Below are 144179 nucleotides of genomic sequence, written 5' to 3'. Positions count from 1 at the left end.
ACCCACAATCCCTATAAAAGCTGACAGAGCTTGAGCAGTTGGGCTAAGAAGAATGGAGAATGGAGAAAAACTGCAGGGCGGTCCACACAGACTTAAGGCTGGTGTCGCTGCCAAATGTGCATTCAGTGAGTGCTGACTTGAAGGGGTGAATATTTACATGGTCAGTTATTTTGTAATTTATATTTATAATGAATTTAGACCACAGAGATCTTTTTTTACTTTGACACTAAAAAAGTCTTTTATTGTTGATCCACTGTGATTCAATGTTATTTAACAATAAAATGCGAAGACGTCCATGGGGGTGAATACATTTTATGAGTACTGTTGGGACGAAGGCTTCCTGTACTCTGTCAAGAGACAAAACTAACATTTTTCCCTACTTGTATCAGTAGAAATACCTGCAAGTGAAGAGGGGCTACCCTGGCAGGGACAGACAGTTAAGGAACAGTATGAGGTTCCGTTTAGTTTATATGTCTGAAACCTAGAATTATTTTCATTGGAAGTGTTAGCAGGATAAGCCATAAAGTTTTTGTATTGCTCCTGTAGCAACCAGCAGGAAGATTGTCTCACTCTGAAATATTAATGACAATCTCCTTCAAGGAGCAAACAAGCATGAGGTTCTAAAATGTGGGCAATGGTGCATTGACAGAGAAAATGGCAACTACAGGCTGAAGGTGGCAAAACAATATAAATTTAAGGTAAGTGAAAAGGGTTGGGTGCTTGTGGTTGAAGTAAGAATTATATCCTTCTCTGAGCACTCAACACATGAGAGCCTTTCATTTCTTCTGTTTTAGGCAAATAATCTAAAAAAAATTAATCTTAATCTCCAACATGACCTGAATAACAAATGCATACAAAAAAAGATATAGTCCATTCAACTCTTAAATAGATCTCCTCTTTAAGTAGAAGTTCATAGCACTTAGCATGATTTTCAAACATAGCTTGTATAGGTGGCACACAGGATGGTTGGGCATCCCAGGAAGGAGCTTGGAAGATAACTTACACAGACAGAAGGCCCGGATGGACAGAAAGGCATCCCAACTGAGAGAGGGAAGGATGTCACACCCAAACAAGGCTTCTGTAATGGATGGATGGAAATCCCAGCCAGAAAAGAAGATGGTTCCTTGCCCCTGCAGGAGGCCCCAGACAAATGGACAGGTGTCCCAACCACACATCCTGGCTGGGATTAAAGAGGAGGACTGTCTCTGGGGGGGCATTTGGGACTCTCTGGCACCCCCAAACTTTCACATATGGAAATAGCTAATTAACTTTTACCCATATATAAATACACATATCATGGAAAGGAATAGTAGCACAGAAATTAACATTTATAAAAAACATTATGGCAACATACGTTTCACCTAATAATACCAGCCAGTTAAAAGCAGAAAAGAGGGAGAACAAAAAATCATATTAATATTTTCTAAAATGTTTTATTATTGAATACATCAAATAAAGGTGCCTGATTTAAACTATCTGTGTATAAAAACTAAATCAACCTTATATCTCAATAAATTATGACATATACTGGACTTTAGCACATATCACAGGAATTGAATAATTCCTCCAGTTTACTTACTCCTTATGAATTCTTTCTGCATTATCTTCACAAAACTCCTTCACATGCTCTAGATTTCTTGGTTGTTTAAAATAAACAGACTGCATCAGTTCTAATGCCGCAATTCTGTTTGCTTGTCATCTGAACTTTAACTCAGAAATACAGAATTGCTTCCTCTTAAGCAACTTGTGCTCATGAAACTTGTGCTTCTCTTAGTTATAAGGATGATGCTATTCTTTATGTTTTGGCATGGACCAAGTCTTCTATACAATATATCCATCCATCTATCCATTATCCAACCCGCTATATCCTAACTACAGGGTCACGGGGGTCTGCTGGAGCCAATCCCAGCCAACTCAGGGCGCAAGGCAGGAAACAAACCCCGGGCAGGGCGCCAGCCCAATGCAGTATACAATATATAACATTTGTAAATACAGCTTATTTCTTTTTAAAACAGTATAGTTTTCATATATTTCATCAGTAAATATAACATCTAAAGAACTTCTCATAAGAGATCAAAAAACCTTAAGGAAGTACGTGTAGGTGTGTATTGTTTAAACTGCATTTAATAAATGAAATAAGGGCTTTCAATTTGATCATCTCTGGCTTTCTTCCTCCATCTTATACAGTATTTACAGTGCCTGTCCCATACATCATATCTTTAGATCGTCTAATAATCCAGCCACAGGGGATGCACAAACCAGTGTGTTTCTTCGTGCCGATCTCAAGCCCAGATAAATGGGGAGGGTTACATCAGGAAGGGCATCCGGTGTAAAATTTTGCCAAATCAATATGCGGACAACAATACAAATTTCCATACTGGATTGGTCGAGCCCCGAGTTAACAACGACCGTAACCCGTACTGTTAGCCAACAGGGTGCTGGCGGAAATTGGGCTACTGTTGGCTGAAGAAGAAGAATAAGAAGGAGAAGAAGAGGGGGGAGACGTATCTGGAGGCAGGAGGAGAGGAGGAAGGTAAAGAGAGTGAAATTGAGAGTAGGAATTTTGAACGTTGGCAGTATGACTGGTAAGGGGAGAGAGTTAGCAGATATGATGGAGAGAAGGAAGCTTGATATATTGTGTGTGCAAGAGACTAAATGGAAGGGGAGTAAGGCCAGGTGGATTGGAGGTGGATTCAAATTGTTCTATCATGGTGTGGATGGGAGGAGAAATGGAGTAGGAGTTATTCTGAAGGAACAGTATGTCAAGATTGTTTTGGAGGTGAAAAGAATGTCAGGCAGAGTAATGATTATGAAGCTGGAAATTGGAGGTGTGATGATGAATGTTGTTAGTGCATATGAAGCACAAGTTGGGTGTGCAATGGATGAGAAAAAAGATTTTTGGAGTGAGTTGGATGAAGTGATGAACAGTGTACCCAAGGGAAAGAAAGTGGTGATTGGAACGGATTTCAATGGACATGTTGGTGAAGGGAACAGAAGAGATGAGGAGGTGATGGGTAGGTATGGTGTCGAGGAGAGGAATGAAGAAGGTCAGAGGATAGTGGATTTTACCAAAAGGATGGACATGGCTGTGGTGAATATGTATTTTAAGAAGAGGGAGGAATATAGGGTGACTTACAAGAGTGGAGGAAGATGCACACAGGTAGATTACATCCTATGCAGAAGAGTCAATCTGAAGGAGACTGAAGACTGCAAAGTAGTGGCAGGGGAAAGTATAGTTAAGCAGCATAGGATGGTGGACTGTAGGATGACATTGGAGATAAAAGAAAAGGAAGAGAGTGAGGGCAGAGCCAAGGATAAAATGGTGGAAGTTGAAAAAGGAAGACTGCAAGGTTGAGTTTAGGGAGAAGGTGAGACAGGCACTGGGTGGTAGTGGAGACTTACCAGACAGTTGGGAAACTACAACAGATGTAGTAAGGGTGACAGCAAGAAGGGTGCTTGGCGTGACATCTGGACAGAGGAAGGAGGAAAAGGAAACCTGGTGTGGTGGAATGCGGAAGTACAGGAGAGTATACAGAGGAAGAGGATGGCAAAGAAGAAGTGGGATAGTCAGAGAAATGCAGAAAGTAGACAAGAGTACAAGGAGATAAGGAGCAAGGTGAATAGAGAGGTAGCGAAGGCTAAAGAAAAGGTGTATGATGAGTTGTATGAGAGGTTGGACACTAAGGAGGGAGAAAAGGACCTGTACCGATTGGCTAAACAGACAGACCGAGCTGGGAAAGATGTGCAGCAGGTTAGGGTAATAAAGGATAAAAATGGAAACGTACTCACAAGTGAGGAGAGTGTGTTGAGCAGATGGAAAGAGTACCTTGAGAGGCTGATGAATGAAGAGAGGTTGGATGATATGGAGATAGTGAATCAGGAAGTGCAACGGATTAGCAAGGAGGAAGTAAGGGAAGCTATGAAAAGGATAAAGAATGGAAAAGCCGTTGGTCCAGATGACATACTTGTGGAAGCATGGAGGTGTTTAGGAGAGATGGCAGTGGAGTTTTTAACCAGATTGTTTATTGGAATCTTGGAAAGTGAGAGGATGCCTGAGGAGTGGAGAAGAAGTATACTGGTACCGATATTTAAGAATAAGGGGGATGTGCAGGACTGTAGTAACTACAGGGGGATAAAATTGATGAGCCACAGCATGAAGTTATGGGAAAGCGTAGTGGAAGCTAGATTAAGAAGTGAGGTGATGATTAGTGAGCAGCAGTATGGTTTCATGCCAAGAAAGAGCACCACAGATGCAATGTTTTCTCTGAGGGTGTTGATGGAGAAGTATAGAGAAGGCCAGAAAGAGTTGCATTGCGTCTTTGTGGACCTGGAGAAAGCATATGACAGGGTGCCTTGAGAGGAGTTGTGGTATTGAATGAGGAAGTTGAGAGTGGCAGAGAAGTATGTAAGAATTGTACAGGATATGTATGAGGGAAGTGTGACCATGGTGAGGTCTGTGGTAAAAGTGACGGATGCATTCAAGGTGGAGGTGGGATTACATCAGGGATCGGCTCTGAGCCCTTTCTTATTTGCAATGGTGATGGACAGGTTGACAGACAAGATTAGACAGGAGTCCCCATGGACTATGATGTTTGCTGATGACATTGTGATTTGTAGCGATAGTAGGGAGCAGGTGGAGGAGACTCTGATGAGGTGGAGATATGCTCTAGAGAGGAGAGGAATGAACGTCAGTAGGAACAAGACAGAATACATGTGTGTAAATGAGAGGGAGGTTAGTGGAATGGTGAGGATGCAAGGAGTAGAGTTGGCGAAGGTGGATGAGTTCAAATACTTGGGATCAACAGTACAGAGTAATGGGGATTGTGGAAGAGAGGTGAAAAAGAGAGTGCAGGCAGGGTGGAATGGGTGGAGAAGAGTGTCAGGAGTAATTTGTGACAGACGGGTATCAGCAAGAGTGAAAGGGAAGGTCTACAGGACGGTAGTGAGACCAGCTATGTTATATGGGTTGGAGGCGGTGGCACTGACCAGAAAGCAGGAGACAGAGCTGGAGGTGGCAGAGTTAAAGATGCTAAGATTTGCATTGGGTGTGACAAGGATGGATTAGACATAAGTACATTAGAGGGTCAGCTCAAGTTGGACGGTTGGGAGACAAAGTCAGAGAGGTGAGATTGCATTGGTTTGGACATGTGTAGAGGAGAGATGCTGAGTATATTGGGAGAAGGATGCTAAGGATAGAGCTGCCAGGCAAGAGGAAAAGAGGAAGGCCTAAGAGAAGGTTTATGAATGTGGTGAGAGAGGACATGCAGGTGATGGGTTTGACTGAGCAAGATGCAGAGAACAGAAAGATATGGAAGAACATGATCCGCTGTGGCAACCCCTAACGGGAGCAGCCGAAAGAAGAAGAAGAAGATCTTTAGATGGTCTAATAGTGGTCTGCTTATTATTCCAACAGCCAAGCATAAAAGTAGTAGTGAGACGGCCTTCAGCTGTTATGCACCAAAAATTTGGAACATTTTGGCAATTTAGATATGCCAGCCTAACACTTTGGATCATTGTAAAAAACTCCTAAAAACCCATTTTTAAATTTTGGCCTTCTCGTAACTACAATTTAGTTCTACGCTTAATAAACTATATTATCATACCCTTCAATGGTTCTGCAATCTTATTAATTTTTTACTTTTCTCAGTGTCCCTTTTCTGGTTCTTTGCCATCACAACCTGATTAAAGTCCTGTGCAGCAACCTGTGATGTTTGAAAGTCCGAGGGAAAGCAGATACCCCAACCTGCCACAAGAGCCACTCCGTCAAATCCTCTACGAAGAAGGCTTGAAAAATATAAATAAATAAAGAACTACTTAAGAACATTAATGTTAGGTAGAATTTTTTTAGTTTTTTTTTCTCAAGGCACCCTGGCCAACTGACCGTATGATCAGCCCATCATTTACAGACTTAAAAAACATTCTACAATTAAGGACTCTATTTCTCTAATATATAGCTGTGTTTTGTAAATGTGCATTATTTATTTTTGTATATTATTTATGCATTTTTTTCTTTTCTAATTGTAATTTGTTTTTATTTGCATGTAATTACTTCTTTGACATCTTGTAAAGCACTTTGACCTACATTGTTTATATGAAAATGTGCTATATAAATAAATGTTGCTGTTGTTTGTGAGTGAATGTTGAGACTGACATGTGGGGCAGCTCCACTCTGTGAAACATACATGCCTCTCTGATAATTATCTGAATATGACATTTAAATGCTGTATATTCATATACCATCATAAATAGTATGGTGAATTCAGAAAGCATTCAGACTCACTTCACTTTCTGTACACTTTACTGTGTTGTATATTTAATTTAAATGGATAAAATTGCCATTTTTACCCATCAATCCACTGAATAACTCATAATTACAAAGTGAAAACATGTTGGCAAATTTATTAAAATTCAAAAACTGAAATCTCTCAAATATACAGATCATTAATTTAGTACTTCATAGAAGCCCCTTTGGCAGAAATTACAGCTTTGAGTCTTCTTGGGTAAGTCTCTACAAGCTTTGCACATCTGGACTCCTCTCATTCTTCCTAGCAGGTCCTCTCAAGTTCCATTAGATTGGGTTGGAGGCATCTGCAAACTGTCTTCTGCAGGTCTCTCCACACATTCTATAAGTCTGGGTTTGACTGGGCCACACAAGGACACACAGAGACTTGTTTGGAAGCCACTACAGATTTGTCTATATGCTTCAGGTTATTGTCATGCTGAAGGGTGAGCCATCACCACAGTCTGAGGTTGTATGACTCTGGAGCAAGTTTTCTTCAAGGATCACTCCGTATTTGGATGCATTCACCCTTCCTTCAACTCTGAGAAGTCTTCCTGTCCCTGCTACTGAGAAGCATCGCCATAGCTGGATGCTGTCACCACCATGCTTCACTTTAGCGATGGTATTAGGCAGGTGATGGGCAGTACCTGGTCTTCACCAGACAAAGAAAATCTTTGTTTCATTAGACCCAATAACCTTTTTCTCATGCTCTCAGAATCCATTAAATGTAATTTGGTAAACTCCAAGCTGGAGGTAGCCACTTTACCATTATCACCTGTTTGATGGAGTACTACTGAGAAGGTTGTTTCCCATGTCAGTAGAGGATGCCTCACCTTCTGTTAGAGTAACCATTGGATTCTTGTTTATCTCCCTGACCAAGGCTCTTCTTGCCTGGTTACCCAGTTTGGCCAACTCTAGGAAAAGACCTGGTGGTTCTTAACTTCTTCCATTTCACAAGCATTGAGGTCACTGAGCTTCTGGGAACACTCCAAGCTTTAGAAATGGATTTATTTCCTTGCCCTGATCTATGTCTCACCACATCGAGGCAGTCTAAAGAGAGTTCCTGTGACTTCATGGCTTGGTTTTTGTATTGAAGTGTGAATTGTGTGGACCTTACCTACACAGGTGTGTGCCTTTCTAAATGATGTCCAATCAACTCGGTTTGCCACGGGTGGACTCCAATGAAGTCCTAGAAGTATCTCAAGAATAATTAAAGCAAACAGGCTACACCAAACCGCAATCCGGAGTGCTACAGCAAATACTTATATAAAAGAGAAATTTTACTTGTGAACTTTTTCATAAACTTGAAAGCCTTTCTGTAAAACAAGTTTTCGCTTTGTCATTATAGGTTATTGAGTGTAGATTGATGGTCAAAAATGGCAAATGTATGCATTCAAAAATAAATCTGCAACACAATAAAGTGTGCAGAACGTGAAGGGGTCTGAATACCTTCTGAATCCACTGCACACATAAGAAAGTGGGACGGCTCTATCGTCTGCAGAGACTCAATGTTTAGTCGAATTTTTTTGTTTCTGCAAAGCAGTAATGGGGCTCTGATATTAGTGCTGCTACACACAACTTCAGGGCCCTTCCTGATCATCATCAGTAGAGAGTTTGCACAATCTCCCCGTGCTCACGTTGGTTTTCTACATCATCTCAAAGTCTTGCTTATTATGGTCTATTATAAGTGAATATGCCCTGCAACGAACTATTGTCCCATGAAGAGTTGGTTCCTGTCTTGCACCCAAAGCTATTTACAATAGGCTCCTGGGCCAGTCTAGTGAAAAAAAAACAGATTCTGGAAATGGATGAGTGATTTTTTTTTGCTTTCTTCTTTCATTTACAGCCTATAATACAAACAGAGAAATAGTAAACATTTGTAGACTCATCCAAATATGGGTGCTTTTTAATGTATTTATATACTGTATTTGATTATGATTCACCCCAGCACTCTTTAAAAAAATCACAAGCTGCAAGTGACCATTTAGTTAATCATTCTCTAAAACGTCCAAGTACATGGTTTACTGTATGTCTGTTCATATCAGAGTAAATAAAAGTGCAATTATTATAACTTTCGGATTGCCACAGAGCTAAAGAGTCAGGGTTTGTTTGTGTAAAGTGATGCTTTTGCTCTGCTATATTCTGGGTGACTTCCCACACTTGGGATGAGTAATGGAATGCAGGTCACTCCCATTAGATAAATTATGTCTTGTGGACCTAATGTGCACTGATCTCTGTCATGATACATCTGCGGACTCCCAGTGTGTTTCAGTCGTTTTGCCTTCCAGCAGCCAAAAACACAGCAGTTTTTTTCTGGATGAAACCTACCATGAAATTTTATGGTAGAATAGTGGGGCAAATTGACAAGATCGAAATGGCATCCTAAAAATAACACTGGAAGTTAATAAACCGACAAAGAGACCTTCATGTTTTTATCTTTCCTAATATTGTAGAATAACATGGTAGAAATACCTGGTTTAATCTGTCTTTCTTGACTGAAGGTGAAACAAAAATTAGTGATAACACTTTCTAAAATCAATAAAGTGACTCAATATTTTATTTACTGTGAAAATCAGTAGTGTCACAGTTAGTGCTGTTGTCTCACGGCTTCAGTTGAGATACCATAACTAGTCCCAGACTGTGTGAATTTTGCATGTTCATGTCTTCAAAGATTTTACTCCCACTCTCCTAGCGTGTGTGTTGAATAATTTGAGAAATTTGAACTGGTCTGGTATGACTGAGAATGGGATTGTGCATGAAAGTGCCCTGTGAGAAACTGGTGCTCCACCCAGGGTTGACCGTGCCTTGCACCCCATACTGTAGAGAGAGACTAAGCCCTTTTCTCACCCCACCAAAGCAGAGAGCATAAAATGGATAGGTAGATGTGTAGTGGGGCTACATAGTAATAGTGTTTTCAATGTTTGTACTGAGTGTGTTTTGTTTCCATCGTCCCGTTTGCTATTTAGAATGTGTGCGTCAGCAAATGTCGTCCCCATAAATACAGGGGGACGGATGATGGAGAGAGACCGTAGCCCCAAGATGGAAAGCACCTGTTTATAATCAATCAATTACATCCGGCTCATTACTATATAAACAATCAGGAGGGAACAGACTGGGAAAGAGATTACATTTTCACGACAACGAACCAACTTTACCTGCTGTTTTCCACATTGCGCTTTTGTAACCCGTTTGTTTTTCATTACTTCAGTTCAATCATCGCCAGAGACCCCAGGGTTGGACTACATTATCCACCACACGCCGAGGATTCACGGTGAGGTTGCTCCATTTTTTCCGGGAAATTCAAACACATCACTTATCTGTTGACCAGTCATCCGTATTCAGGACAGTTGTATACTCGGACTCAACTTCACTATCATCGGCATGTTCCGTATTCATTCATTTTTATTCATGTTTTGGGATTGTTATTGTATACATGGTGTTGTCACGTTGTTAGTTTGGTGGAGGGATATACATAAATACTTATATATATATATATATATATATATATATATATATATATATATATATATATATATATATATATATATATATGTATATATATATATTTATTTTCTACGTCTGAAATTTGCATTTTTTGTTATTGTTTCATTTAATATATTTATCCACCTATTTTTACATATTTGCTTTCGTGTGCTTATGTTTAAACCGTCGATTGTAGGGAAAATTTTATTTGTTAGAGGTACGGCTTGGTATTTATAGATTAGCCTCAGTAATTTATCCAGGCCACAGGTCTTGGAAGTGTAGCTGCCAGCTGGGTAAGGGGTCGGCCGATACAGATGGATAACACTGTTCATGAGTAGCTTCATATATGCTTTACTATCTTGAGTTTGTGCTAAGTCGTGTATGCTGACTGCAATATAACTTCACAACTGTGGGCTTCACATATGGGAAGTTGCATTGGATCTTTTAAAAAGTTTTGTACCTAGATATTATATTTGGAGGGTGAGTTTTAGCTGCATAACTGAATTTATTCAAAAGAAACTCAATATTTATTGTTAAGTATTACTTCCCCAGACACTCCCTCACTCTATTTGTGTTAACTGGGGTTGTTGGCACTGGTGACTTCCCTTTCTCTACACAATATTTTGCAATTCCAAGCCTGCAATAATACAAGGTGGGGTGTTAAAGTTAAGAAAAAGGAATGGCTTACACAACAAAACATACAGAGAAGGTTGAAGGATATGCCAAGCAAAATAAAAAAACTGTACAGTCTCACTTGGTTTGTTTTAACAGGTTGATTGTACCTGTGCATCCCCCTTATCCTCACCTTTCCAGTTCCCCTAAATTATCCCTTTTACTTCCCCACTAACTCTACTTCTGGCTACTCATGTTCCACTTTTTAAATCCAAGAAGAAAACAGCCTTCTTGTGGTATACTAGGTACCTGCCAATGCTTCAGAATTACTTAACTGGATAGGTCCATCAAAGCTCAGGCCAAGTAAGATCAAGTCTCAAGACTCCTTCTGTCTGAATTGCCTTTAAAGTTCTACAAGATACCTTCCGGGATAGCCAATTGTCATAAACGGATGAGTGGTCCTAATTGTTCTAGGTGGGTACTGGGTGCTGACAACTGTCTCACTGCTTCCACTCAAGATTCTTACACACTCTGGTGGGAGGTTCAGCCTCCCTTAACCTGGGCTTCCTCGTTGTACGGCTACTCCTGACTTTCACCTTGGGTACTACGTCTTCACTCTCTCTTTCTCATGGTTCATTCTATCTTGTCTCACATCTTGTACTGTTCATCGCCACTAGTGGTCTCTGCAGGTCCATAGTTGCATGCATGGGTACAATAAAAAGTACTTCATTACTAAGTGGTCTTTGTATAGTGAATGAAATAAATTAAATATTTTATATTTCCATTATTGGAAAATTATTCCAATAAAAAAAAAAAAAAAATGGAATAATTTATTCCAAATTCTGAAATTCATAAATATGAACCCACCTTCATTATCCAGTATTCAAGTTAAAGGTGTCATGGTGCTAAAGAAATTCCACTCCAGCATGTGAGACCCACAAACACATAAACATATAATGAACAGCAATTTCAGTTGTGATTATTCAATATTTTATACACAGTACTGATGGGTTAGTTACATTTTAAGTGTTATAACAATTATTTTCTATAATAATGACTTTTCAGAGTCTATATTATTTATTCTTACCGGTATAACTGCTGTTTCCTATTGTAAATAACAAGACAAAGAACAATTACAAGGTTCATAGCCTTTCCCCAATTTACTCACAGACACCATGTGTTTCTGCTACTTTTTCACAGGTTTCTTAATTTTCTAGCTGATTATCATTTTCCCACCCACAAACACAACCATAAACTCCTTCAAACTGGAACGGTGCAATTAACCGCATTTCTGTGGACTGTAGGAAAAAATCCATAGCAACTGGAAGAAACTCAGCTTTAGTCCCATATGGCTTTATGTCCAAATATTTAGTTTCTACAGTATTTATGTTAAATCAGTACTAAAAATAATTTGTGAGTAATGAAACAGAAAAAAAAAACCATGGCTGAAGAATACAAAGCAGGCCTAAAATGTTAAAAATGGTATGTTTAAAATAAGTCATGTCCAGTCAAGTCAGACTTATTTATATAATGATTGCTTTTACAACAATGAAATCGACAACAGATAGAAAAAGTAGTAGAAATGGCATACATTAGAATAAAGGGAAAAAATAATCAAAATCAAAGTAAAAAAAAGCTACACTAGACTGTCTATACAACCTAAAAGCAAGTGAATAAAAGAAAGCTGTTAACTGAGATTTGAAATAATCTGATAAGCCGACCTTACTGTTCCGTAGCCGAGGACCCACTACTGCTACAGCATGACTACCCCACAGTTTCATGTGTGTGTGTGTGGAACAGACAGAAATAACTGGTTAGAGGATCTGAGATACCTGGTGGATGAGTAGGGACAGAAGAGATCAGAAAGATAGGTGGGAGAAGACCCATGTAAAGCTTTAAACATAAACAATAAAATCTTAAAATCCAGCCTGTATTTCACAGGGAACCATTGAAGAGAAGCTAATATGGGTTACAGTTTTAGATCCAGTGAAGACTCTGGCAGCAGCAATTTGAATTATTTGTATTCACGACAGAGATGAGTAGCAAACACCGATACAGAGGGAATTACAGTAGTCTGAGTGAGATGAAACAAAAGTATTAAAAACCATTTGCAAATCATTATAAGGTAGAAATTGTTTAACTTTAGTGATGGTCCTTAAGAATATGTCACATTAGATGACTTTTCCAGTGATTTTCAGTCATAGCCATCATTTACGTAATCTTAGCCAGGCAGACGCAGTTGGCGGCACGCTACTGTGAAGCTGATCGTGTATGTGACATACTTAACGACTGAGACCAATGAGTCTGTGAATGGCTAGGATAAAATCAAACAGGTTTGATCTTCTTGTTAGTCAGAGGGGTGGGCTGTGTACACAGGAGAGCTGAGGACTAAATGAACCAATGAACACTCATCTGGAAGTACAATATATGGAATGTAGTGAGAAGGAATAAGGAATGTGCACGTTTTGAACCTCACAAACAGAAGAGAAGCTCCTCTGTGTAATGCCTTGTACTTTACATACCAAAACAGAATGGAAAAATATGAATTAAAGGGCAGAGTTTGATGTTGAATGCATGGCAGCAGTTAACCCTTTGTAAAGTCCTCACAGGTGGCACAGTGGTAGTGCTGCTGCTTTGCAGTAAGAAGATTGTGGGTTCGGTTCCTCCCTGTGTGGATAGTGCTTTGAGTACTGAGAAAAGCGCTATATAAATGTAATGAATTATTATTATTAAAGTGCTTCTCTGTCAGTAAACAAGCTATTAGCTGTCAGAAAAAGGGGCAAGCACCACAGCGCTGGAAGATTGGTGCTCGGGCTATGATTTTCAGTTGTGCAATTTGACATGGTGCAGTGACAAGATTAGTGACTTTGATGACATGCTCTATGACAAAAATTCCAGTAATGTGACATCAGCTTAAGCTGAAAAAAACTACTTCTGACCACAGCATTTACCTGTTTATCAACTTTGAAATCTGACTCAAAGATAATAGAAGGGTTTCTAATGTAAGACTTGATGTGCAGAGGTAGTGGGCCAAAATTGTTGTTCATAGTACCAATAGAGGATGGAAGGCCAAAAAGAAAAATCCATGTTTTTGATTTCTGTATTCAAAGAAAATGTGATGCCATCCAACATCTGACATCCTCAAACCAGCTAAATAGAGTTGAGAGAGTATTCTTCTCATTGGCAGGTAGATTTGGGTCTCATCTGCATAATAGTGACAAGGAATGTTACACTTATTAAAGGTAGTGCAAAATGGCAGAATTTACAAAGAAAAAAATAACTGGTTCCAGAATATGCATTTATGGTCCTCTGAAGGTAACAGGGGCTGTAGGAGATAATGAATTACCAAAGCTGACATTAAAGATCCTGCTCTTAAGGTAGTCTGCAAACCACACAAGTGAAGTGCTCCAAATTGTAACCCAATGTTCAAGTCTAACAGTAAATGACAACAAAATAAATAAAATATAAATAAAATACATAACATAAAACAAAACACAAAAAATTGGATCAGGGAGGGAATACAAAATCCCAGAAAACATAATAGTCAAAACCTTGATTCCACTCTGTACCTTCTTGAATATATCCTGGGTCTTTCTCACTTCTTGCTTTTCTTTGAGTATTTCATTCACAATCATGACCTCTCCTCTTTCTGCCAGTGAGGACCTGCCCCAAATCTATTTCCAGCTCTGAAGCTTAATCAGTTGTGGGTTCAGGTACCTTTAAACCACCTACCAGTTTCAGCTCCTGCTATGACCTGGAATCCATTTGCTATAGAGAGCCAAGGCTCAAACTCACCCCAGTTGCTCCTGGTGTCCCTGAAGGGGCTAAGTCTCTAAGGCACAACTAAGGAATAACAAAGTCACAAGAGTCCTCATTTATGACCATGTGTCCTCTAAAGGCCAGGAGCGTCTCTCTTTTTCTTGCCTTAAGAAATCAGCCCTGAGTTGCTTTGAAAGCTTGCATATTGTAATCTTTTTAGTTAGCCAATAAAAGGTGTCATTTTGCTTGACTTCTCATTACATCCACAATGGCTAACACGGTACAACACCCTAGTACTAAGGTCTTCTTAAGAAACCCTCACCACCAGTCAGTGATCGAAAGTCCAGCAAACTCTTGCAAGCCCACATTTGCTACTTTCTTTCTCTCAGACGTTCCTCTGCACTCAAGTCCCATGCCATGCTAGTACATACATCACTCTTCCTTCCCCTCTCTCTTTTGTCTGGAGGACTTGTGTGAGTTTTTTCCTCTGGACTGTGCCATTTTAGTAGCGCCTCTACTTATTAAAACATTGTATTTTATCTATCTTACCCATAGCTATATGACACTTTCCTCTACATATGGAAGTGTATAACCTTCCAATGCTTCCCGAAACATAATGTTTAAACTATGCACTCCAATAAACAAATAAAGGCATGCAAAATAATTCTTGTCAATAAAAACATTTCCTATGCCAAAAATGCATCAATGGAGATGGACATCTTTTGTTTTTAAGTCAGCAAAGACAATTAGGAGGTCCACAGAACCTCCATAACAATCATAAACAATAATTTTGAGGATATTGCTTACTACATGATCCATCAAATGTTATATTCAAAGAGGAAGGTGGTCCATTTCTTCTCTTCACTTTGAATATCTGTTTCAGACAGCATGTGGAAATAAATCACGTTTCCCTGTAACCAGGTGGGTACAAAGAAGATTTTAGTGTTTTACCGCTGGACAACATTGGCTTTTGTTCTTTAAAGCGTGCTACTAGATTTAACAAATATTCCCCACTTACTGTACATTGTGACACTAGGGGTCGCTGTTGCCCCGTTAAACCCACAGACAACACGTCCAAACACCAGGTAAAAGTCCCAGTAATATTTTTAATTTCTCCAATAATGTGCACAAAGCACCTCCACCTCCACAATACTCAATAAGCAACACAATAATACAATAAATCCTCCTCTCCACTCAGCAGCTCCATCACACTTCCTCCCAACTCCGGATCTCCTTGCTGGGTTTCCCACCGTCCTTTATATAGTCCATGACCTGGAAGTGCTTCTGTCCTTCAGTCTATGTGATTCCATAGCACTTCCGGGTCAGATGAAAAACTCTTATTCTTCTTCAGCCTGGAAGTACTTCAGTTCTTCTGTCCCCGTGACTAGGGAGTACTTCCGGGCTATAGGGAAAGTAGCAATCCCTGTGCCTCCCTGCAGCATCCCCTGGCGGCACCCACAGTATCCAGCAGGGCTGTGAAGCCAAACTCCATTTTCCATGATGCCCTGCAGGAATCCGGGGCACCTCCATGTTGCAGGGAGGACTCCATCTAGCGGTCTGGGGGTACTGGCCGGGATAAACTGCTGGCCATCTCTCACAACATGATTCAGGACATCCCTAGCAATCCTTAGGTGCTGTCACACTGGGCACTGTCTTCACCCTCTACAATGACAGTATCTTTGACACTTAGACTCCTTGCAAATCTCAAATCCCTGTGCCATATGTGTTGATCATTAAATGGTCTGCAAGTCATCCATCACCGGTCTGATCCCAAAACAAACATGGCCTATCAAAAGAAGAGCCTCGGCTACAGTTCAGAGGAATACAAAGGCATACATCTGCTCATCTCCCTCTGAAAAACCGTGATGTAAACATTAACAGAATTGTAGTCTGTCATTTAAAAAAGGTCATGCCTACAACAGAATGTCTGAATAGTGATCAATTCATTATTCTTAAGGCAATGAAGGGAGCCACAGATCATGTCTATAGCCCTGGGTACCTCCCCGGAAAGGACACCAGTCTATTGCAGGGCACAGTCATGCAGCAACTACCACGTACTCCTTTACAGCCAATCAACCTAAACAGCATGTTTTTGGGAAATTACCTGAAAGACTGATACAAACATGGGGGGAATGCCAGGGGAGCTAGTCTACTCAGCGAGGCTGGGATTCAGACCCAAGACTCAGCATCTTTGAGGCAATAGCGTCTGCAACTACACCCATGTACCAATATCATTAATAATCCATACACTATACATTATTAAGAAAATGTTAAGAAGATGTTGGGTCAGGTTGGGGAGCAGCCACTGCTACAGCACGTTGCCACACCCACCACACAACGAAACAGCTTGGGATCCTGGTTGGCAAAGGCAGACACGTGGTTCAGTCCCACCTTCCGGAAATGACCCTCAATCTGCTGCAGCCAGGTGTTACGTGGGCATCCCCTTGGCCTGGTCCAGCCACTCGGGTCCTGAACAATGAGGATCCTGTGAGCTAGATCACCTCTGGGAATCACCCCACCTGGCCGTAGTGCCGTAACAGAAGCTCCCTCACAATGCAGGCAATGTGCTGCATTTGGGACTCCGTGAGCAACTGCTCATTTGACTCAAAGTCAAACCAGTTGTACCCAAGGGTTCTATGAAGAGACACAGTACAGAAGGAGTCCAGACTTTGTCTCAGGTCACTGGATAGTGTCCATGCCTCGCAACCATATAGCAAGAAAGGAAGCACCAGGACTCTAAAGACTTGGACCTTCGTCCTTTTGCAAAGATATCGGGAGTGCTACACACCCCTTTCCAGCGACCTTATGACCCCCCTGTGCTCTACCAACCTGTCTACTGACTTCATAGATAAAGTCACCAGAGACATGAATGTTGCTGTTGAGGTAAGTAAACATCTCGATAAGGATGACACTCTCTCCGCAGACAGACACACTGCTGATGGCTGTGCCCAAGAGGTCATTAAAGGCCTTGATCTTGGTTTTTATCCAAGACACTCGCAAGCTCAGACACTCAAGTATATACTTTTTTTAAACTGTGCATTATGAGAATTCTGTTTTGTCCAGAACATATTAACATCTATCTTTGGTAACTTAATAAGAAGCATATAAAGTAATTGATGTCTTAAAAATGTATCTTTTCCAAATGTCCATTTTGTACTCCTTTGTTTTCTGGACCACAGATATTTAATTGCCTAGCTTGGCACTGACAGGCATAAGGCAAAAACTGCCCAGTAGAGAATACCAGTCTACAGTTCATAATCAAACTAAGCACCCTAAGTCAGCAACGATACTCATGGAGGCCACCAAGGTGCCAAACATGGTGTTTCTGGTCATAAAACAAAATGCTCATAATTTCTTCTTCTTTTTCCTTTTCATCTTTTCCCACTTCTGTGTGGGGTTGTTGTGCTTGATCAACCTTCTCCATATAGCTCGGTTCTGCATCTCCTCATCTGTCAAGCCCTTTTCCTTCAGGTCTTCTTTTACTTTTTCCATCCACCTCCGCTTTGACTTCCCTTGCTTTCTCTTCTCTTGTACTTCCATTCCCATCCCTCATTGTCTGTCCTAATCACATGTCCATACCACTTCAGCCTATCTCCTGTACTTTCTTAGATACCTCTCCCACTTATGTTGTACCTTTGATTGTTTCATTTCTTACTCTGCCCTTTTTTGTAACTCTTGTGATGGGCGGCCGGGTCCCATGCCCGGCCGGGACGCCCCTTCAACACTGGATCCGGGGGAGCAGCCATGGGATGCACTCTACGTTCCCTGGAACGCGTGGTGGCTGCCCTCCTGGGTTACATCAGGGCCACAGGTGTGGGACTTCAGGACTCAGACCTGTTGGGCTCCGTGGCCACCCCCCGGAGGAGCTGCATGGCTTAACGAGCTTCTGTGGGCTGGAATGCAGCCACACCCTGAAGTGCAGCCTAATTAGGCCAATTATCACCTGGAGCACTTCTGGGAGGGCTACAAAAGGAGCCTACAGACACTACTCAAGGGTCAGAGTTGGGTGGAGGAGGACAAGGCTGCTTGGGAGGAGGAGGAGGAGGAGGAGGAGGAGGAGGAGTAGTAGTAGTAGTAGTAGTAGTAGTAGTAGTAGTAGTGGTGGTGGTGGTGGTAGTAGTAGTACCAAGGAGGAAGAGAAAGTGCTTTTGTTACTTGTGTGCTTGGGACTGTGTATTGCCTGTGGGTTACGAGGAAGACATGCGCCCACAGGTGAAGAAAAATAAAAGTTCTTGGTGTTTTACACGTGCCTCAGTGTGAGTCTGTGTTGGGTTGGGCGCTATACAGTGTCCATATCACACTCTTCATAACAGTTCCTTAAAATGCCAAATATTGGTTCATCTGAACCCAAAGACTTACTGGGCATTGTTTAGGCTGTACAAAGCACTTTATGTAAATGGAATTGGTTTCCAAGGCAACTGAATTCATTTTTTTTAATAAAATACTATTCATTTGTGTGGCTGACCTTCAGCTTTTAACATTTTTAAGTGAAAATACGCTGTGCTAAAAGACCGTATATATTTTAAATGATAGTTATAATTTTAGTCATTAAGTATCTGTAACTAACAGAAATCAAAAACAGAAAAAAGAAAAGAAGTAAATAGTAAAGGACTAATATACTGTACTTTAACTATAATTAAAGACAGCAAATGAGTCATTGCTCAGCAAAATGTAAATAAGAATAAAGTGACACAAAAGCACCAAAGGGCAGAACAAAGCAAAGCAACACCACCAATAGCTATAAAGTCAGGCAGCAAATGTCTCTACAGGAAATTTGAAAACACTCCCACAGGATCATCTTTATTCAAGCTGAATCATCAGATGCATCAGTGAAATGATTTGTGATGACAGTCAGCCATTTTCTAGGTAGGGTGCCTGTTTGTTTGTGTGTCAAGCACATGAGCCCTCATACACATTTCTGTCTACAAAACGCTCCAGCCTGCAGCGCAGCATCACTGCTCAGAAGAATGAGTAATCACATCCTTCCTCGAGACAAAGGCAATGTTTAAATGTGTTTGATGTTAGCCTCTGCTCGCTTTGAAAACTGAGGCTTTACTCAAAATCTTGGGGAAGCAGTAATTCCTGCAAATGGTAATTACCACCATGTCTTTATGTGCGCTTCTCCTGCTACACGCCAAAATGTTTTTGAGAATTTGCATTGAGCTACAGAAAACAAATTAAATGGAATCAGCCCTCCCCCACTCCAGCACCACCAGACGACTGTAAACATAAAAACACTGCTCAGATAAATCGTGCGGTGTGAACAACCCACATAATGAGCTGCCGAAATCACACCTTAGTTTGACAATAAATTGAGTATTGAAAATATTTCATTCTTTGTCAAAGTTTAAGGAATAAATTGTAAAAAGTCTGGCAAAAAAGATGCACATTCAGCTGCATAAAAAAAAACAATCTGAATGAAAAAAATAATCACTCGGGACTAGTGTATGGATAATAATCTGTCTGCGTGACAGATTCACAATGCCAGAATGAGGTGCAGCAAACCCCCACTGCACACTTTTCTATCTTTGTCAGTTCTGATAAGAAGAATGGGATCTCATTTCTGTCTGCCCATACCCACCCCCAACTCCCCATCACCGTGCTGTTTGGTCCTGGATAAACCTGCATCTGAATTAAAGAAGGAATATTAGCTGATGCACAGTAGCTTTTAAATGTTTTTTTTTTCTTCTTCATGGTTATGGAGTAAAATGGCAAGGTCCTTTAATTTTATTAATAGTTCCTCATTTGTTCCACATCTTATTTCCATTTTGTTTCATGCCGCACACGACAGGACATTTCTTTTGTTCTCAGAAAAGTGCTCTCTTGGGGTAGGACTATCAAAAAAATATAAACAACATCAAAGCTCTTTTGATCCTGATGCCTGCTCTTAAAGATTATGCATTAGATTTAAACTCCCTTTGCTATTCTCTATTCTGAACTCAGAAAGAACAGACACACACACTAAAGCCTCACGAAAATTCTGGTCAACTGATTGATCATGTGTGGGATTGTCATTAATTTATTTTTTCACCATAATTAATCTACCACCCAGACTATACACAAATGCTAATTGTGATATATTATGTGGAAAACGGTGTGCTAGCATTTGGTAAGCAGCATCTTTTTGAGCCACATGGTAGAAGCCTTTAGTTAATGCCTTATATTCTATTTACAACAACCAGCTATAAATAATTCAAATAAGTGACTGTCCATCCTTAAACTAGACCCATCCATGGTTGCTTTTAAAATATTTTGTATTTTTAAATTTTTGTTACACATGATAGATAGATAGATAGATAGATAGATAGATAGATAGATAGATAGATAGATAGATAGATAGATAGATAGATAGATAGTCTCCAGGAGTATATGTAGATTTTTACAGAAGCTGTTTAAAGAAATAAATACTGTACATAAATAGGTAGATAAATATATATCTATGGGAAAATTACAGTTAGGTCCATAAATATTTGGACAGAGACAACTTTTTTCTAATTTTGGTTCTGTACATTACCACAATGAATTTTAAATGAAACAACTCAGATGCAGTTGAAGTGCAGACTTTCAGCTTTAATTCAGTGGGGTGAACAAAACGATTGCATTAAAATGTGAGGCAACTAAAGCATTTTTTTAACACAATCCCTTCATTTCAGGGGCTCAAAAGTAATTGGACAAATTAAAAAACTGGAAATAAAGTGTTCATTTCTAATACTTGGTTGAAAACCCTTTGCTGGCAATGACAGCCTGAAGTCTTGAACTCATGGACATCACCAGATGCTGGGTTTCCTCCTTTTTAATGCTCTGCCAGGCCTTTACTGCAGCGGCTTTCAGTTGCGGTTTGTTTGTGGGCCTTTCTGTCTGAAGCTTAGTCTTCAACAAGTGAAATGCATGCTCAATTGGGTTAAGATCAGGTGACTGACTTGGCCATTCAAGAATTTTCCACGTCTTTGCTTTAATAAACTCCTGGGTCACTTTGGCTGTATGTTTTGGGTCACTGTCCTTCTGTACCATGAAACGCTGCCCAATCAATTTGACTGCATTTAGCTGGATTTGAGCAGACAGTATGTCTCTGAACACCTCAGAATTCATTCGGCTGCTTCTGTCCTGTGTCACATCATCAATAAACACTAGTGTCCCAGTGCCACTGGCAGCCATGCACGCCCAAGCCATCACACTGCCTGCACCGTGTTTTACAGATGATGTGGTATGCTTTGGATAATGAGCTGTTCCACGCCTTCTCCATACTTTTTTCTTGCCATCATTCTGGTAGAGGTTGATCTTGGTTTCATCTGTCCAAAGAATGTTTTTCCAGAACTGTGCTGGCTTTTTCAGATGTTCTTTAGCAAAATCCAATCTAGCCTTTCTATTCTTGAGGCTTATGAGTGGCTTGCACCTTGCAGTGCACCCTCTGTATTTACTTCATGCAGTCTTCTCTTTATGGTAGACTTGGATATCGATACTCCTACCCCCTGGAGAGTGTTGTTCACTTGGCTGGCTGTTGTGAAGGGGTTTCTCTTCACCATGGAAATAATTCTGCGATCATCCACCACTGTTGTCTTCCGTGGACGTCCAGGTCTTTTTGCGTTGCTGAGTTCACCAGTGCTTGCTTTCTTTCTCAGGATGTACCAAACTGTAGATGTTGCCACTCGTAATATTGTAGCAATTTCTGGGATGGGTTTTTTCTGTTTTCGCAGCTTAAGGATGGCTTCTTTCACCTGCATGGAGAGCTCCTTTGACCGCATGTTGTCTGTTCACAGCAAAATCTTCCACATGCAAGCACCACACCTCAAATCAACTCCAGGCCTTTTATCTGCTTAACTGATAATGACATAACGACGGACTTGCCCACACCTGCCCATGAAATAGCCTTTGAGTCAATTGTCCAATTACTTTTGAGCTCCTGAAATGAAGGGATTGCGTTAAAAAAAATGCTTTAGTTGCCTCACATTTTTATGCAATTGTTTTGTTCACCCCACTGAATTAAAGCTGAAAGTCTGCACTTCAACTGCATCTGAGTTGTTTCATTTCAAATTCATTGTGGTAATGTACAGAACCAAAATTAGAAAAAAGTTGTCTCTGTCCAAATATTTGTGGACCAAACTGGGGGCTTCGCTCGCCAGCCCCCGTGTTTGGTTTTCCGGATACACACTTTTAAGATTTTTTTTCTTTGAATTGTTGCTATTTCATTAGTTTCACTTTTATTTCAGAACTTCTGTAAAAACAATATTTGTAATCTTGCCAGTGCCAATATGCTGAATCTTTTTAACGAGGTCAGGACAGGTTTCTCTGTTTGGAATTTCAGCACAGACAAAACGATCTACATCATCAGCAGTTAATAATTTTTTTTTGCAAAGTAAAAAAGTAAGTAGAGTTCTGCATTGGACTCCTGTCTGTAAAGACGTGCTATTTTCCTCTCCCAGTTCCAAAAGTACATGGGGTTACCAAGGTGATACCCCAGCTTTTGTCTAGGTTTTTGTACAAGGGCTAGACAGAACGTTTTTGACTCCTGGGGTAAATGTAGCTTTTTAAATAAGCAGACAGATAAATATATATACACTAACAAAGTAACCAATAAATGAATGTGCGGTAAACTCCGTTTTTGAAATTCTCAAGATTCTTTATTTGTCACATGTATAGTAATACAGGACAACACGAAGTGAAATGCATCCTGATCCGCTTATCAAAAACTGTGCAAAGTTAGAAGAATATCAGTTAGATTAACAAAACGTCATAGATCGAAAGATAACAGTATAGTAGAACATAATAAATAAGTAAAATTATGTGAACAAAGTAGAATTAAGTGTTAAGGTGCAATAGTGTAGTAATTATTGTGCAAAACTAAAGTTAGACTGGTGCATAGTTAAATGAGGCAGTTTGTTTGTTTGTGCTACTGCGATCTTTACTTTCTTTTTTTATATTTTCTAATTTTTCTACTTTCATATCCTTTATCTTTCTCCACATGTGTATAGCGCCGTTTTTTTTTTTTTTTTTGAGCCTTTCTAATTTCACTGGTTTCATAGTCTCTAACCTGCTCTGCATGTGTTTTGCGTCAACATTTGTAAACGTCTTTATGAAGTTCTAGTTTGTCATTTTACTCATTGTCTTTTAATTCTGAGCCAACAGTACAATACATAGAACAGAATAAATCCTCAATACAATATAAAAATAAAAATTCTAGAAGTACGGAGTAGAATTTCACATTAGATGATATCACATAATATGATTTGGATTTGTTTTAAGTCCTGGAGACCTCATTCATCAAGCTGCCTCCCCCATTTTGCCATTCCACATCTGAAATAGCGCTAATCTGATGAAAGAACCCCTCATTCCCACGTCCCCATTCATCAGGGATGATTTTACCTTAGGCAGGCAATCTACAATTTAAAGAGATTGTTATTTTCTTGTAAACTGTTACATATGCATTATTTTCACTTTTACTTTAAAACCTTTTGTAAAAACAATACTTGTTTCTTTATTTCTTGCCCCGCGCCTGGTTACATCTCTTTCTTCCCAGACGTATAATACTGCTCGTGTTGTGAAGGGTGTTGCGGCTGAACGTACGCTAAGGATATGCCTTTGGATCATTTGCTGTCTTTTTGCTGCTTGCTAGCTGCCTCTTCTGCCTGTCGCATGTCATTGTTTTAAGAGCTCTGAGCACATGATACTTGCCTGCCAAAAGCAATCCAACAACTGCTAGCTTAGAGGCCTGTTGACTTGTTTTAAATGATGGCTCACTGCCTGGTCTCGCGTGACATTGTAAAAGCAATACCTGTCTTTTATTTCTGGCCCCGGGCGTGTTTGAATTCTTTCTTGCAGGATGTATTGGTCTCCTTGGTCTCGCGGGTCTTTTAAATGTCTTTCGAGATTATCACGTATCGTAGCCTTGCATTTGCTTTCCATTCCAGGATTTCCTTTTATATATATATATATATATATATATATATATATATATATATATATATATATATAAAACCCAGCATATGCAGGCTTACAAAGAAGAACATCGAAGTAATAAATAAAGACATTGTGACCAACACCTTCCAAATCCCACCTTATTAATGCCCCCCCCCCCCGCACTATACATTGCATTTGATTCCAATATGTCTAATCATTTTCCTCTGATGATGAGCCCTCGTAGGTTGTCGAAAGCTTAGGAGTAAAAAAACTATTTTAAGATACAGTATGTGACTAATTTTCCCCCTTTGTGGATCTCTTCTTCTATTCCCACAGACCTTCGGACGAGAAAATAACCTGACTGCATCACTTTTGCCTCTATTCCTGATTTCATTTCTGGCACCCAATGATGACCTCATTCCACTTTCTGTCCTGCAAACATGGCAGGACACATTCTGTCCTCTCACTATAAAAACAGTCAACTGCCACAAGTCAAATGCTTTTTGTATAGGCTTAGTCTGAAATGATCACTTTTATCTTGTTTCAAATTTCTTTTTTTTTCCTTCACTTCAATATATGGGGTGGATCCCAAACTATGTTTTGTGGTTATCATGTGTTTCTACTATTTCTCCCTATTACAATAAAAAAATCCTGGGACAGGATGAGAAGTTTTAGCCTGGGACGAGACATGACTTTTTCAGAGAGATACTTTTATGTCCCGCAAGACGAGACTTTATACTAATAGATTTAACCACGCCCAGGGCTGGAAAAAAAAGACAAAGAGTAGAAGACAACATTAAACATTAAAACACTGGCGCGACACACATGCAGAGCAAGTTAGAGATAATGAAAGTACTAAAATTCAAAAGTCTCAAAAAAAAAAATGATAGGAAAGATTGCATTAGTGCAAACAAATGGAAATTATTACTCAGTGAAATAATGGAACAGTGAAAAGTATATATATACATATACTAGGGGACTGCATTACCCTGTAGTTAGGATATAGCAGGTTGGATAATGGATGGATATATATATATTGTAACGGGCGGCCGGGTTCCATGCCCGGCCGGGACGCCCCTGCTGCATATGTTCCTGGGGAGCAGCCACGGGCTCCTCAGTACCTCCCCCAGGACGCTTGGTGGCAGCCTCCCTGGGTGACGATGGTGCCTCAGTTTCCTGCAGGGCTCCATGGGAGATGGAGTTCTCCACAACCCTGTGGCAATCTGGGGTGGCTGCCAGGGGGTGCTGCATGGATCCCGGAGTCATTGTGGACACCTCTACAGCCCCGCCTGGAAGTGCAATTAGCAACAGGTGATCAAGCACCTGGAGCACTTCCGGGTGGGCTATAAAAAGGGCCAGCATCCACCACTCAGGAGCCAGAATCGGGAGGAAGAGGACGAGGTTGTCTGGGAGGAGGAGGAGTGGTGGTGCCAGAGGAAGGATTGGTTTGGTTTAGTTTGGTTGGGCTTTACTTGAAGTGTTTCGGGACTGTGTATTGCCTGTGGGGTTCACGGGGAAGACGTGCCCCACAGGTGAAGAAAAATAAAAAGTCTTTGTGCTTTTACACGTGCCTCAGTGTGAATCTGTGCTGGGTCAGGTGCCTATATAGCACCTTATTTCACTATATATATATAAATATATATATTCATAGCATTCGTAGTCGCCCTTTTTTGGGCTCATCAGGTGTACACACTCCACTGCATCCCCTCGCGGGGATCGAACCTCGCACGTCAGTGGCAAAGCCCCTTTACGCTGCGCCATGGCATGTGGTTTGTTTATTTGACAGCCTGTAGATCGGAGTAATTACATTCATAGCATTCGTTGTCTGAAACATGATCTGATTGTATGGGTGGATGCCTACCAGGTAACGCATGTGGTTGATCTGCATGTCAGCAAACGTCCGCCACGCCCTCTCAGTCGTGAGAAGCAGATCATAGAATGTTATATAGTTTACTGGCAAATAATACAGAGGTTCGATCCCTGCGAGGGGATGCAGTGGAGTGTGTACGCCTGATGAGCCCAAATAAGGGCGAAACACGTGTCAGGTACTCTTTGCATTATTTGAAAGTAAACTATATAACACACACACACACACATATATATATATATACATATATATATATATATATATACGTATAAATATTTATATATACAGTATATCGTACATACACCCACACTATGGACTGAACACTTTCTTTATACACTTCTACTGAATGATTCATTGGTTGAAAGTCTTCAGTGTTAGTGTGTCAGAGAAAGGATGTGCATTATTGTTCATAATAGCACTCAGTTTTAATTCTTTCCTTTGCTATGACCTCCAGGGGGTCCATAGTACGTCTCATAACTGAGCCTGCCCTTTTAATTAACCTGTTGATTTGATTTGAAGTGATGTTACCAGTCCAGCACACCGCAGCATAGAAACTCACACTGGCCATCACAGAGTTCTAGAAGTGAAGGATGTCACTTCCCACATTATATGAAGGAGAAAGGAGAAAGAGCCTGCACTGCCCTTTCCTATACAGTTCCTGTGTTACAAGACCAATTCAACCGGTCATTAAAGGGGACCCAAAAGTACTTGTAGGAATAGACCACCTCTACATCCACTCCCTGAGTGACCGGACTTAGAAGCTCTTTGGCACAGCGCAAATCAATAACTGTTAACTTGGTTTTGCTGATATTAAGTTGCAGACAATTCTCATTGCATCAAGCAACAAAGTTCTCCGCCTGACTCCTATTCTCTGTGTCATCCCCTTTATCAATACACCCAATAAGTGCAGGATCATCTGAGAATTTCTGCAAGTGACATGACCTGGTGTTATATTTATAGTCTGAGGTGTAAAGAGAAAAGGAGACAGGACTGTTCCTTGTGGTGCTCCAGTATCCATCATCTAGGACACCATAGGCTCCTCCACCTGCATACTGTATCTCTGAGTTTACCCCATAACAGGGATGGCTGGATGGTATTGAAGGAACTGGATAAAATCAAAAAATATAATCCTCACAGTGTCTGCAACATTGTCCAGGTAAGAATAAGCCTTGTGGAGAAGACAGATAATTGCATCCTCCACTCTGCTCTTTATCCGATAGGCAAACTGCAGCGGAACCAAGTTGGTCTACCACAAGAGGACTCATATAGTCCAGGACCAGTCTCTCAAGGGTCTTCATGATGTGAGACGTAAGAGCCGCTGGTCTGTAGTCATTGGGTGAAGTGGCGTCTAATTTCCTTGGAAAAGGAGCATTGTAGGATGTTTTAACAACAGCAGCAGACCTTTCTGGAGCATTAGGGAATCACTGAACAGGTAAAACTAATAATAATAATTCAAACATCCTGGTATGGAAGAAAGCTTGCAATTTATCAAACAAAGTACTCCTCTTGGCTTTCAAGGCTAATATTTTACATTTTCCCAGTCCAAATTTTACACACCATATTGCAGACAAACAATGAGTGATGTTACATGTCTTTTTCCTTTTAACTACTAATTCTTCTTTCTTGATTCATGCCCCGGCAGTTCTGCCCTCCTCACGTCTTCTAAAAATGTATTTAAAGGTTTCAACGAAAACGATTTACACAAGTGGAACAGAAACCTCTACAATATATACAGATGCAGGGCCATAGACAGCATACTATATGCCGTGTGTCAGAAGTTGAAGATAAGCAAAGAACATGGCAAAGAAAGGTAAAACACTGCATGTTGTAATCAGCAAAAGAGGAAATCTCTAAATGTAGGGAAAGGACAAAACTCAGAATCATATAGTGGATAAACAGTATTATTGTACCAGAAACAGTATAAGCGACATTCTAAACAAGAATATAGCATATTCACTTGGAGAGGTTATCTCACAGATAAAACTTAAACCATGCAATTTCCACCAGCAAATCTGTTTATGTGTAAGGGCCCTGTGATAGACTAGGTTTTTTTATGTGGTACAACCATTGCTGCTGATGGAAACTGTACTTAATAAGTGCACTCATATAATGGACAAATCGAGGACTTCCCATTCTAATAAGGCACACTTGCTCTCTCCCATTACTGCATATTTTAATCTTAAGAAATTCTTAAGATTTTTGTTACTCATTAAGCACTCAATAGCTCAGCCTACTACACCAATGGGAGAGACAAACAAAATACTTATTGTTGGACTTAACTTTCAACCTTCATTGATAAAGGATAATAAAGAAATAAGAATAAAAAAAAACTGTGAAATAACAAAAAACACTGTAAAACCATGACATTAACTATCATCACCTTGCTGTCCTTCATGACTGCCTTTGCATCCACTGCTTGACACAACTAGCATACAAACAACAACAACAACAACATTTATTTATATAGCACATTTTCATACAAAAAGTAGCTCAAAGTGCTTTACATAATGAAGAAAAGAAGAATAAAAGACAAATAAGAAATTAAAATAAGACAACCTTAGTTAACATAAAAAGGAGTAAGGTCCGATGGCCAGGGTGGACAGAAAAAACAAAAAAAAACTCCAGAAGGCTGGAGAAAAAAATAAAATCTGTAGGGGTTCCAGGCCACGAGACCGCCCAGTCCCCTTTGGGCATTCTACCTAACATAAATGAAATAGTCCTCTTTGTAGTTAGGGTTCTCACGGAATCACTTGATGCTGATGGTTATACAGACTTCTGGCTTTTAATCCATCCATCATTGTTGGAACATCATGGTGCTTTGGGTAGATGGTGGTGGCACAAGCCACCACCAATAGGACACCGGAAAAGGAAACAGAAGAGAGAGTAGGGGTTAGTACAAATTTTGAATGAATAGTTATTATAATGAATTGGATATACAGAGTGTCAGGATTAAATTACAGTGAAGTTATGAGAAGGCCATGTTAAAGTAATGTGTTTTCAGTAGTTTTTTAAAGTGCTCCACTGTATTAGCCTTGCGAATTCCTACTGGCAGGCTATTCCAGATTTTAGGTGCATAACAGCAGAAGGCCGCCTCACCACTTCTTTTAAGTTTTGCTCTTGGAATTCTAAGGAGACACTCAGTTGAGGATCTGAGGTTGCGATTTGGAATATAAGGTGTCAGACATTCCGATATATAAGACGGGGCGAGATTATTTAAAGCTTTATAAACCATAAGCAGAATTTTAAAGTCAATTCTGAATGACACAGGTAACCAGTGTAGTGACATCAAAACTGGAGAAATGTGTTCGGATTTTCTTTTCCTGGTAAGGATTCTAGCAGCTGCATTCTGCACTAACTGCAAACGATTGATGTCTTTTTTGGGTAGTCCTGAGAGGAGTGCATTACAGTAATCTAGCCGACTAAAGACAAACGCATGAACTAATTTCTCTGCATCTTTCGATGATATAAGAGGTCTAACTTTTGCTATGTTCCTTAGGTGAAAAAATGCTGTCCTAGTGATCTTATTAATATGCGATTTAAAGGCAATACACTTCTGGCCAAGACCATTCCTCAGGACAGTTATGACCACAGCAGCTGTATGTGGCCTGGCATTATCTTTCTCTAGGTCATGTTGTTTTATGTAACAAGTAATATTGGCTACACAATCTCATCTTGCCCAGAGTGAAACGGAACTACATCTGACCTGTATGGTGAATGCCAGTCCATGCCATGACACTGGTTCAACCCCAGGGGTCAGTTTCCTGGGCACAGGCATTAGCATACATTTTCCTATTCTTCTCTTTCCCTTTTTTAAACACCCATCTGTGTGGAACATGCAGAAATTTGACTGATCCATGAAAAGGACTATTACCATGTCCATCACAGCTTAAATCCAGCCTGGGTCAGTCAAGTCTAACATCTAGGAGCAGACGGCTTCTGACTGTTCACCTTGCTCTAGGGCCAGAAGAGTGGAGCCAGCCGCCCACTGTCCTGTCACTAGTGTAAACATTGTGCCAACTGTGTGTTTCAGCAAGAGGACAGGTGGCAGATCTGAAACAATTGCTCAGATGGACCAGTCTAATATGTCAGTTTTGCTCTCCAGTGATCACTTGGGAGCAAGTAGATCTGTCATGCTGAAACTTTGCCTGCAGTCAAGGACACAATGGACTGGTTTAATTCTGGATGTCTGGCAACAATGGTACACGACATGCCTGCCTACCACATAAAAGTCCTGTCCCTTGTTTCCAGTGAAGCCTTAGGCATTGTGGAATATATAAACGTGTGGCAATTTTCTTGCTGTGAAATACAGCTTTTTAAAAGTGGCCTGATCAGGCATTTTTCCACCTCAGTCTTATTGGGTGAAGGTGCACATTATGAGCTTTGTGTATTTGGCAAGTTGCAATGACGACATTAGAGAGTCAGCTCAAGTTGGATGGTTGGGAGACAAAGTCAGAGAGGCGTGATTGCGTTGGTTTGGACATGTGCAGAGGAGAGATGCTGAGTATATTGGGAGAAGGATGCCAAGGATAGAGCTGCCAGGCAAGAGAAAAAGAGGATGGCCTAATAGAAGGTTTATGGATGTGGTGAGAGAGGACATGCAGGTGATGGGTGTAACAGAACAAGATGCAGAGGACAGAAAGATATGGAAGAAGATGATCCGCTGTGGCTAATGGGAGCAGCCGAAAGAAGAAGAAGAATGCTTCCTAGAACAAGCTGTATTGCTGGTCACAGGGCTAAAACAGATAACTATTTTGAAAGTACACATGCTATAACCATATTTTTTCATATTCCAGAACATGTTTCTTTTTTCCCCCATCAGTAGTTTGAGTAATGTTGACATCAAGCAGGAATTGTTATAATCACTATGTTTTAACATCAGTATATCTATATTTTTGAGTTAATACTAAGACAATGATGTCTGACATTTGACCAGTGGTACCTTGCATTTTAAATTCAGTTATACCCATCCATTTGTTAGAACGTTCTCTTCCAGGGCAAGGTTGCAGGGAAGCAGGAGCCTATCCCAACAAGCATCAAGTGCAAGGCTGGGACATTCTCTGGCCAGAGCACCATTGCAGGGTGTTCAGATATACCTTCAAATTTTTTACAAATTCCTGATATCAGATCCTTCTTTTACGTTCCATCTCAGATAGCTCAACTGTCACATAAAAAAAAACAAAAACAAAAAACCTTGTTTTTCAAACTTCACACAGAAGGAAAGAAAATCCTGCTTCACAATACACAGGCCATGACTGCACATATATTGTAAATTTTTATTTCTTTTTTTGTAAACACAAATACACTTATGGAAATATTAACACAATCTTTTATACATACTATTGACTTGAACAGAAAGAACAAACAGAGAAGCAGATTTTAAACTCAGGGTAATAAAGAGATAAACTAACTTCTAGAAAGAAAAAGAGCAAAAAGCTTCAAATGATATTTCTTTTCATAAGTTGTAAATACTGTATGTGAATAGAATTCTTCACAACCCTAAAACCATATGACTTGAAAAAAGAACCATCTGTTAATGGGGTTTCAGCTTGCTGAAATGTTAATTTTATCAAAGATCACAACTAAGGATACTATCATTAACCTGCACTGTCGTTACACAAGTAATAGTTCACTGTACATGTAACTGCCTAGGGGTCGTTTAGACTTTATACCATTAAGCAAACACAATATCATGCAACTGAAAGACCATGCTATAGAATTTGACAAATGAGTCTATAACATTAACAAAAATGATCAGAATTTTAAAACACGCCATTACTTATGATTTTAAAAGTCATTTGAAGCTAGAACATCTTAAACAGAACAATGTACAGGCAAACCACATTTGTCAAAATAGTTTTTGGAGTTTAAGAGCTTGTGTGTACTCAAAATAAGTAAAAGAAATCTATTCACTTTGGGACTGGAAGGTATACAATGTTACCATAAAGGATGGCTGAAAACAAACTTGATAGCACAGTATATTTCATTCAAGTGAAGCACCACACACATAACGAATGTCTGAAACAGAAGCACATATTCACTTTAGTACATATAAGAGAAGTTATACTTTTTAAGAAAAGGTATACAAAATTACAAGCAAATGAAGGATACAAATTATTTTGGAAATAGTTTGATTTACATTCCAAAACTAACACCAGGTTATCACAATTTAATCCACATAACAAATCCATTTTTTTAAAAATGATTAAACAGTTCCTTCTATTTAACACAGTATTTATTGGGTGGAGAAGAATTCAATGAACCACTGACTTGGTCACTTTTTTCTTTTCCATACACAACTTTGAGACATTTCTGTATCAGATTTAAACTTTATTTTAATCATAAACTCACTATAACTAATTTTAAAGGACAACCCTGTACAGTAAAAACATTTTCACACAGCATTTAGTATAGTATATTTTTTAAATACATTTTAAAATTTGTATTTAATATTGTATATACCAAAACAAAACATAACAATTTGTGCAGAGTAGTTGCTAATGACCACAAGTAAAATTTAAATAATATATTTATGATAATAGTATCAAAACTGCATTTGTATGGCGACCAATTTTTAGATGTACATTTTCAAATTCAATTAATTTAAAAAGAGTGTATTTGAATAATTCTGAATATTTACTTACAATAAATATGGTTTAAAAAATTTCAGTGCTTTAGAATAATTGCCCTGCTTTTAATAAAGTTGATTCATATTAAATACTGGTCCCTTTAAAAATAAATAATAAATAAATGATCCATTTGAAACCGGTATGAGCAAATTCCATAAGGTAGTCTTTTAAAGCTGAATGCTTACTCAGTAAAACATAAAGCATTCTGATTTTGGTGAAGAGCTTCAATAACTAAACAGTATATTCCTTCTGTTTCAGTTGCTTAACAGCCACGTGGTAAACTGCATTAAAAACTGTTTTTATCTCTGGTCTCTGAGGTAAACTCAAAAAACTGTGATAAGTATTTAACTCAATTAAACTGAAAAACACACTGCTTACCTCTTTGAGTTTTCAAATACACGTGTCATTGGAGAGAGCAACTTAGTAAGATTGTATTGAAGTGGCTGAGGGGAGTGTGATGAATTACATTTCTCTGGCGGAGAACACCTGCTTGAAACTAATGGATCTATGAGATTGAAGAAATCTGAATTATATAAGAAAAGGGAAAATGTGAGTGAGTCTTTATACTTGTAATCAAGGAAGCAAAATTACAGATGTGTTCACAATATTCATCTTACTTCTTGGAAGACATGGATTGTTGTGTCAAAATAGCTAAAAGACTGAAGGTGGGGTATACTGAACAGATTTTCTTCAAATGTTAACTCATCTAAATCGGCTTTCATCTTTATATATTTACTCAAGAAGAGCATGAATTAAATAATGACATTAATTCAAGCTGGACCTTAACCTTCTGAACAATTCAAAGTCTTACCTTTGAAAGGAAGTAAAAATCACTCCATCTTTCATTTTATTCTCCCACCAAACGATGAATATTGCTGCATCCAAAGTGCACAAAACATAGGATATGTTCACAATCTTTTGCAATTTAAAAGATATTTTTAAACATGAATGAAGAAGTAATACTACAGAGATATGAAAAACTTCAGTTGTCAAAGTTTCTGTGTAAATATTTCACAAGTATAATAGCTCTGATTACTAAAGAATGGTACTATATACTTTCTAGTTTCACATATTTTTGGAACATAACAATAAAAAGAAAGAAATGCAGAATGTCTGACAATCATTCCTTTAAATTAGAAAACAAAAAGTTTCTTGATTTCAAATAGGCACTTCACAGCTCTTTTTAATATTTTGAACTATTTTAAGTATCTCAATATAGTTTTCTTCTGACAGTTAAACTGGAACTACAACCAGAATGGTTAAATATTTCCGAAAATGAAATTATCAATGACTGGACAACTTTTTCTATTAAATTGAAACAACAGTAGTACTAGGGTCTTGTACCATGTTAGCAATTATGGATGTAGTGAGAAGTTAAGCAAAAATACACCTTTTATTGGCTACACAAGAAAGATTACAATATGCAAGCTTTCAAGGCAACGCAGGCCCCTTCTTCAGGCAAGATGTAATCAATTGAAACAGCAGTTAATTAATAGCCTTATTTTTAAGAAGCAGAATCCAATTCACATAATGGCATTCCTTCCATGGTGTTTAAAATATAAAATTAAGAGCTGAAATATAAATAATACCTAAATTTAAGTTTCACAAACAGCAGCAACTGATGAACATATATAGTATTTGAACAGGATACTAAACTTTCTGCTTTCTAATACCATACTATGAACAAATTAAAGTTTTCTTCCCTGAAAAACATTTTAGAAAAAATAATTTGTTTTTCATTACTTGCTATGTAGGTTCCTACTAAAGAAAATAAGAATAAAATAGCTCTCTAAAATTTAGCTTTCTTTTCTGATATCTTCATAATGTTAATAAATTTGTTTAAGTTTTATTAACACATAGGCACTGTTAAGCAACTTATAAACCACAAAATGCCCAACCAAATGTGAATGAATGAAATGAAAACACAAAAATCTTAGAAAATTTAAAATGAAAGCAGACATTTTGCTAAAATATGGAAAAAATATGCTACACTTTCAGAATGCTTCATTATAATTGAAACAAAATATTCCGATATGTCAGGAAAGGTTTCTTTTCTTTACAATTTTGATAAACTCTGGGTACTGCCTTGAAGTTCTTGATGTTTCCAACAACAGAAAAAGTGAATGGAATATTTGGTAGGTCTGACTTAAAGAATAACTGAACAATTAAGACAATTAATGTTAAATACTATTTTAAATGATAAATATATAGGTTTATCTTACCAAGCTAAAATAGCATCGACCACTACTTTCTGCTACACAAAAAAATCTTAAAAAGTATAGTATTTTGTAATTTTAATATAAAAAAAGTCTTGAAATGCACATCATTTTAAGGTGAGAAATGTTAAAGAGACTAATGCTGGAGACTGCTGAAGCATTTCCTGTTTATAAATTACGTATCTTTTTTGTTTATGGTTGGAACGTCTTTCACACTTTTTAACAAAAGAACAGTAAGTTATTTCTCCCTGTAATAAAGTAGGTACAACTTAAGGGGCTCAGGGAGAGGTAGACTCAAGACCTTCTCTCTTAATAGGTTGATGGGAGGATCAGGTTTAAGATCATACTGCTCCCGGTCCTCCACAGCTTCCTCATCCTCTTCAAGACGATCTTCATCCACATGATCACAATTGTTGTTGTTGTCCATTGTACTTGGGATTACACGACTAACAAACATATGCTTGTTTGCTAAAAGAACAGAATCCATGCGTCGCCGATACATCCTCTTTCGCTTGAACTTAGTAGAATACTTGGTCAGACTTCCACTTTTTACTTTATCTTGGTTTAAGTTTAGTTTTAAAGTGTGTCGGATCGTAATTCGTGACAGGTCTTGTAATGTCCGGACTTCAAGAATTGCTGTATGTAAAAATAAAAAAATCTAATCACAAATCAAAGCTACCATGTACCACGAAATTTATACAGTGTTTAGAATTAAAGGTAGAATTATGCTGTTTGCTTGAAGTGCTAGTCACAGACAACAATAAGGCCCCATTCAAAAATGATTAAATAGGACTGTAAATAATGAGAATAAACAAGTAATTAAAAAAAAAGTCAGTAGGCCCTTAATGCAATTTATTCACTTTGAGTAGAAAACAATTAATTAATACTTAGTTAATGGTCTTAAAAATACTGTACATATAAAGAAGACACAAAGACTTTATTATAATTAAAAAATATAAAATTGTGATTCAAATGTAATATATACAAAAATATATATACTTATCACATATTAGATGTCAGCTGCATAATCTAAATTACATACAGTATAACATACAACAGAAAACTATAATAAATTATAATTACATCTTCAAAAGAAAACAAATAATTTTTGAATAAAAATACAATTATCTTGTCTAGAAACAGAAAATTTATAATGAAACTGATACAAAAAATGTAAAAGGAGTAATGCAATGACAAATAAAAAAAGTGTACACTTACGAAGAGGAACAATTCTTGTTTTTTCTGAACTCCTGTTTTTTGGTTGGACAAGTGGAGCGAACGAGACAGCTATAATTTTTTTGGTTTCCCATGTGGTGGAACCTGTGCGTGTGATCTTTGTTAACTGAAAGAAACAAAAAATTATATATATACTATATACATACATATATAGGTTGTTAAAAAAAGCCTGTATAACAGGAAACACAAAGGGTATACTGCGGTGGGCTGGTGCCCTGCCCGGGATTTGTTTCCTGCCAGGTGCCCTGTGCTGGCTGGGATTGGCTCCAGCAGACCCTCGTGACCCTGTGTTAGGATGCAGCAGGTTGGACAATGACTGACAAAAGGTATATTATGCAATAGTTATTTTTTAATTAGCCAACAATACCTTCTCTTCCAGTGGAAGAACTAGGATTCCCCCAATTTTTAACAGGCTTCTCATGTACTCTTCATGTTCTCGTTGGACCCCTGCTCCACAGTAAACTCTGTCATACTGGCGGCATCCAGGAGTAATCTCTAGACAGTTACCAGCCACAAAAGACGGTTCACAAAACTCAAACCTAAAAATGGAAAATAACTGTTTACAACATTGCAACTTTGAAAATGCTAAAAGCAATGGCATTTAGCATTTAAATACAGAACAAGGAAGATACACAGCCTGAAACACATTTATTATGAATTCAATTCCAACATGTTGAGAATACTTGTTACTAAAGTAACAGAACCTTTAAGTTAACCCTTCCATAATATCAAAAACAATAACCAGCATAACATTTACGATAAAACAATTTTGTTGAAATGTACTGATTAAAGTATTGTATTTTCTTTCAGGTGGGTCCTCCAGTTGTTTTAACTGTAAAATATGGTTTGAAATATGACTTTATGGAGTTCACAAAATATCACACAACCATACTTTCAACAGGACACTTTTTCTATTTCAATCCAAAAGGGGACCTGCTTTTTTGCCTTCAATCCAAATTTAGCTCCTCTGTTCTTAACAAAATACACAATAAGTTGGTACATGAAAGCCATGGCATTACTGCTGAGAGTTCACTCACAGTGTATGCTTCATACATTTCTTCAAGAACACATATGCACTGTAATTTTCTTGAATTAAAGAAGTTTCAGCTTTAAACCTTTTTATGTCATACACAATGACACAAACTTTTTCAGTCATGGGAGGGACTGGAACTCATTTACATTTAAGAGCCATTGAGGCAATTATTTCACACTGTTTTTGAAAGTAAGCATTTTTCAGATTTTTGAGGGATACTTATGTCTAGGTAATGAAAGAAGACATGTCCAACATTAAAATTATGTTGCTGGTCCAGATTACAGACCATAAAATACTGCATGTCATTGCTAGAATTAGACATTGTAGGATACGGAAGGTAAAAGCAGCATTCTCCTCCTGCTTCATCAAGTCTGGTTTTAAAAGAAAATTGAAAAAAAAAACAAAAAAAACAAGCAAACATATAATCTTGACCCGCTTAGAAATAATGCTAATAACAGCTTTGTTCTGTGTACTATATGAAGGTACCTAGGCAACTGTGACACTTTGCTTAGTGCAGCAAATTCAAAACAGTCTAGAATCCAACCCTGCAGAAAAGCATTTGCAATAATAGCACTCAGAAGAGGGATGGGCGACTTTCACCCTGGAGGACAAAATTATGACAAATCTGTTGTAATATTCTTTGAATATCAAAAAAAAAACCTCAAAAATCATCAGAAAACATTAAAACAAAACTAAATAATACTAAAAAAAACTGTAGATGTACTGTACATATACTATGTTTTTTTCAGTTCTCACCTGTGCATTTCTGTTGACATGCTCAAACCAAGTAAGATTGCACCTTACTGTGTTTCATGTGTTTTCCCTTAGCTATCTCCTGTCTACTTGCTTTTATAAATAGGCCATATGCATAGGCTACAATGTGAAACCAGAAAGCCCATTCAAGCAGTAGCTTCAGGGCCATTGGCTTGAGAGTAAAAAAGCTACCATTACTTGAAAGAAAAAAAAAATTGAATCATCTGAACAACATTTAGGATGTACATGATATTGACATACAGAACTTGACATTCGTTTGTTTTAAAATGCAAGAAGCAATTTCCTCACATTATCTACTTTTGCAAAACTCTATATGAGCATGAGTTACATGGAGGCAGTCTTATTTATGTCAAAGAAAACAATTATAAACACACTTGTCAAATGAGTTTTTTTTATGTAGTAAATGTTGGAGAAAACATGATGAAAAACAATATGTCAAATCATTCATCTTTTTATAAAAATTGAATTATTAAATAATTAATAAATAATTACATTTATTGACAATTGTATACATGCAGCTAACTTGTGTCACCGCAATGAAAATTGGTAGCAACCAGTGTATCCCATGCTGTTGCTTGTTCATGAATGGCTTACCTTTTATGCAGCAGCAACACTACAATGGCAACAAACACACCATCACAGATTGTTTTGAATGAAAGCACTGAAAACTGAAAGCCCTGTACAATAAAAACTCAGTGAACTGACTTAAATTGATACAGTTAAAACAACTGAATTGTCTACACTAAATCGCTGATCTTATCAGATTCTGCATTTGGTTTAAATGATACTCCTTTTAATAAATGAGAAGAAAGCTTTTCAGTGCTGATAAATGTTCACAAATCACATTCTTTCTTAAACAAGTTTTCATAAACAGATGTACTGCTTTTTTGCAAGACACTTCACTTGAATAATGCAAAAGGCACAATTATTGTTCACAACTATTAAGGAAATCATTCTAATAGAAGATTTCAATAGAAGTTAATAAAAAACATGATGCCACACTGTAATTTTAATCTCTACTTAAAAAAAAGACTAAGAAATGAAGACCAAAGCATTTTAAGTTATTTTCTTTCTATAATAAGCACAATATGTTCTTGCTGTTTGTTAACTGAAAATATTTTTTTTGCTATTTTCTGCTATACAATAAGGCTTTTAAAAGTTATTAAAACAATAAAGCATAATACAATTCTATACATAAAAGTATTCTGCACAATACAATAATTTAACAAACATTTCCCCTCAGTTGTTGTTGAACAACCAAGTAAAGTTCTTCAACAACAACTGAACTTTCTTTCACCACTACTGGATTTTAGACAGATAACAGCCTATTCTGGTATGGTCGGGATATAAGGCAACAGACCACTGAATACACACTCACACAAACATCAACTCTCCCTGGAAAGGAGGTTATTTAGTGGTTAAGATGTGGGATGTAACTGAAGTACCTGGAAATAATGTACACGGCTACACGTACATCTTTCAAAAACAATATGGTACTCAGGACCATAGGACTGACAGATATTAGTTCTAACCACTCTACCACCATGCTGCCATGATCAAATTTAACTCTTGCTACTTAACACTAGAATTACCAGAGCCTACAAAAAAACGTGTAGATCCGTCCCACCTCTCCATCAGCGTCTTTTGTCCTGTAAATGTGTCGATAAGCAGCAAGCAACCTGCTATCACATCCCCCACCGCCGCACAGTTTTCTCAGCTCAAGTCTGTTTACCTGCTTGTCAGTTGCTTGGAGTTGTATAGAGTGAGAAGTCAAGCAAAATCACACACCTTTTATAAATGCTATATCGTTATTTGGAACACATGTATTTCATATGTGTGCTGTGTCTACAACAAGACGCTGATGGAGAGGTGCGAAGCGATTTAAGGTGGGACAGATCTACAAGTTTTTTCATAGGCGCTGGTAATTCTAGTGTTAACTGGTGGTGCATATTTAGTGGCATTCGCACATTCTCTTATTGAATACATGAAAAATGTACTTTAATTATAGTGGAATAATACCTATTTACTTGACAAATACACAAAATGGTACATAAATCTTACTTGTCAAAGCTATCACTTGTTTTGATGAAAGTGTCTAGCTTCTGATAAGCATATTCAATAACATCTCCATGTAACTCTACTCCATGGTTTACACCAAATGGACCTGCGATTCAACAGAAAAACAGCACATTCATAAGACTTCCAAAGAATGTAAACTGCAGCAAAATAGTTTATTAACCGAGGACATTAATTTGTTTAATCTAAAATGTACAATGATTGCTTTTATTATTCAAAAAAGGTATAAGGATTATGATCAAGATTCCCATTTAATGTAAGAAATCTTAACCAAATAGGAGAAGCTCAACTATTCTATAAAGCACAGCAAATGACTATAAAATTAAGTACCAAAAGTAAATGATTAATTTAATTAGCACGATTATTAAATAATGCAATTTAAAGGATAAGTTCAGTATTTTTTAAGTTGAAGTTATTTATTCATAAGCATGGCATATATTAATTTGCCACATGAAACTGTAAGCTAAAGTAGAGTATATTTTATGCAATTACAAAAATATCTAGTCTGCTGTTGCATTTTATAATGAAGTTAATGAGTACCAGTGTCCCAAAGTGGAAAAAAGCCTTAAAACTTACCAAATAGGTCCACTTTGAAATACCAAAATGTTTTGACTTCAGAAAACACACCTTCTATGTTTCTGAAGCATGCTTGTGACAATTAAAGATAAAAAGGAAATTATCAATTTTTTTCATAGGAAAAATGGTTTCTTGTTCGCATCTCAGCTCGCAGAAGGTGTCATGAGAGGAGTTACAACAATCTCCCCCTTTACCAAGATATATTCTGCTTATTGTGCTACTTTTTTCTTCTGCAATTCTGTTTCTTCAGTGCTTACATTTTGTCATGACACTTACTCAAATAATAAGATTATTTCTTGCTAAAAAGCATCTATTTTTTGCTAACTACATTCTGAGTTATTATTTTACATAGTCTATAGAGTAAGATTCATAGCATGTGGCAGAGTGGCGGTTATGTGCGCATGTAAGAATTTCATTGTACTTCGTACAAATAAATCAGAATTGAAATGATTTCACTGCATTGCATTCTTAATAAAAGCATTAGATTTTTGAAATGGCCAAGCTACCTAAATATTGTGCACACATACAATAAAAAAATATTTGGAAAATGAAAAAGAAGAGACAGAGCCCAACCACAATTAAACAGATTGAAGTGCTACTAACTAATTATTAATTTTTATAAAGTATGATGAGTCACTTTTGCTGAGGATATGATATAAAAGAAATTAGCACAAGTTTAAATAAGTAAACTCACAGACACTCAATCCAATCAATCCATAAATAAATGTGAAGAACGTGCAAATTCCATGCAGACTCTGCCACTGTAAGGCAGGAATGACACCTCTGTGCTACCACTCTTGTCAGTGCTAAAACATCTGAACTAAACTTCAACTAGATTAAAGCTAAATGTATGCCTATATCATCTTTTTAGTTGTCATCACTTGATTGCAGTCTTTCACTTGCCAGAATACTGAAGCACACATGTGCACTATCAGTCCTGCTGCAGGCAATATCTTTGCAAAATAATGAAACAAGCTTCTGTATAGTGAAAGAATTGAAGCAATCTTGTTACTTTTTTCAGTGATTATTGCCTAGTTGTTTACAGCAGTGATTCTCAAGTTCAGTCCTGGAAGCCCCAACACTGCAGGTTTCATTACAATCAATTTCTTCTTTTATTTGGAGTAAGAAGCTACTTCTCAGTTTAAGCTTTATGTGTGAATTCAGAAATTAAAAACTGGTAATTTCTTTTACTGAATGAAACAGGAATTTGATGCAAACAAATTAAATTTAATTTTTTGGTGCTTTGTTCTTTTTTACATTTTTTGTTTACTGATGACATTATTTACCAATGAGCACACAAATGGGTAATACAAAAACAGCTCACCCTTCAGCAGTCAGTGTTCTTTGTCCTGGTGACTGCTATTCTTGTCATTAATTGTCAGTATTCAGATATAATTAAGATAGCAAGCTGCACAAAAAAGTAAATTAACAAGAAAATGATAGAATTAAGCATCAAAAGATGCAACAAATGTGCATAAATGTAAATCTAACACTAATGCAATTAGATAATGTAAAGGTAAAAATGGCTTGTTCAATGTGAAACTGGTTGGAACAAAAATCTGCAGCCACAGGGACTGAAGGACTGCATCCCCAGAACTTGAGTACCACCGGTCTACAGAACAGAAATAGCAATTCACATCTGTGCATCAACATTCAATAATGTCAATAAAGTCATTTAGCAATGACTTTCTCTTGGCTCCGAGAGGTTGCCGCGTAGGAAGATGAGCAATGAAGTGAAGTAAAAAAACCCTTTAAATGACTGAATTTCACAGACATGTTTTGATTTTAGTTTTATAAAATAACATTGGATACACAGTTTTGCAATATGTGTGCAATCTCAGCATGCGGATCAATACTCAAAAACATTTTTGCTTGAAAACTGGATGTTAATTTGGCAAATTTTAATGCTTTTTTCATGTTGGGGCCCAGTAGCTATCAACTTCATTATAAAACATGACAACAGGTTAGTTATTCTTTAAATTGTATAAGTTTCATGTTAGAATGCAATTTCATACGGAAAGTTAATAATATTCTATATCTCATGATTGTGAACAGATAACTTTGACTTGAAAAATACCAAAAGTTTCCTTTAAAAGATTAGGTAGCAATTTTAAATGGTGGGTTCTACATATTCTGCATCCAAATAATTTGTAGAAAATTCACTTAAAGTACAAAGTACCACTAAAGGGCATTCATTGTAGTGTATTCAGTGACAGTGCTTCTTAAAACGACTATAATTTGCATCATAATTATTGTTTCAAATTTAAAGGTATCAGCAATCATGCCATCACTTGAAACATGGTATAAAAATACTTTAGCAATTTACATGTAAGGTGACATAAACCATATAGTGCTGAAGGACCCAGAGAAAAGTAGAAAAAAAAATATTGAAGATAAATTACCATTGCTGGCTACCAAGATAGTTAAAAATCTACAAAGTGATTAATGTTTAAATTGCTTAGTCCATATTTAATAAAATATGAATATCCTAACAAACAAGGAAATTTAATAAATTCATTCAGGAAAAATCATGTTGTTTCTTACAAATCATAAATTGTTTTTCTTTTATGTTAATAATCAAAATTCCAAAGAAAAAAGAAAAAAAAACTACAGTGGCCATTTTGCCTGAAAATTTAAAATGCTATGCATAATGTAGCATTTGTATTCATCAGTTACTACAATATTACTTTTGTATTTTGTTTGCTGAATTACTTCTGTTTTTTATTTAAAGATCTCTGGGATACTATTACTGTGATTTATTTAACTATACTTGTACTTTTGTTTTTCTGATGTAATTAATGTATACAAATAACCTATACCAATTATTCTTGGATAAATTATTTTAGGTGACCAAAATATATAATTTTTATGTAAAGCCAGATGACCATTTCCCAATTTATGAATATACAGTAAATCACAACCACTGCAAATAATCATAACCTTTCTCTTCTCGTTTTGATAATCCACACCCCAAAGCAAACAGCAAGGAAAGCTTTATAAAGCTTTCTCATATGGCTGTATGAAGCTATATAAAGCAGAGTGCATTTATAATTTATAGAAATAGCTTTACTTAGTCATTAAAACATTAAACACAAGCAATGATGAGAGACCAAATAACAACTGCAATTAAACTATTGATAAATACATAAAAACATTTGCTGCATCTCAAAATAATTTTATGGGCTGCAATTTAAAAGACATTTTATGTGGTACATAATTATCCAATGAATCATATCAATACTAAAGAGAAATATTTATTTTTACAAAATATCCTCATTTATTTTAAACAAATGCATTTTCGTCTTCCTCTGTGAACTTAAGTGTACCCTAAAGCTAAGAGTTATGTATGTGCTTAAGCACTAAAAATGCTTCTTCCAGCGCAGTGCAGTGCAGTTTAAAACATTTCTCACAATAAATTATGCACACCAGTTTCTGTAACTGGCTGACAGTGAAAATGCTTTTCAACTACCCAACTACTATCTATAACAGTTTGCATTAATACTATGTCACCTTGACCTCATGTAGGCATGCATTATGGAAGAAACCTAGTTCCAGTTTAAGTAACCAATTCTATAAATAAAAATGTTACCAAATAAATAAATTTATAAAATATCTGAAAACATGTTACCTAAGATGAGTCCCACCATAGTACTGAGATATCCTGTCCCACTTCCTAAGTTAAGGAAAGATAAACCTGGCTGCAGGTCTAAAGCTTCCATAACCTCCGAGTAAATACATGGTGCTGAAAGATGAATGTTTCCATGTCTCCAGGCTAAATCTTTGTAGGCATTCTCTCTGAACTCTTCCAGGTAATAGTCTGCCCTATCAATTGCACGAAATGCCTGCTCCACAAGTTCAGATCGGATATAGTGGGCTTCTTTTAAATTGTCAATCAGCTCATCATTGTCTTCACCAGCACTAACAGCTCCACCCATCTTCTTGGGGCAACAGTATTACTCGGAGCAAGTTCTGCAAAAACAATACATTGAGTTAATGCTGAATCAATGCAGCATGAAGAATGAAACGTGTTTTATAATAGCGATTACTTATTTACATATTCCTGTTGCGTTAAAAGATCATTTATCAGAAACAGGACAAAAATAAAAAGAATTATACACCAGTCTGATGCACTCAAGAAGTCATGAAAGACACTCACTTAAACCAGTTTAGAACCATACAACCATATATATAAGTCCATCACCCAATTTCTGTGCTCACTTTTTTACATACTGGGTCTCAGGGAGTCCGAGTTTATCCAAGTAGCTTCATGTAAAAGACAGAATGTACTGTAACCTTGGATGAGATGCAGAAAATCCTTGCAAACACTAGGTCAATTCAGATTTGTCATTTCATCTATTATTTACATCTCTGAGATACGGGAGAAAGCGAGTTTCCTGAGGACACTGCATTTAAAGGGTGGGAATTAAAAACAAGTCTTAGATCTGCAAGGCAGCAATGCTAACCACTTCATCTCATTAAAATTACTTATAAAATTGGTACTTGGTTGTTTAATTAATTGTACCACAGTATATTGTATGTTACATTGCCACCAATAAAAAAAAAATCAGATTCTGTATTTTTAATTAAATCTTATAATGCAATAAAGAGCCACCAAAATATAGCAAGTCAGGCATATCAGTAAATAAGCTTGATTTATACTGAATGCTGAAATAATGGTACATTGCTAGTGTATCTACATCATATTTTCAGGGCCCCGAGTTTAAATCTTGACCTAATTACTGTCTTGAGTGGAGCTGGAATACTTTCTAAATGTTTCTATGGATTTTTTCAGTGTACCTAACAACACCACTTCCCAAGGATTTGTTTGTTAGGTCAATTGGCAGTTCCAGATTGGCTCATTATGGTGCAGTATGAATGTGGACAGAGATGTGACCTGTGACAGAGTATTAACTTGTCCAAGGCTAGATCCTGCCTTAATCCTGATTACGCCAGGATAGGCTTCTACTCCTCGCAGCCCAGTTAAGGAAAGACAGGTCCAGAAAATGAATGAATGCAAAAACAGTCAAAAGAACACAACATATCATCAGAGTAAATGGATTATTTTGTTCATATTATTGTCTTTAAATTCCCCACATATCTAAACCAACTGCAAATAAAAATGGTGAGTAGCTCAGTTGCAATAGTAAAAAGGGTCAGCATAAAGGGTGTTTTCTTGGGTGCCATTTCCTAGAAGGAAGAAATCAGAGCTTATAATGTGAGTATAAACTGAGACTTCATGGCTAACATGTAATAATTTAATTCACGTGAATATATTAAAGCTAAACCAAATTTAAGAAGAGTGATAGCCATATTGAGTATCTCTTTAATGTCCACTGATAGCTGAACCTCTGGAGATTCAGATAAAGATAAATCATACACCACAATAATCACACATAAATATAAATTATTCTGAAAAAAGAGGAATACTGTGTGTAGTTTGGGTTTCTTATTTACAATATTTTAAAATGTAGGCTAAAATGCATCACTAGCAATTTTTGTCAAACTAATATTTTAATTCTACTTGATAATATAATGTTAACACAACCAAAGAAAACATCATTTATACACAGTCATGTTAACACATTTATGGCTTAGACGCCCCATCCCAAAAATCGCATATAAAGCCTTTGTGATGTGGTGTTATAGTAATACTACAGTAGAAAATGAAAGATCAGATTTCATGGTTTATGTTTATTCCAAGAATTATACTGTAGATTTTCTTATAACCATGTCTGTCAGATTTACAGTAACATTTACCGTATAATTTCCTAAATGAAGGTGATTGTCACTACATAAACTGCTCATCTCCTAACTACAAATGAATGTTATCACTGATCATTATGAAAACTTTAAAGTTTCAAAATAAGTGGATTATCCAACTTGCTTCTTTGTCAAGCTGTTTTATTTTTACTAATAATTTTACATTTAAAGTAATTAGTGAATGTATTAAACTTTTCATTTACAATTTACTCTAGATAAGTACATTTATGCATATTAAATTCCCATACATGTTGAGTATTATTTTTTCACTTTGGAGGTAGTGTGTTACAAAGTGTACCTAAAAATCTCTTTTAGACCAAACATGAACATTTTAAATAGGTGTACAAGCTAAAATATCTGTATGAACTGTGTATAAAAATAAAGTTTATTTGTTCCACATGCAGTAATAATAAAAAAAAAAAAACTGACATCATGCCCTAACCTTAAACAAACTGTTTATCGCCACTGAATCAATTTAATAATCATGATAATTTTATACTGTGGAAGCAACAAAATAGTAAAAATTAGGCTACTACAGAACCACTTAATAGTACAGTATATCTAATCTACTCTACGCTCAGATGAAAACCTGGAGATACTGAAGATGCTCAAACACCATGCAATACATAGGTTATTCACAGGCTGTTTCCATCATTTAGATGCCAGAAATCCAGAACAGGAAAGACTACAGATTTACAGTTACTACATGCGAGCTACAATAAATGGAGACTTCTCCTGTTTTTAAACAATAAATTGTTTTTGAATGGGTAAAGGTCCTTACATAGAAAACAGATATTAACTCAATATGAGCAAGTAGGACTTTTTCCTAGCACATCTATTTATTTGGGTGAAAAGCTTTTTTTGATGATGATAATAATTATAAAAAATAATACATTTTATTTATATAGTACCACCTTTCCCTTTTTCAAAGTGCTTCACAGAAATTCAGAATGAACAACAGGTAATAAACAACTTAGAATTCAAATGATATCTGTACAAAACACTAAATAAAGATAAACATAGGATACACAAAACTTTGAATTAGAATAAGAGACTTTTAAACACAAAAAATACAAAAATTAAAATACTACAAGAAAAATATGAACACTTAGCAGAAGTCAGAATTACAATGGATAAGAAATGATTAATGTTGTAGCATATAAATTCTCACTTGCTAGACAGAATTTAGGCTTCAAGTACAAGGTGAATTAACGACTTAGCTAACAGGATGGAAAACATATTAGTCATGATTTGTAAAGATGCTAGCTCGGTAGTATACTAGTACACCAATTGTTACAATGAACACTTCTCTCTCCTCCAGCTGTGTCCAAGATGGTTGCACGCTAAACTAAAGACATATGAAATGGCACATTTTCTATAGCAGTCTCATGTGGCATTACCTAGTATTGTTATTCAAAAATTAGCCATGAAGTGCCACCGTACTCATTTATTTAGCAAGTACAATTTTGGTGGTCGCAGCCATTCTCACACAGTGGAGATAAAACTTGGTAGACAGTATTGCAAAACACTTAATCATACTTGACACGAGGAAACTGTAAAACACTAGAGGTATTTCACAAAGGTGGGCATTAATTTTCTCAAAGATTTGGCAATAATTGGTATCACCGTGATGGGTACTTTTTCAGGCAACTGAGAATATCAAAGATTTTTCAACTTACAAATTCTGAGTACCAATGGATTTTACTTTATGACTATCCCTAAACACTAGGATATACAGGATTGGTTCTCTCCATGACAACAGTTTATTGCCCATATTAAGCACGGCCTTTTCCGACTGCCTTACTCATGCCCAAGATTTTTCTGCAAGTTTTGCAAGGTTACATTTGTCATAAAACATACCAAAATCTTATAGAACCCTGATGGATTTAAGAGCAATACCATTCTTACATACTTAAAAGTTAGAAACAATAAGATTAAAATTAACTACCATTTCGGTATATAATCAAATCATACCACACATTCAACACTAGGACTGTGCAAATGAGCAAATACTGTGACCTTAAACTCAAATACCTCATGGGAAACATTACTTCAACAAACAACAATAAGCACTTTCTTAGGCTGGCAAAACATAGCACCATGTGTACAGTGTGAAAAAGCAAAAAAAAAAAAAGAAAAAAGAATGGTATTACATTTTTTACATGAAAACTACAGCACAGAATTTCTAATGATCTTACTGTACATGTGTAACATTTACAAAATAAACATGCCCCAGTTTCAGTTTTCTCAAAATTATTTTAAAATGTTTCACATGAAGATACTGTGTACTGTCACATATCTCTGACCCACTGACTTAAGCCGTATTTAATAACTTTTTAAACCACCATTATCTCCCTAAATCACACACAGTGGTGGCTAAAATGGTACAAGTCAATATATGAAAGAAATCGCTTAGAACACACAGAGCATGGCCAAATATTGTAGTTCAGGAATTTACTGTGTTTTGCATATTGACCCAAGTTAGAATGATCAAGTAATATCCTAAGCTGACAGCATTCACACATATAGATAGATAGATAGATAGATAGATAGATAGATAGATAGATAGATAGATAGATAGATAGATAGATAGATAGATACTTTATTAATCCCAATGGGAAATTCACACAAATCCAAGCTAAGGGGAGGGGAATCCTAAAAGGTACACAAAAGGTTTATGACTATGGACATGAGTTGTGAGAAACAATTTTCAAGAAAATTATTTCATTTATTTATGAATATTTTTATACTGTACTCAAGTTACAAGGCCATAAACATAAACAATACAAAAGAAGCGTAACTGAAAAAGTATGGTCAAGTATGAAGTAGAAAACCTAGAAAGACATACTGTACGTTGCAGAATTATTTCCATTCCCAAAAGCTGCATAAAGCAAACAGTTTTTAGCACTATTTTACTGCTGCCCGAATGCTGGTTCTTTTCTTAGTTACAGCAAACAACCATGTCTGGTGGTAAGTGGGCTCAACAATTTCACTGATTTGTATTGCTAGTAACTCCTTTATTTCAAAATCCTATTTCCAGAACCAACCTTGTTAAACAACTAATCTAGCCATAGACTTTTGATTTGTCAACTGCTTTACTTGCAGGAATATTAGCATATTGTATATGTGTTCGACCTGTCACTTTACAAGCTGAATCTAGCAATTTTCTGGCTTTGTTTGATCATACGAAAATGGGAATAATTTCTGTGAATTAAACTTGATATTAGCCTGGGTAATTGATGGGTAAGTACTATGGGATACCTGATTCCAGCTTTGCTCAAACCTGGGAATTTACCAGGAAATCATAAGTTAGCACGCATATGGAAGAAATGCTTAATTCAACTTCAAAGTAACAAACTCCTGGATTACCAAAACACATCTTATGAAATCTGGAGTGAATACAACAAAATGAAGGGTGGAAAGGATTAATTGTAACTCGTAGTTTTGGCATTGCCTCTTCTGTGCTCTGTGATCTTCCAGTCACAATGACTAGAGTGGTGGAGATATCATGGCAGCAACAGTGCACTTGAGGAATGTAATACAGGTGCACTGATGCTTTCTAGAAGAACTACGAATAATTCAGAAATAACAAGCATGTCTGTAGTTATATAATACATTAGCTGGTATGGTGCATACATGGTTCATACCAAGGATAAAAAAAAACAATAGACTAATTAAACTAAACAAAAATAAGAGAACATTTAAAATACTGTGCAGCTGTACAACCAGTAATTCTTGGATGTTGGTTTGGGGCACTTGTTGCAGGTGGTAGAGACAATGCAACTGGCAAATCAGTTCTGCCACTGCAAAGATGCTTGCTTTTTACACCCACTTCAAGCAGACCTAATATACAACAAGTATAAACTGTCTGGTAGTGTTGGATTTGAATTATTAATAATTGATGCTGTCCACGTGAAATTATAAATAAAAATGAAATTTCCTGCACAGCATCCATCAAAGCCTTTCAGCTTGTGAATGTGCATTTTTAAAAGTTCTCTTCATGTCACTTCCTCCTGCAAAATAATGAAGAGACCCAAACATAGCCCAGCAGTAAGGATGAACAGGTCATCACTGTCATTACCATTGTTAGACACATCAGTATATAAGTGACTTCCTATAAATCTAAACACTTCAAAAATAAGCAATCATGCACAAAGGTTACTAAACTTGCAACTCTGGCTTTTAAGAAGCTAGCTTAGCTACCTATAAACATACCTAATGCGGGCAGAATTTCACAGAGGGGTTAATGAAGTTCTTCACAAAATAGGCTATTTAAAAGAATTGACACATATCTTTAGCTTAATTTGAGATTCTAAACTGGCCACACCATAAAGTGTGTGTTCTGTAATGGACTGGCATAGCACTCATGCTTACTCTTATCTTGCCAGGTTAGGTTGCATCTACCTTAACCCTGTTATGAACTACCTTGGCTGAGAAAATCAACAAATGTACCATTGTGAATTGCTACATACCATGTACAAACAAAATGAAACTTAGTTTTTATGTTGTTGTTTTTAACCAGCAGCACCCAGATCTATACACAGCTTACACACCTATTCCTCAAATTGATGGGTTCTTAATTCAGTCTGCCAAGTTTTCCCCATCTAAACCTCCTTAATTTTTGAGCCTTTCACTCTTTTGTTATCCTGATCCAATGTATAAAAATATCTCCTCAGCTTTAATGGCACTAGAGGTGACATTTATCTATCTTACGTGTATTTGTGTGCTTGACAACCGTCCTCTCCTGAGTAAGCAGACTGCTGTTGAAATCGATTCTGGCGGTCTAACAACACCGAATGGGATCTAACAGGATTCTAACAATGAACTACCTCGAGTTATAATATCATTCCTTTTCAAAGTCTTTTTACTCTAAGCTAAAACAAGCTCCTGGGCTGAGTTGATTTCTTATTTATGAACTTTTTTTAAAACTTAAATCTCATATACAGTAAATACAATCGTGTAACTGTTAACCGAGAGTTAAAAAGACGGGAAGTAAACTTATAAACATTATTACAGTTAGGGACAAATAAAAGCGGAAATAAAGTTTCTTAATATATTTTTGTGGTGACACTTCAGTTGCCTAACAGAAATGTCGCCGAGGGCAGGAAAACGTTTGCTGACGTGCAATAATCAGTCGTGACATACGGTGGCGCTGTAACACTTCCTGCCTTACAAGTTGTTTTCTACGGAGAAATGCTGGAAAAACAAACCAAAGGGAATTTCTCGATAATGCACAAGTGCTCGTAGTTTGTTTGTATTCAATGCTTAATTTCAATTTACACTCCTTGTAATATCCTTTAATCCATATGCATATTTACATACACATGCTTACGCAACCCTGCGCACGGATCAAATCAACTTGCAATCTTTCATACAGTAGCTCCATTGTTTCTCGCTCACCTTGTTTTATATTACAGCAATATCATTCTCAAATAGTATTTTTTAACTAAGTAGATTTCTCACCTTCTGCGTTGGCTTGCAGAAAAATAGGCTGACAGAGCTGGAAACCAAAAATTTAACACCAAGAAAGAAAGAAAAACCCCAAAAGCCTTGAAAACATTTCAACTGGATTTGAATCGCATATGTCAGCGTCTCTGTAGCACAGGCCTAAAGGTCAACGTGATTATTAAACCGCTGACGGGTCTCTTTAGGGACGATAATTTCTTTGTTTAACAGTGTCCTCGCCAATGTTTTCTTCGGGCTTTTTGTGGAGCCTTACTCAACGCTAGTTTAAGACTGGATGTAAACACTGACCTGCTGACTTACATTCGACGTCACTGTTGCGACTGAAGCAAGCAAGTTCTCGTGCAGCTTATGGAGCGCAGCGCTGCGCAGATCTCGAAGATGATTGGCTATCTGTGCAGCCTCCTTCAAACGCTGCGCTCTCTGACGTAAAGTAAGGGGCAAGACCGCAACAGGAATTAACGGCTAGTGTTTTTTTTTTTTTTTTTGCTACGGCCGTTGGAGTTTCTTTTCTCCTTTGAAGATTTCGTGAAACGGAATGACCAACGAGTTCGATGCTTTAGCAGTACAACGATATGCTTGTCGTTCCTGACTTAAATGAGATTTTTTTGTTCAGCTGATCATCGATTTTACTCATTTCAAGTTCAAGTGCACATGCATCTGTCATTCAGCAAAACAAAGCACATGGTTTGCGTACTATTAATAGCATCGTTTTAAGTTAACTCAGTGAAAAAGAAGAAATTGACCTAATAAAGAAAGGTCACTCTCAAATGCATGCAACTTGCAACATGCAACTTGTTAGAATTATAAAGAGTCAAAAATAAATAAGTCATAAATATTTTTTCTCAGTATTATGCCAGTTGGTGCATACAATCTTACTGGTAATAAAACATTTCTTAGTATTTTAATTAACATTGTAAAACCCATGTTAGCATTTAGTAGGCAGTGTGAAATTTTAAAAGCTGGCAGTGCTGAATCTCCAATGAGATATAGTAGTAACTTCTAATATAAAAATGATAAAGTAGAAACCCTCGATTGCTAAAGAGGAGTCAATACAATATGAATATTGCATTTCGTTCCCTTTTATTCTGCCTTGATTATACAGCACTTTAGGAGAACCAGAATACAGACTGCAAGTCATTTCAGATAGACTGTGTAAACGTATTTGGGAAGATTATTCTGAATGTCTGAGTTTCATTGTGTCATACGTACATATGTGTATACATACATTCACAAGCCTGCTTAATCCAGTTGAGGGTAATGGAGAGGGGAAGACAGAGCCTATATTGGCAGCACTGGGCAGAAGGCAGGAAACAACACATAAATGAACATTCAAGCCAATTTAGAGTAATCAGTTAATCCACGGCTATTCAAAGTCATTCCTTGAGGGTTGTAGTGGATGCAGTTTTTTGTTCCAACCCAATTTCTTAAGGAGAAGTCTGTTATTGCTGTTGAAACACTTATTGCTCAAGCAACATTTTTATTGCTTATTAAGATTCCCCAGCCTTAATTGCTTTTTCTAGTCTTAAACAGCTGCATTCACCATCTTTTGCTCCCTATTAACAATAAGATGCAAATGACAAATGAACCGGCTGTTCTCCATCTGACTTGTTTCCATTTACATCTGTGTGTGTTCATCTTGAACAATATGGTTTAATAAAACATTTGGGAGGAATCTGAAAAGAAAAAAGTAAAAGCCTGTGAACCATTTATTCACTTCAGATTACAAATCTTTGGGATGATATGCTTGAAAAGGAAAACATCAGCGATACAAGAATGACTTGACATGGCAGAATGAAAACATTAACAAGCCATAAAATGAAGGAAAAAAATGTGATTAGTAAGGAATTGATCTCTAATTAAGCAATCATTTTTGAACAAAAATCTGCGGCCACTGCATCCATCCAGGACTGACTTTGATGACCTCTGAATTAATCTAACATGCATGTCTTTCTTTTCTGGAATATTTTTATTTAACATTGTCAAACCTATTGCTAATATTTATTCTGCATGGTGATATCTAACAATATGGCATTGCTGGATATCTGGCTTTATTTTGTCTCCTTGTAGGAGGTTCACTAGTAAGTTCTGTGTCTTATGCAAGATGGGAGGATAGCCTGGGTACCCAGAGAAAAACTCACATAGACATTAACAGAACATGCAGATTCCACACAGACAACTGGGTACTGGATATATGAGGCAGCAGTGCTAACCACTACACCACCATGCCATTAATTTATCTAGTCATTTCTTGTGCTATTCATCAAGTAAAATGGATGGATTATCTCAAACGGCTAAACAGCTCTCTTATCTTTAACCAAGCCAGAAAGTCTTGTGTGTTTTTGAGGGAATTGTTGTTTGTTATATTTTTTTTTTCTATTTTTCTTGAACTTCTGTAAATTCTTAATATGGGGACAAATAAAAGTTTTCTATCTATCTATCTATCTATCTATCTATCTATCTATCTATCTATCTATCTATCTATCTATCTATCTATCTATCTATCTATCTATCTATCTATCCTGGGTGAAGAATACCCTTTAAGGTGGTTTTAAATGATATAAGATACCTGATGGACGAGTTTAATTTCTTATGACTGATGACATTAATTTGCAAGGTAAATTGATTATTCAGTACCCGTAAATAAAAGTAACATCAAAAGTTACTGAAATTCTAGAAAGAGCTATACACCTTTAGTATATTAGCCAAGTGATAGTCGATGCTTTCAGTTGTCAGACTCAAAGGGTATCGCTGGCAAGGTAACTGATTTACTAATCTGAGATTCTATCATTTTGGAGACTAAAGATAGCCTGAAATAAGTGTAGTGTTTGTCTTTACATCCAACAGTCGAAATGGGATATATATTTATTTAAGGGAAAGAAACACAGATACAACACTAAGCAAACTGTGATAGATCTCCATGCATTTATATTAAGACGCAATTTTGCCTTTAAAAATAATGAGACTAATTTCATGTTACCATGTTTGTATTTAATTTTATGCATAAATTAGCATATGAAAAATATATTGATTTATCTAGTGGACAAAACCAGGATTTACCTGTTTTCTTAAAGTGGTGTTGCTTTCTGATATTTATGGTCAATTATATCAGTGAGCTCTTCATCCATTGACAAGAAGCTCTAGTGCTACTTATAGACTTCATGCTTTCTGGATGCGGCTTTCATGCTCTCCCATTGTTTGCCTGGCTTTCCATTAGAGATTCCAATTCCTTCAAACAACCAGAAGCCATTCATTCAGTTTCAGCAGGATTTTTGGATTTATAACAACAACAACATTTATTGATATAGTACATTTTCATACAAATGATGTAGCTCAAAGTGCTTTACAAGATGAAAAAAGAAAAATATAAAAATAAGATTGGGCAACACTAAATAACAAAGCATAAAGTAGGGCTTGATGGCCAGGAGGACAGAAAAAAACAAAAAAACTCCAGATGGATAGAGAAAAAAAAACCAAAATCAGCAGGAGTTCTGGGGCCACGAGACCACCCAGCCCCCACTATAAGTATGGTACGCGACTGTAGTTTATCTGTCTTGCAGTGAGTTGGTGTCACATCCAGCAGCAGTTGTTTCCTTGTGACCTGTAGATTCCAGAATACACTCTGACTCCCCTTTAATCTAAAGAGGAAATGGATATGAAGACTGAACAGAATGGATTTTTCTCCTTGCACATACTATGTGTCCATTGATTAGTACAGAAACTCTAGACTGTAAACTGAAAAAAGAAGCCTTCATCCTTTAAAGTTGCAGTTCTGGGATTCAATAGATTGGGATTTTATCTGAGCATATTTAAAGAATTTAAAGTTATTAAGGGTACTTTCGTCAACTGACCTTGAGTATATTTAAGTTTTTCTTAAAAAGGTGCCATCTTAGTGGTTGTTTTTGGCAGCACATTTTAGGCTCAAATTATATCTGTCTATTATAATAAAAAAAACTTCAAGTTAAAGTCAAAGTGAACTTTATTGTCATCTCAGCCATATACAAGTATACAGATAGACGTAATTGCAAAGCTCAGGGTGCACAGTGTAACAACATGATGTGCAAATAATAAATTAAAAATAGAATTAAAATTTAAATTTAAAATTAAAACACAAACAAGACAAGACATTGTGCAAAAACAAGACAAAGAAGTAGCAGCAATATTGATGTGCAAGATATGTAATATAATAAATAAATAATAGATATAGATAATACAGAAATTATCAGTGTATGATAATAGTTGTTTAAGACATGTGTAAACAATGACAGGTCAGAATGTTTCACAGCAGAAGGATTTCAAGAGTGTCAAAATCCTTAAAATCAGTATGAGATATTTTCAGTTCTTTTTCTACATGCACACTAGTCTTTGCAGGAAAGTGTTTTTAGAGGTGGTTGAGGCCGTGTGGAAGATCCCAGGGGGCAGCATGGTGTTAAGGAGTCTAACAGCTTGGGGGTAAAAACTCTCCTGCAGCCTGGCACATCTGGCTTTGATGCTGCAGTATCTTCTCTTGGATGGCAGAAGTGTGAAAAGTCCATGTGAGGGATGTAAGGGGTCTTGCACAATGCTGCAGGCCTTGCAGACACTATGTTTGTAAAATATGTACTGTAGTGAAGGGAGAGGCACCCCAATAATGTTCTCTGCTGTCTTCACTATCCTTTGCAGGTGCTTGTGGTCGGATATGTTGCAGTTGCCATACCAGACAGTGATGCAGCTGGTCAGAACACTCTCAATGGTGCCTCTGTAGAACATGGTGAGGATGGAAGGGGGAAGACTTGCTCACTTCAGTCGCCTCAGGAAGTGTAGTCTCTGCTGGGCTTTCTTGATTAGTGAAGAGGTGTTATGGGTCCACGTAAGTTCCTCAGTTATGTGCACACCAAGGAACTTGGTACTCCTAACAGTCTCCACATCTAAACCGTTGATGCTGAGTGGGATGTGGGCAGGATGTGATTTTGTGAAGTCCATGATTATCTCTTTTGCCTTGTCAACATTGAGAGATAGATTGTTGTCTTTACACCATGCAGAAAGCCGTTCCATCTCATCTCTGTATGATGTTTCATCATCCCTGCTTATCAGTCCCAGCACCGTTGTATCATCCGCAAACTTGATGATGTGGTTGGTGTTGTGCGTGGCTGTGCAGTCGTGAGTCAGCAGGGTGAACAGCAGTGGACTAAGCACGCAGCCTTGCGGCGCTCCAGTGCTCAGTGTAATGATACTGGAGGTGTTGCAGCCTATCCGAACTGACTGGGGCCTCTCTGTCAAGAAGTCCAGGATCCAATTGCAGAGGGTGGTGTTCAGGCCCAACCTGCTCAGTTTTACAACCAGCTTTGGAGGGATAATTGTGTTGAAGGTGGAGCTAAAGACTATGAATAGCATCCTGACATATGTGTCTTTTTTATCCAGATGTGTCAGGGCAGAGCATATGGCATCCTCAGTTGAACTGTTTGAGCGGTATGCAAACTGAAGAGGGTCAAGCGAGGCAGGGAGATTAGTCTTTATGTGTGACATGACTAACCTTTCGAAGCACTTCATTATGATTGGCATGAGTGCAACTGGCCAGTAGTCATTCAGGCATGTCACTGATGACTTCTTTGGCACTGGTATGATGGTGGTCGATTTGAAGAAGTCATCAGTGACATGCCAATCATAATTTTAGGCTCAAATGATATCTCTCTATTACAATAAAAAAAAACTTGGGTCAAGGCGTGATCTTCTCGGAAGACACTTTGATGTCCCGCAAGACAAAGTAGTGAGACAAAAGGACAGCTGCTGTACAAGCTTTTAAATGATCGACGCGCAGCGCGACAAGCAGATCACGCAGCTCTGTAGCAGCAGCAACAAGCTAGCAGCTGATCTGTCCGCATCTTCTTAGTGCGTGTTCAGCCCCCCCTTCACAACGCTATTGGCAGAGACAGGAAGTGGCTGACGTGTAGCCCGCCCCGCGGGGAGGGCGGGGGGTTTGGGGGGGCGGGGTGGGGGATGGGATTGGGCGAGCGAAGCATTATACTATCATTTTTAATCTGATGCAGACAAAAATTATCTGTGCATCTATTTTCTAACCTTTATAGCTATGTTCAAGGTTGTGGGGCATGGAGCTCTTCCCAGCAGCATCATGCACATGGTAACTAACTCTAGATGATAGGCCAGTTCATTGTAGGGTACATACTCATCCACTCACTATTTCATTCTTTACACAAGTACTTGTGGATAGCTAAATAATGTATTGTACATGAAATGAAGTCCTTGAATGATAACTTAAAGGCATGAATACACGTGGGGTGCCTTGACTTTCAGCAGATTAATGGAGTAGGTCTGAGGTGCATGCAAGCCTAAATACGCTATAGGTGCACAAAGATGGCTGCTGGAATGTGTCTTTGCATGATCGGCCTACAAGTGGTGAGTAGTGAACATAGAGTTGTGTAAGTTTTTACCATCTAATTACCACTAGATGGTGTTAAGATCCCAGTTGGGTCTAATTTGGAGCTGCCAGTTAACTAAACCACCATGTCTTTCAGATGTGGGAGGGAAACTCAGGACCCTGGAGTCTTGAGAAAGGAGCACAAACTATTGTGTCTCTGTGCTGCTTGACACAAAAAAATGCAAGAAACAAAACTTAGTGACTGAAAGAACTATATGCCATTTTGTTTTTTGAGTATGATGGAATATTGTTATTATTTTGGCACATGGCCTAAAATTACTTACTGTTTAAGAAATCTGTGTGTTATTTTGCTAATTTATTCATTTATTGAGCTAGATCGCCCATACTATTGTGAAAGGTTTATTGATTCATCAGCCAAAAAAAGCAAAATTGTATCGATGTAAGACAAACGAGCTGGAATAAAATACTGCAGACGATTGGGGCAAGTAGAAGTCGCATGGCACCACTCCGAGTACACAGCCACCCCCTAATGGCTACAATGACCTCTGCCAAGTTCGCTGTTATTCCACCCACACCTCCTCAAAGTGCTCTGTCCTGCAGTCACATGGGGTACCAGAGGAAACAAGGACACCTTTATTATTGGCTAACATCAGACCTAACTATTTGATTTGCTTGCTTCTATCTTCCAACCGTGACCCTCCAGAGGTTTATTTTTCTCCTATGGTCCATCATAGGAGTTTATTTTTGTTTTCCCTCTCCTCTGTGTCAGCCGGTCAACTCATCTCATCCAGGAATCAAAAAACCTCCATCTACATCCTGCATTAATAAGTGGGCAAAAGCAGGTTTACAGTTGTCTGTATGGAAAAAGACATGCAAGTTATGATTATTACAATAGTTTTATTAAATTTATTAAATCAAAAGAATGTCACAGTGGCACAGTGCACTTAGGTAAAATCACATAAGTGCTCAAATTGCTGGCCTTCATTATTTACACATTAATTCTTTGCATTTATATAGCGCTTTTCTCACTACTCAAAGTGCTCAGCAATTGCAGGTTAAGGGCCTTGCTTAAGGGCACAATCTCTTTTTGGCATTTACGGGATTCGAACCAGCAGCCTTTCGATTGCCAGTGCAGATCCTTAGTCTCAGAGCCACCACTCCACCTACATTCTCCTAGTCTACTTGATAATAACAAAATTAATAATAACAATAAAAGAATACAAATAAAAAAATACAATAACTAATAAATAAATAATAATACAAGAATAAGCTCTGTGTTGTGCATGCTTACAACTGTAAACCTACTTTTGTCCATCCCTGTATATTTATATTATACTTTATTCATAAGAATTACTTCTGAACAACTTCAATTCACTTCAGTTTTTTTTTCTTTTTTTTTCTGGCACCTCCTGACTTATCAGTATGAGAAAACTCCAACATATGATACACCGTTCGACTCGTCTTAATTTCCGGTTATGCTTTTTAGGGTCTCCCCTATTTTTGGCCCTCTAGACCTCAAAAACCCCTCATTTTTAGGCCATTTCGGGCCATGTTTTGTTCATCAAATTACACATTTATGAGAAAGAGTAAACGAATAGGAGTCTTAAGCAAAAATGACCAGATGGACTTAAAGTTCTGCATGCCGCATCAACTGACCCCCAGTGGGATACAAGGGGGTCAAAGTTATTCCTTTTTACAACACTTCAAGAAAATGGGGAACGGTAATATAAGCATGCGGAGTGTCATCTTATGCTATTTCGAGGTTGCTGATCACAAATATGATAATATTTTTGAAAGTTGATTCCTAGCCCTCTAAGAGTCACCCCGAAAAGGTTAAAAAATACAAGTATATGGGGCATTGTTTTAGACTATTTCAAGGTTTGTGAATATAAATAGGATGTTATTTATGTGATTTTTGTTGCTTTATTAGGGATCTAGCTCTTTATGGACCTCTCTCAGAGGGTGAAAAATTTATATTGCAATCGAGAGAATATTTAGACTTTAAACATTTAAACTGAAGTGCACATTTTAATATTTCAAATATTTTTCACACAACTATTCTTGCTTATTATTAAATCATTACATTTTTTATGAATAGTCCACATTACAGTGGCTTATACTAATACGGACTTTTTAATCTTAATATTCATTCCTTCAATGCAAAATATACAAATACCTGACAAAAAATACAAAATACTGTGATTTATTTACTTAGGAGCAGTCATGACCATTTCTGATTATGTCAGCTATAATCAAAGCAAACAAGAAGCTGAGGGATGTTTGGCAACAGAATGTATGAGAAGGGCCGGCTCTTCTGTTTGGTGTATGCAATACGTAGGCCGTACTCTATGTCACTTAAAACATATCAAGCAAGAGTGGGTAAAAAAAACAGTTTTTAGTTAACTTATTTCTTTAGTACACCAATGAAAGAAAAACTTCCAAGGTAATTGTGTTTAAATATAAAATAAAGTGCATATGGTTTATCACAACTATATTTAAAAAGGCAACCTTGCCAATGCAGTGCATCCTGCTTACGGCAAGCACATCCGCCTCAGGCATATTGTGATACAGAGTTACTTTTAAAACAATAGGAATTGCTCTTTTTCTTTGCTTTTTTTGGTAGTATGAAAGAGTACAAATAAGAAGAGAATGCTCCGTGTGGAGTGAAGTCATCAGTGGAGTCCCTCAGAGGTCTGTCATTGGACTTCATTTATATTAACGGAATAGATTTTGGTATAGTTAGTAAACTTATGAATTCACTAATACTAAAATTAAAGTCATTGTAGACACTGATGAGGCAGCAAAAACTTTTCAAGAAGATTTGGACAAGAAAATGCAGTTTAATGTAGAAAAGGGCAAAGTGCTGCATGTAGGCAAAAGGAACATCAATTAAAAAATACTGTTCAAGATGGGAGACACTATCCCAAAGGAAGCAATCTCTGAAAAGGATGTAGGGGTTTATGTCGACACATTTTGATCATCTAAGCAATAGGCCGGAGCTATTAAAAGGCAAATTCAAAATTAGGTTATATCATAAAAATTGTTGAATATAAATGAAGGGACATTATGCTCAGACTATACAATGCAGTGGCGAGACCACATCTAGAGTATTGTGTGCAATTCTCGTCACCACACTACAAGAAAGACATAGCAGCACTGGAAGCTGTGCAGAGGAGAACAACCAAGTGTATCCCATGACTTAAGACGGACTCAAAGATTAACCTGTTTAGTCTCGAGCAGAGGAGACTACTTGAGGACCTAATCCTGGTCTTCCAAATTCTCAAAGGCATTCGTAAAGCAGATCGAGGAGAACTCTTTGATTGATTACATCCTGACTGAAGAAGGGGGTTGAGTTGCCTAGAACGCTTGCATATTGTAATCTATCTATCCATCCACCCGCTATATCCCAACAAACCCCGGGCAGGGCACCAGCCCATTGCAGGGCACACACACACCCACACACCAAGCACAATTTAGAATTGCCAATGCACCTAACCTGCATGTCTTTGGATTGTAGGAGGAAACCGGAGTACCCGGAGGAAACCCATGCAGACACGGGGAGAACATGCAAACTCCACTAAGGGAGGACCCGGGAAGCGAACCCAGGTCTCCTTACTGCGAGGCAGCAGCGCTACCCACTGCACCACCGTGCTGCCCATAATCTTTCTAGATAGCCAAAAAAAGGTATAATTTTGCCCGACTTCTCATTGCATCCATAATGGCTAACATGGTACAAAACCCTACTACTGTAGTTTAATGGTGAATCATGAACTCGAGGACACCATTAGAAATTGAGGGGAGGTGTATTTTAGACAGAAGGCAGGAATGACCTTTTGATGCAAAAAGTCATGGGAATCTGGGAGAAACTACTGAGACCTGTAGTTGAAGCAAAAGCTTTGACAACCTTCAAGAAGTATCTGGATGAGATATTGGGACAGCTTAGCTATTAGCTGAACAAACAAGCCTGATTGAATGAACGGTCTCTTCATTTGTTAAATTTCTTATGGTGGTACAGTGTTGTGCCACTCTCCTAAATATGTGGGTTCAGTCCTCAGCATAATTAGCACATTCGTACTTCAATGACAAGGGTTACTTTGGAGTGCTTAACATTCCTCCCACTTCCAAAAGATGTTTGGTACATTATTGAGTGTAAATTGGTCCGGAACGAGTAAAGGTGTCTTTTGAAGGACTTTTGTTCTCCACAGGTTTGAATTTTGCTTTGTACCTAATGCTGCCAGGATTGGTGCTGACTTCTTAAGACCCTGTAAAAAAATATATTTATTTAGAAGATGGATGAAGTTTCATTTTGCATACCGTGCAGATTCACATAAATGGTACCGCAATTTTGGATTAAGTCCATCATGCAGGGGTATTAATTGAAGAAATTTAACTAAGAAAGGCAATTTGCATTTAGTGTTTTGTTTGTAATGTGTTGAAAGGTTTTCTATTTAACGTTTCAATTTTGAAATGTATTAAGTACCTTATGATGTTCTCTCCATGATGGGTGCAGGTGCTATATAAAATCAAGACGGATAGACTTTTCAGTCTGTTTTTTTAAACCACTTATTTCATTACAGCGTTGCCAAGCACTGCATCTCCCTGTGCTTACCTAATACAAAAAAATGTCAAACTATGAATTTATTTGAACATTCTGGAGGTACAATTTAAAAGCGGTTCTTCTCCTCAACAATTTTCAATAAAGGTTATTGTGCATGTTTTCAGGAATACATAGTGAACATACAATTTAGCGAAACAACAACATATTTAGCATTTGTGGATTGTAAATATTGTAAAATTTGAATTGAAATAACCCCATTGGTCACTTTTGTGTTTGGGATACTTCTAAATTCCCTTTTGGCTACAACTTTTAAGGCTGCCACTGAACAGTAAATTGGTCAAGCCTGTGGATTTTTTAAAGACTAAATAATATTAGCTGTACCTCAGATTTATTACAAGAGTCATCATGCAGACACTTCAGCTTTGGTAGAAGGTCTTCAGGTTTATTTTACCCGAGAACAAGATTAGTGACACTATTTATCATGCTAAAGTAGCCGAAAATGAGGTAATTGTATTTAATGACAAATAAACTGCATGTTTGATTACGGCCCTTGAAAACTACTCCAGAGGAACAACTTAAGTGTGGGGTGTTTAAAAGTTAGCTGTAGTCGTTTTTGTCAAACTAGTGGTCCTAAACAGATGTATACGTTAGGAGATTAGTGTGGAGTTTGGAAGCCAGAATTCCTGCTGTGAGAGAAGCTCTTTTATGAAAGATTTAACTCAGCTCCCATCTGTCACCCCCTGGCTGATGAATACATTAATGTTTTAAGCAACTTTTATTTAATCAAAAGGGCAACTTTGGAATTTTTTATTCACATGGGTTTAGAAGATATGCTTGAGGTTAATATACTTAGTTAAGCACATCAGATTGTAATATTGTCATCCTCTCGTGTGCTAAAGGAGCATGTCCAGGCATTACTCCAAATGTATTTATTAAAAATAAATCACCTGCTGCTACAAGCAAACTATCTTGTATAACTTATGTGTGCTGTAAAAAGGAGCTTGGATGAAAGTTAAGAATAAATTAATTATCAAAATGATGTGACTGCTGTGAATATAATTGAAGCCATGGCAGCTGTTAGTCAGGATCTATGAAAAGATTCTGCTCAGTTTTAAATGGTTTAAGAGGACAAACTCAGAGAATCTAATTACATTTTTCTGTACACTGTGTTTTCTTACACCAACTGTTTGGTTGAAGGCCTGTTCTCTTTTAGCGTAAGGCAGGGTTATATCACAGTTGTTAGCCCTGATGTCTCAGAGCTCTTGGGCTCAAATCCCGACCTGGTCTCTGTCTCTGTGTGGTGCACATGCTCTGAGCGAGCGGGTCACTTTAAGGAATGCAGGAATGGGACTTGTGCTGGACTGGCTTGTTCCTGCCCAGTGCCCCACACTGCTGGCAGAGGCACCTGCACCTTCAGCACTGTTAGGTAATAACTGGTTTTGGATTTGACAAAACAATCATTTTTCTTAAAAATAAAAAATCAGTTCATAAAATAATTTCTTTTTTTTTTTAATTTTCAAAGTGTTAGGCACAGTTAGCAGTACAGGTATGGCGATTATTTTACCTGCTGTACGTGGAAAAGACAGAAAGAAGAACAAATAGGAACACTGTTTTTTTTTTTTTTTTATATTTTTATTTTGCCAACATAAAAATGGATCACAGTTCATGAACTTTCCAACATCGGCTTCCATCTTTTTAACACTGATACAGACATACAGATTTACAAACATTACTTCAAACACGATGTGGCTCTACAGTGCTCACTTTAAAAACAGTGATGGCAAGAATACTGCCAGGGCTTGACCTGCGTTAAAAAATTCTCAGCTGGGAGGAAAAACAACAACAAAACAAAAAAAAAAAATTCAATCTTTGACAAAATTTGAACATCGTTTGTGGAAGTATCGTACCAATATTGGCGGAAGTAATTTTTTTGATATTCTAAAGGTTATCTAAATAATCACTGGTACAAAATATCTCACCTTCATAAAAATTTAGTGCTTGACAGAACAAGCCCTAACAGTATACATATATTATATATTTATATTTATTTATACATATTCTGCATGTAAGTAAATTGTTTTTACAATAACAATAACAATGCTCTTTAGTACAAATTTTACAGAGTATTTGACTCAAGTTTAATAATGCCCTGAATCTGTGCATTATTTCATTTTCTTAAAATAAGAACTATAAATGCAGTTTGGTACCTGAATCATCATATCAAATCACAGTTTTTTTTTTTTTTTTTATCTTCAGCATTTAAATGAAAATGTTACGAAAACACATTAATCAGTCATAATTATATTCCTGTCTATTCTTTGCACTTCTAGCAGCAATGCAGTTCATTTTTTTTATTTTGACACCCTAACTGAACAGGGTTTGACTTTTCCATTGCATCATCCTGAGTTATATTTGAACCCAGTTCCCAAATGTAAACAACACATACGGTATCCTTCTTGCCTTTTTATGTTGATGTAAGAAAGGCACAAGTGATAAAACTAAACAGATTTAAGCTACAGTACCTACTTGTGAATTTTGGTTTTATCAGCTTAGAAATTACCAGCCTACCAAAAATACATGCCTTTCTTGGTTTCTTTTGAAAAATCAGTAACTACGCTATCACGCTTTCTAAGGGAAATAAGGCAGGGGGTGGGCAACATGCGTCATTAGCTCCTTTCAAAATTGTAATGCTTAATTTGCGGAGCTGGTAGCTGTCTGTATAGGTATTTTTGCGTTTTATTTGCTTGTATTTACAGATAAAGTAAAAGAACAATCCATTTCCAGAGTTCTCTTTTGAGTCTTAGTTCATGTGGACAGCCTTTTCAGGAGACAGTTAAACGTCCCAAATGTGCTGGGTGTGGACCAGTATGTAATACTGAATGTGAGGCACTCACAGCATTAAACTCATAAAACTCAACTTTGAAGCAATATCAATTCCATGAACAAGTAACAAGTAAATTATATGTACATGAAGTCTAGACTTTGGTTGGCTGGTCCAAACCAAAATTCTGTACAAAACAAGACTGCACATTAAAGTGAATCCAATTGAAATGTGGATCCACAAGAGCAGTAATATTTATAATCTGATCAAAGCAGTTGTGATTTGTGATGTCATTTTTACTGCCTTTGTGCTGCAAAAGAGTTTTATTTGCTATCATCTCTTTAGTGTTGCCCACCCCTGAACTAAGGCATTAGTCTTAGAATAAAAAATGAAAAGAGTGAGTGAGAAGTTATTAATTATTTACCAATAATTCTTCTGAAAACACAAACATGTTCCAAATAACAGCTACGTGCGTTTACTTTATTATGAGTAACTTAATTGGCCAGCAATCACTCCAGCCTACTGGCATTCTTATTGCAAAATCAAACTTAAAGTCATATAAAAAAAAACAAAGTGTATGGCCTAATTCCCATTAACATTGATATGGTAATCCATTCTAAAATACAACTTTATACCGACTTTACCTACACTTGAAAATCACAGTGGTTTCATGAGCTGAATTAGAAAGTAAAAGCATCTGTGGACTTGTCTCCAAGATAGTGATACAGAAAAGCTGTATATTTGTGCGAAAGTGTCCTTTCTACAGGCTAACGACAGCTCTAGTTTGTAGAATCAGGCGCTTCTTTTAGGGCAGTGATATTTTTATTGTTAGCTTCAAAGACCATTTCCCAGACTATCCCTATGATCAGTGCTATCTCTTAGCAAGCAAACAATTTGATAGAATCTGTCAACATGAATAAACCTACATTCAACCACAATGTACATGTTGCTCTGCTGTAATGAAGAAAATGAGCATCAAAGAAATACATATTATTATTGGACAGCATAAAAAATTAATGTATGTTCTATCAAAATGTAAATGGGTTTACCTAACTGGAGCTTTCAGTGGAGAACACTCCATGGTTCTGTTTAGGATAACAAATGATACACTCAACATTCTAAAGATTCCTTTTTAAATCCTACATCAAAATATAAATCTTAGCTATCTACACCATTTCTTCAGCTTGACCTTTTTAATCCAGCTTTTTACGTGTTCAGTGTTATTTTCCTTGTATGATCACTGGGGGATTTTGTCTTTCTAGAAATTGCATCCATAGTCAAAATGTAGTAGGCAGCCTGTTATGTACAAATGAAAATTCATGAGTTTCAAATGCATTATGGGCCTTCACTATCGCCACATATTACTGAAGGCCGTCTTGGCCTGGTTACAAGCTCAATGCACCAAATTACTTGGACAGCAGTATTGGATAATTCTTAATGACTAGTCAGTGTGGAAATATTCAAGGAAAACACAAGGTGTAGAAATCTGAATTTATGCAAACATTACCAGTTAATCATATTGTGAACCTCCCTCAAATGCTAAATATATTCAGAATTAGTATAGCTGGTAGGAATTCCGGCAAAGCTTTATTGTCTTATATTAAACATAATATTCTGCTTTGAAAGCCAATGAAAATATTAGACATTTCTTCCATTGCTTTAAAATGTTTCGGTCCTAACAATAACATCTTTCTTTCTTTCTTTCTTTCTTTCTTTCTTTCTTTCTTTCTTTCTTTCTTTCTTTCTTTCTTTCTTTCTTTCTTTCTTTCTTTCTTTCTAATGACAGATAATATAACTTGGACATTTCAGCACATTTAAATAACATCAAATGGGTCTGAAATGCACAGAACTGGACAGGTCTATCCAAAGCTAAATTTTACAGATATGCCATATAAAAGCAGGCACTCTTATAGTCAGCAAAACACAAATCTACTTTTGGACTATATGATACTGTTCAAAAATCCCTAATTACAACATACAGAACATTTTATTGAATTTTTACAGACCAAAACAAATAATCAATTAAATTTGTTATGTTATTTTCTACCATTATTGGAATGCATAAATCCACAGTTCACAAGGTCTTACTAGTAGGGAAATGGTCATAATTTTATGGTAACGTTTACTTTCGCTGAGCAACTACACAGCAGCTGAGGACAAAGCAATTAACATCAAAATAAAATATATATATATATATATATATTTGTATGTATATTTATTACACAAGTTTATATTTTATTAATGGCCATTTAGGCAAGAAAAGATATTCCTAACAATCAACATTTATTCTTCCACTAGCCAGTAGAAGGGGAATAGGTTAGTTAAGAGTCATTTGATAATTGGAGAGCAGTGGCACTTTGTGGATTAAAAAAAAACAAAAAATAAGGCCAAACGGGTGCAGAATTTCATTAATTTAGTGGGCATCTACCATTACTAAAAGGTTTCTTGCTTTTTTATGTGTGTGTGTGTGTTTTTCCCCGAAAAACTGTATGAAGAGGAGCAATGTCATTCTTGTGCCTTTCTAAAACCACAAAAAAAAAAAATCAAAGTGGAATTTCAGAAAATATTTTGCAGTCATCATCCACCTTTCATGATATTACGGTCAGAAGCAAGACACAGATAACCCCGATTACATTTTACCAGCCTAAAAGTTCCTTTAGCAAACCAAATTTTTTTGCTTAGGGAAAATATCAGCACAAATGAGCTCCATAATGTAAAACATAATTTACATCTAGAAAGGAAGAACTGCTGGTATTTTATTAAAATACTATAATCACACACTTCGTTGTATTTATCACTTAAATCATGATTTTTTTCTTTTTTTATTTAACTATGAACAAATGATTAAGACTAAACGTACGGAAGTCATCACAGTTACACAAAGACATTACAAAATAAATATACAGTATCACATTAATTTTTTAAATATTAAATAAATAATAAATACATAATTTCAATTTAGTGGTCATGGGTATTTTAGAAATACTTTTTTCTGAAGAAATTAAACCAAGTAAAATCAAAAAATAAAACATCAAACAATCAGAAAAGCAAATAAGCAAAGTATTAACAAAAAATGAACTTTTAAAAAATTATCAAAAACTTTTCAGTTATAAAATATTTGCACTTAAAAAAAGAAGTAAAAAAAAAATCCCATTTTGAAAATAAATAATAAAATATATAAAATAATTCCTTATTGGTGATTTATATATATATATATATATTTTTAAAGGATGATTTAAACTTTCACTTTAAAATGGTGATTTAACAGCATTTACTGGTTGAGTTGCACTTTGTTTTACAAAAAATAATAAATAGCGAAGGTTAAATAAATAAGCAAAGTTAACTTAAAATATTGGGAATAAATTACATTTTACACTTTCAGATTCAAAATTAAATAAATGTATATAACAGTAATAGATGAACTACAAACTATTTATTGAAATGAAGTGCAATTTCTAGTTTCATAAATACTATAAATAGAACTAGATGAATGTATTTACATAATAAGATTTGTTACTTTAAGGAGAATACCAAAAGTATTATCACTTGTGTCCTTGGTGCTCTTACAGGGTTTTGTTTCTCGTATAAAACTCAGCTGATGAGGCAGGGAATGTTGTACCGTTGTCAGAAGCAGTTTGAGGTGAAGGGTGTTTTCTCAACTGCAACATGATAAGTCTAAGAAGCTTTTCTCGTTTCTTACCCAGCAATGCCCAGTTAATTCACATGCGTATCATACAAGAGTACAACTCTTCACTGGTGTGCAAAATGTCCTTCTCTGAAATCGTAATCTATTGCAACATACATCCAACAAAGATCCAGCTGCTTCTTTTCTGCTTTCCTATTTAGGTGTCCCTCAAAACTCAAAGCAGATGTGAAAATCAAAAGACCGACGAAAGTTTATCATTTTCTCATTTTAGTGACTTACTCTTTTAAATAGCTAGTAGCCTTTGGTTAGAATTCACACAGACTGTATGCAAAATTTGTATTTCAATTCCTTTGCTACATATTATGACCATGTGTCACAACATTTCTCCCTCACTTTCTTTTCCATTTGTATTCCGATGAAGTGCTGGGGGAAAACAAAATACCATAATTTGGTTCTGATTCACTTTGTATAAACAAACCCAGCTGCCAAAGGGTTAGGTATTTGGTCCTGGTTTTGTGTGAATGCTCCCTGGGAAGAAGTACATTGCCATTATAAACCTGAATGCCCTTTACGTTTTCTATTTAAAAATTAGTTCTTCCTTCTTTTAAACTTTAATACCCTTCACAGCCTGTTTTATGGACTCCAGTAGGGCTTTATTCTCCGGGTTCTGGTAGCATTCCTTATTCGTGTACATATCTGTCAACGTGTTCACATAGGCATCAAAATTCTGCTCAGTGATTGGCTCCTGATGAAAAAGTTTAAATTTAGAATTACCAAATAGCAAGAACACTTATTTTAATTTGATGACATATACCTAAAACATTAAAGTAATTCATTTAACCTGAGAAACTCTTTATTTGTTACAACAAAATTGTGAATTTTCAGATGTCAGGTCTACAGTATATTTGATGCTAAAAAATGCACAGGTTAAATATGAAAAAGGTGAACTCATTGCATGTAATGCAGCTGTCACTTAGATGAACATATTCTAGTTCATTTTTTTCTAAAATTATAAGTATCCTAGGGGATTCATGAAGTATATAAAATGAAATCAGAATCTCACACTAGCTGTTAAAACATGCTATTAATTTGTAATTTACAATGTCTGAGTCAGGGGTGTCCAAATCTGATCCTGATGGGATACAGGTTTTCCTTTCTGCCATTTTCTTCATCAGTGATCAATTTCTGCAGTTAATTGACTTCTTTCCCCTTCATTTTAATTGCCATGTGTTTTTAAGATTCAGTCCTCTGAATTGATTCTTTATTCCTCAAAAGGCAGCCAGACAAAAATGACATGTGAAATTAGCCAACAATTGACCAGCTAAGTTGCGGCCTCAAGCTCCAACCAATTTCACTCCAACCAATTTCACTCCAACCAATTTCTTAATTAGAAGCCAATTCTTGTTGTTAATTAAATCTGCCATTTCATTTCATGGCTTGTTGGTGCTCTCATTCTGCTACAGCAGACATTTCTTAAACAGTTGATTTTCTCAAAATGTTTTGTGGACCTGATAAGATCAACATTACTAAGAAATTCACCTTTCTTTATGTTCAGATATTACATGGTGGACACAGGTTAACTAGTCATGCGTTGGCATGTTTTATATCTCATTATTGTTTGGCTGCTAATTAAAGGAAAAAGAAACAATTAAGGGATCTGAGTGTTAAATAGCAAGTCAATTGAAATGAAGGCAAAGAAGTTCATTAGCAGCAAAAACGAGTCACTAATTAAGTGAAGGGTTAGAATGAAAATCTGCAGCCAATGTCGCCCTCCAGGATTGGAGTTGGACACCCCTCGTGTAAGCCATGCAGATTACCCAATACATCTCACATAACCTATGTAGCAATTTTACATATTTTACACTTGGCACCTGACAGAGAATTTCATTTCTAGTGTATTTACCCATTTACTATGGCATTTTGCTCCAGTTTCCTTCCACAGTCCAAAGACATGCAGGTTAGGTGCATTGGCGATCCTAAATTGTCCCTGGTGTGTGCTTGGTGTGTGTGTGTGTGCACGTGTGTGTGTGCCCTGCGGTGGGCCGGCGCCCTGCCTGGGATTTGTCCCTGCCTTGTGCCCTGTGCTGGCTGGGATTGGCTCCAGCGGACCCCCGTGACCCTATGTTAGAATATAGCGGGTTGGATAATGACTGACTGACTGACTATGGCATTTTAATATTTATTATTTAAAATGCCCAGATATGGTGTTTGTCTGTTCAAAGAACATCAAACTAAAACAATTATATCAACAGTCAAATGCTACAGAGGTTGTGAATCACCTCCGTATGAACTGGCCATGGCTGATGCTTATCAGTAATGTTTATTAGTGCATACAATAGTTCTGTTTTTTAGGGATTAAAAAGATAATTTAGTTGGTAAATGTAGATGGTTTGTATAGTTTGATTGCTACCATCATCACAACTCAAAACTTCTCCTTATTGTTAAAATGACCACCTGGTTGTTGATGACTTAAGCAATGTTTTGTAAAAACGTGTAATGAAGGATATTCAGACATGAATTAAATAATAAAGTCTATACATTACCATAGAATGTACAGTTTATAGACCAACTTAAAGGACAACAATCTTTTGCCTTAAAAAACATGACATCATTCGAAATGTTAATAACTGATTCGACAGCTTGACTTACTTGCTTCAATTCCAAATAAAACATTTTCCAACAATATAAATTAAATGATTTGAGTACTCTGTTAGTCATATATTTATGGTGTGATTTAAATGAACCCCAGATCAATAACAAAATAATAAGATTTAACCTTAAAGAAACCAAAGTATTTCTTACCATGTGTGGAAGGCGAATGTTAGCTAGGCTGCGAATGAGGGCACGGCTTAATCCTGACAGCTCCATAAACAATGCCTCATTCTGCTCTTCTATAATTTTATTCTCCTCTTCAATATTCTTAAGATTTTTTTCCATGGATGAAATCTAATTAGAATAACACAAAAAATAAAAATTGCATTTGAATATACTATGTATATAAACACAAACAAACATAGTCCAAAGCCACATATATATTTAGAATATAAAGATTGTTTTTTAGAAACAGGCACTAAACCCTACTAGAATGGAGAAAGGGATCTGACAAAATCTTGTTTCCTCTAATTAAGCCAATAATGATAAGTTATAATGATAAGTTTCAGGTTTGCTGCGTAAAATGATACCACGCTGCAATATTTGGTTCATCCAGTGCTTCAAGTGGAACCAAATTATTTGTGATACTCAGTTTATGGCACTATAGTGGCACTTGTTCAAAGTGGAGTTTGAGAGGGGGGAGAGGGAACCCCTGAAACTTTGAGCACCATGGGAATAGCATACAGCCAAACTAAGAAACATTTCTGCCACTCTAATTACAAATTGGAAGGAACTGCATACTGGTGAGTACTGGCCCACTGCAAGCACTGTGTTCACCTAAACATTATCTAACTGTTGAATCCAGCATTTCAGAGCGGAGGAAGGAGCCCATCATGGACCACAGCACCAGTCCATTACAGGTTAAATTTACTCATACAAAAAACAATAAATACAATCAAATTGGGTCACTTTAGAGTTGCTATTTCAGCTGACAAGAATGTCTCAGGAATTATATATTACAAAAACTACTGAATGATGTAATACTAAATATACCTTCAGAAATTCAATTCTCACATACTCATGAAAAAATATATATGTGTGTACATATACAGTAGTGTCCTCCACTATTATTGGGGTTAGATAGAGCCTTCTTTGTTATAGGCCCCAAACTCTCAATGGCCTCACCCTTGATATTAATTCTGTAACAACTTTTAAATCTTGATTAAAAACATATTTTAGATAAGCGCTTCTTTCTTGTTAGTTTACTTTTATATCCTTTTATCATGTGTTTTATTTATTTATCTGTTCATTATGATGGCTTGCTAATTGTATTTCCTTTTTGGTTATATTTCTAATTTTATATGAAATATTGTAATTGTTTTTTGTTTTTTTGTTGAAAAGCACTTTGTGCATATTGCTTTGAAAGTGCTCTATAAATAAATAATAATAATGATAATATAGGCACCCTTGGTAAATAAAAGCAAAATGGGCTGCGGAAAAATATCTTTATTGTCTATCCTCTTGATCTTTCTTTCAAAACAACAACATATAACCTTTAATTAACACAATGGGCAAGAACGGAGAACAGAGTATGCAAGAAAATGTTGTTTCGCTGCACACATCAGAAAATAGCTAAGTGGTTAAAAATGGCCTTTTTCATCAGGGCAGTAATTAGTAACTTTAAAGCATCTGGTTGTGTTAAGAATCTGCATGGAAGAGGACATATGTCTATACTGACCCCACTTACACTAAAGGAGGATGGTGGCTTGACTCGCCACAGAATCTTCATGGATCACAGCTAGAAAACTGCAGATGTTACCTGGGTCTTGTGGTCAGAAAGTCTATAAAATTACAATCAGATGCCACCTACACAACTAGAAGTTCTACAGTTTGTGAAATGTTACTGGGACGTTTTAGCAACAAACACCAGAGGTGGGTTTGGCACAGAGGGAATGATAGGTATGCAGAAAAGTTCCTCATCCCCACTGTAAATTTTGATGTTGAATCTTTGATGTTGTGGGGCTGTTTTTCTGACAAAGGCCCAGGAAGTATATATGGTACATGGACTCCCAAGAATTAGCAGATCTTAAATTAGCGCATGACTGTTCCTGCCAGCAAGCTTAAATTGGGCTATAGTTGGATCGTCTATCTGGATAATGATCTAAAGAACATGTCAAAATCATTAACATGGTTCAGTGACAAGAATCAGAATCAATTTTTTGCCATAGCCATCCCAGTATCCTGACCTAAACCCCATTGAAAATACAGGGATTAGCTGAAGAGGAGAGTCCACACGCTTGGACCTTATGATCTAATATAGAGAGATTCTGCATGCAGATCCCTTACCATGTGTTCTCCAGCCTCCTTCTCCTTATAAGAGAAGACCCAAAGCTGTTATGTTGTCAAAGGGGATGCTACACAAAGTTTTAAATGAAGGGATGCCAATAATTGTGGCACACATACTGTATATTTGACAAAAACATTTGTTTTATGACGAGAATTTCTTTTTCCTTTCAATTATTTCACTTCATTAATATTAAAGTCGGAAGCATAATCAATAAAGACATTTTTCACAGCCTGTTCTGCCTTTATTTACCAAGACTTGCTAATATTTGTGAAGAGCACTGTATGTAACAACATAGCAATAGTTTATCTCTTAACTTGCTGCTATATAAACAATATTTTTATTGAAAAATGATTGCAGTGATTTACTTTAAAAACTGGACATTTTTATGAATTAATTCACTTCTTGTTACTATACAAGTGATTACTTTTAGTCAGTCCTTTTAGATCTTTCAGCACCACTAATCCTAGTTTAAAGATATATCATTGATTGACATTAGTGATAAAAACTGCGGTCATGTGCATTTGTGAAAATGAATTAATTTCATGCCAAACTACCTTCCTGCCTAGGTTATTATCTGTAATCGTGCCAAAATAAATGTACCTACTGTAAAATTATTCTCTAAGTGGTCCTTTTAAAATTTTGTGCAACTACTACAGTAGAATTTTTTGTATGTAAAATACAGGTGCAGACATTACACTGTAGGCCACACACAGTAACAAAGTAATCCAGTGCAAATGTGCTTTGAAATATTTTAAGTTAAACTCATTATAGCAACACCAACCCTAAAGATTATTTTCAAAACTGGTTTATTAAGTACTGCTCTCAATACCTTTTAAAAAACTTGTTTTAGGTATTACAAATACAGTTTTCTTACACTTTATTACATTCATACTATCTAGACACGTTTGCAACTATATAATGACTTACACTTTACTCTTAACACATATATAGTACAGTATCACATATTTTCAAAACAAACAGTGATACCCAATAAAATAATTAATCATACATCGTAACAGCAGTTATGGTACAATTTTAGGTCAAAAAAGGTATACAGTACTATAAAAGGTAATAATAAAAATCCAACTCAAATTTTCAAGTTGGGTAAGCAATATATCTCACCTGTGTTTGCAAATTAACCATGTCAGCTTCAATCTCAGTATTAGACTCATTAAGTTCACTGATCTCCTTGTTTAATTGTTTGATGTCTTCATCATTGTCAAGCACTACAAACACAAATATAAAAATATTAATAACGACAAAGTTAAACTAAAGTAAAAAAAATAAACATAACTGTTGTGTTTTATATGCTTACTTAGGCACAGAAAAAATGATCAGCCTGTAGGTGTGTGTTGGGTGAAAAAAATAACTTTCAGCTTTTTCATCTACAGAAACTTGTTCACATTTTGATATGGCTCATCAGTCAAGTTTGACCTTCCTCTCTGCTTCTCCACAGTTGCAAGTAACTGATCCCAGAAGTTCACTTAAACCATCCAATCAACAGTAGTGAGAAGTAGTGTGTTCAAAGGGAGGGCCATGATCAGGTGAAGCTGATTGGAACATCTTACATTAAAACATGCTAGAAGGTGGCAGAGAAAAAGTGGAATGTAATAATAGTAATAATAGCTTTGCCACATGTACAGAATACAGTGAAATTCTTAGCTGCACATTCTACTAACGCTGTATGTGTGGTGTTAGTCCAACTGGGAGGAGTTTCACTTCCATAAATTACAGGCTGATCATTTAGTCCTACAAATAACTTTATTGGAAGTTGCTTCTATGCCACCTTAAATTTATCTCCCTTTTAACAACAAAATGACCAGTTTTAAACAAACTCTTATAATATTAATGTAACCTTTAAAAATGTATATATGGAATGAGTGCTTTTTTCTATACACTATGCATTAATTGAGCACCAGTGATTCAGCTTTTGAGTTTCTATGGAATGAGTGTTTCCATCTATACGCTATGTGTTAATTTAGCACAAGTGATATTGCTGTTGAATTTCTTTCTTGTCAGAGACTCACATGTATTCATAACATTTTTGTTGTTGTGACTGCTTGGATAAAAAAGTGTGAGTAGCTTAAGGAGGCCTCCACTAATCAGCAGAGAATTACGTGGAGGCCTGAAAAGTTAGTGCCCCATAAAAAGTGAACAGAGAAAAGACAGTGTAGATAGATAGGAAGATCTTTCATTTTACTTGTCTACTTGTATTCCTCATGACTCTAGACAGCAGACAACTGCAGAAAGTTGCAATTTCATTTTTCAGAAATTAAAATAAAATTGCCACCACCTGGACTGCATTGTTCTAATTTAAAAAGGTTTAGGAAATCTTTCGTCTGTTGCATCATTATGACAGATACCTTTTGCATTTAATATTTTGATTTTTTTTTGTTTCTGCGAAATAAACATTACCTTTGATTTCATTACAAGTGAAGATTAACACAGTAACTGTACCTTTATGGTAGACATGTCACATGGTGGCCAACGGTAGGCTCAGTATGCATTATACTGTACAATTGTTTTTTCACCAAAGTTCATCCACAAACCAGTTGATTCCCCTAATGCATCAAGAGTTGACTGAAATATACATAACTGGGAGAATGATCATGACCTGATACTAATAAAAAAATCAAATTTTGTTTTTTTTCTTGGTAGTCTGTGGTGAAGCTTAATGTGAATTATACTCTGATCAGTACAGATCCCGGCTCTGCAATGGGGCATCTATGTATATATTAGTTAGAGAGCATCATTTGAACACTCACATTATGAGCAAGTAATACATTTCTAGAAGGAAATGCTGCACACGATGTCTGAAACCCTGACAATGAGAACATTCAGCCAATGAATTATTTAGCAGAAGTGTGTCGGGAAATGCTACTGGGGCTCCTTTATACCAACGCCAGTTTAATGTCTCACTGTGACTGCTTAGTCATTCTGGTATGTGCTCATAGTGTCTATCTGTCTGTCTGTCTGTCTGTCTGTCTATCTATGATGTTTACTTCTTTAAAGAATCCAGTTCAGGTTTGTGAAGTTGGTTCAGTGCATTATGTGTAAGAATACAGATACAATATACTATAAGCTTACTGTAATATTACTGTATTCATCAATATTCTAAAATTATGCGTTTCTCCAAGGGACTTGTGTGTGTAACCTTACAATATCTAGGAAATATCTGAGGTTGGCTGTGTGTAATCCTGATTCATTTCCTGATGCTGTGTCATCACAGCTGGTAGCATATTAGTTTCTGAATAATTATCTTTGCATGTTTAAGGGTAAAAAAGGAATAAAAAAATAAAAAGAATGAGTCAGGCATAATCTTAACTCCCAGCCACTGTATCAGCTGTTCTTCACTGATTTAAACTATTATAGCTGTGTCTTTTCATACCTACAACAAGGCTGTGTCTATCATATGTTCACAAATATGATCAGTAAAACTGATTTTGTCATCTAACAAGATAAAATGTTTAGCTAGATGAATGTAGTAATAGATTCCATGTTCTATTCACTTAGTGCCTCCTACACATAGTTTATACATTTCTTACAATACCACTTTTCACACATGTGTATTTAGGGGACAGTTTAAGTGCCCTGGTGATGGTATTTCTCCTCTACTCCAGGGTTTGGCATTGTGTGATAACCCCATCTCGTTACCTCCCTCTGTAGACTGGAAGATTGACAGCTTCTCCACCACTGATGTGACTTGTCATGTCCATCTGTCTGGACCCGCCTCACCCTGCTGGAAACCATCATTACCAGATGCTCTGCCATCTTCGATTCAGTTCAATATCATACTCATATCTGAAAAGATGTTACTTTAACACTACTGAACTGCATTTTGTTTATTTTTGACATTCAATTATATGGAGTTTGCCCATGGGTACGCCAACATTTCTTGTTCTTACAGTGTCGTAATGGGCAGGATTCCAAAGAGGTTGCAAAATGACAGAGCAACAAGACATGGCTGCGATTATACAGGCAATGGCCACTGACATTCAGGCTCTCAAGGTCCAGGTGAAAGAAATAGAAGCACCAGAGCCCTTAACTGTCTCCTAAGCACATGTGTGAGACACTCTATAAATATTATGCACTAATCACACTTTAGAAATCACTGTCATGAGTGTAGTAGCACGTGTTCTCTTCTTCCTGTTATGTTTTATACATTACAAACTGTAAAAACTGTAAACATATGTATCTTGAATTTACTGAACAGCATAGAGAGAAAAGTCAAGCAAAATGACACCTTTTATTGGCTAACTAAAAAGATTACAATATGCAAGCTTTCGAGGCAACTCAGGCCCCTTCTTCAGGCAAGATGTAATCTTTTTAATTAGCCAATAAAAGGTGTCATTTTGCTTGACGTTTCTCTACATTCATAATGGCTAACACGGTACAACACCCTAGTACTACTGAACAGCATGGAAAACTGTTTAATATTAGCACTTAGCCCTCAGTACAGCTTTCATGCTTAACATGATAGTCCTCATAAATATTTTGGCTTGGTCAAAAGTGTGAAGACTTTTACTTTACCATCGCTTGCTCTGAATTTGGTGGTAAGATAATCATCCCCAGGAAACTTTGCTTTCTTCATAGAGAAAGAGGCTCGTGGGCAACCTGACAAACTGAAAACAAAAACATCATTATAATGAATTGTTTCGCTAACATTCATAAAATAACATTAGCAACATTTACATAAACAGCTGTATTCTTCTCCAAATACATGTTTTGTGTCTACTTAATTTATATTACCTTCATCTTGATTTTTTAACACTACAACATGTTTCATTTGTTTGGTGATATTTTGATGGTAATGTACGGCCTTTCTTTAGTCAAATGTATCACATATGGGATTTAACATCTGAAAGGCATTACTACATTTCTATGTTGGTTTCATCACAGAAACAAGTTTTGTCCGTTTGCTTTTATGTTAAAAAGGACAGAACTGGATGGATACATAGATATGTTTATATTAGCTGGGCATTAACTGTCAGTTTTAATTTATAGAGGTTATACTCAAACTTAGAAGAAATAACAAAACAAATAACATATTTTTTTAAATGTAAACGTAAAGGCAAATAATTGAAAACAATACAATTAGAGATCACGAAAAAGAATATATTATTGTAAAATGTTAGTTCCATATTACTTACTGCAATAATTTTGAATACAGTATGTATGGCTTACCTCCTGTGTGTAAGGAAACTGCCATTAGCATGACCTGAGCCATCACATCCAGGAGTAGGACAAGTTGGTCCATCAGCTTTAAGGGTTTTCCAAGAAAATGGTGAACCATTAAGGAGCCCTTCTTTCTGTTTCCGTGCAGCCAATGGGCAGCCTGAGGCACTTCGGTGGGATGCATACTTCCCGCTAATGTGACCTAAGCCATCACATCCCGGAACTGGACATCTGTATACAAAGGAAAATGTCTTGTTGAGCCAAAAAATGGAAATTCAACATTTGTTAAAATTTAGTTTGAATACATTCTATGCTGTTTTCTTTTTCATAGATGAACAAATGGGTTAAGACTCAAATTTAGTTAACAATGTCCAAACTCGAATTTAATGTGTCAAATTTAAAGCTGTAATATGTAAATTTGTTACGTTGAGTGTATTGCACAATAGGTTTTTTTTCTAATTTTTTTCTAAATATACAAAATACTTAAATATATATTAAAAAAATCAAAAAATATATAAATATATATATAATTATATATAAAAAATATATTTTTAATAGATTATAAAAAACAAGAACGCTAAAATGCTGAAACTGATTTGTTTTGTAGTACGAACTTTAAGAGCTCCGGGTCCTCCTTGTCATCCTTGGTAGGTGTTGTTTTTATTCCACCTTTCTTGGCACGAGGGCACCCAGACAGACTGAAAAAAGAAAGTATAGGCTTATGAAAAAAGAGGGAAATAGTTTTGAAGTGGGATAAAACAATTGAAAAAATGTTGCCAAATAAATACAAAAAATAAATAAAAATAAATAAAAACTAAACGTCCTCTGGCTTTTTTGCATGCATGTACGTGAATCTAAAACTTGCCCTACTGTTTATTTTAATTTTGCAGGATTGCTTTTAGAAGTCACTCAAAAGACAAGTGACAAAGTAGTGATATATTCCATGCTAAATCCAATATAGGAAATGTAAATGAAATGTAATATTGCAGCCAATAATTAATGTGTACAGTAAAATGAAGTAATGAACATCAGTTTTGTAAGTTAAATTTTGTTACCTCCATTTGAATGGGCTTTATAACATCTTGAATACAGTAAATAATAAAATATACATTTGCAGGTAAAAGATAACAACTATTTTTATATGTAATATCCACCTTCTGTGTGATGCGTAATTTCCTGTGATATGACCAGACCCATCACAACCAGGGGTGGGGCACCTGTAGAAAAATATGCAAAAACTAAGCAACTGATAAAGCATTCCATTACTGTGCTTGGTATTGCTTTACTGACATTTTTACGTCTGATAAAGTACGCTTAAAAAGGTAATGCTAATCACGTTTCATCTTATACATGTACTAAAAGGAAATTAAAATTCCCGAATAACTATTAGAATTATATATTGCATATACAATTTACATGTTATTTATTTTGCATGTACTCATTTAACCTTCACTTAGTAAAACCCTTTAAAAGAGAAATGAGCAGACATTTTACTACTAATATCTTAATAATTACATTAAATTATGATGCAGTATTTCAGGCAGAAAAGTTTGAGAAATTTGAAAATGACTAAAACACTGGCTATTTCAACAAAAATATAATATAAAAGAGGAATACTAATAAGCATTTTTACGTGTGCCACTGAGAAAGATGCCTAATATATTTAGAAACTGTACCAGTCATGGATGCCATTGCGTGTATGATCTGTTTAATGACTGCTTTGGTCTCAATCTTATCTATGGGAGTTATGTAATAGTAATACAGATATTAAAAAATAAATACATATTGCATGTTTTCTGACATGTATTTTGACTTTTTAAGGAGTGACTTGAGGGTGATCAACTTATTAATGATCATATTTAAAAGTCTTTTTTTTTTTGTCTTGGATAACTTCTTACACCAACTTACGGGCACCTTCCTTCCAAGAAGCTACCATTGATAATTTAACTGCATTTGGATTGAGTTTTTCCTTTACTTTCAGTGTCATTTTTAATAAGACGATTTTCTGCCTTTCAAATTAAATCTTTAAAAAATGTGTTCATTGTTATAGCTGTGTGCCATTCATACCCTTTCCATTCAAGTGCTTGAAGAACATTACTTTATGCATGATTTCGGGAGCAAAAGGGGGTTAACATTCCAAAGGCTGAAGTAAAGTATAGAACAGTTCAGCACACACATACTTGAGCTCGGCAGAATGGGCAGCCATGAGGGATCTGAGACTCTTGTCAGCAAGAGGACAACCAGACAAGCTGGAAGAGAAAGAGAAAGGACTTCAGTAAGAGACAAGGAAGGCAGCAAGTAAGCAGAGTCTCTGGTGGTTTTCCAGCAAGCAGTTTGGGAGGGGAGAAGGTCATAGAAAAGCAAGAGAGAAGGAGAGAATGGGCAACAGAAAGCAGGATAGCATGCTAATACTGGTTTTGTGAATTTGCTGTTTGATGTTGCACTAAGAAAACCAGTGTTGCTGTTGCAGCAGGAAACTACACAAACATATACTTTTCAGGTTTATACTCATTATTTATTAAGGCATTTATTTTTTTTTAAATTTTGGATACTTCCATCACAAAATGACTAAGGCAACAATTTATAAGAAATGTGCAAGAAAACACATCTGCTCTAATACAGATTACTTTTTGCTTTCAACTCCACTATAAACCTGAAAAGTTCATTTAAAAATATGCGTACATTAGTATGTATTTACATGGAATATAGGTCTGTGCCCATCCCTCCATTCATCTTTAATACCTGCTTATTCCATTAAAGATTAAAGCAGGTGGCTGTGGTCCTTCCCAGCATTAATGGGTGCAAAGCAAGAGCCAGCCCTGGATGGCATCCCAGTCCATCACAGGACACACTCACACATGAAACCACACTCACTTATTCTGGAACAAATGAAAGTAACTTTGACGCCCATATTTTTGGGTGAAACTAATATGAAAATATACGGAGAATGTGCTGGGATTCTAAATCGAGTCCCTAGATCTGTAAGTAAGTGGTGCAGACCTTTAGGCTCCCATCTCCCAATTATGACTTTTTTTGTTCCTATGTGGCAGGTACAGTCAGTTTGCTCATATTTTACTGTTTTTTCACCTGTTTGTACTTTATTTTTGCAACAACCTGCAAATATAAAATTCCTTTTTCCTTTAATGCCATACAGTACAGCAAAATAACAAAAGAGTGAAAATATTCTTAACTTAAGATTTCAGTTATGAGATTAAAATAATAAATAAAAATACCTGCGATGTGATGCATAATTTCCTGTGATATGTCCACTGCCATCACAGCCAGGGGTTGGGCATCTGTTTAAAAGGCATAATATTTTCAAAATATTTGTCTATTTACATCTTTTGCATTTTTCAAACATGAATTGTTTAAAAATTTAAATGAAATTAAATCTAATGATTCAGGTTTTAATGGTAATTTTTTTGGAAAAAATATTCATTTTTAAGTTTGGCTTTCCAAACTTTATTATTGCAACTGTTCTGATAGTCATTAATTTACATTTGGTGAAGGCATATCCCCATAACTTATTTTTCTGCAAGAAGTCTCTGAAGTGAACAGTTAACAACAGAGGTTGACTACAAAAGTTCACTTTGCATCAAGTAAAACAGATCCTTGATATGTGAACCACTTAAATCAACAAATGCAACATTTCCACATTTACTTGGGAAACAATTTCAAGACATTTGGCTGGGGTAAAGTAGGATTTTTAATCTAATAATCATGTGTCACAAGAACATCTTACAAGTAAGATATTTACTACTTTTGGTAATACATACACTTTTCTAGTTGTGGTAAAGATTTACCATAAATATAGCAATTAACAATTAATGAATCAATATATGAAAATTATAAAAAATTTCTATTGTGGCTGTTTGAACACTAATGATTTAGCAGATACCAGAATGTTTTTCCAAATCATAACCCAGAATTTCCACTAAGTGCCTTGAGCATGGGAAAGGCGCTATATAAATAAAATGTATTATTATTATTAAGAAGCAACACGTTAACTCTTTTTATAAGATTAGCTAACATTGGAAGAATTCAAGGAAAACATCTAGAAATGACTTCTGTCACATTTAGCATTATAAGATGTGACAAAGAAGTGATTATGCAGGGGGCTAGTGTAGCAAAGCCGGTTTGCAAATGACACAGTAAGATCACATTTATTTTTTGCATATCACAGACTCTTTGTTAATTTATGCATTTTACTCTCATAACATGGAACAGTTATTTTGAATGCTTACAACAGAAGTTCTTTTTTGCTGTCCTTTGCTTGGAATTTAATTTTAAAGCTGGAGGTTGTAACTTCTCCTGGATACTTTCTGTCTTCCAGATTCTCCTGAAGCGTGTCACAATCTTCAGGCTCAGAAGAGACAAATGAATGGGCAGCAGGTTCTACCTGAAAGAAGAAACATTCCAGATTATTTGATTACTTCATTTATTCGGTAACTCAATTTTGTGCATATTCCAACACTGGGCTGCAGCGTATCAGGGCTTATGTCAGCAGTAACAATGCAGAAACCAAACTTGCACAGGGCACTAGTCTGTCATTAGACACACATTTTCATAGACTGTGCTAACATTGAGTCACCAGTTAACGTAACATGTATGTTTTAGGTATGTGGTTGGAAAGCCATGTGGATACAAGAGCCTGCAAACTCTGCAGTGACATGCTCAACATTTACTTGATGTAAGTAACATATTGGCAATAGAATATAATGCATTTCTTTCTTTAGAAATGTTTAGTTTTATTCATAAGTGTACCCTATAAACAAAGACAAAACATTTAATTATTCTTAAAGGTTAATCATGGTTTTAACAAATGAAAGCAGTGCAGAAAATATAAAAAATTAATACCAGTAGAGTCAATGGCAGTGCATGTAGACACAGATTAAACTACGCGTGTTTACATAGCTATGTAATATCATAATCATCTTTTGAAGACATTCTTTACTAACAAGTATTCTAATGATACTTTCATCTCTGACACAAAACTATGGATGTGGAATGCTATTTGTCCACTCTAGATTATTACTTTTGTAATAGTCTGGAATGCTCATACCCATAATGGCATCCCAGAAATATATTATGGAAGAATAAAGACATTTTTTTCATTTTAAACTAACATTCTAAGTATCATTTTCAATCCATTGAAACTTCTTACTGCTGGTCTTTGCAAACACTGTTCTTTAAAGGCACGAAGTGTTTTGTGCAGGAACCATAAAGGACCATACACCACAGATATAACTAAAGGTTATATTATTATGCAGTGTTACAAGGCTATCTCGGGAAATTTCCATCTCTACATCTGACAGCTACAAACTGCATGAACTGCAGTTCACTTGTGAATTCATCTGTCCAGCTCTATACAGACTCAACTAATCAGTCACAGTTTCTTCTTTCTATTAGTCCTCCTCCAACTTGTGTTTTCAGAGCAATGCAATTTAATCATGGAGGCCACACACTAAAGGTGTGCAAACCATATGGTCGTGTTGCTGTTATTACTTGAAGTGGACACGAGGAGGACTGAGAGGAAGCATGTAATTTTCATGGATATTTTACAGATTTTTAAATAACAACATTTATATTTAGGTCCATAAGTATTTGGACATTGATGCGGTTTTTGTAATTTTCTCTCTGTTTACCACCGCAATGGATTTGAAATTAAGCAATCAAGATGTGATGTAAGTATTACATTAGGCTTTCAGAAATTACAACCATTTCACAATATTTGCTTTCAAATAAATAACAAACATTATTTTTAATAACAGCCATTAATGCATTATGTGAAGTTAAACTGCATGTACCCTAGTTTTAATCCTCTGAGAATGTAATGAAACTGCTCACTTTCTAAGCAGTCTATGGTTAAATGTTTAAATAAGTTAAGTAGCATACATTTATCTGTAAATAAGGAATTCATATTTCAGTTCTTTACATTAAGTGCAACCAAGAACTGCCAAAACACAGAACTGATAGAGCTGACTGACCTCTTCCATTTCCTCCTCCCTTTGCCTGTTAGGCTTGGTGTAGTCGATTGGACCCTCCCAGTCCTCCTGTTTGGATGTCTGGCTAGACTGTGGAGATGTCATTGCACTGCTGCTTGTACTGCTACTCTGGTTCTGTGACTGGTCGGGTGATCTAACACTCGGGCTTAGGCATGATATGCTGCTCTCTCGCTTGCTGTGTTTCTTCATACTGAGGTCAAGGGTACCATTCTCATCAACTTCAATTTCCATGCTCTGAAAAAAAGAAAAAGTAAAGGAGCTTAGATGGACTTTTGCATTAGTTTGGTGGTATATAAACATTTTATCTTACAGCATGACGATTTTTTAGTACCCTTTCCAAAAAGTAGTAAAATATGTACAAGTATGTGGAAACGATTCTATCCATCCATCCATCCATTATCCAACCCTCTATATCCTAACTACAGGGTTACGGAGGTCTGCTGGAGCCAATCCCAGCCAACACAGGGCGCAAGGCAGAAAAGAAACCTAGGGCAGGGCGCCAGCCCACCGCAGGGAAAACATTCTATTTATACAGAAATATATGCTTTAATAAATAAAAAATGTTTCAGTTTGTTGGATGTACATCAACAAGCAGCTGCAAAAAAGTTATTTCCATCTGAGGAAAATAAAAGGAAGGGTGCATTAGATATGGTTTGGCACTGGAGGCTTCTTCACTTTGTGTAAGAAAATTATTGAAGAATTTAGAGTTCTTGAGAGATTAATGACACATCTAATATTCTACTAATTATGCATTAAAAACACTGCTTGTCTTAGTCTTTATATCTTAGTAATTTAATTTCTCCATCTGAAGAATTCTCCTTATGCAATATTGATGTAAAAAGAGGAATGAAATCTAAGAAGAAAACAAATCAAAACATGTTGTAAGGACTTCAGTGATCTTGCATTTCAGCAGATATCACAATATAAAACAAGTCACTTGAAGTGCTCTTCATTTATGTTACTCAGAATATGGTATGTTAAATTTTGACATTTTACCTTAATTAAAGTGCTCAAGTTTGACTTTGCTATCCAAAATAATAAAAAAAAACCATGTCAAAACATTATAATCAAGTCAAAATATTTAATTAAAAGCAGAATATGAAATCTGGATCCCTTTGAAATAAAGTATTACATGTGAAATGCTAATATTTACATTGCAAAGCCTGTGCATATATTTAACCTTATCACATGAAATGCCCAGTGATTATTAATTCACCAGCACAGTAGGTGCTGCTACACAAATGCAAAATGATCTGGTCATTTGAGGCAATCTTTGTTACCTTTTTATTTATCATTCATATGGAATCCACAGAGAGGCTTGTCAGCTATATAATACTTTTTGGTTTATCAGCTAATCTTTAAATTCTGAAATTTGTAGCTCTGTCTTTTTTTATTTAAGCAGAAATACTTTTTTAATGTTGTCCTCCTTCTATGTAGGTTGCAAGTAGGGGAGTATATTCCGTGAAACAGACATTAGGTCACAATATGTGACATGCTACATCATTTACTGGGGTAAGAACTGCACAGAGAATGTTTAACTAAAACTTCAGTGGTTTAAAATGGCAAAACTGATGTGTATTTTGGTAGGGTTGAGATGTTAGCATAAACAGTTTGTGATTAATTATTATTTAATTACTATTATTATTTATTATGACCATCACCAGTATTCAAACATATAATGTTTAAATGCATAAATATTTATTTACACTGTACTTATATGCACCTTATATGTTCCATGGTAGATTTTAAACTTGCATTATAGCATATTTAAAAGTATACATTAAGGGAACTTTAACTGATGTGCTAAAATATATTTTGTCCCAGAATATCAAATTCTCAACACACTACAAGTGAATGATACTCAAGATACCAAATTAAAGTTAAAATCAATATTTTTCATCTATTAAAATAATTTTAAATTTAGTGTAGTAGCTTGAGATCTTCCATAAATTAAAACCACTCAATTCCTTTTTATATACATGTTTAATTCATACTTAGGGCTGCCAGTTAACCCATGGGATTAAAAGTATGGGAAGAATGTGCAAAATCCACAAAGACGGTAAGCGGGCACAAGAATTCGGCCCAGCAATCAGGTAGCAATGATGATCACTATGCAATTGTTCTGCAATAAGAATTAAAATCATATCAGAATTAAAACCATGACTATCACATTGAAGAGGGACGGTCACTTTTGATAGTGAATTTTATATAAAATTAAGTGCACACAAAATGATCCACAATTCAAAATATTAAGCCTTCAGATTAGGGCTAGGGTTATCCTCACTGATGAATATAACTGCATTCTGCATATTTGGAAACAATTAACTGTATTACCCAAGATTTAAACAAACCTATAAATTCTGTATATCAGATACAAAACAGAATGATACAAGAGGTATCAACAATGATATTAGACAAAGAAGGAAAATCAATTTTTCTAACCATTTATTTAATTATGTATAAATATAAAGCTTACGGTTTTAGAGTCAGCAGAAAAATGGATAAAGGTAAGGATCAGGTAAGCTTTTTATGAATCTGTTAAAAGGCAATGTCCAGTTTTAATGAAAAGATGGATCAATATGATACTACAAGAGGATGAAGTCAATGTAATTCAAGGAGCATTGCTGATATATAAAAGGAGTGATGATTATCATATTACATATTGCAAATGAAGAAACTAGACACTAACCGGATGGACACTTAAAAAAATCAGGAAAATGCATGCATCTCTGAATGAACTATGCACATCTCAATCTCAGTAAGAAATAGAGACAAAAATATATGAAACATTCACATTGGTTCGGTCGACTTAAAAAATGCATTAAAATTTCAGGGGGGGGGGGGAGCAGAGTTGTCTTTTTGGCCAAAAACAAACATAATTGGAAATTTTGTGAGGTAGGAGGCACCAACATAGTGACACAAAGAGTAAGGCTATGAACTTCTACTTTACGAGATGGAGAAAAAAAACTGATAACAAAAGGTGATCAATATTCTAAGTAATTTAGTATGTGTAGGAGAGACAGCAAAAGATAGTGTTACAGTAAATAAAATGCTATTATGAAACTCCAGAATATGTTTGAATACATTCTGTTTAAACTGTATGGCCAATGTTTGGTTTTCCAATATCCCTTTTGGGGATGGATGAGAATGAATCATCTTAACCAGATTTATAACATCATTTAGCTCATCGAATCCATGCTCAGCCATGAAGCAGAGTAAAAAGAACAAAGAAATACATGAAACAGACGGCATCAATGGAACAGATTACATTTGAACTGGTGAAACATGAACCAGATTCTGGTTAAATGGAGCATACTAAGTTGAGGCTGGCAAACACCACATACAGTATCTGCATACTCATTATCCATCAAATAACTGCAGAGGACATGAATGGAAATTATTCTATTACTAATTCCAATTCTAAACTGCTAGCTTTAAAGGAAGTATTAAGCAATGTCTGCATGGCTATGTTTTCATCTTCATTTGTAAGATGAATATCTACCCTTCTGTCCTTTGTGCTTAATCAGTTCATTGGCATAGGGAGTCAGTCCATCACAGGGCACACTAAGGCACACACCCATACTCACTCTGTGTCAATTTAAAAAAAAATAACATAACAAATGTTGTTTTCATGTGGAAGGAATACAAGATTATCTAGAGAAAAGTTCTCAAAGACGGTATGCAGCATGCAGACTCCACTCAGGTCATACTCTGGTAGTGATTTAAATAAATACATATGATGAATAAATATGGAGCATTTTATTATTTTAATATAATTGTGATTTTATTTGATCTAATTTACCTAGTGAACAATAGATAAACAGAGAAATGATGGCAAGAGAAGTTTGACATGGGGTGAAGTATAAGGTGCAAGTAAAAGGGATTTTATACTGAGTCCTAAAAATATTTAGTTTTTCGTGCACAGACCTCAAATACAATTACTATTTGCAACCAATGATTGATACATATGTTAAATCAATGCCCTTCCAATATTGTATAAATACTAGTAGATGAAAATTATTTGAAAACACATATTGCAGAGCAACAGCACTAGATGAACTGGAAAAAAAAAACTATGTACAGGGAAATTTAATGGAACAGTATATCCATTAGAAAGCTGCAGGGTTAGATTTCTGTTTCTATTAAAGTTAATCAACTTATATGTTTTCTACAAAAAAAGAAGCACAGGCCTTGTTTATATAACTGAAATCTGGAACAATAAAGTTAATAGAAGCTTTTGTCACTCACCACAACTAGATGGAAATATATCAGAGGTTAGTGCAAAACCATGATTAATAGAATTTGGTTACATTTTTAAAATGTGTGATCTTTGGGTAAGATCAGCATACATAGACTCCTAGTCAAAGATAATCAATCTAGGAAGAATAAATTGTTTACTTGTTTTGGAACATATGATATTCCGATTTTTTCAGAATTTAAGTAAAATCAAGTGGAGGCATAAGTTAGACCTAGAGAATGAAATAAAATGTAGAAAGAATGCTAAAAGGAGACAAACAGGCATTCATTATTAGCTTAGTTCTCACCTTGTTGCTGAGATCTTGTTGTTTTGTACATAGATTCTCTGGCATTTCCCAACAGCGTGTAGAGAGATTTAAGATGGCAGTGGCTGCCATGTGAGCAGCCTCAGCATCATGTGAGTAGTCATAGCCGCTGGAGGAAGAAGAGGAAGTACTCTTGATGAAACTGCTAGGTAGGCTGTGGCTTGGAGATGAGGCCTTTGGGAATGGTTTTGCTACAGCAAGGAAGAAGATACGAATTAAGTAGCTATAATACCATAAATTGAAAATAATATCTTGCTTTGCTGACACAAAGTATCCCAGCTCATGGATAGCGAAGTCAGACTTTGTTTAACCATTTATCATTTTTGATATAGGCACTGATTAAAAAAAGAAGCAAAGCTGTTTTTTGCACAGTATCTTCTCAGTAATGTGAACTATTTCAGAGTGACCACTTTAACGATTCCTAGCTGTTCTTCATTATCGATGCTTTCTTGCTAATAACCTTTACACAGCATCTACCATTTAACATTGTTCAGAAGAATTACCTACTAAACATCAGCAAACAAGTAGTTTTACAGTAATTACATGTTTAATGATTATGTATGGAAATACCATCTGTTAATAAAGAAGATGATTATTGACATTACAGTACTATAAAAATGTAGTTCAAAGACTAAGATACTATACCACTGCTTCACTAAATCTTAGGATTTTATTAACTTATTCTATTAACTTTACATACACACAATGTTTTTCTAGGCTGGTGATGTAAAATTGAAGAATAACAGCAGAAATTCTTCTATTCCTCCATCTATTTTCTAAAAAAAATTTATTCCAAGGACAGAATCTTGGAAAGAAAAAACAAGAGAGCCCCCATTACTAGCCTGGATGCTGGTCCATTGCAGGGCACATTTATGCACACACAGGTATTCACTTACAAAGAGACAGTTTAGAATTATCATTCAATATAAAATAGACACCTATGGTATGTGAAAGAAAAACTATTGCACTTGGAATAAACTGTCAGAGAAAACACCGAACGGTGACTGGGCCAAGATCTGTCCTCACTCCTAGAGCTGCAAGGCAACCACTGTCATTGTGCCACCTGCTTCAACTGAGTCGGTATAAATTTTGTCTACCTGATAATTTTAAAAACACTCTTCAGGCAAGGTAAGATTCACTTTTCAGAATGTCTACCATTCTGCATTCCAGTTATGTTGTGAGACACTATCACTGATTCTAAGACATATTCATGGCAAAGGTTTCTCTTTGACTTCATTTTATGTTGGATGAGTCGTATCTGACCTCAAACGGTATTTGCATATAGGTTCGGTCCTGGGGGTCTGTGAGTATCCTGTGAATTGTATGAAATAAATGAGTGATCCCAGATTATTTGAGCTTAAGCATACTGTCCTCAGCACCAATGGGATGGTCCATAATTTTAAATCTAATTGTACGCATCTATATGCCACACTACTTTGCATTTCTTTCTTTATTCCAATGGTGTTTCATACTGCATGGGGGTAAAGGAACTCCATCAAAGAAAATGTCTGCTGCATAAACAACAACTGATTAAAAACAAAATAGGTGTTCTTACTTTTAAAGGCTTTTGGTGAGGTTTCACTGGTCTGAATCTTTGGGGCAATTACACGTTTGCCAAAGACCTGAACATCAAAACTTGCATAATCGAAAGAGACCTTTGAATACTTTTCAAGTTCCTTAGCCAGATTGGCACGTGGGGTGGTAGGCAGTACATTGGGTCTGTAGCTTCCAAACTGAGGGATCTCTAATTGCTTAACAAAGCACATCGGCCTAATAGGAAAATAAGAAAAAAAGACAGGAATATTAATTTATAAATATTGTTACCTTTATTACTAAGGTTTAATATAATTTGAAGTTACCCTAAACTTCTACTTGAGCAATTACCATTAATTTAAGTGAAAAACATTAAGCATTTCCTGCCCCAAATGACATTGAAATACATGTAAATTGAGATGATTAGTTTAATAATAACATTAGTCATCAGGACAAACCCTAAGATTGTCCTTCATTAAATTCTATTTAATGAAGCTTTTAACCCACACTTTAGCAATGTAATTATTTCCTTATCGTTTTTAGAATCCATGATGCTAAGGATAATACAAGAAGACGCGTCAGCAACACACTTGACAAGCTGAGTGAACCATAGCATGTAAACACACAGGAACACTTCAGTGATTCCAGTTCTGCCCCATTTGGTAGGCTGCTGTAAAGACAGTCTCTGAATACAACGTCAGTTAGCTGGAAGAATAACTGACACTCAACATGTAGCCCCAAAGCAGACATCAAGCCCAACTCCATTATGAAGGCTGCAGTGAGGTATATTTGCAGTGTCTATGAAGGTGATTGGATGTTAGGACATTCTTGTAAATGTTGGCTAATTCTTTTTATAGCAAAAACCTGACCAATGGCAGAATTACACTGAAAGCTTTCTATGGCAAAAACTGATTAAAGTTTGTGAGAATCAAGATAATAAAAATCACACCATACATCTGGCTTGTAGGGTAAGTTGTCAAGAAGTTTATCACTACTGAAACTTACACTTTGGATTCTGCTTAAACTTTGTTATGCAAAAGAAAATTTTTTTGACTGAAGAAAAATAAAAGTAAAAGGTGTGGTATATTACCCTGAGATGACCATTTGTATTGTGAAACACTGTGGTGATTATCAAATTACAGTGTCAGGATATCATTCATTATAGGGAATTTTTCAGGAAAAAAAAGAGAAGAAGAATATAAAAATGTTTGGCCAAAGACTGCAGACCACGTGGTCCATCAAGCTTGTTTAGATAACTAAGCTCTGATATCTCAAGCACAATACAAATGGGGAAAAACTACACAAGATAATTTGAGGGAAAAACATGAAATCCATCTGCCAGAAAGTCAAAACTGGCATGTAAGTTTAATTCAGAATTATACTGTGGTAAAATAATGTGAAAGGCCTAGTCAGAGGGCTACCCTACAATCAACTGAGAAAATTTTCCCTGATTTTTAAATTGCTGTCCAGAAATACCTGTTAAAAGATAATAACAGATGATAAGAAAAACAGATTTTGAATAGAAGTCTTTGTTTTTAAGTTGTTGATTTTGTCTCACGCTTGAAATGAAATAATAAGCTTGACAGCACAGAATGGTTATATATTCCCAAATCGCTTTGTGCAAAGCTGACGGAGATCAGGTGTCATTTCCAAGCAACTCAAGGCATGAAAACTTGCTCAATCACCATAAATATCTACTATATAATAAAATGCTACACTATGTTTGTATGTGAATGTGTGTGTGTGTGTGTGTGTGTATTTCCGGTCCCTCCGAGCAATCTGATTGGTTAGTTCAGCTTTGGTCTGAATGACCAGTTTGGCTTTGGTGACTTATTAGTAGGCTAAGTGGTAGTGATAAAGAGATGAGATTGCAAGGTGAAATTTCTGATTGTGACATTTTTTTTCTTCAATTTTTCTAAAAAGAGTTAAAATAGAGCATTTCCATGACAACAAAATGAATAAAGTACCAAGCAACTTTCAGTCACTAAATACTAACGAGGTGCAACCTGAATCACCTTCAAAGATGAGAAGTATTTGCAAGAATATCCATCCATCCATTTTCCAACCCGCTGAATCCGAACACAGGGTCATGGGGGTCTGCTGGAGCCAATCCCAGCCAACACAGGGCACAAGGCAGGGAACCAATCCCGGGCAGGGTGCCAACCCACCGCAGGACACACTCAAACACACCCACACACCAAGCACACACTAGGGCCAATTTAGAATTGCCAATCCACCTAACCTGCATGTCTTTGGACTGTGGGAGGAAACCGGAGCGCCCGGAGGAAACCCACGCAGACACGGGGAGAACATGCAAACTCCACGCAGGGAGGACCCGGGAAGCGAACCCAGGTCTCCAGGTCTCCCAACTGCGAGGCAGCAGAATATGAATTACCTTATTTACAGCAGGAAATGGGGGCCTAACTACCACTGACAGTAGTCAAAAAACAAACAGGAGGCAAGCAACATTCCTCAAATTGACAGAGTCTGAGAAGCAGGCTTTACAGAAACATAGACTAGAGACAAAGTTTCAGGCAAGAGAGGTTGAGACACACAAGGCTACTGAGGAATGGTGTAGGATGAACACTGAGCGTACACATAAGTCAAGAGATTTCAAATATTTTTAAACGTATTTCATTAACTGTTCTTGAGATATACTTATATATACTCACACACGTACACATATATACTACATAATGGTGGAAAGGGTGTGCATATGGATTTATGTGTATATGTAACTGTAGTACAACAAAAGACAACAAATCACATCTCAGTTTTGCCTTTTTTTTAAGGATGCTATTCCAATAGAGATGATATAAGGTTTCTTTGCCTGACAAATGAATGCCTGATTCTTCAAATGTAAAAGCAAAGCTTAAGTACTAGAAGTATTAGTAAATATATCACAGGTACTTATGTGGTAGTAAACTTTATAGAAACAGTAGTTTATGAATAAAGACAAGCTTGGATAGTAGGTTACCATTTAATAAAAGTAAGTTTCCATTGTATACAAAGCTAGAATAGACACCAGATGTGAGGATTACAATGACTAATCAGTTTGGTTTTTTTTGTTGTATTTTAAAGCATTTCATTAAAGAATATCTAACACTGCTTATGTTGGAATAAAAAACAAAGTCATCTGCATGATTCATAAATGGAATGCAGTTCAAACTGAAACTTTTCATTTAAAACATATATCATATTAAATAAAATTACAGTCTCTTAAATCATCAATGTCCATTCATATTTTGTTTAATACGCTTAAGTAAAGCCAATGCAAGAAGTACCTTGAGTGTGGGAAAGGTGCTATATACAGTAAATAAAATGTATAACAATACTAATAATAATGATATTATGATTATTATTATTATTAAAGCAGTCCTGCCATTCATTCAATGATAAAATTAACCTAAAACATTATTATAAAGATCTAGCATCCAATGTGCTAAGTTAACATTCAAAGACATCCATCATTCCTAGACTTAACGTATTACTTTAGTTGTACACTTCAGACTAATATATATATCCAAGAAATCTGCCTTTACAATATAATTCATCCGCATTCTTAAATTTACAATCATGTGCAAATGTTTGTACTCCCCTAGTAAAAATTACTCAATTACCCAAAGCAGGTGTACATTCAAAACAAATCCCCATAAACACCAAGGGGCTTAAAAATAACAAAAACCCAAGCCTTCCTGCCATTCTATTTACCCTCTAGCCTGCTCTCCTTGCATTGCCACTTGGCAATTTCTTCCTCTTAACTCCAAGGCCCCCTGTTTCTGGGCTGCAAGGGCCTTTTATGTCCGGGTCAGGAAACCAATCTCGGGTAAGCCCTTACTACTGTTTCCAGGTTTTTCATCCAGCACTTGGAAGTATGCAATTACCCCTGAAGAGCTCCCCTTAGTTGCATTAGGTTCCCCCAAAGACTTCTTCCACCACAAGAGTGTAATTGAGGAGTGCCAGTCTGTCTGTCCTTCCCAATACTCCTATGATTTTAAACCTCAGTGCACTCTAGTAGCTTGGGGGACATAAACAAAGGTAAAAAACTGGTTGTTCCCTGTCCGTCTTTCACAATATAAAACATTTTATGTGCAATAAATATTGTTCTTTTGTGAGTCTCAGAAATTGGTTGACTTCTTAGCCAAATCAGATAAGGCATTTCTAGAGCATTATTAATTCTTTTAACTAATGAACATCTCCGGATACCATGCCATCCTTTAAGAAACTGAGTGGGGATACAAAAATAAAGAAAACCAAATCTTACAAAGTTGGGAAATCCTAAATAATATCCAAATACTTCCTGATCGCAATTCTCACAATCCAAAATGTCATTAGAGAAATGGAAGTTAGGCAAAATGTCAACACCAAGATGACATCTGGAAGACCAACAAAAATTCTCAAAACTGCCTATAGACATATCTGATATACAAAGCAAATCCTCCACATGATTGCAAAGAATATGCAGGGAGGGTTATCTGGCACAGGATTTGTTGTGTACTGGTCCACTGTCCTGCCATGCTTACACAAATATGATCAACATGAAAGAGATGTCAGAAGAAAATCTTACGTTCAGTCTCATCACAAACATTTACATCTGAAGTATGCAACACAACACTTACATTCCAGAACATCAGAGGCATTTTAAATAAGAGTGCTGTGGTTTGATGAAACAAAAACTGAACAGTTGGGCTACTATCATAAAACATATGTTTGTATAAAAAAAAGGAAAAGCATCTTAAGAAAAGAATACTTAGCCAACTGTTAAGGATAGGGGTTGACATATTATGCTTTGGGGTATATGGTAGGCAGCAGCACAGGAGATAGTATATTCCATCCTTCCCTCTACACGCACTATGTATCAAGAAAAAATGGATAATAATGTCTGACAGTGAAGATAATATGGTTGAAAAGATGCTGCATTTTACAACAAAGCAATGATCCAAAACATATCTCAAAATCAACCATGAATAACTTTAAGAAACAAAAGATAATGATTTCAGAATGACCTTCAGAGTCCACAGACTTGGACATTTTAATTGAACATCCTGGCTAAGTATCAAACATTCACTGCATACCAAGACAAACTAAGAATATTTTTGATCAAGAAGCATTCTGCATGGATAGGTGGGAAAAGTCCTAAAGTAAGAACAGAAAGACTGGTAGTTAACTGCAAGAAATGTTTTGAGGTTGTGTCATTTGTTGACGTTGTTGTCATCTTGGCATTATCTGACTATATACAGTAAAACAGTCTGCAGTTGAGTATGACACAGGCAGAATGAGGATCAGCACATTAATTCTGAGGTCATGATTCTTTTTAGAAATGAGCAGCTTTGTATGTAAATGGGGAGAAGCTGGTCCAAGCAGAGAAATTTAAGTGTCTAGTTCACAGATAAGGGTGAAAGTAATCATAAAAATGACCAGCAAATCAGTGTGGCTGTGGAACTACTATAGCAGTTTTATTGGAGGCTAAAGCTGAAGTAGACCAAAATTCTTAATAGTCAATCAACTCCCTCATCTTTAGCTATGGTTAAGGATTTTCAGCAGAAACTGAAAAAACTGGGAATAATAAATAGGCTATTCAAAATAAAGAGAAGGTAGTTGAGGTGTTTTGATCATCTAGTGAGGGTGTCCTGAGTGCTTTCCATGAAAGCTATACTAGTGAAATCCTTGAAGAGAGATGCAGGGGAATTCCCAGAGCTGGTTGGAGGTATTAAATCTCTCAGCTGGTCCTGGAGTTCTTGGAAATTGCATAGGAGAAGCTTAAGGAAATTGCCATAGTTAGAAACATCTAGTGTGTGGAGCCTATTGTGTTACTACTGCAATTTCTCAAAAAGAAGGAGAGAGAGGGCGAGTAAGTGATCATTAAACCTACTTGTGAAGTAATCCAGTTTAGACAACTAAAGCTTGTTAATATTTGCAGGCCTTAAAGACCCCTGATCATTTTCTGTAGTACAGCAAAATCATACAGAAAAAACTTACAAAAGCTCACCTAAAACTGTCAAAGCATTACAGATGTGGTGAATTAAGAATTGTTAACCACTGTCATAGGTGAAATATCAATAATAACCCTTTTCCAGAATATAAAAGAAAAATACACCTAAAACATGACCATGCCACAAAAATATTTGAAATGCAGAAATTCCTCAAAAATAATCTGCTAATTCAGCAATCTAGAGTCGTATCTACTTAATATACCCTCTTTTGCTTTTTCCTATATCTCCATAGGTCACCTTTCCGAATACCTGTTCTACCATTGTACATTGAAAAGTTCTAAATGTGGCATACAGTAGGCCTTTAAACACGGAGCATGCTGTTGCTGTTTTCCATCTGCCAGTTTCTAATTCCCACAAATTTAAGACAAAGGTTAGCTCACCTAGAAGTGCTATGGTCTACTAGTATTACTTGTGTTAATATTGTCACTGTTAATTTATAGCTAAGTTTATTTTACCATTGTACATCATACTCAGAAGCTAATTTAATTCTATTTAAAATACAAAATATTTTTACCATATAAACATTTATTTTCAAGAAAAGAATGATGTGTTTTGAATGTTTAGAGCTCATTGTGTGCCCAGCAGAGTAAGCAGTTTAAGAAAACCAACAGATAGACTCTGTCAAGGGGGTTTCGTCTTCATGCACAGAATGCAGAGAATACTGAATGTGGAGTATATCTCTACTATTTGCAGATAATGTTGTCCTCTTAGCCTCATCAGACTTTGGTTCATTTTGGAGCAGTACAGAGCAGAATGTAATGCCATTGTCATGAGAATTAGCACCTCCAAGTTTGAGATAATAATATTCTCATAAAAAAGTGGCAATACCCTGCACTTAAAATCTCAACCACTACCCAAAGTGGAGGGGTTCAATACCTTGGGTTTTTGTTCAATAGTGAGGGTAGAAGTGATCATGAGAACAAAGAACAAATGCAGCAGAGATCATTGAATGACACAATGGTAGACTGTTATAGTAGAGTATATGCTAAAGCTGCAGATGAAGTTGTTGATTTACCAGTCGGTCTACACCCTCATCCACACCTATAGCCATGTGCTCTATTATTGAATGTGATAGCAAGTATAAGCAGGTAAAATTATGTTCTTGTACAGGGTTACTTACTGGGCTTATTCTCCATGTCATGGTCAGATGCTGAGCAAAAGGAATACAAAGGGATGCTTCTCCAGATTGAAAGGAACTATTATAAGGTACTATAAGGTAGTTTGTCGTGCATTTAGAGTGCTTCAGATGCCTCCACAGGAGGTACAAGGCATGACTTACTGGGCGAAGACTAAAAGGCAGACCCTGGTCCTACTTGGGAGTATATTGCTTGATTGCCCTGGTAGTGTCTTGGTGTACTGCTAGCATGACAGTAACCAGGAAGTATGGAAAGAAAATTATAATGATGTGATGATGATGATGATGATAGTAGATGACCAGTGCATTTCTTGCCAACAATTCCACAAAACAGCAATTTTGATCTTCCTATACTATAATAATATTGAATTATATTTCCATTTAACCTTTTACATTCACTTTCCAAAACAGTTCATTCTAATGAAAAGTTACAAGTGAATCTATTCTGTTTGCATCATAGGGAAGGTAGACACCAACTAGAGATGGACTACTGATCCAGCACCTGCTACACTCACACATTCTTCAGATGCTTACAGAGGGTATATCAGAATTATGGCATAATGGGCACTTACCTGAGGACTCTGTCAGAGTTGGGGCTACCTTTAGGCTGCTCACTGACTGGCTGAGAGATTTGCTGTTTCTCATGACTTTTGGCCAGTTTTTCAGCAGCAGCAATGGGACATCCAGACAAACTAGGAACCAGAAAGAGAGCAGGATTACTTTCTTTGTGAGTAACAGTCAAAAGATGTGCAGGCATTTCTGAAATACATGAAATGCCATGTACTATTCTACTTTATTTCTTTTATCAATCTCCATTCATTTAAAAAATATTATATTTTACATATCCTTTTTCTGAGATCAGAAAAGGTATTTTATTTTTATGTTGGCTATATATATATATACAGTATATATATAGCATGTAACATATAACACATTTTTTATGCAGAATTCTTACTTTGTTTTTTTATTTTATATATGACTCTGATATATTCTGAATAATAATTACATTTTTGTCCTTATTGTTTATTAATTTATCTGCAGTATCTGAAAAAAACAGTGGTATGTTCAATAAGAATTATTAATAAATCCCTGAAAATCAGTGATTGATGTTTTTAATTTGGAATTTGAAACTAAAGCCCCCTGGGGATTGCTAATGTACTATTACAAATTCAAAAGGTAGATTTTTAAATGAAGAGAAGGTAGAAGAATAAAAATAGTCTAATTTTTTATTTTTATTTTTTTATTTTTATTGAGTTTGCATTTAGTTAACCATATGCAGAATACTTTAAAGCTTAATCTGTTGCACTATATACCTGCTGTAACTTTACATATTAGTTAATGTTGTAACAGAAGGTGGAATTCTGATAACCACAGTACAAAAAGATAAAGAGCCACTGCATTTGTTAAATAATAAGTATATTTAGGGGTCTTAACCAAATATAACTTTGTAAAGCTTTTTACTTGCTTGATTGTACAAATATAATTTCTAGCATCAGTTGTTCAGGCTCAAGTGTAGTTGAAAAATGCAGCAGAAATGATTTGGTGATATTCATAACTGAATAGAGACTGTTAGAGACACTGTTAGACAATGGCACTAACAGTAAATGTATCTTCTTTTTTCAAGTCTGGAGAAAATGCCTACTGCTTCATTTGAAAAACAATAGGCTATATAAAGTGTTAGAGGAACTGGAAGTCATGGTTATTTTAAATGTCATGCCTTGGGGGGATTAGTAATGCATCTCTTTATGGTTGCATTCTTTTGTATTCTAGAAGTACATGAATGATCTGTAATAATAACTGAAAGATCTCAGCTGAGCTCATCACTTCTCAGCTTAAGCATAGGACATCCAACTATTTATTTAAATGGTGCATAGTTAAAATTAAAGAAAGTATTAAAAAGCATGGAGGTACATTTTTCATAGCAGAAATCTCAAGTTTTACGCTATTGTTGTCATTCCTCATAGATGCTGCTTTTAAAAGTAAATACAGTGATAGATCCTTAAAGCCTCTATACAGTATGAAAGTATGGCTCTATTTTTTAAATGAATGAAAAAAACATGCCTATATTTTTATTTAACATTGTCAAACCTATTGCTAATATTTATTCTGTATGGTGATATCTAACAATATGGCATTGCTGGATATCTGGCTTTATTTTGTCTCCTTGTAGGAGGTTCACTAGTAAGTTCTGTGTCTTTTGCAAAGTGGGAGGATAGCCAGGGTAACAGAGAAAAACTCACATAGACATTGACAGAACATGCAGATTCCACACAGACAACTGGGTGCTGGATAGATGAGGCAGCAATACTAACCACTACACCACCATGTCATTCATTTATCTAGTCATTTCTTGCAATATTCATCAAGTAAAATGGATGGATTATCTCAAACGGCTAAACAGCTCTCTTATCATTAACCAAGCCAGAAAGTCTTGTGTGTTTTTGAGGGAATTGTTGTTTGTTATATTTTTTTCTATTTTTCTTGAACTTCTGTAAATTCTTAATTTGGGGACAAATAAAAGTTATCTATCTATCTATCTATCTATCTATCTATCTATCTATCTATCTATCTATCTATCTATCTATCTATCTATCTATCTATCTATCTATCTATCTACAGTCCTATGAATGTTGCTGTCCTAAGGTTCAAGTGATAACGTCAATTAAATGATTATGAATAACCCATTGAGCCTAAGAGAACTCTACTGGTTTGTAACTAGCATTGTTGTAGTGGATGTTACATTAGAAGAGGGAGCTGTCTGAAGGATGTGTTACAAGTTGTTTACTGCACAATAAACCTTGTGCACATTGGTTAGCAAGGGTAAGGTAAGGGGGGTTGAAATGGTTTCAGAAATAAAGGGTCGAAGCATTCTGTGACAATGCAATTCTGTTCTGTGTTTTAGAAGTTCCAATTTAATCACAGAAACTGCAGAATTTATAAGGCAACAGCAGATATATAACACAACAAAGAGTAAACCACCAATAACCCATTGTGAATTTCTTCCTTATAAGATATTGGATATGTTTTATGTCTGGAGGCAGGTGGCCTGTCATTTTGTCCCATCCATCAATATATGCATTTACAAAACCCTTTCAATCCAATTTTGTGGTCAGTCCTTGGCCTGTACATTTACAAGGCATCCAGAACTGCACCAGTGCTGCCACCCTACACACAGCTTAGATCCCTATTACTTCCATTTGAGGTGCTCCTGCTGTGTGCCAGTGAGTCATGGGGATCACCGATCCTAAGACTTTTTGTAGTTTGGATTAAATCTCCACTTTCTGGGCTCAGTTTTCTGTTGCCTTAAATAATCTAATTTTACCTTCGGTGAGTATTTCGATTGCTGTTGACATGACCTTGACCAGTGCATCCTGGGGTTGGACACTTGAGGACATTCTCATGCATTGCAAGGACTGTAGATAAAAAAGTAGATCAATCATTATTCATTAGAATTATTTAAGGTAAAAAAACATTTTTGAAAGATTACAAAATACAATCAGTGCTTGAATAAATCTTTACACCACAGGATAACATTTACAATCACTCCTCTTTAAACACATATCTTTTCTTCGCATTTTCACAAAAAGCTACAAATGTTAAAATATGAAATAGACTGCACTTTTATCTTAATTATTTTTTTTCCTATATCTTTTCCTGTTTGATATGGCTAGCACTTCTTTGTTGCAAACACAAGCACAATACTTCATGAAGCTGTTAGCACTTGGTACAATAATACTGAAGTCACTGCAGCCCAATGGTAAGAAAGCTTTCCAGTAAATATAGAGAATAATACATGGGCATCTGTGTCAAATGAGAATTTACTGTACACTTAGGGTTGGGATGCTTAGATAATTATGTGGCATCCTACCTCCTGGGTGTGCAGTAAATTTTCAAATCACACAGCAGCCCGACCTTATTATTCTTTGTATAATGTTGACTGCAAACATAAATTTTCAACTCTCCCACTACATGGAAATACTGAGAATGTTTTGTGATTGTGTATAATCTTAAAAGCTAAGACTTCTGAAGATAAATGATACACAGAGTGGACAAATTCTGATTATAACACTTTCTTTGTCATTAAAAAACAGAATCTAAAGAGCATTACAAAATAAAGACCTAACTGAAAAAACTCACTTTCTGGAGGTATTCTGTCCTTGTGTGGACAACCAGATAAACTGCGATGATGAGGGTATAATCCAGTCACGTGTCCTGTGCCATCACATCCTGGTGTGGGGCATTTCACCTCTTTCTTTTCTGGCCTTGAAGGGTCTGCATGTAGAGAAGGTTGACAGATTTACCAAAAAATACTTTAAATGATCATTATGCAGATACTGAATACCAGAACTAACCTACTTTTTCACGATTCTCTCTATACTAAGTTTATACAAGAAACAAAGCTATCACTCTTACATCATTGTCTAACTGTACAAAACACTGAAATTATCTTTTTTTTTTAAAGCTCATGCATTTTAAAAATCTAATTTTCCTACAATCTGAAATGAAAAGTTTACAGGTTGCACCCAAGCTTTTGCTCCCCCGTGGGATTAGTGGAACCTCTACCATTTTAGCTCTCTTCTGAAATTTTAGTGCAGCATACTTTTTTTAAGAATTTTAACTTACTACTATGTTCCACAATTACTAAAGAAACATAACAGATATTTAATGTTTACTGTATAGTCTGTTACATTAATTACTGTGCTTCCTAATGAATTTAACCCCAACAGCATTTTAACCTCCTTCAGTTATTGTGACAAAGCTAAAACCAATATTGACCACGAGCTGTCCAAAGTTAAGCTTACCTTTGCTGAAGTAGCTCTTTCTTATAGTATCTAGAGGTTTTCCTGGCCTGTCTTCAGAGTGCATGTAACGCAGTTGATCTCCTGGAAGCTTGCCTGCATCTCGCATCATTTTAACCTGCTCTGCTTTGAGTGCGATTGCTTGTTCTAACAAGCCAAGGTTTCCTCGTGTCATGTCATACATCTCTGACTCATCAGTGACTGCAGATTTCTGAGAAAGAGTGTCGTCATCGTCTTCCTCATCTTCCTCCTCCTCCTCGTCCTCATCATCTTTGTCTGACTCCTCTGATCGTACCTCAATCACCACTGAAGAGACTGTTTTTGGACAGGAATAATCCTCCAGCTGTGTGTCTTGTACTAGTTCTGTGGTTGTTAGAGAACCCTCTGGTGGTGTCACTTCTCCCTCTTCATGTTCTTCGTCTTCATCCTCCTCCTCTTCATCATCCTCCTCATCATCATCATCCTCTTCATCTTCCAGTGTTTCTTCACAATGTATTTCAGAAGGGCCCTCTGGCTCTTCCTTTACAGTATGAAATCGCTTGTATTCCCCACTGAAATACTGGTGGTCTGTGTTGTCTTTCTGCTTGACATATATTTTATCAGCTTCTATACTTTCAGACTCTTTCTCTGAGTCCTGCTTGTCTTCTGTAGTCCTATTGTCATTTTTGGCAACATCAACAATAACTCGGGTCTCAGAGGTTTCTTCACTACTGCTCTCATCATCATCTGTGGCCTTTACTTGTTCCTGATTTGCAGCTTCACTACTCTGCACAGTGTTCTCAGATTCACATTCTATCTCCAGTTCATTCCTGCCAAGGGATATGTGTGCAGTTTCAACAGTATTTTCTGTTATTTGACCCAAGTTTAGTAGGGAACTAGCTACCATTTCATGGTAGCTGCTGTAATCCTCTCTCTGATTGTTACAAACTGGGTTTTTGGAAGAGTCTCTTTCTTGCGATTGTCCATCATGTGAAGACTCAGATGCCATACATTCTTCTGTACAAAACAAGCAAATAATAACTTTAAGTTTAAAGACACATTTTTACTTCATGTTAAAATATAATAACCTATGCTACTTGATCTTTCTTCCTTAACTCTTTGCACAGAGCATGCAGATCATATAGTTATCCTTACTTAAAATACTGAACACCTATGTTATCCCTCTCTATCTGGTGTCACTTCTAACACTAATACAAGGAACGATTCTGGTTGCACAGAGAAGAAAGTGTAACAGTAGGTTCTTTACATAACATCAGATCTATCTCAAGAGATAAGTGCTGCAAGGGATTTCAAATGTTACAAGCTCCATTGTCACTGATCCTGTCACAATGGTTTACACAAAAATAACATCTTAACAGGAAAGGAAGGGGAAGTAATATTAATTGACTTTAAGCAGATTAATACACTGCAGTTTGTTAAAACATTTTTTCATGCCACAGGTGAAAAAAAAAACACTTAATAAATGAAAAGAACACACCAATGTCTAAAAAAAAAGCACATTTTCATCTGTACAGAATTAGACATGGTACTAAGTACAATCACTCTTCCAGTTTGTATTTATTTGAGCTATCACTATCTAGATTCTTCAAAGCCAAAATGTGCACAAACATTATTATTATAAATACAATCAAATGTGTTATTTCATTTTGTTAAAATGAAATTGCAATGAAATTTCTAAGAAATAATATGATATAATTCAAATGCTCTAAGCATTTTTTTAATGCTGGTTGTGTGGAATGATCTACCTTGAGCAGGCTCGATTTCATACTGCCTTGGCTCGATAAGGCCCTTATCCATTGTTTCTTCTTGTTCTTCATCTAAAGTTTCTTCAGATTCTTCAGCTGTTGAGTCATCCTTGGCCTCTGTCTCATCACTGCCATCACTGTCCACATTATATCCTTCATCCAGTGCTAGTTTAAGAGGGTGAGATTTCCTTTTTGATATGGGTTGCTCAGAGTCTAGATCTTGGTGTTTCCTTTTCTTAGCCAACGGGCAGCTCTGTAAACTAAATATTAAGATACATACAAAAGACCTTGGTTAGTAATATTTAATCCATCCATCCACTTTCTGAACCTACGCATACATTGCAGAGTTGCAGATAATCATAGTCTACTGCAGGAAGATTATTAGTCCACTTTAGTTTGTGCCTACACACACACAAACACTCACATGAAGCACATGAGATCTCACATGGATGGCGTTACCAATTTAGCTGACACAATGTCCTAGTTTTATGGTAATAAATAATCCTGAAGAAGACTCATGCAAACTTGAAGAGTGAATTAAAAACTCCAAACATTAAACACTATACTACCACTCTAAAAAAGGGAGCTAAAAAAAGATAATTTTGATGTTTATCATTATGAATAACAGGGAGATATCATCAATGAGATCTTCACCTACATAGAACATATACACCCAAGGAACAGTTAGGAATCCAAAGTAAATGGAAATTAACTTTTTAAAATGCTGACAAGAAATGCATAATGATCAGAACAGCTAAAAGAATGATAACTGCATTTAGCAAGTAAAATTTGCCTTGCCAGAATCAAAGAACAAATAGTGAAAGTACAGGCTATGTGAAGGGAGGAGTGGCAAAGCAAGCACTAAATTAAGAGAGTGCTGCATGACATGATGTATTTTCCCTGTGCCTCGGTCATATCTGGCGTGGTAGCTCTCTTGAGCCTATCTATTGTCACACTGGTGAATTAAAATTGAAATATGACCCCAGACTCATTGCAGGATACACAGATAATCCTGCAAAATGTACAAGCTTAAACAGAATGAATGACAGCTCAGTTTTCAACCTGTACAGGGATAATTTCTGTTTTCAGACATGGAATCAGCCTTTCATTTTTGGTGCATTTAAAATGCATTTTTTTTTAACTTTCATTTCCAAGGGCTGGTCTGTTCCATAATCTCAGCTAAAGCTTAGTTATTTTCTATTAAATTTAACCTACTACTACTTAACCTATTTAATTTATATAAGTATGAAAAGTAATGGTTATATAATAATCAGTATTTTATTTTTACAAGCAATCTAAAAGATGAATGAATGTTTTCACTAACATGTATTGTGATATTCTCTTTCTTTCTTTCTATTTTCTAAAAAAAAAACCAAAAAAAAACATACCTTCTGTGTCTTGCATATTTCCCACTGACATGACCTGAGCCATTACATCCAGGGGTTGGGCAGCTGCAGAAAGTCAGAAACAATAATTTAATAAAAAAAAACTGCTTTGTTTAAAATACTGTAGTTAACTTTTTAACATATTGGCTTTGTACTTCGAGGATAATCCCCAGGCTGCATGAACAAATTAAATGGCTAAATTTATACTTGATGCTATCTGAATTTATAGACTTGCATGCTATAATTGTAATTATTTTTAAGCTTGTTTTACCATGAAGATACAGTATTTTTTTCTCTACAAGACTTCCATGAGAATAAATAAGCATAAGAAAATGGGTGCCTTTCCCTGAGAGTACCTGCTCAATTACTATTTTTTATACTAATTTAAATCTGTAAAATCTCTTGTGCTTTTTGTGCTGAACTGCACTATATATTCAGGAAGATATATGCATTAGCATAGCTGGTAATTAAAATGTGTTTTCAATGTTCACCAGCGTTTCTTATACTGTGTTTAGGGCATAGTGAATTAGGGAAAAAACTCAACTAAAACACACTAATCAGCACTGTTCTCAAAACTGATTTCATATTTTAAAAATTGCAGTGTGTTGAAGCAAGCCATTGTGAAGCTGCTCTATTGCTAATGGGGCAGCATATAATCATATCCCGATCTGCTGTCTGGAAAGCAGGCAGTGTGTAATGGCAGCATGGTTGACATTAATAGCAATCAGCACACTGGCAGTAGTACATACATGATTTTAGTCAGAAGTACGTGACAACATTCTGAGCAAGTCATTCAGTCTGCATTAGCTTCATCTGAAGAACTATATATAGAGTAAAATGTAATATTGTAAATTTCTCAAATAAAAATATTAATACAATAAATTGACCCTGGCAGTAAGTGAAATATGTTTCGAGACTGTATGATGGGAGTTCATTTTTGTTAACTCAGCAGATAGCTGAATGAATGTATGAACACATGTCTGTGTCCACTGGGCAGTGCGGTTATACAGCTAGTGACCGTATTGATCATTTTGAATGATTCTTTTTTGGAATCATTTCTACCTGTACATCTCAACAAACTAAATTGTTATTTTTCAGAGGTATCCCAAGTCAATCATCACAGACTTCCAAAGCTCATCCTGCCAAAATCAGACATAAGAGGAAATGTGCAGTGATAGTAGCCTTATAACCCATGAAACCATTTTACACAGCCAACAGATCATGCTGATAATTTACTTATAATGACCAGTCCATTCTCTTGGAAAAAAATAAATCAGATAATACAATCTTCACTACTAACAAAATTATTAGAATTCTGCCAAATTGTGAGATGAACCCAAATCATGATTGCTTGTACTGAAACATTTGAATATTGAATTACAATTACTCATAATTCAGCTTAAATTCATAACGCATTACTTCAAATATAGCTAGAAGCATTTCTTTTAAATAAATAATGAATGCCTACATGTATCAAATAAACATGAATTTAAAACAGATTATGTTAAACACAGCGACAATATTAATATTACCGTTAATGCAATGAATGCAAGACAAAACACAAAAAATACATTAATACATACATACTGTACATACATAAATGAGGATATTTATGAAATATATGTTAATTGTACAAAGATATTTAAACAAAAGCATAAAACACAGTTCAATAATATCAAACTTGAGAATTTTCAAATATAGCAGCTACTTGACTCTCTTCACTGTATTAGCACATTAAATCATTTGAATTAACCTTATTTATGACAATTGTATGTCCATTATGATGGTAAAACAAGTGAAAGGTGCCATGCCATATAAAGAAGGACTGAAGTAGCTTGCTATTGATTACACTTTATTTAGCCTTTTCAGTTAAAAATGGTATTAAAACCTCTGCTTCAGATTGAATTAGTTCCTACAAACTGTACTTCTTAATATAAAACTGAAACTTTCACCTGCTCAATTCCAGTTTGTAAACCTGATCCACTAACTGCACCTGTCTACATATAATAATAATTCTTTACATTTATATAGCACTTTTCTCACTACTCAAAGCGCTCATATTAATACAGGTGAGCGCTTTCACTTTTCTGTAACCAGAGAGCATGCTGCCATCACCATATCCCCATCACTTTCCTAGCTGGTTTACAGGTGGTCTAGCCACAGGCAGACTGTGATCTCGGGTTGATGTCCTGATGACTGGTGCCTGCTCCAGCATGGCATGCTTTAAAAGGTTACAACAAGCCCTAAACTGGGTTGCTGCACCACCATCTCTGAGAACTGCACACTTTCACAATGTTTCATGCATCTTTAAATCCATCTTGCATTTCCTTTTTTCCAGAAACCCTTTTTATGTTAATGTGCAGTTCCTCCAGATACAAATCCCAATTGCATTTTCAGATTCACCAGATGAAGCACCTGGGTATTAATCGTGAAATGAAACAAAACCTAAGGCTGTGCAGTTAGAATATTAACAATTATTTCTAATTTTTAAAGTATTACCTAAATTGTTCTTTACAAAGTAAAATAAATTGAAAAGTGGCATTAAGTTTCAATGGCTTCATTAAAAATAATCACAAAATGTGGCAAAATTGTAGATAAATCACTACATGGAATGTCCAAATCATGTAATCTTATTAACTGACATGGACTGTTATGATGTCTTCTATTTCTTATTCCACTGAAACCATTTTAATACGGTTTAAACTATTTCAACATTCTTTATTTTATATAGCACCTTTCATGGCAAAGAGCTTTGCATGTACAGTATAACAAAAGGTATTTCAGTTTAGTGTCAGTAGTTGAGAAAGAGTTATGATGTCAATGTGTGTTCTTGTGGTCTTAAGCCCAATGTCTGAGGCCTCACCACTCAAGGGACAGCAGAGACAACAGAGATGTTCTTAAAAAGAGCAGGTTAAGAAATGAGTAAATGGGACTCTGTGGACTCACCATCACATAGTAGTTGAACATTCACAGTTTTCTCACATTTTATTTGAAAACTGAACAAATTCTGTTCATACCCGAAATGCTGTAAAAGGTTTAATTTACTACTACTTGGCAAATATAAAGTGTACAATGCCGTAAATGTTCATATACAGCACAATGAAGGATGGTAGTTTTAGCTCAAATTAAAGAATGAGGCTCACCATCAGTAAAGTTTATGTCTTATTGCCTTAGTATTAAAAAGAAAAAACTTTAAAGATACCAAAACAAACTTACTATATGACAAATGGTTTATAAAAATTCAAGAAAAATTTCCAATCTTAGTAATCTGTAAGAGTTATGAGAAACAAAACCTAAATCAAATTAGACAAAAAGAGTATGAGAAAAATACATCCTACATCCTGAATTTTCCTTGCTGCTTTAGCATTTTGACAGCCTATTTAGGTCAATTGTAAGCACACGCTTTCTATGTGGTGACTCAGAATCTTATGCCTCTTTCATTATGAATCTCTGCTTTCCTTTATTAATTGTATTTTGTTAAAAGCTTTGCATTATGATGTATGTTTATTTTTATTTTTCTTAGAATCCATCATTATTTCCATCAAATGGAGCAATGCTGTTTTATATTTTATTAAATCTACTCTCTGTATAATAACTGAGATAATGTAATTGAGATAATGTAGATTTTTTAAAGATAAAGGTAGTCAGGTTGCTGATATTTAAGTAAAGAAGAGTCATCATTTATGTGCTGTGTATTGTGATGTAACTGCTAAACTCCTATATACAGTATACTCCATAGGTGAATGTGAAAGGTTAAGATACAATAAGAAGGAAAAATATGGCAGTGTTTGAAAACTATTTTTGTTTCATTTCTGCACTAATTACATCTTTTATCTGCTGAATACTGAATAAACACGTGAGGTTATTCAGAGATTTTTCTGAGAACAAAAATGCTAAAATGTTTAATCCTTTCTGATTGTTTCTCTACTTGTGGTAAATATTATTTTACTTTTTTTATAATGGTAATCTAGGTTCATGCTTAGCTTGCAATATATCCTAAGCATTCAAGTAGTTCTGCTGCAATTGTTGTGGTAATACATTTCATTTAACTACATAAATACTTTTTTTACCTCAGTTCTTGTCCTGTGAGTTCTGTAGGCACTGAAAGATCGTATAAAATATCAGGAGATAAAAAGAAAATACAGAAATGTAAATACATTGGACAACAAAACTTTTCACAAATACAGACTGCTGACATAAGTGCAGGAAACTCTCCTGTCATCTGTCTTTGTTTCCCCACTGTCTTTGCATTGTCCTTGCTTCATCACTCAGTCCCACATTTAATTTAGTACCAACAGTATATATTTAAAACCATAGCTATTGCATTGTGCAGAATTGTAAAGTATATGATGGCATGTACTTCACATACTGTACTGAGCTAGCAGTCTGTTGAAAGTCAAAGTTTATTCAGGAGATAAAAGGTATTTGTAAAACTCTAAAGCAACATTGATGGCTTGACAGGTGGATACTTATAACAAAAGTTTAATGTGCTTGATATACATCCCTGAAAAAAGTAATTGCATCTGTCAATACACTTAAAAACAACAGTTCTCTAATGGCATTTTGTGATTCCTCATGGATCTAATGTTTGACAAAGCACCACTTCATTCTGGGAAAGGTTTTTTAAATGTAAAGTTGGTTCTTTGTGCTTTGAAAAACTACCTAATAAGTAGGAACAAAATCTTTAGTGTTCGGTTGGCTACCTATTGGGACAATAACAGATGAAGAAAACCTGCACTTGTGTTATTCTATGCAGCAAAATCCTTTTAAGATCAGGATCCATTGGAATATGGAGCCTGTTAGGGGTCTAAGGAAACCTTCATATGGATGGGTCCTTTGAGAGCCAAAATTGTTCCCCCTATGACATCGCCCTGAAGAACCACCCTGGCAACTTTATTTTTAAGAGTGAATGTTGGCATCTTCAGGAACAATACAACTGTACTAGGGTCCGTTTAAGTGTATTAAGTGCTATGCATTAAGGTGTGGCAGATCCAGTCATCTATTGTTTTTTTCCTAAAAATTTTAAAGTTTTAAAAATAAAATAAATGCATTAGCACAAATCTGTATTTGCCAACATTCTGGAATGGTAAACATTGATAATATAGTAACCCTCCAGTTTCACAAATTTGAGCATTAGAGTAAAATCTGACATATATTGTAAATGAGATCAAATAAGTTATTAGCAAACGATACTTTATGTTAAAAAGTGTGAGAAAAAGATCTGAAAATACGCATTCCCATTTACTTAAACAGAAATATTGTACAGTTTGCATAAAATTACATGAATATTGCACTTCTTCAACAAGGAGTAAAACAGTTTTTGGATATATATTGTTTTTTATTAGTTTAGAAATTACACAGCTAAAAAAGACAGAGTAAAGAATTCAGTTATTGTATGCTAGCTAGCAAAACTGGAAAGCTTGTTTACAGAGCTGTAGCAAACAATGAAATACAACACAACCATTAAAAAACGGTTCAGATTGTAAATCAGCAGATTTACACTTTGCATTGCAAATGATTTTCAATGAATTCTTGTTTTACTGTTTACAATATTCAGATAGGTGTTTAATGCACCTTATTATTATTATTATTATTTTTTACAACATTCAGGTTTACTTAAAATAACATTTTGTCTGGTGCGTATTACTGACTAAACACAGTTTATGAGCACAAGTAGTTTTGTTTAAAAAGCATGTTTACTCACCTCTAATTCCCTTTGACCGGGTACGTGTTCTTTTGTCATCACTGTCTAAACTCATCTGTAGCAAACAAAACAAATCAAACATTTAAAAGTATCTGTCTCTCGAAATAGCAGCTGTGAAATGAATCTGACCTTGTGCTCAAGAGGTTTAGGAACACAGATCTGATCAGTTCAAGCTGAAAAATGTTAACTTTTTAATGAATGTTGTTTTATTTGAACGCATTCTCTTCTGCCACAGCAGCAGTGATCTTGTTTCTCAAGTCAAAGTTGATGTAAAAAAAAATGTTACCAACAAGTAAGTAGAGACTGCCTTCTGTCCTATTTACAATTTGTTTGCACCTAGGGTTTTGAATAACAAAGACACTTGGAATGATATGTACAGTACTACATTTGCCAATTTTAAATTCAGGGGTGCGGAAATCCAACGCCCGACTCGTCAGACACAGGTAAATTGACCGTCGGACAAGCGTTGTTTTTCTGGTTTCAGTTGTCCGCAGACAAGTGCAATTTTCTGGAGAAAAAAGAATTATATGTGCTGTGCAGGGCACATTTTTATGAGGGGCCAAACAGGCCATAAATCATATATTTCTGTGTGTAATCTATTGGTTTACGTATCAACACTATTGGTTTATGAATATTTACTATTGGTTTGCGTGCATACTTAATTGGTTTGCGTGCGTATAATACTGGTTTCATTCATATGAACTATATTGGTTCGTGTCCGTATATTATCGGTTTGTGCGTGAACTATATCCGTTTGTATATGCATAGCACTGGTTTGCATATGAACTATATTGATTCGCGTGTGTATATTAGTGGTTCCAGTACGTTTGTTATTGGTTTGTGAGTGAACTGCATTGGTTTTCGGTTGTATGTTATCGGTTTGTGTATGAACTATATTGGCTTGCGTTCTGTGCCGGTCTAACGATGATTTTGTGTATGCACTATATTGGTTTCATGCACGTCTTATACTGGTTTCATGTGGGTAACATATCGGTTTTGCGCTTGAACTCTATTGGTTGTATGTGTGTTCCATGTCGGTTTCTCGTACGAAACATACTGGTTTGTGAACGAACACTATTGCAACTCTGTGTATGAACTATATCGGTTCTGCGTACGAACTATATTGGTTGTTCACGTGATCTTCAGTGAAAATGGGCGGGGCAAGAAACAGGAACTCAGGGGCCGGTAGTGTCATGGAGCGTGTAGAGAAGCTGACAGGAGACAGATCTGGGTTTACTTTAAACAGTGCAGTATTTTTTTCCACACAATAGGTTTGGGAAAGGACTTGGTGGTAATTATTACTATTTAATAGAATCTGCCATTGAGTGTGTAATGAACACAAAGCTGAAGTTAAGTACGTATTTGGTCGTCTTTTTATTCGCTTCCAGCTACATGCTCGCTTGCAACCCGCGACTGTACTTTTTCACACAGCTTTTGCAAGCTAGTTACTTATTCTACAGGCAAAATATTCTACATTTACTACTGACGCCTTTATCCAGCATAACATTTAGTTACTACTGGTTACATTTCTTATGCCCAGCGATCCCGCACCGTGCCGCCTATTCAGGTGAAGTGACATGCTCATGGTCACACAGTGTCACTATCAGGACTTTAACCGAGAAATGTAGGATTTAGAGGGCAAAGCCCTTACCACAATGCCCCAATGCTTGCACATCTGCAATGTGTATATTATTTGACATAATATAATCTTGTCCAGGACAGATTCCTTTGTTAAAGTTGAGTGTAACATTTTCAACCCGTTCAAGAGCTAAATCTGGGATATTTATTCTTTCAAATAATGTATCAGTTTGCAGATTAATGTACACGCTGTATAATATTTTACCATGCACTTAACATTGAAGAAGAAGCTGGTTTGTGAATAAGTAGCTGACTACAAGCATATGTGTAGCTAGGAGTGAATAAAAAGCCACCTGAATGTGTACCTAACTTAAGTCCCGTGATCATTTCAAATGTTAAACGTTAATCATCACCAAGCCCTTTCACAAACATTAAGTGGCATACAAAAGTATTCAATCCCCTTGAAAGTCATAATTTTCTGCAAGACAAAAGATGTATACACATTTATTCATTCAGTATTTTTCTTATGCTATGACAAAACATTTCCAAAGACAAAATAAACCATTTTCTGTAGACGTTTAACTGAAGAAGAAAAACTCCAAAGTTAATGTTTGCATAGGTATTTAAACCTCTGTGCTTTAGAAGCTCCATCATTACACCAATGACAAATTAATTACAAAGGTGACAGTCGTTTAACAGTCATAATTAAACATGATGAGGTGCTACTTGTGAGTCCTTTCTGTCTCTCTGGATATAAACAGCCCCCTTTGTAAGGGCCGTAATCTTTGGTGGACAGTCACTGCAAAAATGAAAACAAAGAAGCATTCTACTGATGTGAGAAACAAAGTTATTGAAATGCACAAGACTGGGAATGACTATAAAAATATCAAAAGAGTTTGAATGTCCCATTGCGCACTGTTGCATTCATCACCAGAAAGTGGAAGGTTCATCAAAGTACACAGACTCTGACTAGAACAGGCTGTCCCTCAAAACTCAACATCAGAGTGAGACATCAACTGGTGAGAGAGGCGACTAGAAATCCAACTGTCACTCTCAGATGTCTGCGACGATCTTTAGCTGGAGTAAAGGTGCAGGGGTCCACAATTTCAAGAGTTCTCCATAAAACAGGCTTCTATGGGAGGGTAGCATGAAAGAAGCCATTCCTTAAGAAGGTCCACATAAAACAATGTATGGCGTTTGCCACAAAGCATTAAAAAGACCCAGTTAAAATGTGGGAGAAGGTTTTATGGTCTTATGAGACCAAAATAGAAGTTTTTGGACAGACGCAAGAGGTATGTGAAGTGTAACACTAACATTGCCCAGGCCTCAAGAAACAACATTCCTACAGTGGAATATGGTGGTGGCAGTCTCATGGGGATGCTATGGGGATGTTTTTCATGTGCTGGGTCTGAGAATCTTGTCAGAGTTGAAGGGACAATGGATGGACACATATACTGCACAATTTTGCAAGAGAACTTGTTCCAGTCTGCTATGAAAGCTCAGGAGAAGCTTCATCTTTCAACATGATAATGACCTTAAGCATTAGGACAATGTGACACTTTAATAGCTCAAAAACAGAAAGGTGAATGTTTTGAAGTGGCCAAGTCAAAGCCCTAAGCTTAACCCTGTTGAGAATCTGTGGCACTGTTTGAAAACTGCTGTTCAGAGGTGCCATCTCACCGACATAGAGGGTCTCTAGAAATCCTGCCAAGAAGAAAGGGGCAGAATCACTCCTGAGCAATGTGCAGAACTGGGGCCAACTTACAAAAGAACGAAAGCTGTTACGGCAGCAAAAGGGTTCTTGACAAAGTATGAATGTGTTGGGCTTGAATACTTAATGCAAACATCAACTTTGGAGTTTTTCTTCTTCAGTTAAATATCTACAGAAAATGGTTTATTTAGAAATGTATTGTTACAGCACAAGAGTTCACATTAAAAAGAATGAATAAATAAACGTGGAAAAATCTTTTGTCATACAGAAAATTAGGATGACTTTTAAAGTGAATGAATACTTTTGCATGTCACTGTTTGTTTCTGAAAGGGCTTGGTGGTTATTATTTTTAACAGTATTTTCCCGTATTTCTGAAATATTCACGGGGCTGACGTGAGGTGCACATTCTGCTGGCTTTTTATTCAATCCTAGCTACATCCAGTATATGCTTGCAGTCAGCTACTTATTCATACAGCTTTTGCACACCAGCTTCTTATTCTAACAGCATGGCAAAATATTCTACAGCATGTACATTAATCAGAATCATTACAAACTGATCAATTATTTGAAAAAATAAATATTCCACATTTTGGTTCTGCACAGGTCAAAAATGTTAAACACAACTTTAATTTAACAAAGGAATCTGTCTTGTCACAAAACTGTGAAAATTAAAGTGGCTGAACGTGATTTAACACTTTACAGTGCCCATGATAGCACAGTAAATCCTATTTAGATAGATAGATAGATAGATAGATAGATAGATAGATAGATAGATACTTTATTAATCCCAGGGGGAAATTCATATATTCCAGCAGCAAAAATTTATCAGATATTGGAGTGGAAATACGCAGGTACTCGTATCTGGCAGGGCAAAAATCGGCTGCATCTTAAAAAAAGCATATGCCTTGTCACAAAACTGTGAAAGGTAAGGTGGCCCAATATGATGTAACTCACATATACTGGTCCTAAATATGGAACATCTAGCTTTTCAAAGAATGGACACGATCATATCATGTCAAATAATATGCACGTTGCAGATGTGCAAGCAGTGGAGCATTGTGGTTAGGGCTTTGTCCTCTAAACCCTACATTTGTCGGTTCAAGTCCTGATAGTGACACTGTGTGACCATGAGCATGTCACTTCACCTGTCTAGGCGGCACGGTGCGGGATCGCTGGGCATCATAAATGTAACCAGTAGTAACTAAATGTTATACTGGATAAAGGCGTCAGTCGTAAATGTAGAATATTTTGCCTGTAGAATAAGTAACTAGTTTGCAAAAGCTGTGTGAAAAAGTACAGTCGCGGGTTGCAAGCGAGCATGTAGCTGGAAGCGAATAAAAAGAGGACCAAATACGTACTTAACTTCAGCTTTGTGTTCATTACACACTCCATGGCTGATTCTATTAAATAGTAATAATTACCACCAAGTCCTTTCCCAAACCTATCGTGTGGAAAAAAATACGCCGCTGTTTAAAGTAAGCCCCAGATCCGTCGCCAGTCAGCTTCTCTACACGCTCCATGACACTACCGGCCCCTGAGTTCCTGTTTCTTGCCCCGCCCATTTCCACTGAAGATCACGTGAACAACCAATATAGTTCGCACGCAGAACCGATATAGTTCATACACAACATTCCGATAGTGTGCGTTCGCAAACCAGTATGTTTCATACGCAAAACCGATATAGTACACACATAAATCCAGCATGTTACTTTCACAAAGCCGACATAGTACGCACACATAAAACCGGTAGAAGACTGACAAGGACTCAATGTAGTGCATACACAAAACCAATAGCGTTCATATGCGAAACCGATATATTACCCACGTGAAACCAGTATATTGCATATGAAAAACCAGTGCTATACGTAAGCAAACCAGTAGTATACGAACACAAACCAATATAGTTGATACGCAAACCGATTGCATAAGCACGCAAACCAATGCAATTCCCTCACAAACCGATAGCAAACGCACGTGAACCAGTAATAAAGTTCAATTCAATATAGTTCATATGCAAACCAGTGCTATGCATATACAAACGGATATAGTTCACGCACAAACCGATAATATACGGACACGAACCAATATGGTTCATATGAATGAAACCAGTATTGTTCGCACGCAAACCAATTAAGTATGCACGCAAACCGATAGTAATCATCCATAAACCAATAATGTTCATGCGTAAACCAATACTTTACGTACAAAAATATATGATTTTTGGCCTGTTTGGCCCCTCATACATTTTTACCATTACTTTCAAATTTTAAACACTTGGGTACGTACCTCGTGCGGAAACAGTCTACTTAGTCATGTTCACGTCTTCAATTTTGTTTACAAAATGACGGCTGATTTTTCAAAGGGGAAGCACTCTTACAGTCTTACATAAATATTTTACCCTACTATTTACACGCTTGGAGATTCGGCCATTTTTTTTCATGCCGACATTACGATGTAATCAGATGATTTTTCATTATAATCGATAACTTTGATATATTATTGATAAAATTCATTGTTTCTACATAAAAATGCGGTCATTTTACTTACAATGCAAATGTTTTCACCACATAACAAAGCTTGTTAGGCAGTTAATCTTTCCTGAAATTTGCGATTTCGCGTAGGTTGTGATATATTGAGGAGTTAAGAAAAGTTCTTGTTACACACTGTGGCACATAAACTAGAGTTAGGTGTACTTGATGCTGTAAAAGATGTAGGCTATCTGAAAAAGTTTGAAGACACCATTAAGCGCATCTGCAAGTTTTATTCTTTTTCACCAAAGAGACCAAGTGAGCTGCAAAATCTTGCGTCAGTTTTGAATGAAACCTTGCTGATGCATTCAGAAATAAAAGCCATCAGATGGGTATCATCAAAGTCCAGAGCACTGAAAGCTGTTAGCCAGGATTTACATGTAACTGTTACCCACATGGAACAGATACTTTCCACATCAAACAAGGCAGATGAACTGGGACAGGCTAAAGCCATCCTACATGATTCTCAAGCAAGTAAAATTTCTTAAGTATCTATATCTGATGATGGATGTACATTCTGCTATTACAGCCACTTCAACTCTTTTCCAGAGCAAAGACTTGCTGATATTTGAAGTTAAGGAAGCCATTGACACTTTGTACACCAGATTACATGCCATGACAAAGGAGCCAGGAGAAAAGTTTTATAACCTGTTTGAGAAGGAGTCTAGTACATTTGATGGATACTTAAAGCTGTCTGGTGGTTTCAGAGATTTTTGTGAAGACAGAGATGTCCATGATCTCCTGGAAAGCAAGGTTCAGTATATACTTACCAGATTCTCTGGTAAGTATATACCTTGATAAGCCTCCTGTGTCAGATATGAGGGTGCTTGATTTCAGAATCTGGCCACACACTGTCTGAACTGAGCACTTATGGAAACTATGAAACCAAGAACTTGTGTCAGCAGTATAGTGATTTGTTGACTGATGAGGAAGTTAAACATGCACCATCTGAATGGCAAGCACTTAAAGTGCAGATATCAATGCAACAGCAGTACCATCCACTTGCTGTCTATACCTCAGTTCTGCAGAGGAAGGAAGAGTCTCTGAAGAATGTTAGTGTGCTGATCTCACTGTTTTTCTTAACAGTTTCTCCTTCCACAGCTTCTTGTGAGAGATTATTCTCCAATATGAATTTAGTAAAGAGTTCTCTAAGAACCCGCCTGACTCAGGAAAACCTTCAAAACCAGATGCGCATTGTTGTTTCTGGCAAACCTTTAGAAGAGTTTGACTCACTACCAGCTGTGGAATTCTGGCTGTCATCTGGCAACAGGCACATCACTCATAAACAACCTGAAAAGTCATCAGCATCCACTTCTGCAGGACCATCAGTCCAGGAACCATACAGTTCAGCTCAAGCAGAAATGAACAGCATTCGGCCCATGCTGTCTGAGATGGTAAAGATTCTTGGGAGAGAAGATGTTGCAAGACAAAAGCTGAAGAACATGGCAGAAAATGAATCAGGACAGTGTTCTGTTATGTAACTGTAATATGTGAAACAGAACTAGTGTTGCTATGATGAAGGCATTGTTTATTAGTGAGTTCAAATGATAAGGGAATCTCTTACATAATGTTCTAGAGCAAGGTGGCAAAATACTACTCCCTGAAAGAACTTTTTTCAGTTTTAAAATGGAAGGCAGTTTTGGTATCAATAAAAGAGATAAGAACAAATAAACTATTTTTCACTTTTGTTATTTGTTTATGGGCAAGTGAATTTAACTGGCGGACAAGTGGATTTTCGAAGTTTACTTGTCCGTGGACAAGTAGAAAAAAATTTGATTTCCACACCCCTGTTAAATGCTTTCCTAGTTTTAGTCCTTTAAATACAGAGAGCATCTTTGCACAAATTTCAGCTCATTGCCGTTGTAACGTTTTGTTTAACGGCTGGAATGTTTAACGGTATGAACTAGAAAAGCTTATACTTAAAGACCATTAAAATGTGTAACATGGTAAGTTATTAATGATTGGTTATTTTATATATATTACTGTTAACGTTACTTATTTTCTAAGTAGCTGCAGTGACATGTATAAAAAATGTTGTTTATCTGTCTTTGCATAATTCCTGCTGCAATGAACATGTCTTGATTATACACAGCATTGTTTTTCTTTGCCAGTTTTTTACGTCAGTGACAACTTGATATTCTAACTGGAAAAAACATGCATTTCTCCATTTTTACATCCTTCATTATTTATAATTCAGATATAAATATAATTCTTTCTTGACTCATTACGGTAACAACAAAGAAAATCCCCATTTGAAATTTTTTACTTCATGATCAATGCCTGCTGTTTTGCTTTTTTTCCCCATTTGAATCATAAAATGGCCTCAACGGAAAGAATCACCTTGATAAAGGCCAATGCTTGCATAATAAATTTCACTGTTTATAAATATTTTATATGTTCATGCATTTCTGTAATTTATTGCACCTGAACCCAATAGGTGCTCTCAGAGAGCACAGTGAGCTTAGGCTTGTGCAATCACTGCATTACTGCTTTCACACTCTCAAATATAATAGAAAAAAGAATTACTATAATTCCTAATTTCAAGCATGGTGCCCTGGTGGAGCCACAGCTTCCATTTATGCACAAAGGAGCAGGTGTCACAGAACGCCTCAATTCCATTTATTATGCTTTTAAAATTACCACACTCTAAGCTATCTGATGCTTTTTACACAATAAGGCTATTAGTTCTGATTACTAGGGACCCCACGTTCATCTAAAGCCATGCACTTAGAGGTTTTGTTCACATTTGGAGTGAAGTTGGCAGGAACATAGTTGATTTAAGCAGAGCTGTTTTGGCAATTGTCACTTCCTGCAGATAAATTATTTTAAAAAGAGAGCTACATAAAAGTGCTGTGTGTTCAGTTCTGCTTTGAGTGACTCTGCGTACAGGTGCAGTGTACTCACTTCAAATAGGACTTTTGATCAGTTTAGATGAATGTTAATATGGACAACAAGCAGCCTTTGTATCCTGTACTGCAGGCTTTTAGAAGCAATCTACTTCTTCTAATAGTCTGTGTAATGAAAAGTTGTGGGAATGAAAGACATAGGACCTGCTATTGAACTAAATTTAACCATACTGTCTGCAAATACACTCAGCAATGGCACCAACTGAAAAGAAAGACTGGAAATCTTGTCTTCATAAAATACATGTTGCTTGTTACAGAATGAGTACTGTATACCAGTCCAATTTTAATTATTTAGTTAGAAAGAAACACCTCTATCTCCTTCTGGAAAATGAACACTGGGAAAAGGTAGGTTAACCAACTGAAAAATAATTTACTCTTCAAATATGCCGCATTTCTAGAGATACTGCATTCTATTTTTATTTGCTTTTGCAATCTGCCATTTAAAAAAATGGCAAACACTTGACCTTTTCAAAGCTCGCAGCCAATGGAGTTACTTTAAGACATTCGGCATCTTAAACACAGAAAGAAAAAGAAAAAAAAAAACAGCAAAATGAATAAATAATCTAAAATGCAAAAAATTTACATCAATTTCTCACAAAAGGTTTGAGGAAAGGATGCAATTTTGGTGGTGAGAAAGAGAGCAAGGGAGACAGAGAGAGCGAGAGAAAGCTTGTGTCCCTGCAGGCTTCAGTTTACATTATTAATAATGTCCTTCTTTGTGTTTTATACTGACGGGAAGGTTTTGAGACTCACATTCTGACAGCTATATGTAAATTTCTGGCTGGGGGCAATGACTTCATACAGAAGGTCAGCCTCTGCACCCTGTGTGTAAATGAGGCCATTATCCAATTCCACATTTACAAGCAAAACCTGGAACAATGTACAGGTTTTGCTAGGCAACAACATCGAGGGAAAAGGAAAGATTGCCATTTCATTTTAGTAATAGTCAACAAATTTTGATTATATACCACAATAAACGCAGGCATGTAGAGGACGGAAAGAAAAATAAATCACTGCACACTGTAACAGTGTGGAACCATAGGATGACAGTGCTGTGAATTATTTCTACCTGTTATTACTCCAGGAAATTTAAAACAGCTTCATAACTCTATGGCTTTGCAGATTTGTGCATTATGAAGAGCTTCACTAGTGTAGGCTAGAATGTCAAATAATGCAATATTAGAAATGTAACTGTAGTCTCTGCGATGTCGGCACAGTTTGCATGAAAGATTTTAAATCTCTGGTTCAAAATCGACACACCTATTATCAATTATTATTGCTATTGTGCGATCTTGCATCAATTTAGAACATTCCAGTCCTTGGCAACCAGTAAACACTTCTCTGAGGTCATATGGAAAAATTGCATAAAACAATTATACAATGAAGTGAACGTAGACTTTCAGAACACTTAGCAACAATATATCTCTGCATACTTTTCTACGACTACTACCTAATTCTTTAAAATATTGTATATACAAAGCTTTTACATGTCTTCTCTAATACAGTAGTGAAATGACATTTCAACTTTATGTATCTGCTTTTAAAATTAGCACCAACAGATGTTTTATACAATAATGGCAGTAAGCAGACTCTTACACAGAAAACTGTAAAGGCTTTTTGAATTATTCCTGTAGGCATCTGTCTATTGCCTGAACAGGCTTAATCTACGTCTGGGTCACAGGGAGCCCATGAACAGTTGAATGGATGTCATGTTCATCCACCTAAAATCTGAGCCTATTTTCTCCTACACAGAGTTGCAAGCTGCAGCCTTTCAAGACAACATGAGACACAAAGCAGAACCCCACTGAAGAAGGAATTTTAATTCAGTTTATCAAAAGACATGCTCACACTAGGCTATGACACTTCATGTAATAGCATTATACGAACTTGACAACTTTATGTTATGTTGGGTTATGATAAGGTGTTTTTAGACAATTACAAGAAATCATGGAACCAGGAGGTAACTAAAATGAACTCCAGCTGGTTATAAACATCAACAAAAGGTTGATATAAAAATCATGTGATTAAAGTAATAGTTTATAAACACTAGCAGAACACAAATATTAAATAATTGATCTTATGGGTGGCCATTGTTCTGTACAATAAAACTTTTCTTATAGCGCTCTTCACTGAGTGCAGGTGCAGAGCACTGTGAACAGTTCTCAGTTAAAGTACAAGTTTAGATTATACTTTATTTTTATTTAATATATAATTTTCATACCCTCATATCTATCAATAGCATTTCAAACTGCTTTGTAACAAACACACAAAAGTGTGATCAGTCGGCTCCACTTGTGTGGGTCAAGTTTTCCTCCACTGGATGTCACATTCATAGATTATAATTCAGAAAGGCAAACGTGACACACCAGCATTCAACAGTATGAGTTTTTTGTATTTGAGTGTAAAACTCAAATATCTTAAAAATAGAGGAAAATAAACAGTAAAGTGTAGCAGAAAGTTCATGTTTGTATAAAGTAACTTAATATCATATTACATAATGTTACTGTAAATATAGTATGCCTTGCAGACCTGCTTAGCAGACATAATCCAGCATGTCAATGATTTATTATTCTCAGGGTTTGATTCTATTGCTTCAGAAAATTATAAATGTCATGGTATGAGAATGCAGTGTGCAGAGTATTAAAATAAAATCATAGTGCATTATTGCTAACCTTGATGGCTTTGCAGTGTAGGCTTTTTCTTGCTTCACAACTGCTGAGTCTTTCTCCTCGTGTCCACCTCTGATTCAGCAGCTCACCTCGAAATTCATTTTCTAAAAAGAAGAAAGTAGAAAAAAGCCTTAGCAACAACATGTTCAACTTTTAAAGAACCTTATCGTTTTTAATTTACATCCATTAACTAATACGTGTATTGACAGTAGAGCTGTGGTTTTGCTTTTATATTGTCAATCCGACTTCAGACTTATTTGAAACATTAAACTTCTGCTGGTCATTTTGAACTTTTTGCAAAAGAAATGTTAAGCTTAAATCTATGTAGCAAAAAAGATGGCACAATGTTATCTATTAAAAATAGTTGCTGTTTATCACCACGAGTTAAAAATATTAGAAGTTGAAATATATTACTAATGTAATATGTTTGTGTTTCTAACTAAAGTATTTTTCATTGTGAAATGAGCATTCACCCTAGTATTAAAATATGTAGACCACACACCCTCCAACACACATAAAAACCACAGTTCTTTAATGGCACTTTACTGTGCTGCGTGGTACCTTGTAGAACTACTGCTTGAGTACAGAACATTTTATTCTGTGAACAGTTCTTAGCATCTGAAATTGGTTCTCTGGGCTTTGAAAGGTTCCTTATATGTAAACTAACCGGACATATTTAATGTATAATACAGGCTAGCTAGAAGAACACTAACAGATCAAGAAAGAAGGAACTCTGTCTGTGTTATTGTACACAAAAAGAATTCTTCTAGAGCCAGAAACCCATTGGTGTTTCAAAAATCTGCTGTCATCTGTTCATGGGGCCTTTTATAGATCTAAATAAAAGGTTCTTTCCAGAAACTTCATGTGTCTGATTCTTTTTTGGGACTAAAAAAATGGTTCCCTAATGGCATCGCTCTGCAGAACCACTTTGGCACCTTTATTTGTACAGTGACTTGCACAAAACAGATACAATATGTAAAAGTATACGGGTGCTACAAATAGCAGAAAGAAAACACATTTCCATCACTTTTTATGAAAAGGTTTTCCAAAATCACAACACATTATATGTAAAATGTTGACAGTTAAGGGCTTCTAAAACTAAATATCACACACAGCATCGTAAGTGTTAACAGAAAATGTTCTGTTATATCGAGACTATAGTTAATAGCTAAATAGAGTACATGTTGCTTCTTAATGATTTAAGGTTTTATCCTCAGTGTTTGTCTACACAAGTAAGCCCTTCATTTTGATTTTATTTTCCCAAGAGAAACACCAGGTAGGCTGATCTGTCTACCCCCTTCCAATCTGGTTAATTTCCTGAAAGCAGTATCCCTGCACCTCCATCTGTTACTCTCACTGATAACACAGGAAACTCTATGAATACAACTGGTGACTGCTCTCCACACAGATGGGAACACACAGAGAAACAAAATAAAACAAGAACAAGAAGCAGTATTCTACAATTAAATCAATTTGAGGTTTGTCCTTTTTACACATTTAAAGATACACATATTGTGGCAGGTACATCCCTACTGATTTTCTATTGCACAGTTTTACACTTATGCTTCTAAGGTTCAGAAGTAAACAGGTGCAAAGCGGATTTGACTAGAAGACAGAAAAGTTGAGAATGCTTACACAAATCCACATGCTTCTTTTTCCAAGTTCATATAAATAATACCGTAATTGCTTGTTCCTATTAAACAATATTTTGTTTTGTTTTAAAGTTTACTGTTTAAGAGGCAGACAAAAGTGTGATTTATTGCTTCAATGGAGACTAATGTATCTATTGTGTAAGAAGCATGCTTATTGTTTTTATATTAAGACTTAAGTACATAAGTATTTAAAAATGCATGTGCTAGATGATAAATACAGTTTGTATTAAATTTAACATATGATTTAAAATCATGTTTTTCTCTATTCCCCAACTGTACATTAAAAAAACATAAAAAGACAATAATGGCTTGCTTAGATATTACATTTGCCACCAATTGGTGTCATAAAGGAGAACTGGCTTATTTTTACCAGACACAGGAATAGTTTATAAGGAAATATGCAAGACAATTCTTTGTGTGGTATTTCAATAGAAATGTGATTTTCATATATTTATATCCAGAAATCTTGGACTCTAATGCATTATCGTGAAGGGAGTGAATATTACCTCAAAGGCAATGAGTACAAAGCAGGAAAGAAACTCGGATACACACACTTCTTTATACAGTCACCATCTAGCCTAAATGGGAGGTGATAGGAACATGGAGGATCTGAGAAAACCTCCATTGAAATGAGGTTAATGCACAAAGTTCACACAAGCTGTGCTTGCAGGTTAATTTGACTTTCCTGTGAGATGAGCTGTGAAGTGGTGGTGCTAAGCTCTGCACCAACAAGCCCATCCTAATGTTCATTTTACTTTTTTTTCTTCACATTTACCAAAATAAATAAGCAAATGTAAATGTATCAATAAGCTCTGCACCAACAAGCCCATCCTAATGTTCATTTTACTTTTTTTTCTTCACATTTACCAAAATAAATAAGCAAATGTAAATGTATCAACATGAAGTGTAAGTATATAAAAAGTAATAATGAAAAGGAAACATCCACAAAAGAAAAATCCAGAGCAGATCCAGATGTTGTGTAGGCAGGATTTAAATGCAATATTATGTAATTAGAAAGAAGGGAAAAATTATTGTCTTGGGCACTTAGCATAACAAAGAAAAACAAAGTGACAGAATTAGGCAAAGAAAATTATGGTGTTGTATACTTTTAACAGAATGACCATTTTCCAAAAAAAAAAAAAAAAAAGATTTATTATATCGTTATAAAATTAGAAGATCTTTTGTTTGGAAAATATTTAGCTTCAGGTAAGCATACAAGAAGCCCTAAAACATACAGATTTCAAGTGCCCTATCTGCTTCTATTTGGTGAAACTATCCATTACATTTTTTTAACCCACTTGTTCCATAGCTTGGTTGCCGGAAGTGGAGGGAAAAGAACCCCACCCAACAACATCACGTGTAAGTCTGGAACCTACCCTGGGTGGGACTGCCAAAATGTACACTTTCCCACAAACCTAGAGCTGCAGGTGTTTGTGATATGACAGGACATATGAGGTAAAACATGGGGTGAGTATGCACACTCCTCTCAGTTACAAAACCGTCATTGTAAACTACGTCTTTATTAAAGACCTGATGCCCTTCTTACATTCACTTCGTTTATTGACCCCCTCACACTCTGTACAGGTGTGCACCTGCTGGAGTACAAGGCAGGGTAATGCGAAAACCAAATTAAAATCCGATTAGAGCAGAAACATTACAATAAATGTTTGCAACTTTGACTGTGAAAAGTTCTAAAACTATGTTTTTATTCATATATTTTTTTTAAATGTTTAACTGAAGCATAGTTTTCTCTTCCTTAAATCCATGAAATTACTTTTCTTAAAATCTTAAACTTACCCCACTCCCCACACACTTCTTTTCTAACATTATTTTTTTTTATTTTAAGAATGATCTAAAAATCTATTATTTAAAAGAGCATTTAAAAACTGACTGCAAAAACTGATTATTTAAGGAAGAATGTCAGTTTGACATTTTTAAAGACTTGTTCCAACTTTCTAACAAACTGTCACATTTGACATCTGAGTTTACCACACATTGTGCTGTTTGCAAGGATAGCAAAATATGAAGACACTGGGAGAAATACATTCATGTAAATATGTCAGCCAGTGTGAGTGGTTCAAGTGCTCTAGTGCAAATGAAAACGTTAGCAACAAAAAGTCGCAAAAAAAAGCAAAAACAACGGGTCGTTTTCAATTCTGAAAGAACAATACACAGTTTAACACAAGACATGACATAGCAGTCAGCACTGGAAACGCGGCAAATCGACAAATAAATAAGATAGATAGATAGATAGATAGATAGATAGATAGATAGATAGATAGATAGATAGATAGATAGATAGTAAGCAATGACAAATATCTTCATACTTTTTTCCTACCATCCGGGTACAATTTATTGTTGAACTATGTACTCGTGCTTAGGTGCAAAAATATCAAATCTTTCCAGAATGACCAACAATATGAGACGTCTGCGAGCCGTAGCCTACTGCTGTCTGTCAAGAAAGTGTCCCCAGCTTTAGTTGCAAACGTGTCGGCTGCGAGCGAGCTCTGTGACAGAGGAACTGCTGTTTGACCCAGCTGTTACATACGACATGTTTATTGCATCTTGCACCTTGTGGTTCCTGTGGCACATGGTCTGTCTCCACGTACAATGTGGGTTTCAAAAACAGTGCTTTTGCAACTGCTATGGACGCGTATTAAGGTACATTCATTAGAGCAATTAAGCAAACAAATAAAGGGCGCCATCACGTTCATAAGCCCCAACAGGAAACAAAACGGCTTCGCTCTTGGCAAGACAAGTGCCCCACAATAATGAGCTCTCTTGCCCTCCTACTTACTTGGGGGCGTTCTCATTTCGACAAGCACAGCACCACGTCTCGTTCTGGAGTTAGAGGTTGTCACAAGTAGTACTCCTTACCCTACGTATAACAATGTAGCAGGTTTTCTTTGCTCGATCGTATGCTTTGTGTCACGGCCTGGGGTAATACGAAGTATGCAGCGGAGACGTAGTTGGGATGCTACGTCAATTTCTTGTGAAACACCGACATCACATCAGGAACAGCATCTAAAGATTTAAAAACAGACCACACGGCCGATACAATTCCAAACGCAAAATGGTCTCACGGAACGTGTCATTAGGTATTCGTAGAGATTTTTTCGGCCTAGCATTGAACGCGAATAACGTTGTTTTGTAAATTAATAAAACATATACACAATTCACTCATTAGCATTACACTGTTTTAATAATTAGGGCATGTTCATAATTTGGTGCAAGAAAAAAAAAGTAAAATTGAATTTCGTGTAGCACTCTGGCACATTGTACAATATTTTACACCAGAAAAGGTAAACAGAAACAAATAACACGTGCAAAATTGTCACGAAAGTCTTAAGAAACCGAGACATGGTGCAAACCATAATTCACTTAATGTGTAACCATATTATTTTCCATGTCATAACCCCTGGCAGAAGCAGTAGCATTTTGCTGTTATTATAAAAAGGATATTACAAAAACAGAGATGTAGCGTCAGAGTTAAAAGACACTTTGATTAAAACTAAGAAACTGATCAGCACCCTCTCCCTCCACTATAACACCAACCATCTCACCCTGTCCACCCACCCACACACACCTAATGGCATTTGCAGCAAATGTAAATAAAAAGTTACTGATGAAAATTATACAGATTTAAAATGTGGTTTTGCAGGCAAATCACAAGTATGGTCATATGGTCAGCATACTTGAGATTTGCAAAATATTTCCAGTGGATCCTCTTACACTTTCTTAAACAGCTTTTAAGGTCAGTAAGTTAAAACTCACACATGTTTTGTAAGTAACTCGTTGATGTTCTGCATTTGCAATTTGGTAAATGTATTGATGTTCAGGAAACAGAAAAAAGGGAATTTTGTCACAATGAATTGGGTATGAATTATATGCAACATGCATTAAAGTACTAAATATTACTAGTCATTAAATAAATCACTACTTAACAACTAAAAACAAGATCTGCATTTTTAAACAATTACATTAAGGTGGAAAATGACCCAAGACAGGCCAAAGAATAGTGAAGAAACAAATATTTAGGAACAAAAGCGAGGACAATAAGATGATCCCTACTGACCTCTTACTTATTTAACTTCTGAGTTGAACTATTTGCTTCAAAATAAAAGTAACCACATAGCATCACTTTCTTAACTATAACCAATATGGCTTTTGAATTCTTCTGACATATAATGCTTTTAAACATCATGCATGCATATGTGAATATCACATTCTGCATCATGCAATACTCGATCACAGAAATGCCCGTCCTACCGTAATTAGTTACAAGATCCCTCATTTTTTATGGGCCTCGGTTCTAAAGCAGCATCTTAATTCTTTGCCCTCTTCATTGAAGTGTATCTACCCCCACCCAACCCTCCCCTTCATACCCAAATACTGTATGTCTGACTCTTGTATTATAGGGCCATTGTTTGCCCTTAATTAAAGCGAGCATATGGAAGTAACTGATAAAAGAATGAACCAAAATGTTTTAAAATGCTTCAAAAAGGAAAATAGATTGAATATTTGGCTTTAAAATATTGTTCAGGCTGCCCCAAAAGTAAAAAAAAAAATTCTGTATTTTCGTGAACAACGCTGAAAAAGTACACTTCCACATCCAAGGTTATGTACAATTCCAGCTTTGATAGAAACGAATGCACTTTTCTGCGAAAAAAAAAACATTGTTGTATTTTTTTATTACTGTAACTGATCTCTATATAGCCCACACTGTAAACTACAAACCTTAAAATTTAGCGTTCATTTTCATAGCTGGGTCTTTAGTGTAATGTTTCTTTCAGTGTGATTTTTTGAGGTGAGTAACAATGATCGCCAACATTTTCACGTTTTCGTAGGTACAATCGCATGGAATTTGTGATATTAAACGCAAAGGAGTAACTTAGTTATTGGGGTTTGTCTTAACATGTGTCGGAAAAAAAAACGCACCAGAGTATTTCAAATTGTAGTAGAAGGTAGCCATTTAAAGACAAGCCTCTTACATGCACGCAACTTGAATAATTCCGAAGAATGCCTTTTCATGTCATCTTTGATGCGCAGTTTCTGTTCTCTTCTTTTGCATCATCAGCAGATTCTATTCCATACACTTTTCCTTTCCAAATCGAACACATTTAACAAATAAATATTCAATAAAGAATAATATATATCAACAACTTTCTCATAACGGGAACATAACCGATGTAAAGTTTTAATTTCCGTTTAGCGGCAGTACCTTTTGCTGTAGGAAAGGTCGTCGTTCATTAACACAAGCGAATTCAATATTACACTGCTATTTATCAGCAATATTTCCAAAGCATATTTGATAAACTTACTACCGGCACATATTTTGTAGAGCCTGTGATGGTTATGTAAATGAAAATGCTTATCAAGTTCGTTTTTTAAATTTTATTCGTCTAGTGTTTAGTGCAAAGGAATACACATCTGCTTTTCAGTAATAATAAAATAGCGAATATTCAGGAATAATACCTTACGAGGACTATTACATCGAAAGCCTCTTCCTCTTAGAAGCTGTCTTTATCTTCTTCTTCCTCCTGGCAATACAGTGGATATTGAAGCCTTATAATAGATCCGACGCTTCTTAAATGGATGTTATAATATCCCAAGAAAAAATAGAATCCAAATCTGTTTTACTACTGATGCTATTCAAACCAAAGACAACGTCTTCCATTCGATACGCTGCAGGTTTCCTTTCCAAGACTTTAAATGTTATTTATTCAAAGGCAGAAAAAAATGGCTTCATTTGCCTTTGTCAGCGAGAGAACGTAATATTGACTTACCTTTCCCTCATGAAGCATTGTCCACCCCCCACCCCTTGCAATGACATCACGGAAAACTGTAGTAAAATTTATATCTGGGCTGGACTAGGGCAGCCCACTGTGAATCAATGAGCATTGTATATGGGCAAAATTAAATTCTTGATACCTCTGCGATCTTTTTTTGGCAAGCTCCCTAACTTTACCTTAGTATTAACGTAACAAGCACGCTCATTAGGCAGATGTCATAAAAACTGAGAAGCCCATTCAAGTCCCCAATGCAAAAATTGTACCCAGAAACCCACGGCGGTGTTGAACTCTATATCTGTTTACTTAGAGATGGATTTTACTGTATGGCATTATCAGGATGATACCACATCGAGACGATCGCTAAAAGTAAAAACAAAAAAAATAACGCTGGTAAAAAGTATTTTTTTCCAATGGAACAAAGAGCAACAGAAGGTAGTTAATTCATCCAAGCTGATTAATATTTAATATTCACGATCTTCTGTCTCCAAAGGTTGCATATGTCAGGACTGTCATTGAAAACCTTACCCATGCAATGCTTTACCCATGGTACAGTCCAATAATTCTCACAATGAGCACTTTGGCAGCCAGGGAATTGATGTATGTCCTGGGTTAGGATATATGCATAAAGAGGATTGCGTTATTTTTCCGGGGGCGTTGTAGCTGCCCCTTTTTCTTCCGTTCTTTATCACAACACAAATGTAAAAGTTTACGATTTTACCAAAAACTATTTTGAAGGGAGTTGCTTTCGCTAGTGCATACTAACATAAGACAGTTAACACAAACACGTATATATCTTTATGAAACGTCTATTTGACAAATATGCAAATATATACTTCGGTGTAAAAAATATTATGCCAAGATTAATTTTTAACTCTTGCAGACAGTTATGTTGATCATTTAACAACGCCAATTGTTTTATTTTAGCTATCATATATTTTTTTAAACGTATTTAATGCTTTAATCTGAAAGCTATTTTCTTCATACAATGCACCCACTTAAACAGTAAATGTTTCTGCTATGTCTAGCCTACTTCCAAGGTCAGTCCCAAAATAATATAAAAAATTTTAAACGAGAAACATTACCAGAATTTCAACATTTCAAGTCATATTTATTAAAAATCAGCTATGACTGTAATTTAAATCGTCTTTTTCTGCCAAGAAAAAGCTAAAACTTTGTCTTATTCTTAAATACTGCACACAGCATCAGTTCTTTTGTTGTTTGGTAACCATTAGTGAAAATGACAACCATTCATTACAACCCATTTGAGGGTATTCTCTTCAAATGCCATCCTTTATCTTGTGCTTCCACAAGATGCATGCAGGGAATATGCAGAAGCTAACCTTCGCCTTTCAGAAATTCTATTAAATTCTTATCTTCATGCAGCAGGCATAATTTTTTCTGCCTCTCTATTGTTATGCATCCAAGCTGAAATCAATCACTGGTGTCCACAACACATCAGCATGATTTTGCTTACAGTGCTGCATAAGGCTTAAAACTATTTTATTCATAACATAAGCCAATATAAAGTAAACAAAAAGCAAAATAACACTGGTATAGGACTGCTGATCCAAACAGACCCTCAAGCCATGCTTGAAAGTTTATTTACATGCTAGTTCTGTATAAGCGCCTATAGCAGAATAATGGTTCACAAAATATAGACCTTACAATTGTAATATATATCGAACAGAATTGAATCGCCTCTAAATCAACTATTTGTATCTATAAAATATACGGTTTTCTCCAAAGTGTTATTAACGGAGGCTCTCCGTAACTATGATTTCAGCAGAAAGACAGGACCATGGACAGCGCCACTGATTCACTATCAGTACTGTGAACAACTCTTTTTATGATTGCCTAAAGGCATACCCAGTGTAATTTAAAAATACATATATACAGACAGGTATGTATATGTATGATTGTTATAGATAGATAGATAGATAGATAGATAGATAGATAGATAGATAGATAATATACTTATAAGGCCCAGCAAAACTCACAGAAATGAAATAAACAAAAAACCACAGTCTGGGTAATCTACAATGCTTGCTTCGTCATTAGGTAAAATAGTGATATAGGGCATACTGAGTTAATTGATTCCCCGTACTCTGTTTATACTGTACGAACTGGAAGATCAAATGATACTCTTGCATAATCATAGACCTGTTATATATATATATATATATATATATATATATATATATTAAACAATACTTCTTTTATAAGTTTTAATTAACAATTAAATCATATAAGGTTAGATAGATAGATAGATAGATAGATAGATAGATAGATAGATAGATAGATAGATAGATAGATAGATAGATAGATAGATAGATAGATAGATAGATAGATAGATAGATAGATAGATAGATAGATAGATAGATACACAACCAAGACTTTTGTTGAGAAATTCAATGGCACGTTCGTCAAGCTCCAATTGGAAAACCAAAAAGAAAGGAAACCAATTGTATCATAAATGTTGTAAGTCACCGTGGATAAACGTGTCAGCCAAGTAAGTAAATGCAAATGTATGAATGTATTACATGAAGTTTTTTGGCTTCAGAAACGATAATAAAATAGAATTAATACATTATCATTTTTTAAAATGAACAATGTGATATCAATGCAAAAATGTGTACTTTATAAATAGTATCCGATCCTGTTTTATAAGTATACTTGCACGATATATATTATGTAAATCCACATTCAACACAAAAAGTTACCGTAAAATATAATTGCACTTTTTTTGATTGACTAATAAAAGAATGCACATAATCATTAAACATTAGCAAATATGGTGCAATAATAATAATAAAGTGATGTATTTTAAATATATAGTCATTGTGCAACAATTTGAACACCACTTAAAAGTTTTTGAATAGTTAATGAGCTTCAGAGTCTTCGGTTACCAGCTGGGATGAAACTTTTTGTACTTAATTCTAAAAGCCCCGATGCAGATGGACAACCTCCGAACTCCAGACTACAATTACTGCTGTAGTTATGTTGTGACGGGCTTTGGTCAGCATAAATATTGCATACGGTAGCAGCTGAAGTGTTGGGGAGAGGGATGCCCTGCACGGCAGATACCCCTGGCAGATGGAAGAAGCCGACAGACAAAAAAAAAAAAAAACTTCTAATAAGCCTTCAGGCTAACATTGTGCTGATAGTTCTCGTGACGGACGTAGCCCAAATCCCCAAGGGAACAAAACTTTCCTTTGTCTATAAACAATACGATTTTTGGTCTGAACAGCTGTAACAGGTCAGTGTTAGAATTATTAAAACTGTGTATTTTATGAGTTTCATTTTTAAGCAAAAAAAAAAAAAAGTATTTATCGCTCAAATAACTGGAACAAAGCTTTTCTCGAGTATTAAAACAAACAAAAAAAACTTCCTGCACCTTTCTTCTAATTCGTAGGATACTTCACGCTATACTGTTGTATTTCTATAAAAACATGTTATGTAAAATCTGGATTAAAACACTTAATATGCAGATTGCAATTATTCAACATACTATTTATTAAATTAAACACAATTGTAAACGTATATTTCAGTCGATACAATCAGCAACCTCACTTCATCGGATTATCACGGATTAATTTTGTTACACAATAACTTTGATAACAGAAGTAAATACCGTTTGCTAGTATTAATTATAAAAGTAGTTGCAGAAGTAAAAGATTGAAAAGGAATAACAATCAGTAATGCAGTCAAGATGAAACAATGTAGACAAGCAAGTTAAATAATCAAAATTGTTTAAACTGTTCAAAATTATCACAGAGCAACTAATAAAATGCATTTAGTGGAGTCCACGTCACACAGATTTGTTTGCGTTGCAAACTCTTTTTTCCCTCAAAAAGACTACAAAAGTCCACTATCAAGAATGCCCTGAAAAAGAAAGATTGTTTTTAAAAAGTTTGTATTTTTCTACCAACCGAGAAAAGTCCCACACAACTTCATTGTTGCCGCTTCGACTTGTACAACCTTCAACAGCTGAGAAGTTACTGCATTCCTGAAAAGTTACAGCCAAAAATCAAACTTATCAGCCAGAGCTGAAGTGGAGAACCGAGACCAATCCAATCAGAGGCAGCTGGGCAGGTAATTACATTTCAATGTAGTCAACTCTCCACCAATGAGCGCCCGGCAGTGCTGCTACAACAATAGGTATTGAAAAATGAACACAAAAGACGGCCGCTCGAGGCCTATGACGACAGCATGCACGCTCTACAGGGAGCTACAACTGTTACGTCGACCAATCTCCAGCAGAACCGGCAAGGCTTCGGGCGGTGGGGAGGAGGCTCCTCGAAAGTCCATGCCCAGGTGAACAGGTGTAAAGTGTTCGACCGTGCAACATGAGACGTTTCCTTTCTTCGAAGACACGAAGCAAAATGTAGCTTTTGTTTTAGTTACAGTTACCGCCTAAAACAATTCTAAACCCTTTCTCCCTCAAGAATTCTAAACGTTAGTGAACTTAAAACTTTGCAAACTGTGTCGGTTTCATGTAGTACACTTTATAGAACACAGCAAAACCGCCAGTGTCCAATTGCTATTTGAGATATGCAGAAATAGAAACTGTTTTTCCATATATACACTTTAAAGAGTTACTTGAACACCATAGGAGATCATTTTAAAAGCTAAGTTTTTCGTGTATGCATTATGTAATGGTTTTGGAATATGCTGAATACTGTATAATTAATACAGTAGCACTCTAGCTTTCTTTTCTTTTTTTTTAAAGTGTACTTTTAAAGGGCAGTTTCTCCATTTAAAAGTACTGTAAAACTCTTATTTGGTTTGTCTTTATATAATATGTTTTTACACTTGTCACTCAATAACAAAATCATCATCTAAAGGGTGTTCTTTTTTGTAAGGTACTTTATTGTAGTGAAATACTTTAATGTGCTATAAAGTGAACAATCATGGGTAATAGATCCTTATATGGCTATGAAAGTTATCTTACATTAACTTTGAACTTTTTGGTAGCCTAATTTCACATGATAAACTATAATTATTACAGTTTCAAATAATTAATATAGCATTGATCTTCCTTATTTATTGCACTACTTTTAAGAAAATATAAATGTCTCTTCAGAGTAGACCTTGAAGTAGTAGTAGTAATGTATGTAGAGAACAGTAAATGTTCAAACAATATGCAGCATATTGCCACTCTAATGCCATGATAACCAAGAATGTATTAAAATGGAGACTGTCGTATTATTTAATAGAAAACACAAATCAACTTATCTGATGGACTCCATACTCCTGTTTCTGTGCTCCCATTACCTGAAGCCTTCTGGGGAAAACAAAAACTTATAAAAACTCCAGAAGAATATATCATAATATATAATATACAGACTGAGTGAGAAATAAATAGCAATGAACAAGTTCTCACTTCAGTTTCCAGAAAACACATTTAGGATTACACATGTTATAATATACACTACAACATTTACATCACAGTGGTGCAATGGTTAATGTTATTGTCATACAATTTAAAGAGGTTTACTTATTCTCCACATGTCTGCAGGAGCTGTTTTCTTTCCCCATCCCAAATATTGGGATGTTGGGTTAACTGGCCACTCAACACTGGGCTAGTATTAGTGAGTGTGGATGACAAGGGTTCATTTCTGCTGGTATATACTCTGCACTCTCATCACTTTGTACTGGTGGTAGTGGGGTTAGCAAATGGACAGACAAATAAAGTGTAGTAAGTTTAGCCTTTTAGTATGAAAGTAAGGGTAAATTATGAATATTTGAAACAACAAAGAAAATGTTATGCATTTTACAACTCTTGGCTCATATTTTATAAATAAACTGCTTGGTCTTTCATCTAAACAATTGCCCTTGTAAGTAAAGGCTATTCACATCTACCTCACTAGCCCTCTGTGTAATAAATATCAACCCCCCCAAGTCAGTGTCTGAATGGGTTTTACTCTTTGAATCTGGTGTATGTTCAAAGCAAAGTTTGTGTGTGTAAATTTATATATTTTTCTCTCTATTTATGTATTTATTATAGGAGCCATATTTCTGCCTGGGGACAAATAAAGTTCTATCTATCTATCTATCTATCTATCTATCTATCTATCTATCTATCTATCTATCTATCTATCTATCTATCTATCTATCTATCTATCTATCTATCTATCTATCTATCTATCTATCTATCTATCTATCTATCTATCTATCTATCTATCCCAAAGATATGCATGTCAGCTGAACTGGTGGCTCTAAATTAGGCTGAAAATTATTTCAGTTAGTAAGAGTGTGTGTTTGACTGTGTCTAGTGATGGACAGAATCCTATCTTGTGTGCAACCTACTAAATCAGGTTCTGGCCAACCACAACCATGAACTAAATTATGTAAGTTTGAGAATTTGATGGATGGATGGATAGCTGAAAGCTTTTTATCTAAAAGTAAATTGTATATGTCTGTAAATTTTTCCATAGTGACACAGTGAGGATTATGAATGTGCAAAATGAAGTAAAGATATTTTCCAATGTGATCCAATAACATACCATTCAGAGATATGTGATGTATGGTTTTCATAAAGCCATTTTAAATATCAGAGATACTTGACTATATTCATTATAGAATCAAAAGCACTCTAAAAATCATTGTTTCCTAATTAAGTGTTCTTATTTGGCAATCTTATGGATTGCATTTGTGACAAAGTGATTTTTATTGTAGTAGAATTTAAAAAATAGTATTTTTCTAATAAGAATATGCATACATTTATCCATTCGTCAAACTGACTCACTTATTGCGTTAATGTCTGTATGCTGTCTAATGGGTACTCCGTTTTATTGTATGGCAGATTCATTGGCAGTTCCACGTTGCACCTGCATTTGTGAGTGGGGGTGCTTCTGTGTGTGTGTGTGTGTGACAGAGAGAGAGAGAGAGAGAGAGAGTGAGTGCCCTACGTTGGACTGGCACCCTTTCCAGGATCAGTTTTCACCCTGTGTCAGGCACTACTTGAACAGGCTTAATCTCCCCTTGAAACTGAAATAAGTAAGAAGGTCAGAAAGTGGATGGATGGATTAATCCTGTTTTGGGTGGTAAGAACCTGAGCCTTTCCAAATTAATGAAACAAAACTAAAACTATATACAGTGTAGAGTTCTTTCATCTCTTTGCACACACTCTGTTTCATGGAGAAAATGTTTTACAACATTGACATCATAAAACTCCAAAACAACATTGTACATAGCATTCTGTAACTTCTTTGTACTTTGCAGTTTTGCAAGTTATCTGTAAAGTATATGTATTCTTGAGCTATTGACTGATTTGTACATATATGATGTGAATATAAAAGTAATATTAAATTAAAAGAAAAATCTGATAACTCCTATATGTACATTTGAAGACAGCAGTGCACAATTTCTTACTCAAAGATAAGAAACCTCTGAAAAAGTTTATGTATCCTTGTTCAGCAGAGGAAAATGTGACAATAGGTTTAAGGGCTAAATGTTGACTAAAAAGTATATTGCAGGACTGTAAACATGCTTTTTGTCTCTTGCCAGAAATGTAAAATACTCAATCTGTCTTTTGTGATGGATGGTTAATAATATAAATGATGTTATATAGAAAATAATGCCATCCTCGTTTGTGATATGAGCATATCAATGACTTTACTGCACTATGCTTCATTACTTTATTGTAACACATAATAATACTTGCGTACAATTAAAAATTATTCTTTACCAAATTATGTTTATGACATCTACATTATAACTACTGCAAGCCCACTAAATCCATTTCGGAGTTACAGGGAGGTGAAGGCTATCCCAGCAGTACTGGCTGGAAAGTCGAAAATAACCTTGCACAGGGCATTGATGTCAGGGCCCAGTCTTATTCTCACATCTACTCACACATGGCCAATTTAGAGTCATCAACTAGCCTAACCTACATACCTTTATGATGTGAAAGAAAAACTGGAAAACCAGAAAACTCCCTGGTAAAACTCCCTGGCCCATACCATGAGCTTCATAAAGATAACAGTAGGTTGTGGGATTCAAACCCAGGGCATTGGACCCATGAGGCAGCAGCATCATGTATGGTGTCCTATATCTCTAATGAAAATACACAATAATTTACACATAGTAATATCAATGCAAAGAACATCTTTTGGGTCTTATTTGATTTGCTAGTGAAAAAAAGAGAAAAGTTTATCTGTAACCTAGTCAACAACTTCTTCTTTCTGCCACTTATGACAGAAAATGTACCTTGTAATTACAGATTTAAGTAGCAGATTTAAGTCCAGTTCATATACTAAAGACAAATTAGCCATTTCTCTGCAGTTATGGGGAAATATAATAGAAGAAAATATAATCAATATGGATTTACAAGTGGTAGATCTTATCAAAACATTTTATTTAGCCAGTAGTATGTGTTCAGGAACAAAGCAAAGCAAAACAAACACAAAATCTACGCAGAGTTCATTTGGTGACTGTCTGTCAGCAAATACCACTCCTAAACCTCAACCTCAAAGATACACATTAACCAGCAATGTACCACACTAATCTCAGCTTGGTGATTGAGCAGTAGTGCAGATATGAGAAGAATATACAATCAAGGTTGAGGTCATTGCTGGAGTCCTTCAAGGATTTGTGGATTTGTTTTTTCATGCTTGATTTACATTAATTATATAGTTTTATAGGCAAGACCTAAAGGTGTAAAATTTGCTGATGACATCAAGAAACATCAAAAATAATATAAAAGAAATTGGTCAGTGTTAAATATTCAATGTGGATAAGTCCGAAGTATTACACATAACCAGCAAGAACGTTAATCATAAATACATGATGGAGGTTACTGAGCTACAAAAATGCATTCTGAAGGATTTAGGTATTATGTTAACCCAATGCTGTTGCTCCCTAGGCAGTGTACAGCATTAGTGAAATAGGATAATAAAATCTTTGACTGCAGCAGAAAAATTAAAATATAAATCAAAAGAGGTTCTATTTAAAATCTCTAACATGAAAATGTATTTACAGTGTTGAGTGCATTTCTGGATCACTGCACTGCAAAACCGATATAAGATCCTCAAGTATTTGCCCAGATAGGGGCAAACAGGTGGACCAAAATCATATACTGTATGCTGCTCTGACAGGGAGGCATTAGTCCATTCAGTCTTGAACATTTTGAATCCAGAGTCATCAAAGGCAATGATGATGTGAATCTAGGAGTTCCCCAACTGCTAATCCCTGAAACTAGCATTTGAACATTCTATGGGTGAATGAAAGAGGCTCACTCAAACAGCAGAGAGATAAACACTTTTTTTGTGCAGAGAGGAATACTACAACAAACTCAGTTGATGAGATTTTGAAAACTTCATTGCCAGCTTCAAGATCCAAATGCACTGAACTGCTTTACTTTGTTCATACAATTCCTTAGATTCTTATTTTCCAGTTGTAATAATATTCAAAATTATACTTTCATACCTGTCAGTTTTCATCTCCACTCCTAGTCATGGTAAAATTTCAGGATAGCATTTTGGAAACAATTTCAAGGTTTGAGTTTTTTGCAAAGGATTCCAGCTTGTGGATGCTAGAAACAAACCGCCGACATGCACTTTCACATTCCATGCTAATTTAATATGTCCAGATAAATTGATGGCATGTCTTTAGGCTTTGGAAGGAAACCCACATGAGCACGGATACACTTCATTTCAATGTAGCTTTAAACCGACTGTAAATAAACCTAATACTGTAAGAGTGCACTGTTATACCACAACCTGAGTGCGAACAAATCACTATGACCCATTTTTTATGCTCTATTGTTGATATTTTGAATCAAATCTGACTTTTGTTTTTACAATTATGGAAATTATTGACATTGATCATTTGATTCTATTATGAAAAAGTAAAACAATGAAAGTGGATATGTCACATAGGATTATACATTCTTGGATTGCTCATATTTCTCAGACATTGTACTGCTTTTATAAGGTCTCCATCTTGTATAATATTTGTCTAGAATTCCGAGTATGAGAACGGTATTTAATAATTGAGTGGTATCATGTTATTATTATTACAGCACATGTTTTCTATATAATAAAAAAGAAAAATATAATCAAAATCAGTTTTACTATCTATTTCAAACTTTCAAGTGGTTTGCAATGAAATATTTAATGTATGTTGATGTTATATCAATTTATAATTTGTACTTTTATCTTATAAACTTTCCAAAAAAGGGAAAACTATAAATAGTTAGTAATCGTGAAAAAAATCTTGTAAACTATATATGTAAAGCCAATTAGCTTTCATTATTATTATCATAAGCTAATAAAAACTGATACAAAAAGTGATACAGTTTCAGGAGGGGTGAAAAAAAACAGTCTGAGTAAAAAATAATCTTTGATTTTCACAACGATAAGTAGTTTTGCATGTTGTTTTTAATGCACAGGCCACTGTCTGATCATCATTTGTGAGCATCTGTTCCACCACATTCTAATGCATATAGATTCACATTTTAATACAATAAAACTAAACTATCGTTTTTTATATAGTTTCTATGGAAAAACAATCCAAAACAAGACATGCACAAATCCTTGGCATTTAAAAGAAAATAACAAGCATAGTGCATTCAATGTTGAAATAACTTGTTCTTATACATGCATACTTTTAAAAAGATTTTAAGAAGTCTAAAACTGGCAACATCATAGGGTCCCTATATCATTTTTTGAACTAGCCTTTGTATATTGTACTTTGTATATAATTTAATTAGAAAAAGTTCTCAATACTGCATTTGGTTTATTTCGTAAAGTGTAGCGCTTTTGTGAGCAGGATGCCTACTGTGATGACAACAGATTTATAAGGCTAACAAAATTAATGGCAAATCTTGACTGCAGAGCAGGCTTTCCTTTTATGGCCCAGGCACACTCGTGGAAATCACTCAAACATATATTTTGATTGACACAGCATGCTCTCTTTTGGTTCAGTCAATTAAGGAAAACGGACCCATCTCTTTAAAAAGTCACATCTTGCCTGTGTATGGAAGTGCAAGATGACACTAATTTGTGCTTTTTCTGTGGAACACAATATTCATGTGAGAGATCTCTGCCTTGGTTGAATTATGTTTGCTGTATGCACCATCATAAAATCAGAAATTCTGTATAAACACGGGCTTGCTTTTGTCACATTACTGTTTTTTTTTTTGAGAATACATGTTTTCCTACAGCATATGTCCTAAGTTAATGCTAGACCTTGCTCTATTTAAATGAGTTGGATTGTGCTGCTCTACAACAGATGGCCTGGTAGATAATGACGCCGTTGCACTGGTGTCTGAATGCCCCTCATTCCCGTTGCTATGGCAAAAAAAGGAAGAACTTGTAATGGATTCACTGCTTATTAAATTTGCTTGCTCTGTGCATTTGCAATGAATGGGACTCACTTTAAAAGAGTGCTGGCCTGCTAATGCCTCCGGATAGTTTTATCTAAAAAAGCCAGACACCCCTTATATTATTCCTGAACACAGAACTCTCATTAACCTATTAACTTTAAGCCCCAGCCTGTGAAGCCCTTTTGCAATTTTTCCCTTTAATACTGTAAGCTTCAACGTTAACTCTGTGGAAACAGGCAACTGATATAGTGGATACATTGACGACTTAAGCGTTTTAAGTTTTATTCAATTTTATTTAAAGTTAAGGTTGAGGTGAATGCATAGTTTAATGTAGAACATGACACACTCAGACCTTATTTGATGAAGTACATTTTTTAATACTTTTAGAATATTTGTGTTGCAGACTAGCATTATCAATGGATTCTTTTTCTGACAGCATTTTCTTTGATTAACAAGATTAAAGTAATATATAAATAAGCTATTTCTGCACTGATATGATGAATATCAATAATGTAGGAAACAAACTATAGCTTAAACTTTGAAAAAAAAACAAAGTAGTGAAACGAAAATTAGGTAAAATATCAGTTTTTGATGTAAACTCAGAAAAAAATAAAGAACACATAAAAAAAGAAATGAAGAGTTTAGCAGATCAAATTAATTTTAAATTGAATTAATATAAAGTGTGGAAAATACAGGAGGTAAAACACACACTCATCTGTAGAACTTACCACGTTGAAGTTAAGATAAACTCTAAAAGCTAGACATTTCTTTAATACATTAATGTAAACAAGAGGATTCTGACCCTTATTTTTTCGCCAAGAGAGGGCAGCACTTTGGGACAGGCTAATTTTGTTTCTTTTAAATATATCTTTTTCACACCTTCGCATAAAGATGGCTGCTGCCAGACAAGTGCATTATTCTTTCTATTGGCTTTTCATGTCAAAGTCTGAGTGCAGACGGTGTCAGATATGCTCTGAATATTAGGGCTCTCAAACTGACTAACACATCGAAGACACAACAAACTTGAACTTTAACCTGAAAGGTTAAGCCTTAATAAGCCGCTTGTTCAGAACATGGGGCTTGTGGTTCAACAAAGCATTGTCCCGAAAGCAACGCATTTGTCTACAAAGAGGGCTGACATGCAGCTACGGTTCAAGTTAATACTCTTTTATGCATATCGACGGTGAAGATACTGTTGACCTTTTAATGATCTTTAGAATAACATACAGTATTCATTGTATTGCCTGAACTGATCTCACTGTTTTTTTTTACTGGAATTTTACTCCTTATCCAGAAAGAGCTGATCTGAAGTTATTTGTTTAATGGCTATGCACTTCAACAAACTTGCATTTTTAAAGCTACGACTAGAGTAAATTATGTTAGCAAAATGTTTCCTGTCCATCTGAATTACAGCAACTTGCTTTAAAAGCCTAGTGGAAAATAAAGAACTGAGTCTGAACAGACTTGAAACCCTGAGTAGAATTAGAAATCCGTACATTCTGCTTACATGCTCCAGGGAACTGTGCTGGCCATTCTTATGAAAGTAGGGTTGTGGTTTCCATCAAACAAAATCAACAGGAAGTTTGTCAAACACTGCAAATGTCAAACAGCTCTATTTAAACATATATATATATTTAACTAATACTGAAAATAAGAATTGAGCTCTGACATTTAAATAAAAAATACATTTTAATTTTATTAGCTAAAACTGTTGAACCCAATTTGAGTTTCTACATTTGTGCGTGCATTTTACACTTTTGTTACAGTTGGCTAAAAAAGTGAAATTGCTTCAGTTGCTAGTTAATGCATATTATTTCCTCCATTTACAAAGCAGGCTTTCTGTGTGATCTGCATCTCACAGATGGAGTGCCGTTAAGATTTTCACACAGTCATGGTCCTGATCTTTGGGAAATCTTGATGAAAACATGATGACTTTATTGCACGCTTGCAGTGACATCAATAGACCACAATGCTTGAGATCTG

At 35.9% G+C, this 144179-nt stretch overlaps 2 protein-coding genes and 1 long non-coding RNA gene across 8 annotated transcripts; all 3 read right to left on the bottom strand.

Annotated features, from left to right (window-relative positions):
• Nucleotides 1-31928: 31928 nt before the first annotated feature.
• Nucleotides 31929-51984, bottom strand: pcmtd2a (protein-L-isoaspartate (D-aspartate) O-methyltransferase domain containing 2a). The gene is made up of 6 exons (XM_028811699.2): nt 51656-51984; nt 44061-44401; nt 39842-39944; nt 36341-36512; nt 35956-36079; nt 31929-35373 (listed from the first exon to the last, which is right to left on the bottom strand). The coding sequence occupies exons 2-6, from the start codon at nt 44365-44367 to the stop codon at nt 34976-34978; spliced, it is 1104 nt and encodes a 367-aa protein (XP_028667532.1). The 5' UTR covers nt 44368-44401; nt 51656-51984; the 3' UTR covers nt 31929-34975.
• A 12946-nt stretch (nt 51985-64930) lies between these two features.
• Nucleotides 64931-68520, bottom strand: LOC127529420 (uncharacterized). Its single transcript, XR_007936105.1, has 2 exons — nt 67195-68520; nt 64931-67130 (listed from the first exon to the last, which is right to left on the bottom strand). It is a non-coding gene; the product is annotated as an uncharacterized LOC127529420 (long non-coding RNA).
• Nucleotides 68521-68539: 19 nt separating this feature from the next.
• LOC114659289 (myelin transcription factor 1-like) lies at nt 68540-135065 on the bottom strand. 6 transcript variants are annotated; one of them, XM_028811695.2, is made up of 23 exons: nt 134797-135064; nt 123427-123527; nt 112032-112086; nt 110398-110428; nt 106331-106393; nt 104943-105202; nt 103201-104193; nt 102536-102670; nt 101721-101811; nt 98971-99090; nt 91293-91507; nt 89720-89928; nt 85158-85409; nt 83415-83569; nt 82404-82466; nt 81351-81419; nt 80325-80387; nt 79785-79868; nt 79180-79401; nt 78526-78617; nt 75118-75221; nt 71859-72002; nt 68540-69801 (listed from the first exon to the last, which is right to left on the bottom strand). In XM_028811695.2, exons 1-23 carry the CDS (start codon nt 134819-134821, stop codon nt 69661-69663), a joined length of 3687 nt encoding a protein of 1228 aa, XP_028667528.1. In that variant the 5' UTR covers nt 134822-135064; the 3' UTR covers nt 68540-69660. The 6 variants fall into 6 exon arrangements, with proteins under 6 accessions (XP_028667528.1, XP_051788814.1, XP_051788817.1 ...); XM_051932854.1 differs by having other exon boundaries at nt 110398-110450; nt 112033-112086; XM_051932857.1 differs by lacking the exon at nt 134797-135064 and adding an exon at nt 130551-131113 and having other exon boundaries at nt 110398-110450; nt 112033-112086.
• Nucleotides 135066-144179: the final 9114 nt, after the last annotated feature.

Source organism: Erpetoichthys calabaricus, chromosome 10, assembly GCF_900747795.2.
Source record: "Erpetoichthys calabaricus chromosome 10, fErpCal1.3, whole genome shotgun sequence".
Taxonomy (NCBI): domain Eukaryota; kingdom Metazoa; phylum Chordata; class Cladistia; order Polypteriformes; family Polypteridae; genus Erpetoichthys; species Erpetoichthys calabaricus.
This window is presented reverse-complemented; position numbering and strand designations above follow the sequence as displayed.

What these genes read in the sequence shown, in the direction of transcription:
- pcmtd2a (XM_028811699.2), bottom strand. Translation starts at nt 44,367, where the DNA reads ATGGGTGGAGCTGTTAGTGCTGGTGAAGACAATGATGAGCTGATTGAC. An exon ending in ACAAGTGATAGCTTTGACAA is followed by an intron (nt 36,513 to 39,841) that starts GTAAGATTTATG and finishes TTCCATTTTTAG; the next exon opens with GTTTGAGTTTTGTGAACCGT. An exon ending in AACAAGAATTGTTCCTCTTC is followed by an intron (nt 35,374 to 35,955) that starts GTAAGTGTACAC and finishes TTTTACATACAG; the next exon opens with CAATTCTTGAAGTCCGGACA.
- LOC114659289 (XM_051932854.1), bottom strand. Translation starts at nt 134,821, where the DNA reads ATGAAGTTGTGTGGGACTTTTCTCG. An exon ending in AATCGAAATACTCACCGAAG is followed by an intron (nt 99,091 to 101,720) that starts GTAAAATTAGAT and finishes TCTGGTTCCTAG; the next exon opens with TTTGTCTGGATGTCCCATTG. An exon ending in AGTTTCCTTACACACAGGAG is followed by an intron (nt 78,618 to 79,179) that starts GTAAGCCATACA and finishes TTTTGTTTTCAG; the next exon opens with TTTGTCAGGTTGCCCACGAG.